The 137,418-nt window shown below is 47.8% G+C and overlaps 4 protein-coding genes and 3 long non-coding RNA genes across 8 annotated transcripts; 3 read left to right on the top strand and 4 right to left on the bottom strand.

Annotated features, from left to right (window-relative positions):
* The first annotated feature begins 454 nt into the window (after positions 1-454).
* Positions 455-118,128, top strand: LOC147646911 (uncharacterized). Of its 2 annotated transcripts, XM_086872736.1 has the most exons (5): positions 455-530; positions 717-1,748; positions 54,658-55,338; positions 60,339-60,349; positions 117,280-118,128. In XM_086872736.1, exons 1-5 carry the CDS (start codon positions 479-481, stop codon positions 118,072-118,074), a joined length of 2,571 nt encoding a protein of 856 aa, XP_086728862.1. In that variant the 5' UTR covers positions 455-478; the 3' UTR covers positions 118,075-118,128. The 2 variants fall into 2 exon arrangements, with proteins under 2 accessions (XP_086728862.1, XP_086728863.1); XM_086872737.1 differs by lacking the exon at positions 60,339-60,349 and having other exon boundaries at positions 717-1,505; positions 55,003-55,345; positions 117,276-118,128.
* Positions 18,618-24,578, bottom strand: LOC147646912 (uncharacterized). Its single transcript, XM_086872703.1, has 3 exons — positions 24,519-24,578; positions 20,816-22,803; positions 18,618-20,769 (listed from the first exon to the last, which is right to left on the bottom strand). The coding sequence occupies exons 1-2, from the start codon at positions 24,576-24,578 to the stop codon at positions 21,001-21,003; spliced, it is 1,863 nt and encodes a 620-aa protein (XP_086728829.1). The 3' UTR covers positions 18,618-20,769; positions 20,816-21,000.
* Positions 24,927-27,430, bottom strand: LOC147646913 (serine/threonine-protein kinase pim-1-like). The gene is made up of 6 exons (XM_086872704.1): positions 27,346-27,430; positions 26,828-26,934; positions 26,673-26,723; positions 26,102-26,468; positions 25,313-25,489; positions 24,927-25,078 (listed from the first exon to the last, which is right to left on the bottom strand). Exons 1-6 carry the CDS (start codon positions 27,428-27,430, stop codon positions 24,972-24,974), a joined length of 894 nt encoding a protein of 297 aa, XP_086728830.1. The 3' UTR covers positions 24,927-24,971.
* On the top strand, positions 71,302-71,698 carry LOC147646914 (uncharacterized). The gene is made up of 3 exons (XR_015281770.1): positions 71,302-71,358; positions 71,447-71,518; positions 71,606-71,698. It is a non-coding gene; the product is annotated as an uncharacterized LOC147646914 (long non-coding RNA).
* LOC147646915 (uncharacterized) lies at positions 79,089-81,133 on the top strand. Its single transcript, XR_015281755.1, has 2 exons — positions 79,089-79,458; positions 80,034-81,133. It is a non-coding gene; the product is annotated as an uncharacterized LOC147646915 (long non-coding RNA).
* LOC147646916 (uncharacterized) lies at positions 99,709-101,757 on the bottom strand. Its single transcript, XR_015281757.1, has 2 exons — positions 101,384-101,757; positions 99,709-100,808 (listed from the first exon to the last, which is right to left on the bottom strand). It is a non-coding gene; the product is annotated as an uncharacterized LOC147646916 (long non-coding RNA).
* Positions 105,764-112,417, bottom strand: LOC147646917 (uncharacterized). The gene is made up of 12 exons (XM_086872802.1): positions 112,191-112,417; positions 111,763-111,834; positions 111,603-111,674; positions 110,891-111,515; positions 110,190-110,261; positions 110,030-110,101; positions 109,844-109,942; positions 109,285-109,392; positions 108,928-108,999; positions 108,227-108,304; positions 107,021-107,186; positions 105,764-106,491 (listed from the first exon to the last, which is right to left on the bottom strand). The coding sequence occupies exons 4-12, from the start codon at positions 110,994-110,996 to the stop codon at positions 106,293-106,295; spliced, it is 972 nt and encodes a 323-aa protein (XP_086728928.1). The 5' UTR covers positions 110,997-111,515; positions 111,603-111,674; positions 111,763-111,834; positions 112,191-112,417; the 3' UTR covers positions 105,764-106,292.
* Positions 118,129-137,418: the final 19,290 nt, after the last annotated feature.

A 137,418-nucleotide genomic window follows, 5' to 3' on the forward strand; every position in this document is an offset into this window, starting at 1 on the left:
GAGCGGGAGCTTTGCCCAGATATCCTGGGGGGGTCCCTGGGTTGGGTTTATTTGGGGGGGGGATGTTTGGAGAATGTGGAACTCCAAAGCTGAGTGGAAAATCCTACTTGGGGGGACACTGGGGGGTCCCACCATCCTTAAGTGGGGAGATGGAAACAGGAGGAAATTTTCGGATTCCTGGCACTCTCAGCAGCCCGGGGAGGGCAGGGACCGAGCAGACAGGTGATCTCCAGTACAAGCGTGACTCCCAGCAGCTGGGACAGGGGGGAACCCTTGAACCCCAAACAGGAGAGACCAGAGATGGGGAACTCCTGGGAGGCATTTTCAGGCTGAATCTTGTTGTTTTCTGGAGGTTTTATGGACCCCAGATGTCCGGTGACTTCTAGAGATGAACATGGGCAGAGGGACCTGCAAACTCATTGTCCTCATCCCTTGTATTTCCCCAAACCAGGATTTCCCATTCCCAAACCTTGGCTGGATGGAGAGGAAGGCTGCAAGGAAGAGGAAGATGCCTCGGGACACCCAGGCAGGTGAGGAGGAAGTCAGTGCCCCTTTCCCTCTCTCTCCTGCTCCATCTCCCAGACCAGCATGGCCCCCAGCTGCAGGACAACCCTGTTGCCGAGGCCGTCCTGCCGGGGACGCACTGGGGGGATCTCCTTCCCCTTCCCTCTGGCACGGAGGCAAATCCCATCCTCTCCTTGTCCTTCCTCCCCCAGACAAGGAGCTGAGGATGGAGACCAGGGAGGACAAATCCTCACAGCAAAACCTCATGGAAGAGGCTGACTTGAGCGGCTCCACATTCCAGGAATCCAATGGGGAGGAAAAGCCCCAGAGATCCCACAGGAGGAGAAGCTCCAAACCTATCCCAGGGTGCTCTGAGGAGGAAAGATCCACCCTGTGCCAGGAAGGCAGCTGGAGATCCAGCCGGGGCTCTGAGCTGGTGGTCCATGAGCAGCTTCACAAAGGGCAGAAGCGCTACAAGTGCTTGGAGTGTGGGAAGAGCTTCAGCCACAGCAACAGCCTGATCTGCCACCAGATGATCCACACTGGGGAATGGCCCTACAAGTGTGGGAAATGTGGGAAGGGCTTCAGCTTTAACTCCAAACTCATCATCCACCAGCGCAGCCACACTGGGGAGAGGCCCTACGAGTGTCCCGAGTGTGGGAAGAGTTTTCGGATCAGCTCCAGTCTCCTCGTGCACCAGAGGATTCACACAGAGGAGAGGCCCTTCCGCTGCCCTGACTGTGGGGAGGGCTTCAAGCACAGCTCCACCCTCACCATTCACCGGCGCATCCACACTGGGGAGAGACCCTTCAAGTGTGGGGAATGTGGGAAGAGCTTCAGCCGGAGGTCCCACCTGATCCGCCACCAGAGGACCCACTCCGGGGAATGTCCCTATGAATGTGAGGAATGTGGGAAGAGCTTCAGCCGGAGCTCCCAACTGACCATCCATCAGATGATCCACACTGGGGAGAGGCCCTACAAGTGTCCAGAATGTGGGAAGAGGTTTCAGACCAGCTTCCAGTTCCTCAGGCACCAGCAGATTCACACGGATGAGAGGCCCTTCCGCTGCCCTGACTGTGGGGAGCGCTTCAAGCAAAACTCCCACCTCATCACCCACCGGCGCATCCACACTGGGGAGAGGCCTTATAAGTGTGACGAATGTGGGAAGGGGTTCAGCCAGAGCTCCAGCCTCAGTACCCACAAACGCATCCACACCGGGGAGAGGCCCTATGAGTGTCCCCAGTGTGGGAAGAACTTCTCAGACAGCTCTCAACTGACCAGACACAAACGGAGGCACCACTAAGGGAAGCCCTGCGAGTGCTCCAAGTGCAGGAAGAGCTTCGTGCGCTGCTCCAACTCCATCCCCCATCAGTGGACCCACGTTGGGCAGAGCCCTGATGGCCCATGTTCCCTGTAATCTGTGTTGGGAAGACACTGGGCTGGTGGTCGTTTTGGTTTTGTTCTAATTATCTTTAGATTCATCTTCATCCCTTTGGAACAGACTAAATTGGGGTAAAAATCAACAAATTAATGGCATCTAATTAATCAATGGCACCTAAAACCTCACATTTTACTAGTGCTTCAAGAGAAACTGGGAATCAGGGAGCTACTTGAGAGTATTTAGGGGTTGTGGGGTATTTGGAGTTGTCTCCATTTCTTGGCACTCAAAGGGGTGAGGGGCTTCAATCTGTCACCTCAAGACCTCTCAGTGCCTCTGAATGCTAATCAGTCCCACCCCAAAATTATTCAATTCCAACCCCACCTCCAGCTATGATGCCCTTAGTTTTAGCTTTCATATTTTTCATATTCTGCACTGCCTAGGTTTGTAGTTTTGAACTTCATATTAATTGTTAGTGTCCGAAAAAATTAATCCACAAACACCAGAGGTTTATATGCAAAAAGGAGATAGAGGAGTGCTTTCAATTTTTTCAAATAAAGGGAGAGGCCATGGGGCATTCCCCTGGGATCTCTCTAATTTTTGGAGGGCGCAGCCTCCCTTTTACCCCAATTCCAGGCCGTACATCCCTTCTCCTTTTCCCCATAGGCTGAGGGATTTGAGAGGTTGTCGTGGTTTTAAACCAGTAACTAAAAAACTACTTATTTTTTGTTGTGAGATATGGATTAAAACAAGAGCAAAACAGGCTTAAGACTTAAAAGGAATAAAGACAGTTTATTAACAAACTACAAGAATGAGAATACCAGAATAAACTTTCAGAAAACCCCCTTATATTCTACATCTTAACTATTTCTCTGTACACATGACAACATAGAGAAAAATAACTTTAGGATTCTGGTGGTTAAAAACAGTCTTAATTCTTGCTACAGTCTTTCATCAGTCTTTGTAGAGAAACAGAAGTCTCTTTCTGTTAGCTTACGGAGTTTCTCACGAGAAAACTATTTTTCATCATAGTTTTCTATTTCTCTAATGCCAGCTGCCCGGAAATCTGTCATTAGATCTTCTCCTCCCATTTCACATCTCCAAGGTGTGTATGGGTCACAGAGTTTAGGAATCTTATTTTTAAGGATAAGTTATTCAAAGGCAGAAGTCTTCTTCATTTGTCTCTGTGAGCCTTCCTGGAAAACAGTTTTCTCTTTGCCCCCAAAGCTTCAAAATCTTCACTTAACTCAATTCCAGCAACTCACAGTATCACAAGCACTCTCTCTGTCTCTCTTCTGCTCAAAAGTTACACTTTGAATATCTCATTCCTCCTAATACTCTTATCATGAATTAAAGGAGTCTTTTTATACTATTATTGTCCATCTCTATAGCTTTAACAGAAAGATATTTCAGCTGTAAAGCATCTCCTTATTCTCTCTTTCTTATTTAAACTTAACTCTTTTCTTCACTGTTTTTGGTGGTTTTATGATGTCTCCTCTATGTTGATTGTCTCTCTCTCTGTCTTTCTGAGAAAAGGAGTAATCTGTATGTTTATCCAGGTAGTAAAAGAATTAAAAGCTTTAGGAAAACTGCAAGAGTTCATGGTGTTAAGTTTCAGTCTAGCAGCAAAAACTGAAAACCAAGCTCGGCTGGCCAGCGCTGCTTCTCTTCTCCCTCCCCCCCCTCCACCCCGCGGCCTTGTAGGCCTGGAGAGGGGGGGGAGGAGGCCAAGACAGAGCCTTGCTACCTTGTCCGAAGCCGGAAACCAAAGAGAGCAAGAGAATTCTATCTGTACTTCTTAAGGGGGTGTTTACAAGTTGAATTCACTTTTTAATGGTCAGATCTGCTGTCAATTCTTGAAAATGACCGATAATTGGTCAGGAGGGAAAAACTCCCATCAGCCACCAGCAGCTTCAACTTCCTCTCCCTCCAAGCTGTCTTAAAGGTAAAGCTACTCCATGACATTCCACCCCTTCAACTTGTAAACACCTACTCAAAAATTATCAATTATATTCAATATACAACTTAAAAAACTAATAAATTGACAGAAAAGAAGAAACAAATATTTACTACTTTCCACCCCTAGATTTTACTATCACTGCTATATAAACTTAAGACAATCATGCTTTGCTCTTACTTAATCCTTTATCTCACAGTAACACTATTAATATACTAGTTTAGATTTGCTAATTTTCGTTTTCCCGGCCAACGCACCAATTAAATGTCGTGGTTTTAAACCAGTAACTAAAAAACTACTTATTTTTTGTTGTGAGATATGGATTAAAACAAGAGCAAAACAGGCTTAAGACTTAAAAGGAATAAAGACAGTTTATTAACAAACTACAAGAATGAGAATACCAGAATAAACTTTAAGAAAACCCCCTTATCTTCTACATCTTAACTATTTCTCTGTACACATGACAACATAGAGACAAATAACTTTAGGATTCTGGTGGTTAAAAACAGTCTTAATTCTTGCTACAGTCTTTCATCAGTCTTTGTAGAGAAACAGAAGTCTCTTTCTGTTAGCTTACGGAGTTTCTCACGAGAAAACTATTTTTCATCATAGTTTTCTATTTCTCTAATGCCAGCTGCCCGGAAATCTGTCATTAGATCTTCTCCTCCCATTTCACATCTCCAAGGTGTGTATGGGTCACAGAGTTTAAGAATCTTATTTTTAAGGATAAGTTATTCAAAGGCAAAAGTCTTCTTCATTTGTCTCTGTGAGCCTTCCTGGAAAACAGTTTTCTCTTTGCCCCCAAAGCTTCAAAATCTTCACTTAACTCAATTCCAGCAACTCACAGTATCACAAGCACTCTCTCTGTCTCTCTTCTGCTCAAAAGTTACACTTTGAATATCTCATTCCTCCTAATACTCTTATCATGAATTAAAGGAGTCTTTTTATACTATTATTGTCCATCTCTATAGCTTTAACAGAAAGATATTTCAGCTGTAAAGCATCTCCTTATTCTCTCTTTCTTATTTAAACTTAACTCTTTTCTTCACTGTTTTTGGTGGTTTTATGATGTCTCCTCTATGTTGATTGTCTCTCTCTCTGTCTTTCTGAGAAAAGGAGTAATCTGTATGTTTATCCAGGTAGTAAAAGAATTAAAAGCTTTAGGAAAACTGCAAGAGTTCATGGTGTTAAGTTTCAGTCTAGCAGCAAAAACTGAAAACCAAGCTCGGCTGGCCAGCGCTGCTTCTCTTCTCCCTCCCCCCCCTCCACCCCGCGGCCTTGTAGGCCTGGAGAGGGGGGGGAGGAGGCCAAGACAGAGCCTGCTACCTTGTCCGAAGCCGGAAACCAAAGAGAGCAAGAGAATTCTATCTGTACTTCTTAAGGGGGTGTTTACAAGTTGAATTCACTTTTTAATGGTCAGATCTGCTGTCAATTCTTGAAAATGACCGATAATTGGTCAGGAGAGAAAAACTCCCATCAGCCACCAGCAGCTTCAACTTCCTCTCCCTCCAAGCTGTCTTAAAGGTAAAGCTACTCCATGACAGAGGTACAGACTTCCTGGTACACATGATACCTGAGATACCATCCCCCCTCTCCCCAGTGCATAATCTTCTTAGTTCTTAGCCCTTGTGGAATTTTATGGTGTTTCCCCAGTGTCTCTTTCATCTTTCAGTTGAATCCATCCCTTTGTTTTTGTTATCTCTCAGTGATAGTTTCATTTTATCGGCAGACTCACGGCTTGTTTGTAAAGACAAGTGTCACTCTGATAGTATAAGGTTTTAAAATCTTAGAAAATTTGGGGACTTAGAAAGAAAGTGAGGTTTGGTGAGCCCGGGAAGAGTAGGTCCTGGGAAGTGTTAGGCCTTGTACTTGCTAAAGATCATGTCAAACTGCACCTGTGTAATTGGTATATGATGAATGATACAATTGTTAGATGTGATTAGATATAATTATTGTTTAAAGAACATGAGGAACAATGTTAGGGGGTTGAGGGGGATCAGGAGAAATCCATGCTTGGGTAAAAACAATGCATACAATAGAACAATGTAAGTTTAATAATTAATATGAAAGTTATATAATGATAGAGTATAAAAGCATGTTCAACTCAAAACGAAGTCAGGTTAGATTTGGGTATGTGTACCCCTGACACCCAGAGCTCTTAATAAAGCACCTTCATTTAATCATTCTGTGATTATGTGTGTTCCTGAACACTAACATTTTGGCGACCCCAGATGGGACCTTGTGAGTGCTGCTGAGCAAACTCACGACCCGATCACGCTCCAGCCAGCACCGAGGAATTCTTGGGGACCCCATCAGCTGCGACCGTCTCTGCTGCTCACAATTTCCCCAGGAGAGAAAGGTAAGGTGCTTTACTGTGAGGGTCAGGAAACCAGCTGATTCAGAGATCCTGGCTCTCCCTTGGAGGCAAGGCACTTTCTCTCAGAGAGAGAAAAGTGTTACTCCCAGAAATCTTTGAGTTAGTTGCGTAGGCGCCGTCTGTCAGACGACTGCAATAGCGTTGCAGATCCAGCATTTGTGGTTTATTATAGTTACAATATGGAGAAACTTAAAGGGATTTTGGACAGCAATGCTCCCATACCGGATACTTCTCCTTTGGGTGCTTATTAGCACATTGGAAACAAGGTAACATTGGGGAAGAATTACATAAGATTAAGATAATTTCGGCCAGATCATCCCACAGAAAAAGACCCCAGCAACCCCGTCTCTTCTGTTGGTAGCTATAACCCCCTCTTCTCTCTCTTTACTTTGTTTTCTTTATCTCTCCCTCTCTTCCTCTCCTCTCTCGCATAACCCTTGTTGGCACTAAAATAAAGGTACATTATTGTTGTTGTGATTTAAACTGAAATCCCTTGTGTCCGTCTTGCACTCTGAGATCAAACGAACCTCTCACGAGTCCCACTCGCGTTAGCGAATCGTGGCATTTAAACTGGAGTCACGGACAGGATTTCTGACAGACAGAAGGGGCTGCAGGTTTGTTGTGCAGTCTGTATTAGGGGAAGGACATTTTGCTCCAGTTGCACCCAGCCCGACACTCCCAAAGAGTGAGCGGTGTCTAGAAAGCAAGGGGGGCAACTTGAATTTCCCGCAAACTGCACACGCCGAGGTGAAAAGCACCCCACACTCACTTGAGGGCTCTGTCTGCAGAATTTCACAAAAGATCTCTTAGTGCAAAAGGGCGGGACTGTTTTTGTTGTTGTGTGTATGAATTTTGACAGCTTGGTGTAGCAAAGAGACAACCAGAATTTTAAACTGAAGGAGTGCCTCCCAAGCAGATTTTTCCTTTTTACCCATACAGGGAAGCAAAAATCTGTGTGTGTGTGTGTGTATAATTTAAGTTGATACCTCCCTGTAGTGGTTTTTCCCTCTGTAAAAATGACCGAAAATGTCTGCAGAAGTTAAAGCTGCATTTTATGCATGTTATGCTTTGTTAGCAAAACACAGTGCCAGACCTCCAGGAGGGAAAAGTTGGTGCTTAATAATTGGTTTAATTTGGAAAATGTGATTGATAGACTATGTTTTATTTACAACATGAAAAAGAATTTAAACTGGGCAAAAATAAAACTATACTCTGCTCAGTTTTGGGAGCTTGTCTTACAGCAGCTATAGAAACTCGCTTTAAGTGAAGAAGTTAGGAAAGAACTATAATAGACTCCCTCCAAAACCTAGTTAAAATTTTGCAAAAACAATTGGATGAAGAAAGGAGTAAGATCAATCTGTTGTGAGTAGCCCTCCATGATAAAAATTCAAAAAATGCTGACTTGCTAAAGGAAACGAGAGGGAAACCTCTCTCATTAATCAAATTTACCCTCAAAAGGAGCTAACTTGGATAAAATTGTGGGGAACACCGGTGTCTTAGTTTGAAACCTCTAATTAAAACAGAATTTAATATAATTATATCAATACTGAAAAGGATCTTGATCCGCATATAACCACTGAAAATAAAGAAAAATAAAAAAAAAAAAAAAAAAAAAAAAGGGAGTACGGGAGTCTGCCTCACGAGTCAGAGACAGAATATGTATTCTGAGTGTCTCTTACTGGAGGTGATTAAATTCGATTGAGAGAACAGGAAGCCAGTGGGTACTGGGGACATGGAGTCTTCGTAACAACAGGAGACAGACGTAACCCATGGTCCCTAAATCAGCATGCAGCTTATCAGGCAGAGGGGCTAAACCCCTTGGAAAGGGGGGACCCTATAGCTATAGTTGGTACCCCCAACCAACTACTGGAAAACATTCACAAAGCTGCCTGCTTGCAAATGATACACAAGAAAATTAATTGCTGGTTCTAAATCACCAGTGTTGTTACCTGTGAAAACTGAAATTATGACCTCTTTAATTCAAGGCCTTCCAGAATCACTTAAACCTACAGCAATTTTTCTCATAAAAAACCCCCAAAACCATAGCAGCTATAACCCCTGTGGATAGACTAGATAGATTTCTTGGGAACCCGACTGATTGACCTGGTTCAGCTGATCCTGGGTTTACTCCCTTCACCACCCCCTCTCAGCAGACAGGTTCACAACTGCGTTCTCCTGCTAGGAACCATAAAATTTGGACATGGAGCAAAGTTGCAAAAGAGTTACCTAATTACAGTAGAAATTATGGACCTGTAAAAATCCCAGAAGAAAAATCAGAGAAAGCAAAGGGTGTTAGATACATTGGTTCTCTTAATGAAAACCCAGAAAAGAGAAAACAAATCTCTAACCACCAGTACTGGTGGTCACTAAGGATAAAGAAGAGGGTCCCCAGAAACATAATGGATGACTTATCACTTAAAAGTTGAGTAAAGTAGTTTCTAATTAACACTGTCCCAGGTTCATTGTATCGAATGCCCCACTGTATAACCCAGCACACCTCCACAGGCTCTGGGCTGTGAGCCAAAGCAGTCTCCTTCTCAGCTTCTGGGAGTGGAGCCCAAACAGCCTCAAACCCCAAATCAGGGAAACTGGGAACTCTGCCTCTCATGGGTGAGCAGAGAGGTGGAGGTTGGTTGTATTTAAAATGCTCACTAGGAATAACAAAACTGGAGACATACTGATTTTAGCAATGGTGGGTCCCAAACGTGCGCCTATTACTTCCAGTTAACGCTAGAGCCCAAATTTCTGTGTTAACCAATACAGACTAGTACAGGATTTGAGAGCAATAAATGCAATAACTAAAGATATTTACCCAGTGGTAGCTAATCCTTGCACATTGTTAACATCCATAAAAGAGAAATATAAATGGTTTACTGTAATTGATTTAAAAGATGCCTTTTTCTGCATAGCCCTTGATAAATATATATGATAAAAATATATGAGATAAATATATGAGACAAATATATGAGATAACACACTTAATGTATCTCAATTTTTCTGCATACCCTTGACAAAGAAAGTAGGAAACTGTTTGCCTTTGAGTGGGAAAATCCAGAAAATGGAAGGAAAACTCAGCTCACCTGGACACACCTCCCACAAGGATACAAGAACAGTCCAACCCTATTTGGAAGCCAGCTGGCTAAGGAGCTGGAGATTTGGACTGAGAATGAGCAAGTACTGAGAGAACAATACCTGCTGTTCCAATATGTTGATGATACACTGACAATTACAGAAGAGAAAACAACCTGCATAAAGGTAACAATTGAAATTTTAAATCAGCTGGGAATGGGAGGATATAAGGTGTCTAAAGAGAAGGCACAAATTGCCCGGCAAACTGTGATTTACCTGAGATGTGTAATCTCACAAGGGCAACGTAAGCTGGGTACTGATCATATTCAAGCTATTTGTGCTATTCCAGAACCCCAGAACCTGCATGAGCTGCGAGTTTTCCTTGGGATGACAGGGTGGTGCCACCTGTGGATCATGGACTACGGACTAATTGCAAAAGCCCTGTATGAAGCCCAGAAGACGCAGCCGTTTACCTGGGGCAAACCACAGAAGGAGACCTTCCTCAAACTGAAGGAGGCATTGACAACAGCTCTGGCATTAGGATTGCCTGATTTACCCAAAGATATTCACCTGTTTGTGCATGAAAGACTACACCTAGCACTGGGAGTGCTGACCCAACCTTTGGGAGGCTGGAAAAGGCCGGTAGGCTGCTTTTCCAAACAACTTGACAATGAGAGTGCCTGATGGCCTTCGTGCCTGTGGGCAGTCGCAGCCACTGTGATGCTGATACAAGAAGCCAGGAAACCCACAATGGGTAGAGACATAGATGTCTATGTGCCACACATGGTGACCACTGTTGTAGAACAAAAGGGGGGCCATGGGCTATATCCAAGCAGGATGATGAAATTCCAGGTAATCCTGACTGAGCAGGATGATGTCACACTAAAGACAACTAACCTCTTGAATCCAGCTTTGTTCCCACGTACCACAACTGAAGAAGGCCCATTAGAGCACGACTATGTAGAAGAAATAGAGTACACCTATTTGGCAAGAGAAGACCTGAAAGACATCCCACTAGAGCAAGCAGAGTGAGAGCTATTCACAGATGGAAGCAGCTTGGTGGAGAACGGGACCAGATACGCTGGATATGCGGTAACAACAGTCAGTACAATAGTGGAGGCAAAAGCAAATACCAAATACAAATCACCAAATTCATCTGCCCAGAGGGCAGAACTGGTTGCCTTAAGCAGAGCACTAGAATTGAGTAAAGGGAAAAGGGTAAACATATGGACTGACTCAAAGTATGCTTTTGGAGTAGTACATGTACATGGAGCACTGTAGAAAGAAAGAAGACTACTGGCTTCTCAAGGTACACACGTTAAACATCAAGATGCAGTCCTGCAATTGATAAAAGCAATACAAAAACCTGAACAAGTATCAATTATACAGTGTAAAGCACACCAATCAAGAAACTCCAAAATTTGTGAGGAAAATCGAAAAGCAGACTGGACAGCTCGACAGATTGCTGGAGAAGTGCAAACAACAATGGCATTGATACCTTTAAAAGTTAATGTATCTCAATGTAATTTGCCTCCAAAACCAAAATATTCAGTAAAAGATGAGAAATTGGGACATTTGCTAAATGCACAAAATAATTCAGAAGAGTGGTATGTAACTGCACAAATAGTGTTAACCCCCTTGACAATGAGAGAAGTTCTACAAATGAAACATAACAAATGCCATTGGGGTGCAGAAACATTGGTGAAACTGCTAAAACAAAAATTAATCTTGGTATGGATGCTAACAATGGCAAAATCAACTCAGTGGCTAGACACAGGCAGAGCTAGGAAGGATTAAGATAGGAATAGAATCAAGATGACACTTGGTAAGAACCCTTTAGTAGAGCGAAATTTGGGTGGGCCCTAGAGTCTTTGCTCGGTCCTATAGCAAACTATCAGAATAAAGAAATGTTGTACAAACTTACAGGTCAGGTAGATAAATTAGCAAGAGTGACCTGAGAAAGATTTAAAGAACTAAACATACAATTACAATTTACTACTCCTGAAAGAGCATGGAGTGTGTGGGTTTTTTAAAGGGATGGATTGATCATTGCTGCATCCACATCCCAAATGTAACTGCAGATGTAGAATATGACATCAATCAGTTGCAACAAATAGAGCATGGAGCACAGGAAGAGCAAAAGGATTTGACTACAATTGGTTAGGAAGAATCTTCAAAGGGTTAGGGTGGAATGTGAGGTCGTGGAGTAAATCTATCATTGAGAGTGCCATAATCTTACTAATTGTATTCTTAGCAATTTGGTTAGTTTGCAGCATCTTCAAGGTAGAAATACAGAAGAAAATGTCCTGGAACCAGAAAATAATAAAGGCACTGATGTGAGATCCACCATCTTCTGGTTCTCCAGTTCCTGACAGCATCCAGGACAGCTCACCTGGATGAGGTTTACATCAATCAAGGATTCAAAGAACATCAAGTATAAACTCAGAAACAAAGAACTGTATCAAGTGAAAACATTTGCACTTATAGTGAAGTGAAAATGCTTTCATTTAGATATGTAATATCAAATATATAATACAAATATGTAATGATAGTAAAAGGTCTCAAAATCTTAGAAAATCCAGGGACTTAGAAAGTTAGGTTTGCCAAGCCTGGGAAAAGTTGGCCCTGGGAAATGTTAGGCCTTGTACTTGCTAAAAATCAGGTCAAAACTGCACCTGTGTAATCAGTAGATGATCATGATACAATTGTTAGATGTGATTAGCTATAATTATTGTTTAAAGAACATGAGGAACAATGTTAGGGGGCTGGGGGGGATCAGGAGAAATCCATGCTTGGGTAAAAACAATGCATACAATAGAACAATGTAAGTTTAATAATTAATATATAAGTTATATAATAACAGAGTATAAAACATGTTCAACTCAAAACCAAGATGGGTCAGATTTGGGTATGTGAACCCCTGACACCCAGATCTCTTAATAAAGCCCCCGCATACAATCATTTGTGATTATGTGCGTTCCCGAACGCTAACAATTTCATCAGATTTTACTGGAATTTTGTGGGATTTTTCTGGAATTTTGTGGGATTTTTCTGGAATTTTGTGGGATTTTTCTGGAATTTTGTGGGATTCTCATGGAATTTTGTGGGATTTTGAGGAGACTTGAAGAATTCTAAGGGATTTTCCTTAGATTTTGTGGAAATTTGTGGAGATATTGTGGAATATTTCTGGAATTTGGTAGCATTTTGAGAAGATTTAGGGAACTTTGTGGGATTTTTTTTCAATTTTGTGGGATTTTTGTGGAAGTATGTGAGACTTTGAACAAATGAAAATAATTTTGTGGGATGTTTCTTGAATTTTGTGGGATTTTTGTAAATGTTCTAGAATCGCCTAAAATTTTGTAGGATTTTTTAAAATTATTTTCGTGGGATTTTTCGGAAATTTTGTGGGACTTTTCTGGAATTTTGAAGGATTGTTCTTGAATTTTATGGGATATTCAGGCAATTTTGTGGGATTTTTCTGGAATTTTGTGGGATGTTTCTGGAATTTGGTAGGGTTTTGAGGAGATTTAGGAAATTTTTTGTGATTTTTCTGCAATTTACCAGGATATTGATGAGATTTTGTGGGATTTCTCTGGAATTAAGTGGGATTTTTCTGGAATTTGGAAATATTTTGAGGAGATTTAGGGAATTTTGTGGGATTTTTTTGAATATTAGTGGGATATTGAGATTTTTTGGGATGTTTCTGGAATTTTATGGGATTTTTCTTGAATTTTGTGAGGTTTTCCAAGGATTTTGTGAGGTTTTTCTGGAATATTGTCAAAATTGGCAGAGATATTGTGGGATTTTTCTGGAATTTTGTAGGAAATTGGAGAAAATTTTGTGGGATGTTTCTGGAATTTGGTAGCGTTTTGAGAAGATTTAGGGAATTATGTGGGATTTTTCAGGAATTTAGTGGGATATTTCTGGAATTTTGTGGGATTTTTCTTGAATTTTGTGTGACATTTCTTGAATTTTGTGGAATTTTTTTGGCATGTTGTGGAATGTTTTGGCATTCTGTGGGATTTTGGGGAGACTTGAAGAATTTTGAGAGATTTTTCTTAGATTTTCTGGAAATTGGAGGAGATTTTGTGGGATGTTTCTGGAATTTCGTAGCGTTTTGAAAAGATTTAGGGTATTTTGTGGGATTTTTCTTCAATCTTGTGGTATTTTTCTGCAATTTTGTGGAAATTGGAGGAGATTTTGTGGGATGTTTTTGGAATTTGGTAGGGTTTTGAGAAGATTTAAGGAATTTTGTGGCATTTTTGTGGAGTTTTGTTGGCCTTTTGTCCTTCTTTAAGGCAAATTTAGGAGGAAAACTCCAAGTGGGGGTTTCCCCAGGGAAATGACCCCTCCCCCCCCAACTGTTCTGGGAAAGGAAAAGAATTTCCTTGGAGAGAAGTGGGAAAAGCTGTTTATTTAACAGAAATTGAATAATATTAAATAAGAAAACCTCTTGCTGTTGAATGGGATGGCAAATCTAGGAAGAAAATCCTTTTCATGTGCTGTAGCTCGGCTCGCTCAGGTTCTTATCAGTCCTTTCGGCGCTGGAAAGTGCCGAGGCCCAGGCCCCGGTGGGCCACAGGCGTGAGCTCCCGGGGTTTGGCTGCGTGTTCGGTCCAGAGCAGGCTTGCACAGATGCAGGTAAAAAGGGAAAAAACAAAGGTCCAGGGAACTCCTCTGCCTCAGCTAGCTAAAACTAACTAAAAGCCAGAGAGAAGCTGTGTCCTGCAGTGTGTCCGTGCTGCAGACACCACAGTCCAGGAGCGGGATGTGGGGGAGTGATGTTTTCTTTCAACACAAATTGCGCACTTCTTCTTCCGCCCCCTTCGCTCTCAGAGCCAGTCTTAAAGGTGCACAACTTAATATATAACATAAACCAGACGATTGGGGATACCAGGATCATAAAGTCACCCCAGGACAGCTCTATATATGACCTTTTTATTATTATTTTTTTTCCTACCAACTGGCCTCCTTTTCAGACACCTTAAGTCTTTTTAGCAAGAAAATTAAGCAGCTTTACAGTAGCCTCTTCAACCACCTTTTGTCCCCCTGACAAAAGCAAATCATCCACATCCTGCAACATCCTAACTCCTGAGGCTGGAGTAAACTCTCTTAATATTTTCTGCAAAGCTTGCCCAAACAAAACCAGTGACGCCGGATATCCCTGTGGGAGGAATGTCCATGTCAAATGTTGTTGTACCATTTTCCTTCCTTTTGTTCCAGTCATTTTCCTTTTAAACATGATCCAGTTCAGTGGCAAGCAATGCCACTGCCTAAAGCCAATCACATTTTTTGTTTTAGTAACCAATTGCTCCCTGTCCCAATTTTTCGCATCAAGTCCATCTAAGGCGGAGGGAGGTGACTAACAAATTAACCAAGGAAAGATAATAAAATACTTTCCCCTCAAGTTTTCCTACAGCCCCCACAGAGGAAGCTGCATGAGAAATACCTGGGCCTGCATAGGGACAGCACCAGCCCCACAAGGCAGCAGCTGCAGAATCGGCCTCAGAACTGAATCCTGCCAATTCTGCCTTTTTACAACAAAACACACAAAAAGCAGAGGGGCATGGTGAGACACAAACTTTGAAGAATTTAAGATTCTAGAGAAGCTGAGGCCTTAATTAAAAAGAAGCCTTGCTAACTCTAATTAAAATCAATAGATGGACCTTGCTAAAATTAAAGGTAGATAGAGAGGATGTCGCTCTATTAGGAACGGCGAGAAGAATGACACAGACTCTCTTGGGAGTCGATCAGGAGAATTTCTCTCTGGTTTATTACCTCAGGTCTTTTTTATAGACCGATACGTGAAAAGTACAGAAAAGAAACTCTTATTGGTTAGTAAACTAACACATCACTATCATTGGTCAGTGGGGTACACCACCCCTCGACCTTCTCTTGCAAGAAAACAAGGAACAGACAAACAGCACCTGCAAGGCTGTTTTCTGTCTCTGAGGATTGTTTTAATTCCTCCTCATGATTTCCCAGGCCACTTTCTCAGGCAAGACTGAGAAAGCTATGTGGCCTGCAATTTCCACAGGCACCATGCTCTCTGTTTCACAGTTAGCATCCACAAGAGGCCTTGCTAAAATAGAGGTTAAGCATTGGCTAATAACTAATTGTCAACTTTATGCTTGTTCAGTTGGGCTTAGAGTGAGAAATAAAGTATCTGGTAAAGAACTTCAAGACAGTTGCAAATCAGAAACTCATTGAAGATATGAAACAAGGAGCCCAGCCAAGGGTCCATTTGTCACTTTGCATTGAAAAGGTTGAAAGGGCAGAACGAGGAAGAGCCATATCCCTTCCTCCCTTCTGTGACCCCTCCTCAGAAAAAGACCACCGACCCATTTCAAGGATCATGCTTAACTGCTTTTTTTCCTAAGTAGCATAGGAAGTGAAAAGTTGGTGGGAACTGGGTCATGAATATGTATTTGTATTCAATACTTCTGTAAATAAAAAGCCTGTATTCACCTGTGCTTGGGGCCGTGTGTATTAAGGGGTGACCTGACACATCAGCCCAGTGCTGTGAATAAACATACACTTTTTAATCCTAAAACAGTTAAAGAGTCTTTGTCTGTCTCAGTTGGATATTGATACCAGATCATATCCATATTTTAGTAAATCAGCCTTAAAATGAATCCAAAAATTGCATGTGGAAAAAGGAAAAGAATTTGGGGGTTTGGGAAGAGTAGGATGGATTTTGTTAACAGCAAATAGGAAAAAGCACCAACAGAAGGAACAATTGTTTTTGGAACACTCCCATGTGGAGTGACAGAAGAAGGTTATAGTCTTGAGCTCAGATTTGTTTGTGCAAGTGAAACAACAAGAACAATGATGATAATGATTATAATAATGATGATAATGATGATTGATAATGATAATGATAATGATAATGATAATGATAATGATAATGATAATAATAATAATAATATAACACAATAATATATATTTATATACATAATTAAAAATTGATAATTTGAAATAATGTTGACAGTACTGATTTGTGAGCTTTGGCTGCTCACTGTAACACTAAGCACCCTACAAAAAAGGACTGGCAAAGACCCAAATGTCAATGGTAAACTTTTGTGAATTGTATACATGGAATAAAGGAGGAAGGGGTGAAATTGGCTGTTTTTATAGGGTTTGGTGATACTATGATGCAGAATGCTTTGTCTGTTCCTGTGAAAAACACAGTGATTAAGACTGCTGGGTTTTTCATGTACCAGACTCTCTACAAGCTGCAGGATTGGTTGAACAGGTGACGGAGTTGTTAAAAGAGCAGTTGATAAAATGAGGAGATGGGAACCTGTCCTGGTGGAGAACCCATCTCCCAGATGTGTTCCATGCCCTTAACAATGGGCCCACTGGGGAAATGGAAACCCCTGGGTGTGCAGGGCTGCACCCAATTTGCAAACACAACCATGGACAGTGAGACTTGGACTGCCTGGGAAATTGTTCTGGGTGTGATGGCCCCTGACAGGGCCACCCCAGAGGCTGCAGGGCTGGACCTTCCTGCACTGGAATTAATTAGGAAAAAGCCAAAGCAAATGAAAGTTAACAATACAAGAACAGGAATTCAGATTCCTCCAGGATGCTTTGGTTTGGTAACTGCTCACTTGAGCTTGGCCTTGCAAAGTGTTGATGTCATGGGAGGAGGAATTGATGCAGATTATCAAGGAGAAATTGAAGTAAGTCTGTTAAACAATAATGAACAAGATTTTGTTTTCCAACCCCATGGCAGGGTATTACAGTTATTAATACTGCAGTTTTAAAAACAATTGTGAAAGAAGGAGATCCACCTCCAATCACCTCTGTTCATGGAGATCAAGAGTTTGGATGCAGCAGTCCTAATAATTGGTCCAGAGGCCAAATGGGCCTCCAGAGGCAGCTGAAGGAACAGCTCTGGGGAAAGACAACACTGTTTGAATCCTGAGACCTGGGCAGGAACAATGGGAATATGTCCCTGCAGCCAAGCGTTCTCTGACACAACAAGCTGATGTTATGGGATATTGTTTTACAGATGCTGCCAGAGCAAATTACCCTGTTTGCCCCAACGACCCCTTTGGAAAATGCTCTGATCCACGGGGCTCCATGTGAAGGCTGATGTGACACTGAGGGACTTCCACACCAATTCCAGCCAGGAGCCTGGGTGCCCGTCAGGGACTGGGACCTGGCACTTCTCCAGCCGAAGGGGAGAGGATCCCAATTTCCAGCTCCTGGCTGGAATTGGTGTGCAAGTCCCTCAGTGTCACATCAGCCTTCACATGGAGCCCTGTGGATCAGAGCATTTTCCAAAGGGGTCGTTGGGGCAAACAGGGAGATTTGCTCTGGCAGCATCTGTAAAACAATATTGACTTTTTCTGGCAGAGAACACTTGGCTGCAGGGATATATTCCCATTCTTCATGCTCAGGTTTCAGGATTCAAACAGTGTTGTCTTTCCCCAGAGCTGTTCCTTCATCTGCCTCTGGAGGGCCATTTGGCCTCTGGACCCACACTCTGGCTCCATTATTAGGACTGCTGCATCCAAACCTTTTATCTCCACAAACAGTGCTGATTGGAGGTGGATCTCCTTCTTTCACAATCGTTTTTAAACTGCAACATCAGTATTTGTGATAACCTGTCATGGGGTTGAATAATCCAATCTTGTTCATTCATTTTTAACAGAATTTCTTTAATTTCTCCTTCATAATCTGCATCAATTCCTCCTCCCATGACATCAACACTTTGCAAGGCCAAGCTCAAGTGAGCAGTTACCAAACCAAAGCGTCCTGGAGGAATCTGAATTCCTGTTCTTGTATTGTTAACTTTCATTTGCTTTGGCTTTTTCCTAATTAATTCCAGTGCATGAAGGTCCAGCCTGCAGCCTCTGGGGTGGCCCTGTCAGGGGCCATCACACCCAGAACAATTTCCCAGGCAGTCCAAGTCTCACTGTCCATGGTTGTGTTTGCAAATTGGGTGCAGCCCTGCACACCCAGGGGTTTCCATTTCCCCAGTGGGCCCATTGTTAAGGGCATGGAACACATCTGGGAGATGGGTTCTCCACCAGGACAGGTTCCCATCTCCTCATTTTATCAACTGCTCTTTTAACAATTCCTTCACCTGTTCAACCAGTCCTGCAGCTTGTAGAGAGTCTGGTACATGAAAAACCCAGCAGTCTTAATCAGTGTGCTTTTCACAGGAACAGACAAAGCATTCTGCATCATAGTATCAACAAACCCTATAAAAATAGCCAGTTTTATCCCTTCCTCCTTTATTCCTTGTATACAATTCACAAAAGTTTACCATTGACATTTGGGTCTTTGCCAGTTCTTTTTTGTAGGGTATTTAGTGTTACAGTGAGCAGCTAAAGCTCACAAATTGGTATTTTCAGCATTATTTCACATTATTGAGTTTTGGTTATATATATAAATATATATTATTGTGTTGTTATTGTTATTGTTATTATGTTACTTGCACAAACAAACCTGAGCTCAAGACTAAAACCTTTTTCTGTACCTTCATGTGGGAGCATTCCAAAAAAACAACTGTTCCTTCCGTTGGTGCTGTTAAGAAAATCCATCCTTGTCTTCCCAAACCCACAAGTTCTTTTCCTTTTTCCATATGCAATGTTTGGATGCATTTTAAGACATCCTGTGGTTCAGCCTCTTTTAACCGACTGCCCCACTGCTCGCACGGTGCTCCCACCTCAGCCCCACTCCAGAGCCAGTGAACTCTGGGGAGGGCTTCCCTTCTGGGAATTTGAGATGGGACTGATTCCTTACATTTACATTTAAAAAGTGATATTTTGTTGTGATCTGGCCAGACTTTGCCAATTTGGTTTCACCAGTGGGCAGGGTCAGCACCAAAGGCACCAACACCACCTGAAGGAATCAGTGTCACTTACTGCAGCTCCAAGCAGCAAAGGATCACAAAAGGAGCAGCTCTGCAATGCACCCAATCATCACTGCCAAAGATTGCCTGCAGGCATTAACAAAGATCCAGTTCCCCTCAGACTTTGCCATCCCCAGATCCACCCATCAGCTGGGGAAGCTGTCACAGCCAAGGACTGGAGAGCCACTCCTGGACACTGGGAAATCCTGCAGGTGCCTCCAGCCACAGGTGAGGCTCAACCCCGGCTGTGAGAGAGGGCCCAGGTTTGATAGTGCTGAATGAACAAACTGACAGCACTTCTGCTGTGGGAACATCTGGTTTCATCCTCCTCTTGCGTCCCTACCAAAGCCTGGCCAGGCCTCAAGGAGGAACCAAGGGAGTTGACTCTGTCCATACACCCCAAACAAGGCCAGATGTCAGATTGAATGGCCTTGTCTGGCTTCTAAACACAGAAAGGTCAATCCATGTTTCATTGATGAGTGGATCCATCTATCACAGTGCTAATGACCATGCATATTTCAGTAATGAGCAGACAGACAGATAACCTCTGGTTGGAAGGTTCATCCAGAGGTCACCTTTGGCTCAGGGCCTGTTGTTCAGGCCTCACTCAGGGCCTGTTGTTCAGACCTTGGCACTTCAGGGACGAGGTTTAGTGCTGGGCTTGACACTGCTGGGTGACTGGCTGGACTGGATGAGCTCAGAGGCCTTTTCCAGCAAAATGGATTCTATAATTGCAGGATTCTATCTGCTGCATTCAGCTAGGTCCATTACTTAGCAGCATTACTTTGGCCCAAAAGCCCCCTCTTGCTCAGCTCTTGTGGCCTGAGGCTTCAGCTCCTTCAGCTCCTGGTGCTGAGCTGCTCACGCTGAACGAGACGACTCAGAGAGAAGAATACAGTTCATCCAATTCCTTCTGGGACACAGAGAGGGGAGGTGTGAAAACAGGAGCATTGTTTGGTGTGGCCTCTTCTCTGCCCTTCACACCTTTCAGGGCTTTGAACCAGCCAAGAGCTTTCTCCAGGAGTTCAATGAAGCAGCTGTTCCTGCTCCCAGGTCTGGCTCTTCCCAGTCTCTGACCTTGACTGCTTTTGTCCCTCTTGCTGTGCCCTCTGCTCCCCCAGGGCTCTGTGGCTGCTGCCCAGGACTGTGGGAGTGGCACAGATCAAGGGGTCGAGCCCCTCCTTTCTGTGCCCTTGGAGCTGCCTGGTCACAGCAGCCTTTTCCATCTGGAAGCTCCACATGGAGAGGGAGTCCCCAGCTCTGTTCCTGGCGTAACATGCAGGAGCCCAGGTGCCTCAGGCTGCTGTGACACTGCTGCACAGGGAGGGAAGCATGGCAGAGGCTGCACTGAAAGTCAGCTCCATGTGCTGCTGTTGGTACTGCTGCGGGTGCTGGCACTGCTGATGATGGTGCTGGTGGTGGTGCTGGTGCTGGTGCTGCTGCTGGTGCTGGTCCTGCTTCTGGTGCTGGTGCTGCTGCTGCTCGTGCTGGTGGTGATGCTGGTGCTGGTGGTGGTGCTGCTGGCACTGCTGGTCCTGCTGCTGGTGCTGCTGATGCTGCTGCTGGCACTACTGGTGCTGCTTGTGCTGGTGTTGGTGCTGGTGACGATGGTGCTACTGGTGCTGCTGCCTCTGCTGCTGCTGGTACTGCTGGTGCTGCCACTGCTGCTGCTGCTGCTTCTGCTGGTGCTGGTACTGCTGGTGCTGCCACTGATGCTGCTAGTGGTGCTGCTGGTGCTGCTTCTTCTGGTGCTGCTGCTGCTGGTGCTTGTCCAGCCCCTGGTGCTGCTGCTGATGCTATGGCTGGTGCTGCTGCTGGTGCTGCTGGTGCTGATCCTGCCCCTGGTGCTACTGCTGGCGCTGGTGGTGCTGGTGCTGCTGCTGCTCGCACTGGTGGCAGTGCTGCTGCTGGTTCTGCTGGTGCTGCTGTGCTGCTGGTGCTGGTGCTGCCACTGATGCTGCTGGTGGTGATGCTGGTGCTGCAGGTGCTGCTGCTGCTGCTGTGCTGGTGCTGCTGGTGCTGGCACTGCTCGTGCTGCTGTTACTGGTGCTGCTGCTGCTGCTGGTGCTGGCACTGCTGGTGCTGCCACTGATGTTGCTGGTGGTGATGCTGGTGCTGCTGGTGCTGGTGCTGCTGTTGGTGCTGCTGCTGCTCCTGCCCCTGGTGCTACTGCTGGTGCTGGCGGTTCTGTTGCTGCTGGTGCTGCTGCTGGTGCTGCTGCTAGCACTGCTGGTGCTGGTGGTAGTGGTGCTGCTGCTGGTGCTGCTGGTACTGGTGCTGCTGGTGCTGCTGGTCCTGCTTCTGGTGCTGCTGCTGGTGCTGCTCTTGGTGTTGGTGGTGCTGTTGGTGGTGCTGCTGTTGTTGCTGCTGTTGTTGCTGCTGCCACTGATGCTGCTGGTGGTGCTGATGATGCTGCTTCTTCTGGTGCTGCTGCTGCTGGTGCTGGTCCAGCCCCTGGTGCTGCTGCTGATGCTATGGCTGGTGCTGCTGCTGGTGCTGCTGGTGCTGATCCTGACCCTGGTGCTACTGCTGGTGCTGGTGCTGCTGCTGCTGGCACTGGTGGTAGTGCTGCTGCTGGTTCTGCTGGTACTGCTGGTGCTGCTGGTCCTGGTGCTGCAGGTGATGCTGCTGGTGCTGCTGGTGCTGCTGGTGCTTCTGCTGCTGCTGCTGCTGGTGCTGGTGGTGCTGCTGCTGCTGCTGGTACTGGTGCAGGTGCTGCTGGTGCTGCTGCTGGCACTGCTGCTGGTGCTGCTGGCACTACTGGTACTGTTGCTGGTGCTGCTGCTGTTGCTGCTGCTGGTGGTGCTGGTGGTGGTGCTGCTGGTGGTGCTGCTGGTGGTGCTGCTGGTGATGCTGGTTCTGGTGCTGCTGGCACTGGTGGTGGTGGTGGTGCTGGTGCTGCTGGCACTGCTGCTGATGCTGCTGCTGGTGGTCGTGGTGCTGCTGCTGGTACTGGTGCTGGTGCTGCTGCTGGTGCTGCTGCTGCTGCTCGTGCTGGTGGTACTGCTGGTGAAGCTAGTGCTGGTCCTGTCCCTGGTGCTGCTGCCGCTGCTGGTTCTGCTGGTGCTGCTGGTGCTGCTGGTGCTGCTGCTGCTGGTAGTGCTGCTGCTGCTGATGCTACTGCTGCTGGTACTGCTGCTGCTGGCACTGCTGGTGCTGTTGGTGCTGGTGCTGCTGGTCCTGCTGCTGCTGCTTCGGCTGCTGGTCGTGCTGCTGCTGGTGCTGCTTTTGGTGCTGGTGCTGGTGCTGCTGCTGTTGGTGCTGCTGGAGCTGGTTCTGCTGGTACTGCTGGTGCTGCTGCTGCTGCTGGTGCTGCTGGAGCTGGTGCTGCTGGAGCTGGTTCTGATGGTACTGCTGGTACTGCTGGTGCTGCTGGTGCTGCTGGTGCTGCTGGTGCTGATCCTGCCCCTGGTGCTGCTGCTCGTGCTGCTGCTGCTCATGCTGCTGGTGGTGCTGCTGCTGGCGCTGCTGGTGAAGCTGGTGCTGGTGGTGGTGCTGCTGCCGGTGCTGGTGGTGGTGCTGGTACTGCTGCTGCTGCTGCTGCTGCTCCTGCTGCTGGTGGTGCTGCTGCTGATGCTACTGCTGGTGCTGCTGGTGCTGCTGGTGCTGCTGCTGGTGGTGGTGCTGCTGCTGCGATCATATTTCCAGCACTGCCCCACACTGAGGGATCAGACCCAGGCACTGCTGCTGCTCCCTCGGGACCAGCCCCAGTTTGGTTGTTGCTGTCAGTGCCAGCAGAAGCCGTGGCTGGAGCAGCAGGTGCTGACAGTGCCCCAAGGCCCAGGGCTGGAGGGGTCCCTGGGCTGGGGCTGGGAGGGAGCTGCCCCTTGTTCTCCCTGTGCCTCACGCAGAGCTGGGCCGGGCACAAGTGGGGCAGCAGAGCCAACAGGGAGCCTGCAAGTCTCTTCCAGCCGTGCCTGCTCAGAGTTTGGCCTTGGAGCTTCAGGTGGGCAAAGGCAGCTGCTCTGCTCCCTCTGCGTGTCCCCGTGTTCAGCAGTGCTGCTCCATCAGTCTGTGCCCAGCAACGGGGAAAAGCCTCAGCCTTGCAGGGCCAGGAGCTGCCGGGCTCTGCCTGAGCAGCTCAGCCAGCGGGAAGGGAGCTGCTCCACACAGGAACCAGGAGCAAAGGACACTTCTTTTTCATAGCATGATTTCTGTTTTAAGGGGAAAAATGCGGAAAAATAAAAGAAAAAAAACTTCTATAAAATGTGAAAGATAAAAACAGAACCCAAGCGTACAGTGAAAAATCTTCTCTAACTTTGAATTAAGGTGTAATTGGTCTTTTGAAACATAAAACTCAGTTATTTACTTTGTAAATGTGCTGATGGCATGATGCATCTTACCGGCCTCAGGAACCTTTTTGAAAAAGTTGTTTGGGTTGGATTCCAATATTGTTATTTTAAATTGTGGTGAAATTGGAGTGAAGCAAGAAGAAAGTGTTTTGCGCCTTGCCAGCTCCAAGCAGCACTGGGAATCTAAACTCTGTCAAACCCCAAATCCTTTAGAAGATGCCCTTCCTTCTCACCCTGTGAATGAGCTGCACATTCCCTTTCAAACATTCAGGGGTTTCTTAAAGATGCAAAGTCCCACTTACAGCTTTTTGCTCTGGTTTGGAAGTGCAGAGGGGCGATTCTTCATCCATCAGCTCCAGACTGCACTGCCTCAGGAACACAGCAGTGGCACTTCTAGAGGAGGAAGAAAGTGCAATTGCACAATTGCAGCCAAAAAGAAAGGAAGAGTGGAACACAGAAAACATCCTGTGCAGATGCAGGCATTCAGCTGGGACTGTGGAGAGTTTGGGTCCTTGCCAATTGGATGTGTGTCCCTAACTGCAATCTCTTGGCCTGCAGGAGAGTCTCACTCACCTGCAAAAGCAGAAAGCTCAGGCGGTGTGCTGGGAACGCGCTCGTGTGATGCAAAGCTGTCAGAGCAATGGGAGGGCAGGGTGAGCCCAGCTGTGCCTGGGGCTGAGCCCAGCAGAGCCCTGGCAGAGCCCAGAGCAGCCTCAGCATCCACAGAGCCTGGCTGCAAGGAGAGAAACCAGAAACCGCCCGTCAGCTGAAGGCTCCTGTCCCCTTGTCCCAGCCACCCGCGGTGCCCAGGCCATGCTGGCCGTGCTCAGAGCTGGGCCCAAAGCTGCCCATCACTGCTGCCTTTGGGAGCAGAGCAGGAGGGCAGGCCATGTGCCCAGCCTGCAGCCAGCCACGGCAGACCCAGCCCCTCAGCAGCTGTCCAGAGACAAAAAGCAGCTTGGCAGCCAACTGAAGAATTGCTTGCATCCACCCCAGCCAAGGGGGGAACCTTTGGTGCCTGGCCAGGCTGTGCCATGCCCAGATCTGGGAGCATCCCCTGGCTGTGGACTCACCTGCAAATTGGGCGTGGAGCAAGTCTTTGAAGAAGACATGCCAGAATTGAAATCCATCATCTTCAGCTGGCCAGCTGGAGGAAGAGATTGCCATCTTTGAGGTTGTCCTTGGTGTCTCCAGCAGCAGCCCCAGCTGGTAACAGCTTCTCCAGGGGCTCCTTCTCCTTGCCTAGGGGCCAGACCAGGCTGTCAGTGCTCTGCCCAGGGTCCCAGCCATCAGTGAAGCAGACAAGCAAAAGCAGGGGGAATGGTGGCCACCAGTGCTTGCCACACCAGGTGTCCAGCTCAGCTCAAGCCCAAGAGCTGTGTGTTCCCTTCTGATGACCCCTGCTCAGAGCTACAGGCACGACAAAAACAGCCTGGTTTGCTTTGCCACCGATTGCCAAGAAATGTGTGGAGCTGTTACCTGCCAGGCCCCTGGATCCAACTGTGCATGTGGATCTCTCCCATCTCCTAGGGCAGATGAACAGCCTGCATCCAAGGATCGCGGAAAAGGTCTTCTAAGGATGGCCTGTCCGAGGGTTGCATGGACAAACACCTCTTAATAATATCTTGGCATTCTGAAGAGAGAAACCAGGAATCACCAGTCAGTTGGAGAAGTTGCCGCCCCCTTCCAGTGCCCAGGCCGTGCTGGGTGTGCCCAGAGCTGGGCCTCAACTTCCCCATGGATTCCCTGTCTGCAGGAGAGCAGGACATGTGCCACCTCCTCAGCAGCTGCCAGAGCAGGATGCTCATGAGCCCACAGCTGTCTCCCAAGCCTGGTGTTCCCCCTGTGCCCAGAGATGAGGATTCACCTTGGGAGAGCCGTCGTGGGAACAAGATCCGCCCCCAGATGATCTGCTGGCCCCTCATGAATGGGTGCTTCCCTATGACCAGCTGGTAGAGCAGGAGGCCCAGGGACCAGATTGTTGCTGCCTGGCCATGGTAGCGTTGCTGGTGGATCCACTCTGGTGGGCTGTAGGACAGGGTTCCTGTGGAACACAGATGGAGCTCATCAGGGGGATGCTGCTGCTCCCAGAGCCTGGCCCCAGCATCCCTGGGCATGTGGGGGCTGCCCCAGCAGCACACGGGGTGACCCACTGCCCTCTTGCCAGCACCTGGCACTTGGCTACAAACCCAGGGTTGGAAAAGAAGCCACTGCTGCTGGAAGAGGGCAGCAGAAGCACTGGGGAGGCCCAACCATGACAAGCAAATAAAACCCACCCCGTGGTAGAGAAAACACACTCTCCTCCCTGCCTGCATGGCCTCCAAAACATTGTTAATAGGCCAAGGCAAACGTGGGGAGCAGAGGAGTTCAAGCCCTTCCTCGCTGACGCACTAAACTCTCTGGGGCATGGGGTCAGACCCCCGCCCTCTGCTACCCCCATGGGGGTTTTTGTCAGGCTGGCTGTCCCAGCCCCAGCCCAGGGCACAGTGGGTGCTGAAGGCTCTTGGCAGGGCTGGGAGCTGGCCCCACTCACACCCCCATCCAAATCAATTTGCCTCAAGCATTGATCCCATCCTGGCAGCACCACGGGGAATCCCCGGTGCCACAGCCAGGCCGGGCCATGAGATGGCCAGGAGCATCCCCTGCGAGGGCTCACCTGCAAACTGGGTGTAGGCTGTGTCTTGCAGGAAGGCGCCACAGCCAAAGTCGATCAATTTCAGCTGCCCAGTGGCCAGGTCGAGCAGGATGTTCTCCGGTTTTATGTCCCTGTGCAGGACCCCGCAGCTGCTGCAGTGCTGCACGGCCTCCAGCACCTGGCGAAAGAGCCCCCGCGCCTCCTCCTCTGGCAGGAACCTCCGCTCCGCCAGCAAATGCGAGAGGTCCTGGCACCGCTGTGGACGCTCCAACACTAACACGAAGCTGTCGGGGAGCTCAAGCCACTCCAGCAGCTGAATGACTGCAGCACAGCCAGAGGACACCCTGTCCAGCAGCACAATCTCCATGGGAGCACGGGTGCCGTCGGGCTGCGGGAGGAGCACGGTGCTGTCAGTGGGGCTGAGGCCGGGCCAGGGCTCTGGGACCCCTCAGCCAGCCCGGGATGCTCTGCACACCTCGCTCACCCCACGCCCGCTCTCCCCGCAGGGCTCTCGGCGGCTCCCACCCCGCCTGGCCCCGGCTCATCCCTGCCCGGCACGCCCCGGCTTCTGCCGCTGGCCCCGCACACTCACCAGCTCGCCCCAGAGCCGGACGCGATCCCGCGGCACACATTTGATGGCCACCTGCGAGCAAGGAGCAGCAGAGGCTTGAGCTCGCTGCCCGCCCCGCCGCGCCCCCGCCATCTCCTCCGCCCCCTCCTCCTCCTCCTCCTCTGCCCACCGCTCACCGGGGCGCCGTCCGAGAGTCGCGTGGCCGCGAAGACGCTGCCGAAGCCGCCGCGCCCCAGCAGCGGGCCCAGCTCGTAGCGCTGCTGCAGGGCCTCCTGCGCCTTCCCTGGGGGCGAGTCGCGGCCATCAGCGCTCGGCCCGGGGACAGGAACGGCCCCCGAGCGCTCCCCGAGCTCCCCGGGCCGGGCATCCGCAGGCGTTCCCTCATTGGAACGCGGCAGCGGCGGCTCGGGGCCAGCGGCCGCGCTGCTGAGCGGCGGAGCTCGGGCCGGGGAAGCCGCAGCGGAGGCGGCGGCAGCGGCCGCGCCGCCTGTGTCCTCCGCGGGCCCCGGGAGGAGCCGGGGGCAGGGCCGGGGTCGGGACCGGAGCTGGGGCCGGGACCGGAGCCTGCGTCGGGGCCGGGGCCGGGATCGGGCAAGGCGGAGCCAAAGGGCAGCGATTCCGCCCCAGCCCCAGGCAATGATGCCCGCCCAGCAGCGCCAGCGCCAGCACAGCCAGAGCCCAGCGGAGGCGAGACCACGGCGGGACGGCCGGGGCCGGGACCGGGGCCGGGGCAACCCCGCCTGGGCCCGTGGGCGGGTCCGGGGGCGGGCCGGGGGCATGGCCCGGGCGGGTACGGGGAGAGGGAACCTGGAAAAGGGGGGGACGCAGGAAAAGGGAGACCCACAGAGAATGTGGGACAGTGGGAAAGGGAGAGGAGAGACAGAAAAGTGATAAATTTGATGCTTTCGCTGCTTCTACTGCTGCTGCTGCCGCCGCTGCTGCTGCTGCCGCTGCTGCCGCCGCTGCAACTGAAGCACCGGGACCGTTTGTCCCCGTGTCCGTTTGTCCGTTGCCCGCTCGGCCCCGGCCCGAGCCCCGCACTCCCCGGGCAGCCCCTGAGCCTGGCCAAAAACGGGAACTTTGCCGTGTTGAGCCAAGAGCCAGAGTCTTGACTCCTGCACAGGGGCACAGGAATGCCCTTGGCTGCTGCTGTGCCTTGTCCCTGCTGAGGGTCAGGCACCATCTGAGCACATTCCCTGAATGCAGAATTTGTACCCGACCCAAGCACTGCACTTGTGTCTCCAGCATTGCTTTCCAAGGAAAACAGGGCAAGGCAAACTGGGCATAGCTCATGGTATTTTACGGTGTCTAAAACTTGCCAAGTCTCAGATCTTAGAGGTGAGATCCATTTGGAATGAATGGGATGGAGAAAGTGCAAGATGGAAAAGGGGAACATAAAAATAGAGAATAGAGAAAAATAGAGAAAAATATATTGGTTGTTTCTTTTGATTTGATTTTCATTTCATAAGAAAGTTGTTTCAATTTTCCCAGAATCTTCTCCACAGTCCCGTCTGTTCTTTCCAAAAACCTGTCCTGGAGAACAAGGCACAGCTCCTGTCACAAGATGTGCCCCCAGCTGCAGCTTCTCTTGGCTTCCCACACTGTGACTGCAGCACAACTCTTGCAGCAAAGCAGGACAAATATTTCAAGCACTTGACAACTTGTTCTTTCTTTTCCTTGTGCACTGGGGAGTTGTGCCATTGGTAAGGTTTTCACTGTTACTCTTCTAGACAAAGAAAACATGATGAGGTACCAGGAATTGTTCGGGAATACAAGCCTGGCTGAATGCGGAGAAAGAATCTCCAGGGTGTGCAGCCAGAAGTGGAGAGCTGATCATTCCAAATGCCCCATGGACACCTTGAAAGTGATCTGGAACATGAAGATGGGCTGACAGAGAGAGTTTGTTTCTGTGTTCAGTTTAGATGATTCTACATCTCTTGCACTGGTAGAAATCAAGAGCACAATCAGTGGATGATTAAGCATCAGAACATGATAAGCTGGACCTCTCTGGATGACAGAAAGAATGTGAAAAGGAGAAATGCAGGGAATGACTTGGTGAACTTTGTATATAAGAAGGTACATTTTTTCCTAATAATTTCCAATTCATTCCCTTTGTTTTATCCTTTTAAAAAGGCCAATTGCATCTCAGATTCCCCATGAAATGAGAAGCCTGAGCTTGTGGGACTGCCTGAAAGGTGCCCTGTTCCTTTTTCTTCTGCTGCTCCGTAGAAACAGTGAAGCGAGTTGGGGAGTTATGTTTTTTTTTCTCCTAGTCGATTTTTTCATTTTATTTGCCACTGTAAAGGCAATTTCTGTGATGGCCTCTGTCAGTTGATTCTATTTCAGCAGCAGCAGCAGCAACAGGGCTGTGTTTGAGCACTGCAAATGTGACCTGTGTGGCTTTAATTCTCTTTGATTTTGTGCTCAGGGAGTTGGGAGCATTTGGAGATCTACTACTCATGAGGCCTTTTTAACAAGCAGTCCGAGTTCCCTGTCAGAAAAGCACAGTGGGTCGCACTGATTGAAAGAGGCAATTGCAGCTGTACTGCTAAAATTCAAGTGGCAAGCAGAAGAGGGGCAAGAGCAGCCGGGATCTACAATTGCCAAGGCCAAGGCACCAACAGCCTCCTGCTGTCACCTCAGGGTGAGCAAAACAGTGCTCAAAACAGCGCTGGAACCCGATCCTTTCTTCCTCTGAGGGCTGGCTGAGGGCAGCAGAGGCGGGCCTGAGGAATCAGGGCTGTTTGTGGGGGATTGTTGCTGTAGTCCAGAATTGCCCTGGCAAAAGCCCTGGCAAGCCGAGGCAGGAGCAGGTGGGAAGGGCCGGCGCTGCTGCTGCTCGTGGCCGGGAGCCCCGGCCGGGCCGGGCCGGCGCCCGCTGCGCTGCGGCTGCTGCTGCTGCCAGAGCCGGGCGGGACTCGGGGACAGGGAATGGACACGGGGGGACAGCAAAGGCCTTGGGGGCTGCAGGGATGTTGGCACTGGGGCCAGCGCCTGCACAGAGCTTCAGCCCGCAATGAACCCCGAGGGAAACGCCGGGGAAAGGCTCCATTCAGCCTTTGTTTACTCGTCGCTATGAAGGGACCGAAATAAAAGGAGAAAGAGCAGGGCCTGACCCCTTCTCCTCTGGGAGGAGCCCCGCGCCTGGAGCTGAGAGGGGCCGTGAGGAAAAATGAGGGGCCATGAAGGGCTTTGAGAGGCCATGAGAGGCCATGAGAGGTTTTATGGGGCCCTGAGAAGTTCTATGGGGCCATGAGGGGCTGTGAGGGGCCATGAGGAGCCTCAGCCCTGGCAGGAGGGGGTCCCACCATGTTCCCAGGGCAGGGCCGCCGTGAGGGGCCGCGAGTGCAGACGTGGCAGCAGAGCGGGCTTGGGGCACCTCTGGGAGGGGATGAGACCCTTCCCCTGCTCCAAACCACACCAAACCCAGCATTAACAGGATTTTCCGTCTTTAGATTCCACTGGCAACTTGGAGTTGAGTGTACAGTTTAATTCTGGTGGGAAAAACAAGGGAATTTTCCCAGTGTGTGACATCCAGCCTTTTTTTTTCATGTCTAAGATTTAAAAGTCTTGACAATGAAAAGTAATACTAAAAAATAAAAATAATAGAAAGGGATTTAGTTTGTAATTCAGACAAAAGATGTTTCATCTTTTTCCAAGGTTCTGGTCCCCTTCCTCCAGGGTCATTTCCTTTACTCACCCACTTTCTAATAGGTAGAACGGAGTTAAGCACACAGGAAAAGACAACAGCTCCTGTTTCCAAGATTAGCAGCCACCACTCCAGAGACCCTGAATTGCCCCCAGGCACGTGTGTGCACTTGAAGGGTGAGCGGGTGTTGGGGACAGAGATCTCAAACTCCTTCTAAGGCTGTGAGAAACCCACAAGTGGCAAAGTATCATTGTGGGTCAGCTCCTGCTGAAATTCCATTCCCCCACACCCTCCAAATGGGCAGGCAGGGCTGGGCTCTGGCAGGGTTCAGTTTTGAGTGCCTTGTGCTCCCTGGCATGGAAGTGATCCTATGAACTCTGGTATTGATGGATTGTGGTATGGCTGCTGAAAGAGCGGGGGGAATCTCAGGAGACAGGAACGTCTCTTGTTCTCCCTTCTCCCTGCAGAACCCCCTCTCCAAAGAGAAATGCCTGTGTCGGGTTTCCATGAGACCCCTTCCATCAGGCCAGTGTTTGACCCACTGTGTGGTCTGCAGGAGCCAAAGCCAGAGGAGTCCCAATATCAGTCACCCCACGGTCCCCACACAGCAGGAGAAAGCACTGCTTGCAGTGGGGCTGCTGATCTGTGACCTGTCCTGGTTCCATCCACCCCACTCCTCTCAGCAACAGACACCAGAAGGATCCCAGGAAAGCCCCAGTGCTGTACCAGATGCCAGGAGCACTCCCTGCTGTGGCCTCAGGGATGCTGGGTGACCTCGTCAATGAGGATCTGTGGCTGGTGATGGAATGTGTGGATGGAGTGTGTGGATGGAGGTTGTTGGAGACACGCATGGGGCTGAAGGAGAGATGGCAGCTGTCAGTCGGGAGGGCAGGGACCCCGCTTGAGAGTCCATTGCCTTGGACACCCTCAGCCACAAGATGTCCAAGAAGTCACACAAGGCCTTGGCACTCTCAGCCTTCTTTCCCCCAAGTTCCAGCTTCATGTACAGTTACAGCAGAGAACGTTGCTTGTTTCTAGAACAAAGATCCCAGATGGAACAAGCCTTGCTGGTTTTAGTCAGAAGCATCAGTGACCAAAAGTTGTATTTCCTTTGGTTTGGTCACATCTTTGTTCATTCTCAGTGTTCAGGCTGGGCTGTGGGGTGTCCTCATTTGCTGCGTTTTCTGAGTTCCTCTTGGATCCTTTGAGCAATAGGTTGTGCCCTCTGAGGATCCTTTGTGCTCCTTGGTGACCCAGGAGAACCTTGCAGGCAATTTTTGGGGGAGCTGCTGCTGTGATGTCACAGGAACGTTGCCGTGTCCTTGTGGTGTTCCCGTTGCTGTGGGGCACAGAGGCCTCAGTGTCAGAGCGGCTCTGGGCACCTGCTCATTGTCTGAGGATCATCCTGCCCGAGGCATTCTCAGCAGCCAGCCCAGCCCCTGATGGGTGTTCTTCTGTCCTTGCAGGGGGACAGACAATCTGCAGTCATGTGCAGCACAGCCAAAATGATCCAGCAAGCGCTTGCTGCAGTTTGCACTCTGGACTCTGTGGCTTCTTATGGGTATTTTTTAACTCACTGGGCCCCTAAGTCGAGGATTTCCCCAGGTGCACCATGTGTGCCTTTGGGATTGCTCTGGGCCTTTTGTTCATCCTTTGGAACGGAGGTGATTTTGAATGAAAATTGCCATTAAGATGCCATTTATTTGGGAGAGCTCCTGCCAACAACTTCTTAAAAAAGGGGTTGTTTGTAGCCAGCAGGGTGTGCACAGCATTTGGAATGGAGCCTTGGGGGGTTCTGTTCCCCAAGAGGAAAGTCTGTGGCAGCAGACTCTGGCACTCCCTCTGTTTGCTCACCCAGCCAAAAACTGGACACAGCCTTATATTTTGTGCTGTTCTCTTGCTTCCTGTGTGATCCAAAAGGACTGTGGCTCCAGGAGGGAAGTTGTGAAAGTGAAATGCTCTCTCTTGGCATTAACTTCTTGTGTGGGATTTTCCAGCAGAGGCAGCTTTTTCTCCTAACAGCATCTGGTTCAGGTGAAGGTCCCCTCACACATGGATACTGGGAAGCTCCTTCTTCAGTGGGCAGGAAAAAAACCTTTGGTGTTCAGAGATCCCAGCTGTTCCTTTTCAACACCAGTATGAGCCCACTAAGCTCCAGTATGATCCTTGGATCATCCTGTCACATGGCAGCACTCCCAGGATGATCCCATTTGCCTCGGACTAGATCAACCCAGTCAGTCCCAGTATGATGCCGTTGGCTCCCAGCACGCTCCCAGTTGCTCCCAGTCACCCCCAGTATGGGGGATGATGTGCATGGTATGTTCCCAGTCATTCTCAGATACTCCCAGTATGAGTCCAGTCACTCCCAGTATGATCCAAAACTGGATTGCTGGGAGGCTTCATGGAATCCTGGAGACCATTGTGACACTCTAGGGCCCCATGGAACCGTGGTGACACCAGCTTGGCTGGGAGTGTTGATGTGCTGCAGGGTAGGAGGGCTCTGCACAGGCAGCTGGACAGGCTGGATCCAGGGCCCAAACCCAACAAGGTGAGGTTTAACAAGCCCAAGTGTCGGGTCGTGCACTTTGGCCCCAACACCCCCTGCAGTGCTACAGGCTGGGGACAGAGTGGCTGGACAGCAGCCAGGCAGAAAGGGACCTGGGGCACTGATGGACAGCAGGCTGGGCATGAGCCAGCAGTGTGCCCAGGTGGCCAAGAAGGCCAATGGCTTCTGGCCTGGATCAGGAACAGTGTGGCCAGCAGGAGCAGGGCAGGGATTCCTCCCCTCTACTCTGCACTGGTTGGGTAGCACCTCGAGTGCTGTATCCAGTTCTGGGCCCCCAATTTATTTAGGAATGCCATGGATGGGCTGGAGCATGTCCAGAGAAGGGCAACAAGGCTGGTGAGGAGTCTGGAGCACAAGTCCTGTAAGTGATAGTAAAAGGTCTCAAAATGTTAGAAAATCCAGGGACTTAGAAAGGAATTTAGGTTTGGAAAGGCCTTGGAAATGTAGGCCCTGGGAAATGTTAGGCCTTGTACTTGATAAAAATCAGGTCAAAACTGCACCTGTGTAATCAGTAGATGATGATGATACACTTGTTAGATATGATTGGATATAATTATTGTTTAAAGAACATGAAGAACAATGTTAGGGGGCTGGGGGGGATCAGGAGAAATCCATGCTTGGGTAAAAACAATGCATACGATAGAACAATGTAAGGTTAATAATTAATATGTAAGTTAAATAATGCTAGAGTATAAAACATGTTGACTTTAAAACCAAGATGGGTCAGATTTGGGTATGTGTACCCCTGACACTCAGATCTCTTAATAAAGCCCCTGCATATAATCATTTGTGATTATGTGTGTTCCTGAATGCTAACAATTTCATCAGATTTTACTGGAATTTTGTGAGATATTTCTGGAATGTTGTGGATTTTTGTGGAATTTTGTGGGATATTGAGGAGACTTGAAAATTTTTGAGGGATCTTTCTTAGATTTTGTGGAAATTTGTGGAGATTTTATGGGATGTTTCTGTAATTTGGGCGGGTTTTGAGAAGTTTTACAAATTTTGTGGGATGGTTTTGTGGAATTTTGTGGGATTTTTTTGGATTGTTGTAGAATTTCCTAGAATTTTTGGGGATTTTGAAGAGACTTGAGGAATTTTGAAATATTTTTCTTAGATTGCGTTGAAATTTGCAAAGATTGTGTGGAATATTTCTGGAATTTGGTAGGGTTTTGAGAAGAGTTATGTAATTTGATAGGGTTTTTCTGGAATTTTGTGGATATTTTTTGAATGTTGAGGAATTTTCTGGAATTTGGTGAGATTTTGAAGAGACTTGAAGAATTTTGAGAAAATTTTCTTTGTGCGGAAATTTGTGGAGATTTTGTGGGATATTTCTGTAATTTGGTAGGGTTTTGAGAAGATTTTGGGAATTTTGTGAGATGTTTTTGGAAATTTGTAAGATTTTTTTGGAATGTTGAAGAATTTTCTAGAAATTTGTGGGATTTTGATGAGACTTGAAGAATTTTGAGGGATTTTTCTTAGATTGTGTGGAAATTTGTAAAGATTTTGTGGGATGTTTCTGGAATTTGGTAGGGTTTTGAGAAGATTTAGGGAGTTTCTTGGGATGTTTGTGGAATTTTATGGGATGTAGCTGGAATTTTTGTGGGGTGTTTTTGGAATTTTGTGGAATGTTTGTGGAATTTTGAAGGACTTTGAGAAGACGTGAAGCACTTTGAGGTATTTTTCTTAGATTGTGTGGAAATCTGTAATGATTTTGTGGGATGTTTGTGGAATTTGGTAGGGTTTTGAGAAGATTCAAGGAGGTTGTTGGAATGTTTGTGGAATTTGGTGGGTGGTTTATGGAATTTTGTGGGGGGTTTGTGGAATTTTGTGGGATGTAGCTAGAATTTTGTGGAATGTTTGTGGAATTTTGTGGAATGTTTGGGAAGTTTTGAAGGACATGGAGTAGACACAAAGCACTTTGCAGTATTTTTTTTAGATTGTGTGGAAATTTGTAAAGATTTTGTGGGATGTTTCTGGAATTTGGTAGGGTTTTGAGAAGATTTAGGGAGTTTCTTGGGATGTTTGTGAAATTTTGTGGGATTTTCCTGGAATTTGGTGGGATTTTTGTGGAATTGTGTGGGATGTTTCTGGAATTTTGAAGGACTTTACGGAGACATTAAGAATTTTGAGGGATTTTTCCTAGATTGTGTGGAAATTTGTGGAGATTTTGTGGGATATTTCTGTAATTTGGTAGGCTTTTGGAAGATGTAGCGAGTTTGTTGGGATATTTGTGGAATTTTGTGGGTGGTTTGTGTAATTTTGTGGTATGTTTGTGGAATCTTGTGGAATGTTTCCAAAATTTTGTGGAATGTTTACGGAATTTTGAAGGACTTTGAGGACACACGAAGCACTTTGAGATATTTTTCTTAGATTGTGGGGAAATTTGTAAAGATTTTGTGGGATGTTTCTGGAATTTGGTAGGGTACTGAGAAGATTTAGTGAGTTTGTTGGGATGTTTGTGGAATTTTGTGCATAGTGTGTAGAATTTTGTGGGTGGTGTTTGTGGAAATTTGTGGGTTGCTTGTGGAATTTTGTGGAATTTCTGTGGAGTTTTGTGGGATGATTCCTGAATTTGGTAGTACTTTGAGGAGACACGAAGGACTTTGAGGTATTTTTCTTAGATTGTGTGGAAATCTGTAAAGATTTTGTGGGATGTTTGTGGAATTTGGTAGGGTTTTGAGAAGATTGAGGGAGTTTGTTGGGATGTTTGTGGAATTTTGTGGGTGGTTTATGGAATTTTGTGGGTGGCTTGTGGAATTTTGTGGGATGTTTCTGGAATTTGGTAGGGTTTTGAGGAGATTTAGAGTTTGTTGGGATGTTTGTGGATTTATTGGGAGGTTTCTGGAAATTTGTTGGATTTTTCTTTGATTTTGTGGAAATTTGTGGGGCGTTTCCTGAATTTTGAAGGACTTTGAGGAGACACGAAGCACTTTGAGGTATTTTTCTTAGATTGTGTGGAAATTTGTAAAGATTTTATGGGATGTTTTCGGAATTTGGTCGGGGTTTGAGAAGATTGAGGGAGTTTGTTGGGCTGTTTGTGGAATTTTGTAGAATGTTTGCGGAATTTTGAAGGACTTTGAAGAGACACGAAGGACTTTGAGGTATTTTTCTTAGATTGTGTGGAAATTTGGAAAGATTTTGTGGGATGTTTCTGGAATTTGGTAGGGTTTTGAGAAGATTTAGGGAGTTGGGATGTTTGTGGAATTTTGTGGGATGTAGCTGGAATTTTTGTAGGATGTCTGTTGCATATTGTGGGTGGTTTCTTAAATTTTTGTGGAATTTTTGTGGACTTTTGTGGAATGTTTCCTGAATTTTGAAGTACTTTGAGGAGACATGAAGAACTTTGAGGGAATTTTCTTAGATTGTGTGGAAATTTGTAAAGATTTTGAGGGATATTTCTGGAATTTGTAGGGTTTTGAGAAGATTTAAGGAGTTTATTTGGTTGCTTGTGGAATTTTGCGGGTGGTTTGTGGAATTCTGTGAAATTTTTCTGGAATTTCATGGTATTTTGAGGGACGTTTCCTGAATTTTGAAGGACTTTGAGGAGACATAAAGCTTTGATGTATTTTTCTTAGATTGTGTGGAAATTTGTGGAGATTTTGTGGGAAGTTTTTGGAATTTGTTGGCATTTTGAGAAAATGTTTAGAATGTTGTCGGAGGTTCCTGGAATGTTGTGCGATTTTTTTGGAATGTTGTGGAATGTTCTGGAATTTGGTGAGATTTTTGAGGGGACTTGAAGAACTTTGATGTATTTTTCTTAGATTGTGTGGAAATTTTTGGAGATTTTTGTGGGGTGTTTCTGGAATCTGGTAGGGTTTTGAGAGGACTTAGGGAGTTTGTTGGGATGTTTGTGGAATTTTGTGGGATTTTTCTTGAATTTTGTGGGATGTTTGTGGAATTTTGTGGAAATTGGAAGAGATTTTGTGGAATATTTCTGGAATTTGGTAGGGTTTTAAGAAGATTTAGGGAGTTTGTTGGGATGTTTGTGCAATTTTGTGGGATGTTTCTGGAATTTGTAAAGACTTTGAGGAGAGATGAAGTGTTTTGAAGTATTTCTCTTAGATTGTGTGGTAATTTTTTAAGATTTTGTGGGATGTTTCTGGAATTTGGTAGGGTTTTGAGAAGATTTAGTGAATTTTGTACGATTTTTCTTTAATTTTCTGAGATTTTGAGGAGACTTGAAGAATTTTGAGGGCTTTTTCTTAGATTGCGTGGAAATGTGTAAAGGTTTTTTGGGATATTTCTGGAATTTGGTAGGGTTTTTTTGAGAGTTAGGGTATTTGGTAAGGTTTCTCTGGAATTTTATGGATTTTTTGGAATGTTGTGGGATTTTCTGGAATTTGGTGAAATTTTGAAGAGACTTGAAGAATTTTGAGAAATTTTCTTAGGTTGTGTGGAAATTTACAAATGTTTTGTGGGATGTTTGTGGAATTTGGTAGGGTTTTGACAAGATTTAGGGAATTTTGTGGGATGTTTGTGAAATTTTGTGGGATTATTTTAGAATGTTGTGGAATTTTCTAGAATTTGGTGAGATTTTGAGGAGACGAAGAATTTTGAGGAGATTTTCTTTGATTGTGTGGAAGTTTGTAAAGATTTTCTTGGATGTTTCTGGAATTAGGTAGGGTTTTGAGAAGATTTAGGGAATTTTGTGGGATGTTTCGGGAATTTTGTGGGATTTCTGTGGGATTTTGCATGATTTGGAGGAGACGTGAAGTATTTTTAGGGATTGTTCTTAGATTGTGTGGAAATTTGCAATGTTTTGGGTAGATGTTTCTGGAATTTGATAGGGTTTTGAGAAGATTTAGGGAATTTGGTGGGATGTTTGTGTAATTTTGTGGGATTTTTTTCTGGAATTTTGTAGAATTTTCTACGATTTTGAAGGACTTTGAGGAGACATGAAGGACTTTGAGGGATTTTTCTTAGATTGTGTGGAAATTTGTAAAGATTTTGTGGGATGTTTCTTGTGTTTTGAGGGATTTTGATGTGCCTTGAAGAATTTTGAGGGATTTTTCTTGAATTTTGTGGGATGTTTGTGGAATTTTGTTTAAATTGGAAGAGATTTTGTTAGGATGTTTCTAGAATTTGGTAGGGTTTTGAGAAGATTTTTCTGGAATTTTGTGGGATGTTTGTGGAATTTTGTGGAAATTGGAAGAGATTTTGTGGGTTGTTTCTGTAATTTGGTAGTGTTTTCATAAGATTTTGGGAGGTTTTTTTATTTTTCTGGTACTTTGTGGGATATGGATGAAACCTGAAGAATTTCGAGGGATTTTTCTTAAATTGTGAGGAAATTTGTAAAGGGTTTGTGGGATGTTTCTTGTATTTTGAAAGATTTTGAAGTGACTTGAAGAATTTTGAGAAAATTTTTTTGATTGTGTGGAAATTGGAAGAGATTTTGTGGAATCCTTCTGTAATTTGGTAGGGTTTTGAGAAGATTTGGGGACTTTTGTGGGATGTTTGTGGAATTATGTGGGATTTTTCTTGAATTTTGTGGGATTTTGAGGAGACTTCAAGAATTCTGAGGGATTCTTTTTTAGATTGTGTGGAAATTTGTAAATGTTTTCTGGGATGTTTCTGGAATTTGGTAGGGTTTTGAGAAGATTTTGGGAATTTTGTGGGATGTTTGTGGAGTTTGGTGGGTTTTTTCTGGATCTTTGTGGGATATGGATGAAACTTGAAGAATTTTGAGGAGATTTTCTTTGATTGTGTGGAAATTTGCAATGGTTTTTGTGGTATGTTTCTGTAATTTGGTAAGGTTTTGAGAAGATTTAGGGAATCTGGTAGGGTTTCTGTTGAATTTTATGGATTTTTTTTGAATGTTGTGGAATTTTCTGGAATTTGGTGACATTTTGAAGAGACTTGAAGAATTTTGAGAAGATTTTCTTAGATTGTGTGGAAATTTGTGGAGATTTTTTGGGATGTTTCTGGAATTTGGTAGGGTTTTGAGAAAATTTTGGGAATTTTGTGGGATGTTTGTGGAATTTTGTGGGATGTTTGCAGATTTTTTGTGGGATTTTTTTCTGGAATTTTGTGGAATTTTCTAGAATTTTGTGGGATTTTGAAGAGTCTTGAAGAATTCCGAGGAGATTTTCTAAGATTTTGTGGAAAGTTTTAAAGCTTTTGTGGGATGTTTCCGGAATTTTGAGGGATTTTGAGGAGACTTGAAGAATTTTGATGGGATTTTTCTAAAATTGTGTGGAAATTTGTAAAGATTTTGTGGGATGTTTCTGGAATTTGGTAGGGTTTTGAGAAGACTTTTCTGGAATTTTGTGGGATGTCTGTGGAATTTTTTGGAAATTTGTGGAAATTTTGTGGTAAGTTTCTGGAATTTGGTAGGGTTTTGTGAAGATTCAGGGAATTTTGTGGGATGTTTGTGGAACTTAGTGGGATTTTTTTGGAGTGTTGTAGAATTTTCTAGAATTTTGTGGGATTTTGAGGAGACTTGAAAAATTTTGTGGAGATTTTCTTAGATTGTGTGGAAATTTGTGAAGATTTTTGGGATGTTTCTGGAATTTGGTAGGGTTTTGCAAAGATTTTAATGGAATTTTGTAGGTTTTTTCCAGAATTTTGTGGAAATTTGTGGAGATTTTGTGGGATGTTTCTGTAATTTGTTAGGGTTTTGAGAAGATTTTGGGAATTTTGTGAGATATTTGTCAAATTTTGTGGGATTTTTCTGGATCTGTGTGGGATATGGATGAAACTTGAAGATTTTTGAGGAGATTTTCTTAGATTTCGTGTAAAATTTTAAACATTTTGTAGGATGTATCTGGAATTTGGTAGGGTTTTGAGAAGATTTAGAGAATTTGGTAGGGTTTTTCTTGAATTTTATGGATTTTTCTGGAATTTTGTGGAATTTCCTAGAATTTTTTTGGATTTTGAAGAGACTTGAAGAATTTTGAGATTTTCTTAAATTGTGTGGTAATTTTTTAAGATTTTGTGGGATGTCTCTGGAATTTGGTAGGGTTTTGTGATGATTTAGGGAATTTTGTGGGATGTTTGTGGAATTTCATGGGATTTTTCTGGACCTTTCTGGGATATGGATGACACTTGGAAAATTTTGAGGGATTTTTCTTAGATTGTGTGGAAATTTGTAAAGAATTTGTGGGATATTTCTGGAATTTGGTAGGGTTTTGAGAAGATTTTAATGGAATTTGGTATGGTTTTTCTTGAATTTTATGGAGTTTTTTGGAATGTTGTGGAATTTTCTGGAATTTGGTGACATTTTGAAGAGACTTGAAGAATTTTGAGAAGATTTTCTGAGATTGTGTTGTAATTTGTGGAGATTTTGTGGAATATTTCTGGAATTTGGTAGGGGTTTGAGAAGATTTTGTGAATTTTGTGGGCTGTTTGTGGAATTTTGTGGGCTGTTTGTGGAATTTTGTGGGATGTTTGTGGAATTTTGTGGGATTTTTATGAGACTTGAAGAATTTTGAGAAGATAATTCTTCAATTGTGTGCAAGTTGGAGATTTTGTGGGGTGTTTCTGGAATCTGGTAGGGTTTTGAGAAGATTTTTAAGGAATTTCTTAGGATGTTTCCAAAATTTTGTGGAAATCTGTAAAGATTTTGTGGATGTTTCTGGAATTTGGTAGGGTTTTGAGTGGATTTAAGGAATTTTGTAGCATGTTTATAGAATTTTGTGGGCTGTTTGTGGAATTTTGTGTGATTTTTGTGGAATTTTGAGGGATTTTTACAAGACTTGAAGAATTTTAAAAGATTTTTTATCGATTGTGTTCAAAGTGGAGGAGATTTTGTGGGATGTTTCTGGAATTTGGTAGGGTTTGGGGAATATTTTTCTGGAATTCTGTGGGATGTGTCCAGAATTTTGTAGGGTTTTGAGAAGTGTTAATGAATGTAGTAGGGTTTTTCTTGAATTTTATGGGGTTTTCTTGTAATGTTGTGGAGTTTCTTGGAATTTTGAGGGATTTTTACGAGACTTGAAGGAGTTTGAGAAGATTTTTCTTCGATTGTGTTCAAGTTGGAGGAGATTTTGTGGGATTTTTCTTGGATTTGGTAGGGTTTTGAGAATAGTTAGTGAATTTGGTAGTGTTTTTCTGGAATTTTATCTGGATTTTTTTGGAATGTTGTGTAATTTTCTGGAATTTGGTGAGAACTTGAGGAGACGATGAATTTTGGGGAGATTTTCTTAGATTGTGAGGAAATTCGTAAAGATTTTTTGGGATGTTTCTGGAATTTGGTATTGTTTTGAAAAGATTTTTCTGGGATTTTGTGGGATGTTTGTGGAATTTTGAGGGATTTTCAGGGGACATCATAATTTTTTGGGAGTTTTCTTATATTTTGTGGAAACAGGGGGAGATTTTTTGGGATGTTTCTGGAATTTGGTAGAGTTTTGAGTAGATTTAGGGAATTTTGTGAGATTTTTTCTTGAATTTTGTGATATGTTTCTGGAAGTATCAGGATTTTGAGGAGGTTTGGGTAATTTTGTGGATTTTTTCTGGAATTTTGCACGATTTTGAGAACGTTTGGGTGAATTTTTATGAAGATTTTGATGAAAAAGACAGTTGGAAAAAAACGGGTAAAAGTGATTAAATTTTGCTAAACAAAGCTGATAAGCAAAACCATCCAAGGAACCTGAACTCTGTGCTAAATCCGCATGGTTTGGCCTAACATCAGCCAAATGGGGTTAAAATCATCCCAAGGTGTCCAAAGTGCAACCAAAAGGGCATAGAAATGCCCAAAGTGGTGTAAAACCTACTCCAAATGGCCTAAAATCACCCTTGAATCTCCCAAATGGGTGCAAGATCCACCCTGAAAGTCGCTGGTTTTGCCTCAAATCACCCAAAGGGCCCCAACATCACCCAAACTGGCCTGAAAAGCCCAAAAGGAACCTAAAATCACCCAAAAAGGGCTCGGTTTGACCAGCACCGGGACTGGGAGCGAGACTGAGATCGAGACTGAGACCGAGACTGAGACCTAGAGCGGGCCTGAGACTGGGACTGAATCCAGCACCAGCACCGAGACTGGCACGGCTCCAGGACTGAGACTGAGACCGGGACCGGGATCAGCACTGGGATCACTCCTGGAGCAGCACTGGGATCAGCACCGGGATCAGCACCGGGATCAATCCAGAACCAGCACTGGGATCAGTTCTGGGATCGCTCCAGGACCAGCACTGGGATCAGCACCAGGACAGCTCCTGGAGCAGCACTGGGATCAGCACCGGGATCGCTCCAGGACCAGCACTGACACTGGGACAGGAACTGCTCCAAGACCAAGACTGAGACCAGGACTGAAACCAGCACTGGCACCAGCACTGAGACTGGCACCGCTCCGGGACCGAGACCAGGACTGAGAGTGAGATCGAGACAAAGACTGGGACTGGGAGCGCACTGGGACCGACACTGGGACCACCACAGCTCCGGGACAGAGATCGACACCGGGACCGGAATCAGCTCTGGGATCGCTCCGGGACCACCGCGTTCACTCCGGGCAGTTTTGGCCATGCCCCCAGGTGAGACTGGGAAGGGCTGGGAGGCACTGGGAGAGAAATGGGAGAGAAATGGGAGGGAACTGGGAGAGAGCCTTCAGCGGGGTGGGACTGCCGTGGTTTGCATCGTTCCGGTGCAGCCATCCCGGTCCATGTGGTCCCGGTCCATGGGATCCCAATCTCTGGTGCTGATCCATACGGTCCCGGTCTGTGCAATCCCAGTCTGTGTGATCCCAGTCTTTGCGATCCCAGCCCATGGATCCCAGTCTGTGTGGTCCTGCATGGCACACACTCCAAGAGTCTGGAATTGCAGTTGCCAGCAAGGAAAAGATGTTCCTGCCCTTGAAGGCAAAGCTCTTGAGAAGGGGCCGAGAGCCAAGTGCAGCAAGATCTTACAGTGACATTTCCCTACCAGCCCCCAGAACTTCACCCATGCTTGTTGTAGCTCCTGGATTGGGAATTAAATCAGGGAAGGGTCTCTGGTGGGAGCTGCCCTGGGTGCAGGGAGACGCTGATGTCAGCATTCAGGAACACACATAATCACAGATTGATTATATGCAGGTGCTTTATTGAAGTGCACGGGAACTAGGGGTATCAGCAACCCAAATCTATCTCCATCATCTTTGTCCAAAGTGCACATATTTCTACAATTTCAGCTGTAGCAGTAATCACTGTAACAACCTTATCAATATTGCTTCATTAATATTGCTTGATTAGCTTTATCAATATTTTTTCATGACAGTTAGCACATCCTTGTACAAACATGTACAAATCTGATCTCTGGGTGGGTATCTTGGAATCCCCAAGTACCAGTTCCCTTTACCGTAAACATTTCAGCTTGCTAGACCATCCCCAATACCAGACGTTCTTGCAGCCTACTTCTTCTGACTTGGACTCCTGGAAAGGTTTGTGCAATCTCCTCTCAGGCCCTGAGGTTCAAGGGCTCAGCTCCAAATGCACCACGGGGCTCATTAGGATCAAGCAAATCCTAACAAACCATGGCTGTGCCTTGATTTCCCTCTGGTCTGGTGCAGTTCTTAGGAAAGTTTCCTACAATAGTTATGGAGAAATAGTTCAAAGAGCTTCTAGGAAGTATGAGTTCCTATTTTAAAGAGTGTCTTTTATTCCTGTTCTCTTTAGAGCAGATGTGATTGCAGCATTCAGTGATCGATATTGATCCAGGGTCTCTCCTAAGGAGGTCTGGGCAGGTCAGAGAAGCTGTGCCTTGAGGTCTGACCCAGTGTGAACAACCTTGTTCCACATTCCCCAGCCCCATCCTGTCTCTCCTCCCTCACCTGGGACCTGCTTTGCTCAGAGAACTGGCTGCACTGAGGCAAAGAGGGGTTTTTCTTCTTTTATTGTAGCAATCTAAAACTTCTGAGTTTCCCCATGGAAATCAGATACCCTCCTCAAGTGTGTGCCAAGCCAAGGTGCCACCAAGGAGGTTCCCCTTCCCCAAGGCAGAACCACACAAGGAATGTTTCAGACACACAGGGAGTTCTACAAGAAACACAAACCTAGAGTTGGCTGAAGGCAGAATTAGAGCAGCTGCAGAAGGACAGACAAGCTTTGAACTCCTTGCAGCTGAAAGCACCAAGTGGGTTGTTGGGAGGTGTGTGAGTGAGGCAAGAGTGAGGGAAGGGAAATGCAGAGAGCCCTGGGAGTGTTTCTGTGCATACAGGCTGTGGGAAAGGGCACTGCAGAGCTGCCCTGGGCCAGCTGTGAGAGTGGATTATCATCCCAACCTGCACTGGGCCATTGCAAGGGGCTGTTGCCATGGACACTGCACTGACCCCACTGTTGGGTTTGGGTGCCACAGCTGGCCTCATCAGATTTGAAAACTTGAATCAAATTATTCCCAGAGGTTTGGCTTGTTTAGGTCTTCTGAATGCTCGTGAGCCCTGGGGCACTGAATTCCTGACTTGAAGAGCTGAAGGCTGAACAAGCCTCTGGAGCAGTAAAACTCAGCACCAGCAGCCTCCAAGTTTCTGAGGAAGTCAGCAGCCCCCACTGAGGCCATCCCTGCCCAGAGACTGTGGGGGAATGGGCAGACAAGGAGAGCATCCCTGGGGCTGGGGAAGCAGAACTCAGAGGCACCAGCAGCTCCAGGTGGGAAATGGAGCGTGGAATGGGGCTGTGAAAGCCCTTCCTGGGCTGTGCCAATCAGGACAGACAAACCCTGACCCCCATCCCCCAAACAACTCTCTCAAGGACACATTTAGAAGAAATTACAATTGTTTGTGTCCTCTGAGTTGGATGCACTGGAGAAATACCTACAAGAAATTTTTTAGAGCTCAAAAGAACAAAATATACTTTACTGGCAACTTTAGAAACTCAGAGAAACTTTGTCAAAAGGTTTAATATGACATTCGACCAACAAAAAATATTTCTCAAAGCAATAACTTGGCTCATTCAACTTTAAAAACTCTAAGTTTTTAAGTTTCTCAAAATTTGCAAGAGGATAGAAATAGAAGAAGAAGACACTGAAAGACAGAAAGACAACAAAACCTTAGAGAAACACACACAGAGATACCAACTCCTGGATTCCAGCAGCGTTCAGATAGAAATTCCAAGAGGATGTAGGGTCAAGACTTGTTCTTGCCTTGTGGTCAGCCTTAAATTCCCCTTGGTCTTCCTGGGCCCTTTCCCCAGGTGGGATTTCCCATCATTTGGTCACTCAGGAGCTGGGCAGGGGGCTCCAGAGGTGGGTGTGGAGCATTGCCTTTGGTGTGCCAGGGACTGGCAGACACTGCTGGGCTGGGATAGAGGCTCTGGGGGGATTGGGGTTACAGGGCAGGGCAGTGCTGGGGTTACAGGGCAGGACAAGGCTGGACTTGCCCCTTCCTTCCCCACAGACAAGATGTTTCCAGCCAAAAGCCTCCTCCAGTCTCTCACAACAGGCAACGTTGGAGGTGGAATCCCAGTTCTGGCCATGGATACCTGGCTGAGAAGGTCAGTTCTTTTTCATTGGAGGGAAGTACAGAGCCCCAGGGTTTGGAAGGCAAGTGAGACATGGACATCAGGAGGCCAAGGCCAGCCAGACTTGCCAATAATGGCAGACTTCATCTGGGAGCAGAATTTTCCTGGCAATATTCCTATGGGAAAACTGCTGAATATCAGGAAATTTGGAGATGCAATCCCCATTCTGGTTTTTGGTGCCTAGAGAAGAAGGACAGTTCTTTTTCATAGCAAGGAAAGCATGGAGCCCCAGTGTTCTAGTAGCAGATGAGAAGTGATCCTCAAGAGGCCCAGGTCAGCCACACAAGTCAGGCCAAGCCAGACCTGTTCTGTGTTCCCTTGGTTCTATTGGGCCCTGCAGTGTCACAATGGTCTCTGTGGTTCCACAGGTCCCAAAATGTCACAATGGGCCCTTGGTCCCATGGAGCCCCCCAGGGTCACTCTGGTTCCCTTGGATCCATGAGGCCCCGTGGTATCACAATGGATCCTTGGTTCCATGGAGCCTCACAGTGTCAGAATGTTCTGCTTGGATCCATTGGGCCCTGTAGTGTCACAATGGTCCCTTGGTTCCATGGGGCCCTGTGCTGGTGCATTCCCCCATGTCCTTCTCAGGCCGACCTGCCAGCTGAGAAATGCTCCTTGGGCCTGGGCCTTGGCCAACAGCCCCTGGGCTCAGCTCCTCTGCAGCTCATCAGAAACACTGTCTGCTCCCAGGCACTGCTGCTGCCCAAGCAGCTCCTGCTTGCTTCAGGAGCAGCCCTGGGAAGTGTTTCTGTTCCCTCCATGGCACAACATCCCTGTTCTCAGCCTTGCAAAGAAAGCTGTTGATGCCAGGTGTGGCCAGGATGAAACATTGCTGTGCCTGAAGCCCCTCTCTTGGGGCCTTACAAACAGCGCTCCAAAAGGAGCCCCTTGCAGCTCTCCTGGGCCAGCCACCTCCCTCGGAGTGGGGCCTCTGTGAGCCGGGAACTCTCCCGTTTGCTGCACTCGGGGCATCCCCGAACAAGGATGGAGCCTGGGCCAATCCCCCCACTCCTCCAGGCTCAGCCCTTGGCCTGCTGGGGAGATGCCAAAGCATCCGCAGGGAGCATTTCGCTGCCCTGCAGGGGAATTTCTCACAGCTGCCTTGCACTGCCTCTTTGTGTCTGTGTGCACACACCAGTGCTGTGCCCTGGCAAATGTGGCAGAAATGCTGCTGTCGGAGAGGTTGGAGTGCCTTGGAGATGTGAGTCAGTCAGACCTGTAAGTGAGGTTCAGTCACGAGGTCTAAGCTAAGTTAAATGCTGCTAAGTTTTGTTCTTTTCCTAACTTGTAATGTTTTATATATATATTATAAGCTAAGTTAAATACTGCTAAATATTATTCATCTGCTAAACTGCTAAGTCATATAAGTTAGGTTAAATACAGTAAATACTGTTCTTTTGCTAAATTGTGATGTTTGGGATATCAATTAAAGTTAAGGTATCAGTTAAGTCCTGTTAAGTTTGAGCTCTGTTAATCTTTTAGGCTGTATTCCTTTTATCCTTGCCCTCACTGTCCTTTTGTCACACACACACACACACACACACACATATACACACACGGACACTTCTGGGTTCATTTTTGGTTTAGTTGCCTGGAATTTGTTTGGTTTTGTTGTTGCTTTGTTTCCTTGCTGTGCCTGAAGTGTCCAGTCAGGACTACAGTGACTCTTGCAAAGGAACTTTGTGCTGCTGGTGCTTAATATTAAATCTTGTTTTTGTTCCTTCCTTGCCAGGGATTTTTTAAACGCTCTCAAGCCCTCGTTTGCGACAGGGTGAAGGAGCCCTGGCCCAGGCTCTGGTTCTGGCAGCACTGGCCAAACGCTGCTGGAGCTCAGACAGCCCTGGAGCTGGGAGCCTTCCCTGGGGAGCCTGTTCAGTGCCCCAGCAGCCTCGGGGGAAAAACCTTTTCCTCACATCCAGCCTAAACCTGCCCGGCTCAGCTCCAGCTGCTCCCTCCACTCCTGTCCCTGGGCACCAGAGGGAAGAGGATCCTGCAGCCCCCAGCCAGGGACCCGCTCCCAAGGCTGCTGCCATGGCAACCAGGCCTGGCACCAGCTGGGATGCTCGGATTCCATGGGCTGGGCTTCATGAATGGGATTCCCCAATTTCCTGCTCCCGCTAAATTCGCGCTGCCGCTCACTTCCCTCCCGCCTCCCATGGAAAACACAAAAGGCAAAGATCCCAGGCTCGGATAAGAACAATTTATTGAGAATAGAAACAAGATAAGGAACTAACAGGAAGAGAAACAATTTGGATTACAGAAGGGATAAGACAAACTATTTACAGGGAAAAGTAAACACCACCTACTGGCTCTTCCTGGACATGTATTTCCTCCTGCCAGGAAATGACACCCTTCTCCTCTGGTGAGTCCTTTTCCTGCCCCTGGCAATGACCTGAGATAGGATTGAATATAATGACAGGGCCATGGCCATACCCTCACATTCTTTGATCCCAAATCATGTCATTGCCACAGGCAGGAAAAGGTACAGGGGTTTTCTCAGCATGGATCACATGGAACATGGATCACAAAGTCACCAGGTCACTTCCCAACATGGATCCTCTGGAGCTGGAGCCATGGACAGAGCTCTTGCTGCATTTGGGGCTTTAGCAGGGCTTGGTGGAGGCACTTACTGGTGCCTCCGTTGGTGTTTGATCAAGTGAGAGTGCCTGGAGAAGCTCTTCCCACACTGGGGACATTCGTAGGGCCTCTCCCCAGTGTGCATGAGTTTGTGGGTACTGAGGCTGGAGCTTGGGCTGAAGCTCTTCCCACATTCTCCACATTCATAAGGCCTCTCCCCAGTGTGGATCTGCCGGTGCCTGACGAGGGTGGAATTGTGCTTGAAGCCCTCCCCACAGTCAGGGCAGCAGAAGGGCTTCTCATCTGTGTGAATCCGCTGGTGCACGAGGAGATGAGAGCTAGTCTGAAACCTCTTCCCACACTCAGGACACTCGTAGGGCCTCTCCCCAGTGTGGATGCGTTGGTGGATGATGAGTTCGGAGTTGAAGCTGAAGCCCTTCCCACATTTCCCACACTCATAGGCCCATTCCCCAGTGTGAATCATCTGGTGGTGGATCATTTTGCTGCTCGAGCTGAAGCTCTTCCCACACTCCAAGCACTTGTAGGGCTTCTCCCCATCCTGAAGCTGCTCATGGACCACCAGCTCAGAGCCCTGGCTGGATCTCTGGCCGCCTTCCCTGCACAGGGTGGGTCTTTCCACCTCAGAGCACCCTGGGATGGGTTTGGATTCCCTCGTCCTGCGGGATCTCCAGGGATTTTCCTCCCCGTTTGATTTTTGTGCTGTGGAGCTGCTCAAAACTTCCTCTTCCATGAGGTTCTGCCCCAGGGATTTGTCCTCCCTGATCTCCATCCTCTGCTCCTTGTCTGGGGGAGGAAAGACAAGGAGAGAATAAAATTTGCCTCCGTGCCAGAGGGAAGGGGAAGGAGATCCCCCCAGTGCATCCCCAGCAGGACGGTGTCGGCAGCGGGGTTGTCCTGCAGCCGGGGCCATGCTGGGCTGGGAGATGGAGCAGGAGAGAGGGGGAAAGGGGCACTGACTTCCTCCTCACCTGCCTGGGTGTCCCAGGGCATCTTCCTCTTCCTCACAGCCTCCTTCTCCATCCGGACAAGGTCTGGGAATGAGAAATCCTGGTTTGGGAGAAAACAAGGAATGAGCACAATGAGTTTGAATGTCTCTTGGCCCAAGTCCCTCTCTAGAAGCCACTGGATATCTGAGGTGTCTTGGTTTGAAAGGAAAGGTGTTTGCTAGGGAAGGCAGAAACCTCCACGGAAATTGATAAAAATGTAAGCAACAACCCCTTCAAAATTCCATAAACATCCCACAAAATCTCCTCCAATTTGCACACAATCGAAGAAAAATCTTTCAAAATTCTTCAAGTCTCGTAAAAATCCCTCAAAATTCCACAAAAATTCCATGAAATTCCACAAACAGCCCACAAAATTCCACAAACAACCCATCAAATTCTCAAAATCTTCTCAAAACCCTACCAAATTCCAGAAACGTCCCACAAAATCTCCTCTGGTTTGCACACAATTTTAAAAAAATCCCTCAAAATTCTTCAAGTCTCCTCAAAATCCCTCAAAATTCAAGAAAAATCCCACAAAACCTTTACAAATTTCCACACAATCTAAGAAAATCTCCTCAAAATTCTTCAAGTCTCCTCAAAATCCCACAAAATTCTAGAAAATTCTACATCTCAAAAATCCCCACAAAATTCCACAAACATCCCACAAAATTCCCTTAATCTTCTCAAAAACCTACCAAATTCCAGAAATATCCCACAAAATCTTTACAAATTTCCACACAATCTAAGAAAAATCCCTCAAAATTTTCCAAGTGTCATCCGTATCCCACAAAGATCCAGAAAAATCCCACCAAATTCCACAAACATCCTACAAAATCTCCACAAATTTCCACACAATCTAAGAAAATCTTCTCAAAATTCCTCATGTCTTTTCAAAATCTCACCAAATTCCCGAAAATTCCACAACATTCAAAAGAATTCCATAAAATTCCAGAAAAACCCTACCAAATTCCAGAAACTTCTCACAAAATCTCCACAAATTTCCACAAAATTCTGGAAACATCCCTCAAAATTCCAGAAAAGTCTTCTCAAAACCCTACCAAATTTCCTAAATCCTCTCAAAACCCTACCAAATTCCAGAAACATCCCACAAAGTCTCCTCCAATTTGCACACAATCGAAGAAAAATCTTTCAAAATTCTTCAAATCTCGTAAAAATCCCTCAAAATTCCACAAATATCCCAGGAAATTCCACAAACTTCCCACAAATTTGGCTCCTCTCCCTGGGTGGAGCATCTCACAATGGGCTGATGTCATTTTATCAGTATTGCAGTGTGACTCAATGGCCCATTACCAGAAGCTATCCCCCTGGGGGGAGGATGGGTGGTGGGAGAGATAAAGAAAACTGCCTCACCAGGTTTTAACAGCTGGCCCATTAACAGAAGACATCCCCCCCATTATGAGGGATGGGTGATGAAAGAGATAAAGAAAACTGCCCCACCAGGTTTTAACAGATGGTGACAGAATACATACTTTTGGTTACATCTTGCATTGTAACCCAAGACATGGGGTCCATAAAAATTTTACACCACCAAAATTCAGCCCTGAAAATGCCTTCCAGGAATTCCCCACCTCTGTTTTCTCCCTTTTGCTGTTCAGGGTTTCCTCCTTGTCCCAGCTCCTTGGGGTCACGTGTGTACTGGGGGTCCTCTGTCTACTCAGTCCCTGACCTCTTCAGGCTGCTGGGAGTGCCAGGAATCTAAAAATTTCCCCTGTTTCCATCTCAACACTTAGGGATGCTGGAAGTTTTTGGGGTCCCAGGGTCCCTGCTCCCCTTATTCTCTTCTTGGGGTTGCAGGGGGTCCGTGGAGACACCCCCCCCCCCGCCCCTCTCCAGGCTGTTGAGGGTCTCGCAAATCGCGGCTGTCCCCCTCTCTGGGCTCCCCACTTTGGGGTCCTGGGGGTCACAGAGCTCTGCTCCTCGAGACTGCCTCTGCCAGCAGCAGCCACTGGGAACCCCCAATGTACCCCCAGGGGGCATTTTCCACTCAGCTCTGGAGTTCTTCATTCTCCAAACATCCCCCCCCCCAAAACGCAACCCAGGAACCCCCCAGGATATCTGGGCCGAGCTTGCCCTCCCCAGTCACCTGTGGGATGGCGGGGTGACGATCCCACGGATGGGAGGCTGTGAATTCAGGGAATGCTCAGCTGGGATATACTGGGCCTGATATCATACTGGGATAAGAAGCACTTGACTGGGATTACTAGGAGTGTCTGGGAATGGCTATGGACATGCTGAGGGCAAATGGGATATACTGGGGGTGTCTGTGACCATACTGGGGATGACTGGGAACACACTGGGAACAATGGGAACTGTGCTGGGGACAACTGGGACCCTGTGCTGCAGACAACTGGGAACAAGTAGGAGTGACTGGGTCTGCACTGGGTGCAACTGAGTGTGACTGGGACCATGCTGGGAGCGGCTGGGATCATCTGGGGAGGGACTGGGACTATACTGGGGGCAACTGGGTGCAACTGGGATCACACTGGGAGGAACAGGGAGCAACTGGAACCATACTGAGGGCAACTGGCATCCTGCCGGGAACACAGTGGGAGCAGCTGGGCCATGATGGGCAAGACTGGGACCATACTGGCAGCAACTGTAACTGCACTGAGGATGACTGGGAGTGGCTGGGAGCAACTGGGATCAGGCTGGAAGCACCTGAGGAGTGACTGAGAGTGACTGGGATAGACTGGGAGAGACTGAAACCACAGTGCAGGTAAATGGGAGCAACTGGAACCACACTGGATAATCATGGGAGCAGCTGTGCCCATGCTGGGGTCATACTGGGATCCCAGTGGAACTAACTGGGATCCTACTGGGAGCAAATGGAATGATGGTGGCTGTGACTGGAAGCATGCTGGGAGGATCTGGGGTTGACTGGAACCATACTGGGAGTGACTGAGTGCAACAGCTCATACCTGAGAGTGACTGCAATTGTACTGGGAGTGGCCGGGATCATCCTGGAAATGTTTTTCTGTAGATCTTCTGTCTTTCTGGTCTCTTTTTCTTCTCCTTCTTATCCTACATACCTGGAACATTTTTGGATATCTTAATGTTACCCAAAATCTTAAGGGTTAACACTTTTTAGGTTAAATGGGCTAAGTTAGTAAACTTAATGCTATGGTAAGAGTTGTATGTTCAGTTTAATGTTGTATTAAACCCTTTGCATAGTTCCATGATTGTCTATATTCTGCCAGTTAAATTTTGTATCATTTTGACCTTTTTGCTCAGTTGGTCAGAGAATGGTGCCAGCATCACCGAGGTTGTGGGTTCAATCCTTGTGGGGCTATTCACTTAGGAATTGGACTTGATGGTCCTTGTGGGTCCCTTCCTATCAAGAATATTCTTTGCATCTGCCCATTCTGAGAATATCTGGTTGGTGTTCCTCCTGTGCACTAAACTCAAGCACAGGAACCTTTGGTTACCACCAGCATTGAAGTGTTCTGGGGTGTTACAGCCCTGCAGGCTCACAGTGGCATCTTGTTTCCATAAGGCCCCAGAGTGTCCCACTGGTTCCTTGGTTCTATGGGCCCAAGAGTGCCAAAATGATCCCCTTGGTTCCACAACTTCCCACAGTGTCCCACTGGCCCCTTGATACCATAAGGATCTAGAATGTCACACAGGTTTATGGCATTTGTCCTTGCTGCCCCTCACATCCCACTGCCCCACAGAGAGCCCTGAGCCACCCGTGAGGGACAGGCCCTGCTGGGCCAGGCCTGGGCTCAGGGCTTGGCCTTTCTGCTTCCTCCAACCCAGCCAGGGCTTGCTCAGCATTGCAGTTCCCTGCTCAGAGCCTTTGGCTCCCGGCAATCCTGGCCTCCAGAATCTGCTCTCACCAGTGCCTGGGGAGCCTTTGGCAGTCCCTGCCCTCAGTGGGGCCGATTGAAGCTCCAAGGGACTTGGAGTTTTGCTTCTGATTCCTTGAGCAGCTTCTTCAGCCTGAAGGAGGGACAAAAGTGGATCAGGAAAAATAGAAGGAACCACGAGGTTGAGCACTCCCTGAATTCATAGCCCCCTACTTGTGGGATCATCATCCCCCACCCCTCAATCCGACAGGTGCCTGGGGAGGGGGAGCTCGGCCCAGATATCCTGAGGGGTCCCTCAGGGGTTGGGTTTTTTGGGGGGGATGTTTGGAGAATGAAGAACTCCAGAGCTGAGTGGAAAATGCCCCTTGGGGGGATACTGGGGGATACCAGCATCCCTAAGTGAGGAGATAGAAATAGGGGGAACATTTCAAATTCCTGGCACTCCCAGCAGCCTGAAGAGGTCAGGGACTGAGTAGACAGAGGACCCCCAGTACAAGCGTGATCCCCAGCAGCTGGGACAAGGAGGAAACCGTGAACACCAGAAGAGGGAGACCAGAGATGGGGAACTCGTGGAAGGCATTTTCAGGGCTGAATCTTGGTGTTTGGGAGGTTTTTATGGACCCCATGTCTTGGGTTGCAATGCAAGATGTAACCAAAAGTATGTATTCTATCACCATCTTTTAAAACCTGGTGGGGCAGTTTTCATTATCTCCTCCATGACCCAACCCTCATAACTGGGGGATGTCTTCTGTTAATGGGCCAGCTGTTAAAACCTGGTGAGGCAGTGTTCTTTATCTCTCCCACCACCCATCCTCCCCCCAGGGGGATAGCTTCTGGTAATGGGCCATTGAGTCTCACTGCAATACTGATAAAATGACAACATTCCATTGTGAGATGCTCCACCCAGGAGCATCCTGGGCCATTCCTGCCTAGATATAATCTGAGCATCAGAACACCACAGGCAGTCTTTCTCCACTTGTATCCCAGAGGAGAGAGAAGACGCATCTACAGCACCAGAATTTCAGAGGTAAGCTACACCCTTCTATGGGATCATTGCTTCAACAGAACCACATCTGTCACTCCATGTGGACTGCAGCCACCATTTAATCTTAAATTTGGATAAGACTGCTTCCAACACCCTGACCAACAGGGTGTCAGGTTGTATTCTGATTCTCTCAGTGAGTTGTTTTTTTGTTGGTTTGTTTGTTGGTTTTTTTTTTGTACTGCTGCATTTTCATTTCCTTTCTTTAATAAATAACTGTTATTTATATTCCTATATCAATATATGAGAGGACTTTGATATCAAGATTATAATAATTTGGAGGGGGTTGTTGCTTACATTTTTATCAATTTCAGTGGAGGTTTCTGCCTTCCCTAGCAAACACCTGTCCTTTCAAACCAAGACACCTCAGATATCCAGTGGCTTCTAGAGAGGGACTTGGGCCAAGGGACATTCAAACTCATTGTGCTCATTCCTTGTTTTCTCCCAAACCAGGATTTTCCAATCCCAAATCTTGTCTGGATGGAGAAGGAGGCTGTGAGGAAGAGGAAGATGCCCCAGGACACCCAGGCAGGTGAGGAGGAAGTCAGTGCCCTTTTCCCCCTCTCTCCTGCTCCATATCCCAGCCCAGCATGGCCCCCAGCTGCAGGACAACCCCGCTGCCGACACCGTCCTGCCGGGGATGCACTGGGGGGATCTCCTTCCCCTTCCCTCTGGCACGGAGGCAAATCCCATCCTCTCCTTGTCCTTCCTCCCCCAGTCAAGCAACTTAGGATGGAGACCAGGGAGGACAAATCCTCACAGCAAAACGTCATGGAAGAGGCTGACTTGAGCGGCTCCACATTCCGGGAATCCAATGGGGAGGAAAAGCCCTGGAGATCCCGCAGGAGGAGGGAATCCAAACCCATCCCAGGGTGCTCTGAGGAGGAAAGACCCACCCTGTGCCGGGAAGGCGGTCGGAGATCCAGCCAGGGCTCTGAGCTGGTGGTCCATGAGCAGCTTCAGGATGGGGCGAAGCCCTACAAGTGCTTGGAGTGTGGGAAGAGCTTCAGCTCAAGCAGCAAACTGATACGCCACCAGATGATTCACACTGGGGAATGGGCCTATGAGTGTGGGAAATGTGGGAAGGGCTTCAGCTGCAACTCCGAATTCATCCGTCACCAGCGCATCCACACTGGGGAGAGGCCCTACGAGTGTCCCGAGTGTGGGAAGAGGTTTCAGAGGAGCTCTCATCTCCTCGTGCACCAGCGGATTCACACAGATGAGAAGCCCTTCTGCTGCCCTGACTGTGGGGAGGGCTTCAAGCACAATTCCACCCTTGTCAGGCACCAGCGGATCCACACTGGGGAGAGGCCCTATGAGTGTCCCCAGTGTGGGAAGAGCTTCAAAAACAGCTCCTACCTGACCATCCACCAGAGGACCCACACTGGGGAACGTCCCTATGAGTGTGAGGAATGTGGGATGACCTTCAGCCAGAGGTCCCAACTGACCATTCACCAGATGATCCACACTGGGGAGAGGCCCTACGAATGTCTCCAGTGTGGGAAGAGGTTTCGCATCAGCTCCACTCTCCTCGTGCACCAGCGGATTCACACAGAGGAGAGGCCCTTCCACTGCCCTGACTGCGGGAAGGGCTTCAAGCGAAACTCCCACCTCATCTCCCACCGGCGCAGCCACAGCGGGGAGAGGCTCTACAAATGTCCCCAGTGTGGGGAGAGCTTCACCCAGAGCTCTAACTTGACCAGACACCAACAGAGGCACCACTAAGGGAAGCCCTGCGAGTGCCCCAAGTGCAGGAAGAGCTTCATATGCTGCTCCAGCTCCATCCCCCATCAGAGGCCCCACGTTGGGCAGAGCCCTGATGACCCACGTTCCCAGTGATCTGTGTTGGGAAGACACTGGGCTGGTGGTCCTTTTGTTTTGTTCCGATTATCTTTTGATTCATCTTTATCCCTTTAAAACAGACAAATTTGGGGTAAAAGTCTATAAATTCATCAAAGGCATCTAGAGCCTCACATTTTACTAGTGCTTCAAGGTAATCTGGTATTCAGGGAAATACTTGGGGGTTGTGGAGCTATTTGGTGGAGTTTTCTCCATTTTTGGCACTCAAAGCAACGAGAGTTTTATCTGTCACCTCAGAACCACTCAATGCCACTGAAAACTGCACAGTGCCACTCAAAACTATTGGATTCCACAACCCCTCCGGGTGTGATGCCTTAAGTTTTAGCTTTTAAATTTTTCATATTTTGCACTGTCTAGGTTTGTAGTTTTGAACTTCATATTAAGTGTTAGTGAGCTCTCTTCACAGAGTAGGTAGACAAAACAATTCCTTTTCTAGCTTGAGACCAAGGACAATCATTACAAGTTGCAGGCTCAAAAGCATAAACAAGGGTGGACTGAAGAGAGAAAACAAGGACAGGACTTCATCATCTGAAGCTATAATTGGACCATGAACCCAAATATGCAGATGGACCTCAACTTACAAAAATGTGAGACCTCGTGATGAGTTGTTTGTTTTTGGGTTTTTTTGACCATTTTTGGTCCATTTGGGGTGTAGCCCTGGGAAGGCTCTTGTACTGCCTAAGGTGTATCCTTTAAGACCTTTTAATAAACTTTATTCTTAACTCTGTCTAGCCTCTGTTCTAGGTCAGCCTTCTGAAGGCATCAGGTGGAATGGAGTTGGCAGGGGATTGGGCAAAGTGGGATGCAGATATGGGGTGTGACATGGGCATTGGGTGGGGCAAGGATAGGTGTGATGGAGTTTGGGAGGTGTGAAATGGGGGAAATCAGGCTTGGGAAGGGGGTCTTGATGTCCAGCAGGGATGGGATGGGTTGGGGTTGGGATTGGGGATGTGGGGTGGGGCCTGCAATGAGACAGCCAAAGTTTGGGAATGATGAAGGGAAGGCGTGTCCGTTACTGAGTGAGTTTTTGGATATTCCACATTCCTGAAGAGATTTTGGGGTATCCCACATTTCTGAGGCAGTTCTGGGGCACTCCCCAGCTCTTGGGGGGCTCCTGAGAGCAGCTCCATGGAGCCCCATTGTCAGGGGTAGTTGCCATGGGCATGAGCTCAGAGCTGCAGCCAGAGTGCGTTGCCTTGGTGCTGGAGAGCAGAGAAATGATGAATGGTCCCAGACATCTCCAGTGTGTGTTTGGGGGGCAGAACAAGTTCTGAATGGGTGGTGCAGTCTCTGCCCTAGCCCAGCCACTGCAGCCTCTGCTCCAGCCCCAAAGTGGCTGCCAAGCCCCTGGCACCCCAAAAACCCCACCTGGGAGAGGAACCACAGCAGGTGAGGCTGTGACACGGGTGTGACACTTGTTGGGAAGGTAGAATTAGAAAGAAATTATAAATATGACTCCTTAGCCAGAAAGGCTAAGGAAGAAATACAAATGAAAGAACAGTTTGAATAATTGAAAGAAGCCGGTCTGGTATGCCAGAACACATTCTTTCCCCCAGTAAAACTAAGCTAAGACCCCTCTTCCCAGCCTTATAAGGAAAGGTCTGAAGGACCCTGAGATAACTAAAAATATGCAAAAGCAGCGATTTCTATAGGTCACACACAAATGTTACTGTATTAGTATACTTAGAAAGATTGGTTAGTGAAGGAATAAAATATTCAACGTATAGGTTATATAAGCAACTGTAAAGGAGAGCTCGCTCTCTTGCTACGCTCTCTTGTCTCTCTTGCCTCACTTTTTCTACGCTCTTTTTCCTGCTCTTTTTACTTCTCTTCTTTATGCTCTTTTCCCAGCTCTCTCACTTCTGTTCTGTTACTCTCTTTCTTAGCTATCTTAAGTCTTGAACTCATGTATTCATATTTTACTCCCTTTTGTATTGTTCCTTCTGAGCCTGCTTTGAGCTTCATCTGCTGGCTCCTAGCAGGTTCTCTCTCTCTCCCACGCCCTGAAATAAACTACTGACATCTAACTCGATTATAGAGGTCTCTGCCGTGTCCCGGAACGTCCACACCCCAAAAGCGTCTCTTACAGACACTGACATGTGCCACAGCCCCGGAGCTCACAGCAGCTGAGATGGCGCTGGATCCAAGGCTGACTGTGGATCTCTGTCCCTCTCTCTTCTCTTGAATTCCTTTTCTCCAAATCTGTATAATTTGAAGTTGGATGGATTAGAGTTTGCTTAGTCAGTGCTCTGTGAAGTGCTTTACTGTAATTCCATGTCACTTTATGATTTCCCAAGTATTTCATTCTCTAAATTTTGCAAGTAAATGTTTGTTTCCCCCCTCCTGGGAAGCTAGTTGTTTTCTCCCATGCACTGCCCGAGGGGATCGAGGTACCTCAGGTCCCTTTCCAGCAGGGGCCGAGCGAGCCTGGGGCACAGCACAGGGAACTGCAATGCTGAGCCAGCCCTGGCTGGGTTGGAGGAAGCAGAAAGGCCAAGCCCTGAGCCCAGGCCTGGCCCAGCAGGGCCTGTCCCTCACGGGTGGCTCGGGGCTCTTTGTGGGGTAGTGGGACATGAGGGGCAGCAAGGACAAATGCCATAAAACTGCAAGCCCTGCCAGCCTCCTCAGGGAGGGCCGAGCGAGGAGCAAAGACCTTCCTGGGGCTGTGCCCTGGGCCAGGAGGGATTGTGCCAGTTGACCCTAAATTTCTTCTGCCAGGCAGCTTTAGGACACGGAACATGGAGAAGCCAAAGTCAACTCTCAGCTTTCCACAGTCTTCCAGTAGAATCCTGTGTGGGGAGCAGCTTGGGAGCAGGGTTTGTGTGTCAAGGGAGGGGAATTCAGAGCCCTTTTCTCCCCCATGGCCTGAGGGTCTGCATTTTCAATGGCCCTGCGGCTGCCAAAGGGGCCTTTTTCACCCAGCTGAGAACAGTTCTGCTGATAACCTGCCCTAAACCTGCTTTTCCTGCAAATGTGCCAATGAAGCCTCATTTTTTGCAGCCCCAGGTCTTGTGCACATGCAGACGTGAAAACTGAAGGATGGAAAGGATCTGCTGGGAGGAGTCCTCTTTTTCTTGTTTTTTTTGGTGGTTTTAATTTTTTAATTTTTTTTTTAATTGATTCCTGCTGTCAGCTCTGTGCAGAGCTCTGTAACTGTGTGTGACACTTGTCTGTGGCACTGTGTGGGTGGCCAAGGGGACCTTCCCTGAGCTGTCTGCAGAGGAATCCACAGCAGCCCAGGCTGGGGGTGCTCAGTGGCCGCTCAGTTCCACTGACTGGATGCAGCTCTGGACGCTCCCCTTGGAGCATCTCCAGGGAGGGAACACTGGGGCTGCCCTGGCTGTGGTGTCACTGCCAGGGGAACGCTGGGGCTGCCATGGCTGTGGTGTCACTGCCAGGGGAACACCGGGGCTGCTGGCCCGGCTGTGGTGTCACTGCCAGGGGAACACCGGGGCTGCCCCGCTCCTGCCCCACCCCATCAGCTCTGCCAGCGCCTCCAGGGGACACAAAGGCTGAGCCAAAGGGTGAGAGTTGCACAAGGGGCTGAGCTGGGATCTGGGACCCATTGGGATCATGGAGTGCAGCCCCCGGCCCTGCACAGACACCCCAACAATTGCAGCCTGTGCATCCCTGGCAGCGCTGGCCAAAGGCTCCTGGAGCTGCGGCAGCCTCGGGGCCGTGCCCATTCCCTGGGGAGCCTGGGCAGTGCCCCAGCCCCCTGTGGGGGAAGAAGCTTTTGCTGATCCCCAGCCCTGCTCTGGCCCAGCTCCAGCTGCTCCCTTGGGTCCTGACCCTGCTCACCTGGGCAGAGATCAGAGCTTGCCCAGAGAATCCATGGCTGCCCCTGGATCCCTGGAAGTGTCCAAGGCCAGGTTGGACGGGGCTTGGAGCAGCCTGGGATAGTGGAAGGTGTCCCTGCCCATGGCAAGTGGTGGAATGAGATGAACTTTAAGGTCTCTTCCAAGACAAGGCATTCTGTGATTCTGTGATTTTGGGAGAGATGCTGAAGCTCTGGCTCAGCTTTATCTCACCAAATGTCTGGACCCAGCAGCAGCCATGGGTGGGATCATCTCCTCCTCCCTCTCGCTGTGGATGTAACTCACCCAAGGGCAGTGTCATAAATGAAATTGAAATTTGGATGACTAGGTCTATTGGGTTAACAGCAGTTTAATAATAAGAAAAAAAAATGATACAATTTAGTGAATTGAATACAAGAAAACAATTAAATAAAAGAGTACAATTTAGTGGATTGAATAGCAATTTGATGTAAAGGAATACAATTTAGCAAAAGAGTACAATTTAGTGAATATATTCATATATATATATATATATACACACACACGTATATGCACACACACCCACACATACAGATATATATATATATATCATACAGATAGATATATAGATATATAGATATATAGATATGAATATAGCTTGCCAATAATTAAGAATGATTAAAGCACTAGCAAAACTGAACGGGTTATGGGGAGGACTTCTCACCCTACCTCACATATAAAACAAAGCAATTCAAACTAAACTTATATACTGTATGCTTGTACATATTCATTCATGTTTCCTGTAAGTCTCTTCCTATTTCCGATTCTTTAATTTTACATCACTGTTCTTCACGGCGCATGTTTCACTATTTGTTAGGGGGTCTTCAGTCTTCTTTTGGTGGTCTTTGGACAAAGGCTTACATTCATCCTTGTTGTCCTCCAGATAACCTTGCAGGTTTTGTGTGCGTACTAAGCATTGTGTTATGTAAGTAAGCATTGTGTTCCACTAATTAGTCTTACACTTCATAATTTTCAGGCCTGTGCCTGAAGTCATTCCAATTTTGTCCATCTCATGGTCAATTTTCTCTTGAGACATTACTTATCTCAAAACTACATCCGGTATCTTAATTTTAACATGTAATATCTGTAAAGGGGTCCATCTGCCTTGCAACACCAATTCCCCTGATTGCTTCTAGTAATAACTTTCCAAATAGTTACAATTTAGTTAGCACAAATTATTTCCATTTCTTACACTCCCCAAATTCCACTCCCAACATCCCCCCTGCTTCCAGCTCAGGATGGTCCCCCAATGAGACTCCTCCCAAAATCCCACCCCCAAGAAACCTCCCCATCGCTGGAAAATTACCCAAATCTCACTCCAAAATTGGGAATCCTCCCTGAGACCCCTCCCCAAATTCAGGCCTCCCCAAAATGCAGCTCCTCACTGTGATCACGACTCCTCCCCATCAGTGGAGATTCCCCCAAAACCCAAAAAATCCTCCCCAAATCCCCTTCCCAAAATCAGAACTCCACCAGGACCCCTGAATTTCCCCCCAAAACCACCAAATTCCTCCCCAAAAATCCAAAAATTCCTTCCAAATACCCCCAAAACCCCTATAATCTTCCAAAAGTCCCACATCCTCACAAGACTCAAATTCTCCCCCCAAAATTTTCCCCCCAATCCCACCAAATTTTCCACCCCAAAACCCCAATTTTTTTACCCCAAACCCCAAATCCTCCCCCTAAAAAACCCAAAGTTCTCCCCAAAACCCCAAATTTCCCCCCTAACACCCAAATGTTACAAAAAAATCCTTAAATTCCTGCCCTAAAACCCCGAAATTCCCCCCAGGAGCTCCAAAGCTTTCCCCCAAACCACCAAATTCCTCAATTCCACTCCAAAACCTGGGAACACCCCCCAAAAAACAGCAACCCTTCCCCAAAATCCCCCCAAAATTGCAACCCTCTCCCCCAAAATCACCAAAAATCTGAGAACATAATTTTTTTCACATTTTTCACACCTTGGGTCTGGGCAAAACCACCAGAATTCTTGGGATTTTTCCTGTTTTTTGTGGGAAGAGGGTCTCCCCAACTTTTCGTGTCACCCCAGGTGACCCCTCTCCAAAATTCCTGCCCCTCAAAATTAAGTGCAAATAAATAAAAAGAGGGAAAAAAAAAAAAAGGTGGGGGGGAAAGGTAAAAATAAAAAAAAAAAAGGAAAAAAAAGACTCTCTTACCCTAATTTGGGGGGAGGGGAATGAAGGAAATATTGGGGGAGGGGGTGAACCCCCAGAAAAAAATTGAGGCACCCACCTCCAAAAAATTGGGGGAACCCCCCCCAAAAAAGCTCACTTTGAAAAATGCCAAAACCACCAAAAAATGGCAAAAAACACTGACAAATTAGGGGGGAACCCCCCCAAAATGCATAAAAAATGGGGCAACATCCCCTTGAATCCAAGGGATTGTTGCGATTTTTTTTCACAAAAGTGGTGGGTTTTTGGGGATGGAAGAGGAGGAGAGACCCCCTCCAAATTCCTGGAGTTGTCCCCAAGACACCATCTGCAGAGGCAGCAGAGGGGGACAAAAAGAGCATTATAGGGAAATTAAGGGAATTTGGGGAGTTTTGGGTGAATTTTAGGGAATTTTGGGATTTTGGAGGTCTGGGGAGGGTCTTAATTTTGCGGGGTTTTGCGTTCCAGGGCCGCAGGTTCATGTCCAGGGAGGCTATAGTTACCAGGAACTGGCATGGGACACCAACAAGACGGGATTCTGCTCAGGAAAACATTTATTCAGCAGAGGAACAAACTCAGATCCAGAGACAGCCCCGAACAGAGGCAAGGAGATGGGTTTTGAGAACCAGGGTGGAGTTCAAGGTTAGGGACCACCGGGAACACAGCAAGGGAGAAACACCAGGGGCCCAAAGCCAATCAGAAATCCCTGGGTTGCCATCCCATGAGGGGTCCAGGGTGGAGTTTCTTCCTGGGCTCGCAGGGCCCATACTCCAAGGCAGAGGGATGGAACTCCCTCTTGCCCACACCTCTCACTTTAATCATGTTCATTTGAAACCAAATCTTTGCCTCCCTGGGCAGGGGCACCTCACACAAAAGCTCACCCAGTAATGGGCTCCCCCTCCCTTCATCATCCCCAAACTTTGGCTGTCTCATTGCAGACCCCACCCCACCTCCCCAATCCCAAGGCCAACCCATCTCATCTCTGCTGGACATCAAGACCTCCTTCCCAACCCCTATTTTGCCCATTTCACACCTCCCAATCCCTATCCCACCCATCCTGCCCCACCCAATGCCCATCTCACCCCACCTGATTTACATCCCACTTCGCCCAGTCCCCTTCCAATCCCATTCCACCTGATGCCTTCAGAAGGCTGACCTAGAACAGAGGCTGCACAAAGGTAAGAATAAAGTTTATTATAAGGCCTTAAAGGATATACCTTGGGTATACAAGAGCCTGCCCAGGGCTACACCCAAGATCAACCAAAAATGGCCACAAAAATGGATGAACTACTCATTGTAAGGTCTCACATTTTTGTAAGCTTAGGTCCATCTGCATATTTGGGTTCATTGTCCAATTACAGCTTCAGATGATGAAGTCCCATCCTTCTTGTTTTCTTCCTTTAGTCCACCCTTGTTTATGCTTTTGGGCCTGAAACTTGTAACAACTGCCCTTGGTATCAAGCTAGAAAAGGAATTGTTTTGTCTACCTACTCTGTGAAGAGAGCTCACCAACACTTAATATGAAGTTCAAAACTACAAACCTAGGCAGCGCAGAATATGAAAAATATGAAAGCTAAAGCTTAAGGCATCACACCCTTAGAGGCTGTGGAATGGTAAAATTTTGGAGTGGTTTAGAGGTGGCAGATCAAACCCTCTCATCCCTTTGAGTGCCAAGAAATGGAGACAACTCCACCAAATACCACCACAACCCCCAAGTTTCTCCCTAAATCCCAGATTACCTTGAAACACTAGTAAAAAGTGAGGCTTAAGATGCTTTTGTTGAATTTGTTGATTTTTACCCCAATTTTGTCTGTTTTACAAGGATGAAGATGAACCAAAAGATAATTGAAACCAAACTAAAATGACCACCAGCCCAGTGTGTTCCCAACACAGATCACTGTGAACGTGGGTCATGAGAGCTCTGCCCAACGTGCGTCCTCTGATGGGGGATGGAGCTGGGGCAGCGCACGAAGCTCTTCCTGCACTTGGGGCACTCGCAGGGCTTCCCTTACCGGTGCCTCTGTTGGCGTTTGGTCAAGGTACAGCTCTGGGTGAATCTCTTCCCACACTGGGGACACTCATAGGGCCTCTCCCCAGTGTGGATGCGCCGGTGGGTGATGAGGGTGGAGTTGTGCTTGAAGCCCTTGCTGCAGTCAGGGCAGCAGAAGGGCCTCTCCTGTGTGAATCCTCTGGTGCACGAGGAGACTGGAGCTGATCCGAAAACTCCTCCCACACTCGGGACACTCGTAGGGCCTCTCCCCAGTGTGGCTGCGCTGGTGGATGATGAGTTCGGAGTTGCAGCTGAAGCCCTTCCCACATTTCCCACACTCGTAGGGCCATTCCCCAGTGTGGATCATCTGATGCTGGATCAGGCTGTTGCTCCAGCTGAAGCTCTTCCCACACTCCAAGCACTTGTATGGCTTCGCCCCATCCTGAAGCTGCTCATTGACCACCAGCTCAGAGGCCTGGCTGGATCTCCGGCCGCCTTCCTGGCACAGGGTGGGTCTTTCCTCCTCAGAGCACCCTGGGATGGGTTTGGATTCCCTCGTCCTGCGGGATCTCCAGGGATTTTCCTCCCCGTTGGATTTATGTGCTGTGGACCTGCTAAAATCAGCTTCTTCCATGAGGTTCTGCTGTGGGGATTTGTCCTCCCTGGTCTCCATCCTCAGCTCCTTGTCTGGAGGAGGAAGGACAAGGAGAGGATGGGATTTGCCTCCATGTCAGAGGGAAGGGGAAGGAGATCTCCCCAGTGTGTCCCCGGCAGGACAGCGTCAGCAGCGGGATTGTCCTACAGCCGGGGGCCATGCTGGGCTGGGAGATGGAGCAGGAGAGAGGGGGAAAGGGGCACTGACTTCCTCCTCACCTGCCTGGGTGTTCCGGGGCATCTTCCTCTTCCTTGTAGCCTCTTTCTCCATCCGGCCAGGGTTTGAGAATAGGAAATCCTGGCTTGGGGAAAAATACGATTCATGAGCACATGGGCTGAGGGGGTTCATTCTGCCCATGTTCATCTCTAGAAGTCACCGGGCATCTGGAGTCCATAAAAAACCCCAAACACCAAGATTCTTCCCTGAAAATGCCTCCCAGGAGTTCTCCATCTCTGGTCTCTCCCCTTTGGTGTTCAGGGTTTCCCTCCCATCCCAGCTCCTGGAGGTCACGCTTGCACTGGGGGTCCCCAATCTACTCGGTCCCTGCCCTCCCCAGGCTGCTGGGAGTGCCAGGAATCCGAGAAGTTACCCGTTTCCATCTCAGCACTTAGGGATGCTGGAGGTTTTTGGGGCTTCAGGGTCCCTTCTCCCCTTATTCTCTGCTTTGGGGTGCAGGGGGTCCAAGGAGTCCTCCCTGCCCCTCTCCAGGCTGTTGAGGGTCCCGTGAATTGTGGCGCTCCCCCTCTCTGGGCTCCCCACTTTGGGGTCCTGGGGGACACAGGGCTCTGCTCCTCCAGGCTGCCTCTGCCAGCAGCTGCCACCAGGACCCCCCAATGTTCCCCCAAGGGGCATTTTGCATACAGCTTTGGAGTTCTTCATTCTTCAAACATCACTCACAAAAAAACCTAACCCAGGAACCCTCCAGGATATCAGGGCCAAGCTCCCCCACTCCGGTCAGCTGTGGGATGCGGGGTGATGATCCCACGGGTGGGGGCTGTGAATTCAGGGAGTGCTGGACCTTGTGGTTCCTTCTCCTTTCTCTGATCCTCCTTTGTTCCTCCTCTTCCTCTTCCTCCTGCTCTGCCTCTTCCTCCCTTCTCCACCTCCTCCCTAACACCACTCCCTTCTCCTACTTCCATCCCTTCTTGCTCTCCTTCATCCTTCCTCTTCCATCCCTCCTCCCCCTCCTCCCCCAGGAGCACTGACACCCTCGGTGCCCCATTCCCGAACCCCTCACAGCCCATGGGAGGAGTGGGGATGGAGCCGGGACAGGTCGGGATGGGCAGCGCGGGGCTCTCCGCTGCTCCCACCCGCTGGGGATGGAGGGAACCCGGCCCGGGGAAAAGGAGAGGGAAACTGGGAAAATTTGGGTCTGCAGATCCAACCTGAGGCTGGCTGGGGACCCTGGCTGGGGACTGCCAGCCCTTGGGGCTCCTCTGGGGAGATGTGGGAGGGGGGAACACAGAGAGGGCTGGGGGATCCCAGGAGTGGCAGCAATGGCAGGGACTGGTTTGTACTGGGATCATCCTGGCACTGGCTGAGATTGCACTGGCTGTGTAGTGACATCATACTGGGATATCATACTGGGATCGTCCTGGCAGTGAGTAGGAGACTGCAGGGGGCAATTGAGACCAGGTTGTGAGGAACTGGAAATAAGCCCTGCACTCCCTAGAACCCCAGCATCGCCCCCCATATGTCCCATAAGTCTCCCCCAAACCCTCCAGGATCCCTGAGTCCCTTTCAACGCCCGTTCGGGACCCCCCAAAACCTCCCTGGACCCCTGAATGCTCCCGACCCCACAGATGCCCCTTCCAGACACGGCTGGGAATTCATCTCCCATCATCCCAGAACACAGTTCCACGCCCAAACCTCCTGCTGTGCCCTGCGCCCTAAAGAGCTCGGTTACAGCTATCCAGGTTCCCCCCAAGTGCTCCCGAGCCGTATACATTCGCCCGAGGACCTGCAGCCACGGCTCGGACGCAGAAGTGCTCCCCAAGTGCTTCCCCACACCGCCAAACGCGCCTTCCGAGCCACTTCCTGGACTACAGCTCCCATCATGCTCCGCGGCGCCCATGGAACGCTATTTCTGCCATGACTCCATCTCCCGTCGTGTCCCGCGACCCACCGGAATCCACTGGAGCTGAGCCTATAACTCCCGTGATGCTCCGCGGCCCCATTAAACCGTATTATACCGGCGCCTACAACTCCCATCATCCCCCGCGGCCCATAGATTCCCCATTACAGCCCCCCAAGTGCTCGCCCGGGCCCCGAAGTGTCCCCAGATTCCCCTCCCTGACTTCCAAGCGCCCCCCTGGATGCCCAAGTGCTCCCCCAGACCCCGAATTGTCCCACAGAATCCCTAAGTGCCCACCTGGCTCCCCCAAGTGTCCTCCAGACCACCAAGTTCTCTCTAAATTCCCTCCCCAGACCCAAAACTGCCCCAAATGTTCCTCAGAAAAGTTTCCATGGACCCCAAAGTGGTCCCTTTTATCCTGTCTGAGAAAATGATTAAAAAATATGATCAAAGGACTAAAAATAGGTGTAATTAGCATAAAGAGGGATAAATAGTGATCAATTAATTAATGAAGGGAATTGTGGTACTTTGACCAAGGAATGATAATGTTTTTAGTTGCTAAAAATGTATCAATTCTTTCATATAAATATAAAAATTAGGTTCTAAAAATACAGAACAATATTATTATAAAATAATAAAATTTTATTTTTATTAATTAATTAGATTTTATTCATAAAGAAAAAATTATAAAGAGAAATGTTATCAATGTTTTGGGATGTCAGTCCCAGGTGGGCCATGCCAGACATGCTGAGGCTCGGGGTGAGGAGCAGGTTGTCCAAACAGGGGCAGCCTGCAAGGGATTCATTCTTCTCTGTGACCAGACTGCCTACGGAGACATTCAGCATCAGGATTGTAAAGAGCAAATCCTGACCTCCTGATCAGTACACAAAGATGTTTACAGTCTGAAGAGTAGAATGTTGTCACTGTAAGGTGCCTTCTTTGTTAATATAGCTCATATTGCGTCATGTTTTTTAAATACCAATGTTGTTGTACCAGCTTTCTTTGCTAAAATATTGTTATAAATGAAATTAGAATTTTGACAACTAGGTCCCTTGGCTTAATGGCAGTTTAATTAAAAATGAATACCATTTACTAATCTGAATAGTAATGTGGTATAAAAGAATACAGTTTAGTAAAATAATACAGTTTAATAAAAAAATAAAATTTATATATATAATCTACTAGTAATTAAGTATGATTAAAGCATAAGCAAAACCCACCAGGGTACGGAGGCTTCCCACCCTGCCTCACCTTCAAAACAAAGCACTTCAAGCTAAACTCATATACTGTATGCTTATACATATTCATTAGTGTTTCCTGCAAGTTTCCTCCTATTTCCGATTTTTCTGACTTAACATCACTTTTCTTCACGGCACATGCCTCACTTGTTGCAATGGGGTCTTCAGTCTTCTTTTGGTGGTCTTTTGGTGAAGGCTTCTCTTCTTCCTCATTGTCCTTTGGATAACCTTACAGGTTTGCATGTGCGTACTAAGCCTTGTGTTATGTTAGTCTACTAATTAGCCTTATGTTTACTAATCTTTAGGCCCAATGCCTAAATTTGTTCTAATTTTGGTCCCTCTCAAGGCCATTTTGGTCTTGAGACACCATGTATCTTCTAAACTACATCCTGTACTTTCATTTTGACATGTAACATCTGCAAAGGGGTACATCTGCTTTGTAACACTGATTCTTGATTGTTTCTAATAATAACTTTAATAACAGTTACAATTTAGTTAGCACGAACCAATTCCATTTATTACAACTGTAAATACCCCTTATATCCTTTTTTATTGGTTTCCATGCTAACGGCTTTGCTTTCTTCCTTGCTATGGATAAACTTGTATTTTGTCAATTTGTTCTTCTGCTGCCTCAATTCTTTGGCCTGCAGACCAGTTGCTAAGCCCATCCACATTCAGCTCTTAGTCTTCAGAGGGAAACTTTGAGCACAGTGAGAATCTCCCAGTGTGCAAGAGGGTCCCTGTGTGCCAGCTGCAGCTGGGGCCTCAGCCATCTCCTCTCTCAACAGGTTCCCCTCTGCAGCTTCACAGGAAAGGCCAACACCTCCCTCAGGGACACCTGTACCTCACATTTCACATCTCCATGCCCATACGTGATATCCCTGTCACAGCTGCGTTACCAGCTTGCTGCTGTGCAGATGCTGCCACCACCCAAAGCAAGGCCCTGTGTCCCTGAAGGGACCCGCCCTGCTCTGTGGCCTGGACTGAAGGTGGGTCCCTCCTGCCAGGGCAGGGCCTGACACAGCTCTTCTGTTCCAATAAAGAGATGGAGCTGTCACCCCAGTGTCTGGCTGGTACCACCAGCAAAGCCCACACAGCACCAGCCCTGGCTGAGCTCCATGTCCAGGAGCAGGCGGGGCTGACCACGGTGTGGGCAGGCAGGAGCCAGGCAGGGGCTGCTGTGACCAGCAGCGGGGCACTGAGGGGCTGGGGGAGTCTGTGTTGAGTGTCCCTGGGCTGAGGGCACATTTCCTTCAGTGGCATCACCTGGGCCTGGACCTCCTCCAGTGCCATGCCCAGGAAAAGAGGCAACCATCAAGAGCATCTCATGGGACAGAACATGACCAGCAATGTCAGCAGGCAAAACCAAGGTTTTGTTTAGCAATGACCCTTTGATGAAGTCAAAGATTTACAATCAGTCCAGTACAGATTGGAGTACAGATGGGAGAACACTCAGGGGGTACAGCCAAGGCCATGAGGTCACAGCAGTCTCTGGGGTGACAGCAGGCTGAGGTGACAGCAGGCTCTGAGGTCACAGAGCTCCCAGAGACCCGTGGTTGCACAGCACCACAAGGATTGAGCAGTCAGTCTTTGACCACGACTGTTGTGGCAGCAGCGGTGCTGACATTGGGACAGTGGTGTCAGGACAGTGGTGGCAGCAAGAGCTGCAGGACTGGCAGTGGGCAAGGCACCATGGCCTTTGCTCTGCACCTCTTCCTCCTGCTCCTCCTGGCAGTGGCCCTGCCTGACAGGGCTGCCCAGGCTGCTCCGTGGCGAGCACGGCGAGCAGGTGAGCCGGCAGCCTCGGTCCCCTTTCCCGGGACAGTGCTCCCTTCTCCCTGGGAAGTGTTGGGGATGGTTTTCCCCCAGGGCTTAAGGGAGGGTTTCCTCTGTGGGAGGGAGAGAGTCCCCAGAGCCCCTGGGCTGGTCCCACTGCCCCACCAGGGATGTTGCATGGGGCCTGCAAAGAAGGTGGAGAGTGACCAGAGCCAGCCCAGAGCTCTCCAGGCCCCTCTGCAGCTTTGGCCATGTCCACCGACATCTGGCTGCCACGGCCTTTCCCAACCCCCTTGCAGTGCCCAGTTTCCTAAGGCAGAAGGGCGTCCCACCACACCATGGAATGGTTCTGATCTGTGCTCCCTTCTAGATGAGGGTGGTAGGAAGGCTTCTCCAGCAGCTTGGCTTCATGAAGATTTTCTGCCTCTGGAGCCCCATGCAGGTATATTCTCACTGTCCCAACAAGAAATAATCATTGACCACCTGTCATGAACCAGGTGACAGAAGCTTCTGTGGCTGTTGAGTTACAGGTGTGTCTGCATCAAGGACATTTCAAGCTCCTTTTCTGGTTGCTGCACGCAAGCCCAGCTCCCATCACAGGGGTGAGTGGTGTGTCCTTGTTGATCCCACAGGCTTGAGCCCTGGTTCTGTGGGATCCATTCATCTGAAAAGGAAATACTTTCTGTTAAGGTTCTCCTAGAGGGAGGAATAAACCCACAGAAGACAAGATGCTGAGTGAACTGGATAGACGCTATGGTGGGTCCAAGTCCCTCAGCCTTCTCCTGACACTCAGCAGCCAGGGGCTTTCTCTGCACATCTGGACACGCCGTGCCTGGCACAGTGGGAAGGGATCCATGGCAGCTTCACTGCCCCCTGCTGCTTTCATGGCCTGCAGGGCTGTTTCCCACCTGGCCTGGCTACAGCTTCTCCCCAGCCTCTGCAGGAAGGCATTTGGCATCAGCTGACAGGGAGCCCAAACTGCAGCACAGGCCATGCACAGCCAGAGATCCCTTGCAATTTCCCAGTCTTGGGGTAGATGTGGAATGGCAGCTCTTTGGAGGTGGGAGGGCCCTGGCATGGCTCCAAAGTTTTGATGGCTTCCTGAACCTTATTCATGACTTGGACAAGTATTGCCTTTTGAAGATGCCACCTTCCTGTTGGGGAACAGCCCCACCTGATCCAGCTGTGGCTCTTCTTTTCTCCAGAGATGAACCCAAAGGCTGTGCTGAAGGCAGCGTTTCCTGGAGGAAGCAGTGGCTCATGGGCAGCCTCTGCTGCAGGAAGGGAGGCCATGCCAGGCACAGCCCCAGGAGGTAATTGCTGTGCCTCTGGGCCTGAGCCCTGCTGAGGCTTGAGCTGCCATCTCTGTTGCTTGGCTGTGTGAGCACAGTGCAGAGGAATTATCCTGAGCAGGCTCAGGGCACTCGGCTACTGAGCAGTTCTGCTGAGGTCCCTCCATGGGAGACACATCCCAAAACCTGGCAGCGGCTTCAAGGAATGCCCATGGTGGGGAAAGGGCTGAGGGGAGGGTAAAGCTCCAGTGTGCCCTGAGAGGGCCTGGCTCTGTCCCCTTGGGCTGGGGGAGCTGTCCCAGCTGAAGGACGGAGGGCAGGAGAGAGGGCAGGAGGAAGGTAGGGATGTCTGTGGCACTGAATGCTGCAGTTTGGCCCAGGGCTTAATGGTTTCCTCTGTGGCAGGGAGAGCCCCTGGGCCCTGGGCTGGTGCCGCTGCCCCACCAGGGATGTTGCATGGGGCCTGCAAAGAAGGTGGAGAGTGTCCAGAGCCAGCCCAGAGCTCTCCAGGCCCCTCTGCAGCTTTGGCCATGTCCACTGACATCTGGCTCCCTTGGCCATCCCCCGACCCCCTTGCAGTGCCCAGTTTCCTAAGGCAGAAGGGGGTCCCAGCACACCATGGAATGGTTCTGATCTGTGCTCCTTTCTAGACAAGGGTGGTAGGAAGGCTCCTCCAGCAGCTTGGCTGCATGAAGATTTTAAGCCTCTGGAGCCCCATGCAGGTATGTTCTCACTGTCCCAACAAGAAATAATCATTGACAACCTGTCACAAACCAGGTGACAGAAGCTTCTGTGGCTGTTGAGTTACAGGTGTGTCTGCATCAAGGACATTTCAAGCTCCTTTTCTGGTTGCTGCACGCAAGCCCAGCTCACATCACAGGGGTGAGTGGTGTGTCCCTGCTGATCCCACAGGCTGAGCCCTGGTTCTGTGGGATCCATTCATCTGAAATGGAAATACTTTCTGTTAAGGTTCTCCGAGAGGGAGGAACAAACCTACAGAGGATAGTAAGTCGCTGGAGACATCCAAACACATGGATAAGATGTTGAGTGAACTGGAGAGACGCCATAGTGAGTCCATGTCCCTCAGCCTTCTCCTGTGACTCAGCAGCTGGGGGCTTTCTCTGCACATCTGGACATGCTATGGCTGGCACAGCAGGAAGGGATCCATGTCAGTCTTGCTGTCCCACTGCTGCTTTCATGGCCTACAGGGCTGTTTCCCAGCCTGGCCTGGCTGCAGCTTCTCCCCAGTCCCTGCAGGAAGACATGTGGCATCAGCTGACAGGGAGCCCAAACTGCAGCACAGGCCATGCACAGCCAGAGATCCCTTGCAATTTCCCGGTCTTGGGCTAGATCAGGTGTAGGGGCTGTTTGGAGGAGGGAGGGCCCCGGCCAGCCCACATAACCTGGCCTTTCTCCTGATCCTTAACCATGACTTTAACAAATATTGCCACTTGAACATGCCACCTCCTCAACGGGGAATGGTTCTATCTGATCGAGCTGTGGCTCTTCCTTCCTCCAGAGATGAACCCAAAGGCTGTGCTGAAGGTGCCATTTCCCGGAGGAAGCAGTGGCTCATGGGCAGCCTCTGCTGCAGGAAGGGAGGCCATGCCAGGCACAGCCCCAGGAGGTAATTGCTGTGCCTCTGGGCCTGAGCCCTGCTGAGGCTTGAGATGTAAATCTCTGCTCCTTGGCAGTGCCTGCCTTTCAGGGATTTTGCACAGAGCATGGAAAAGGTGTTGAGAATGTCCAGAGCCAGTCCAGAGCTTTCCTCAGGCCCCTCTGCAGCTTTGGCCATGTCCATTGACATCTGGCTCCCATGGCCTTCCCCGACCCCCTTGCAGTGCCCAGTTCTCTAAGGCAGAAGGGGATCCCAGCTCACCATGGAATGGTTCTGATCTGTGCTCCCTTCTAGATTGGGATGGTGACATGGAGCATCTGGAAGTGCTGGTAAATGGCGGTTTGAAGACCTTGCCAGATGCTGGAGGCAAGTTCTCGATGTCCCTTTCCGCACAGAACAATCCGTGTCAAGGTGGCAAGAGCTCACTCATGTGCCATTTCCTTTAAGAGTCTGAAGGTTGACGGATTCTGGAAACCTTGCCCTGCTCCCTTCTGGAGCCCTGAGTGATCCCACAGCATTGCTGTCAGTGGGAGGAAGGAGCATTTAGCTGTCAATCCTCTTCCTGTGTGTAATGCCAGTGTCTCCTTCCGTGTGCTCTGTGCAGCCACGGAGAAGAGCAGAGAGGGAAGGGCTGGGCTCAGGGCTGTGCCCTGGGGCTCTGCCTTGTGTGGCTCCTTTCTGGCCCCAGGGAACCTGAGATGCTCCTGCTCCAGCTGCCAAGCCCTGGCCCTGCTTGAGGCTCAGTTCAGAGCTGCTGGCAGCTCCAGGGAGTCCTTTCTCCCCTGACTGCCATGCAAGGGGCTCCTTCCATCCCACTGTGGGCCCACTGCAGGCACGTGGTCCCCCTGCCCTTGCTACTGAGTTGAAGGCAGAGATGAGGAAGTGCCTTGGAGGGCAGCAGTCACCTGGGTGTACTCACTGCCACTCCAGCCTGAAGAAGAATCTTCAGCAGTGTCACGGGAGTTTTTCTGTCCTGACTTTCTTTGCAGATGAACCTGATGATGAAGATGATCCGGACTCCCCATCCATATCAGTTACTGAGCCTGATGATGAGGAAGATTATGAGGGTAGGTCAAGGCCTTTCCCCCTGGGCGAGCCTCCAGCTCAGAGCCCAAGGCTCGGCCACGGTGGCATCTCTGCAGGTGCCAGGACAGAGCCGTACATGGTTGTGCCCTCACCCTGCGTGATCCTCTCACTGCTCCTGTGGCTCAGTGCTGCCTGTGCAGATCAGCAGACATGACTGAAGCTTCTGTGGCTGTTGAGTTATAGGTGTGTCTGCAGGGAGGACTTTCCCAGCTCCTGAGCTAAATTCTGCCAGCAAGCCCAGCTCCCATCACTGGGGTGTGTGATGCCTCCCTGCTGATCCCACAGGCTGACCACTGGTTCTGTGGGATCCATTCCTGGGAAATGCAAATACTTTATATAATGGTCCCCTGAGAAAGAAGAACAAACCTATAGGAGATAGTAATGTAGCAATGGGGGAACTCAAATACCTGGACATAGTCCTGAATGATCTGGAGGGATGCCATGGTGGGTCCATGTCCCTCAGCCTCCTCCTGACACTCAGCAGCCAGGGGCTTTCTCTGCACATCAGGACACGCCGTGTGCCCGGCACAGCAGGAAGGGATCCATGGCAGCCTTGCTGCCCCAATGCTGCTTTCATGGCCTGTAGGGCTGATTCCCAGCCTGGCCTGGCTGCAGCTTCTCCCCAGCCTCTGCAGGAAGGCATTTGGCATCAGGTGACAGGGAGCCCAAACTGCAGCATGGGCCACGCACACCTTGAGATCCCTTGAAAATTTCCAGTCTCAGGCTAGTTCAGGTTTAGGGTCTGTTTGGAAGAGGGGTGGCCCTGGAGCATTTCCAAAACCGTGGGCACTTTCCTGATCCTTATCCATGTCTTTGACAAGTATTGCCTGGAGAAGACCAGCACAGCACAGAGAAATTGTGCCATTCGAGCTCAGGGGGTTGAGCAGTCTTGTGCCAAGGGGTGGCAAGGTGCCTGCAGGCCCCAGCACTGGGGGAAACAGAGAACGTCCTGGCTGTATCCAGCGTGCTGCCAGCTCAGCAGTGGAGCACAGCACAGGCTCACGCTGCCCATTGCTCCCACAGATGCAGCTGGCACCACAGCACATGCTCAGAAGATCTGGGAGAGCATGAGAAGAGTTTTCTACCAGGGAACAGATGGTTTGATTAAGTTAATGGCCATTGTGGCTGGTGGAGCAGTTTTCCTGATGATGTGCTGTGCCAGAATCTGGTATTGCCAGAAGGGAAAACGGTGAGTGTTTTGCAATCTCGGCCTCAAACAGCTTCTTGAAAGGCTGCTCATAGTCAGGAAACATTCCCAGTGAGGCTGCTGTGCACTTGTGGATAGGCCTTGGTTGCCCAAATAAGTCTGCTGAGAGTTCTGCTGCTGCCCAGGCCTTTCATTGGCCTCTTAATTGCTGGGCCTTGTCCTGGGGAGCCCGCTGGGGCTGCAGCCAGTGCTGGCTCCCACTCAGGCTGCCTGGCCAAGAGCAGCCCCAGGAGCAGCAGGCAGAGGCAAAGCAAGGTGGGCAGGAGAAACAGCGGGGATGAGATTGCCCTTGAAAGGCAGAGGTGCTCTGGGGCCCGCTCCTGGTCAGGGACCCTGCCCAGAGCCATCCCCTGCTCGCTGGGGCCTTGAGGGGCAGCTGTCCAGCTGGGCCAAGCTGTGCCAGCAGCTCCAGCGGTGCTGGGGAGCCTTGGCCGCTCTGGGCCCTGCTGTGCAGGAGGGTCCCTGAGTGCCAGCAGTAGCTGGGGGCCTCAGCCACCTCCTCTCTCCACAGGAGCACCTCTGCAGCTTCAGAAGAGCAGCCAAAGATTTTAGTCTCTGAGAAGCTGACCTGTTATCCTCGCTCTTCACATCTCTCCCCATCTGCTGTGCTGCGGCTGCATCCCCGTCTTGAGGGCATCCCAAGACCCACACCTCCCAAGCGAGACCCTCTGCCCCTGAGCCCCCTGGCCCTGTTCCCTGGCCAGGACTGAAATTGGGCAGCCCCTGTCCACCAGAGCAGGGGTTGGCCCATGGTTTTTTTTCAAATAAAGAGATGGAGCTGTCACCCCAGTGTCCGGCTGGTACCACCAGCAAAGCCCACACGGCACCAGCCTTGGCTGAGCTCCATGTCCAGGAGCAGGCAGGGCTGACCATGGTGTGGGCAGGCAGGAGCCAGGCAGGGGCTGCCCTGACCAGCGGTGGGGCCCTGAGGGGCTGGGGGAACCCGTGCTGAGCGTCCCTGGGCTGTGAGGGAACATTTCCTTCAGTGGCATCACCTGGGCCTGCACCTCATGAGGCACACAGGGAAAATTTGGGCTCTCTCCTAAGGTGTGCAGGGATTCCCCAGGAGGAGTGCAGTGGGGTTAAACTGAGAGGGTTTTTTACTCTTCTCAGCACAGCAAAGGGGACAGTCTTGGCCAAGGTTTTGCAGAGCTGGGAGGAAGCCTCTTGTGAGCCCTTGGGCCCGGCCTGTGGGCACAGCGGGCAGGTGGAGCCCATCCCTTGAGGCCAGTCCGGGCTGCTCGGGCCAGGCTGGGCCGGGTGAGCCGGGCCATTCTCTGGGGCACAGGAGGCACCCAGGGCTATAACTGGGGCTGTGGTTTTTCAGCTTGAAGGGAGGTTGGCTCTGTTGGTTCAGAGGGCACAGCTTAGATCCCAGTTACCTTTGTAAACCTGCTGGGGAAGTGTTGAGGGCAGAGAGTTCCAACCCTTCTCACTGGGAAGCTGGGCTGATGCTGTGGGGTTTTTTAATTTTTTGCCCTCTAAATTTGTGTCCTGGCAGAGGATTAAGTTTGCTTGCTCTCAGTAAGCCCCTTTTCTTCTTGGTGCTGTTGTAAATGAAATTAAAATCAGACAACAAGATCTATTGAATTAACAGCAATTAAATAACAAGGGAAAAAATTATACAACTTAGTGAATTGAACACAAGGATGCAATATAATAAAATAATACTATTTAGTGGATTGAATAGAAATTTGGTATAAAAGGAAAACAATTCAGTAAAAGAGTACAATGTAGTGAATATCTTCATATATATATATATATGTGAATATAATTTGCTAGTAATTGAGTATGATTAAAGCATGAGCAAAACTGACTGGGGTATGGGCAGGGCTTCTCACCCTGCCTCACGTACCAAAACAAAGCAATTCAAACTAAACTTATATACTGTATGCTTATACATATTCATTCATGTTTCCCCTAAGTCTCCTCCTGTTTTTGATTCTTTAATTTTACATCACTATTCTTCATGGCGCAAGCCTCACTTGTTGCTAGGGGGTCTTCAGTCTCCTTTCGATGGTATTTTGGATGAAGGCTTACGCTCATCTTCATTGTCTTCTGGATAACCTTACAGGTTTTGCATGGGTACTAAGTGTTATGTAAATAAGCATTGTGTTCCACTAATTAGTCTTACACTTCATAATCTTCAGGCCTATGCCTAAAGTTGTTCCAACTTTATCCATCTCAAGGTTGATTTCTTCTTGGGACACCACTTATCTCAAAACTACATCCTGTACCTTAATTTCAACACGTAACATCTGCAAAGGGGTACATCTGCCTTGTATCACCAATTCCCTTGATTGCTTCTAATAATAACTTTCCAAATAGTTACAATTTAGTTAGCACAAATCATTTCCATTTATTACGCTCCCCAAATTCCACTCCCAACATCTCCCCCGCTTCCAGCTCAGGATGGTGCCCCAATGAGACCCCTCCCGAAATCCCACCCCCAAGACACCTCCCCATCGCTGGAAAATCCCCCAAATCTCACTCCAAAATTGGGAATCCTCCCTGAGACCCCTCCCCAAATTCAGGCCTCCCCAAAATGCCCCTCCTCACTGGGATTAGGACCTCTCCCCATCAATGGAAATTCCCCCAAAAGACAAAAAATCCTCCCCAAATCCCCTTCCCAAAATCAGAACTCCACCAGGACCCCTGAATTTCCCCCCAAAACCACCAAATTTTCCCCCCCAAATCCCCAATTTTTTTCCCCAAATCCCAAATCCTCTCCCTAAAAACCCCAAAGTTCTCCCCAAAGTCCCAAACTTCCTCCCCTAACACCCAAATGTTAGAAAAAAAATCCTTAAATTCTTGCCCTAAAACCCCAAAATTCCCCCCAGGACCTTCAGAGTTTCGCCCCAAAACCCCAAATTTCCCTCTGAACCCCCAAATTTCTCCAATTCCACCTCAAATCCTGGGAGAACTCCCCAAAAAACCAGCAAGCCTTCCCAAAACCTCCACCAAAATTGCAACTCTCTCCCTAAAAATCACCAAAAATCTGAGAACATAAATTTTTTCACACCTTGGGTGGGGGGAGAAACATCAGAAATCTCAGGATTTTTCCCGTTTTTTTGGGGAGTGGGGTCTCCCTGTTTCCTGTCCCCCCAGGTGACCCCACCCCAAAATTCCTGCCCCTCGGCCCCCCAAATTAAGTGTAAATAAATAAAAAGATGAAAAAAGGAAAAAAAAAAAGGGGGGGGGGGAAGGTAAAAAAAAAAAAAGCCAGAGAAAAAATTAAAAAAATATTTTCTCACCTCAGTTTGGGGGGAAGGGGATGGAGGAAATATTGGGGGAGGGGGTGAACCTCCAGAAAAAAAAAATTGAGGGACCCCCCGTGTCCTGGGTTGATTATGATGTTAAATTGTATCCCCATTCGTCCACCTAACCCAGACACAGATTTTGTATTCTTAATATTCCATCTAAAAGTGAGTGGAAAAGAAGCACTGAGCCTGTTATCAGACTGTAATTGCTCCCCACACATCGGGAGTTTTGACTACAGCACAGACAGACAACAAGACACAGATCGCCTTGGCTTTCCAACTAGCCGGAGCAGAGAGGTCTTCCTGGACTGTTTTCTTTCCCTTTTTCTGAAACGAATCGAACCTGCTCTGGACTGGGGAGTCGGGGGAGCACCGGGAGCTTGCACCCGTGGACTACCGGGAGCCCAGCTTGGGCAGCGGCATTTTCCAGCACCAGAGGGACTGATAACAGAGCGAACACCCACAGGAAAGAGACCCTCTGAAGTTCGTCATCTCTTCTGAATGGCGAGAGGTTTTGTAATTTGACATCATTCATTCTTGTGCTGGGTAGAGTTGTGCCTGTGAAATAAACAGGATTTTTCCACTTCTCTCAGAGAAATCTCTTCCGAACCGGTTGAGGGGTGGGAGAAAAGGGCCACCTGGGTTTGCTTCCCGGGGGGAGGCCCATTGGAGGTTTTCTCCCAAATTTGCCCTAAACCAGGACAGCGGCCCGCGGCAGTTGGCGGCCTTTGGGGTGGAGCCCAGTGGCATGCGAGCGGCCTTTGGTGGCTGCTGTCGGCCGGCGGCCGGGCAGACCTGCTGTCGGCCGGCGGGCCGCCGTGTGACGCGTCGAGCGGCTCTCCCCTATCGGCCTGAGCGCCTCGCCGCCTTCGCGTCTCCCTGAGAGGGAAGGAGGGAGCCCTCAGAAGCCGGCGGCGCTCCCTCCCGCGTCTGGGCCCGAGCAGATGGCGGCCCTGCTCCCGCCTCGGTTTCTGCCCGGCTGGCTCGGTCAGCGGGGCTGCCGTCCGCCTGCAGGTTTCGGTGGGGCCGGCCGGGGGCGAGCGGGAAGGAAGCCGCCGTCGGAGCGAAAGCCTCCGAGAGAGCGCCGGCGAGAAAGCTTCCTCGGAAAGGGAGGAGACCGAGCCTCAAGCCGCCGGCGGCCCCGTCGGCCCGCTCCTCAGCCCCCGCAGGCGCTGTCGCGGTGCCGAGCGGCCGGCCGCTTGAGGAGCCGCCTGGGCCGTGGGCGGGGAGGGGCCGACGGCGGCGGCCCGAACCCAAGCCGCAGGGGGGCGGGGAAAGCCCGGAAGGCGGTGCCAAGGCAGGGTGACGTCAGAGGGCGGGGCCGCCCGGCGAGCCCCCGGAGGCGGGCCCGGGGCCAAAGACCTGCGCGGAGCGCCCAAGAGCCGGCCTGTGCAAGCGGCCGCCCGCTCGCCGCCTCTGCCGGGGATTCGAGTCGAGTCACGCCGGGGGCCGGCGGCTTCCAGCCGCGTCCCACCGCCCGCTTCCGCCTGCTTCCTTTTCCCCGCTGTCCGCCCCGAGGTGCCGCTTGCTGGCTGGTGCCGTGTCTGCTCCCCGCGGGGTGGGGACGCCCCGTTGCCGGCCTGTGCAAGCGGCCGCCCGCTCGCCGCCTCTGCCGGCGACTCGAGTCGAGTCACTATGACTCTTAACAGAGGTAAGTTTGCATTCCTAACTGGGCCTAGCCGCTGAAATCAGACCTCCTCGTGGTCCCGCTGGATACCCGCAAGGGTAACTAGCTGATTTCTGCCCCAGTGTGAGTGAGGTTGTGTTTTTCACTGCCTCCCTGCCTTTGGACTCGCCACCCAAAGTGCAGTTTCACGATTTTGCGTCGAAAAGTTATCGGCAGAAGCTCCTTAAAAGCTCCCTGCCTGAAACCGAGCCCGCGGTCAAGTTGGGCAAAGCTGACAGCGCTTGAGGGGGTGCTGTTAGTCAATATTCCCTCAATTGGACTTAGTTTTACTTTGAAACGGCACCACGGTAAAGGCTTTAAAGCTACTCCGTGTGTCCACGGCAACTCAAACTAATTTTAAAGACCGGTATATAAAATCGCCACAAAACCCAAATTTTAAACCCTCAGAATTGGGAAGGGAGGTTTGGAAAGTTTAAAACTGGAGTTCTACAGCTCGATGCATTGTGCCGAAGAATGTAATGCCCATTGTGTGGGGCGGGAGGGGCTGGAGGAATACCCTGATGTGTACTGTGATGATACAATGACTTGCTTATCTCTAGATGATAACGGGATTGATAAGAGCCAGGAAAAGACTGCCACACCCCCACCCACCCAGGAAGAAGCAGCAGTTTTATCAGAGCCAGAGGAAACCACTATTCAACCACCAAACAATGGGGAATCAGAAGACTGCCCTGTCATATCAGTTCCAGATGAGAATCCACCCTGCCCGTGCTGCGGTATTAAAACGAATAAAATGCCTGGATTAATTGAACATTTACTCAGAGCACATGGAATTAGAGAATGCAAATTTAAATGCACCAAATGTGATTTGGAAAATACAAATTTTCACAGCATTGCCTGCCACTATCCAAAATGCAAAGGTAAAATAAAAAAAACATCCCCAGGAAAATGGCCCTGCAATGTATGCCAGATGAGTTTTCAAACTAAAATTGGACTGGGACAACATAAAAGAATTGCACATCCAGCAGTCAGAAACCAGGAGAGGCTAGAAGCCATGAGACCAAAAGAAACATCAGCAAGAGGAGCCCACAAGAAATGCTGGAGTGAAGAGGAGGAAAATCTGCTAATCCAACTAATAAAACAATATGAGGGTAATAAAAACATTAATAAACTGATTGCTGAACACATCCCATCCAAAACTGCAAAACAAATCAGTGACAAGAGATGCTATCTGATGTTAAAACAACAAGCCTCAATTGGATTACAAACTAACAGAAAAACAGAAGAGCAGCCACAGGAAAAAATTCAAAAGCCATCAAAGCGTAAAGAAACCACAATAAAGCAGTTGAAAAAACACTAGGAAGATATTATCCCATCAAAGATCAGTGATGGCACCTTCATTTTGTATCAGGAAGCCTTCCAAGAAATTCTCAAAAAGAAAAATAAGAATCCCACCCACACCATTAGTGAAATAACCAAAGACTGCATGAAGGTATTTAAAGAGATGCACAGCTGGGAAAAGAACACGGCCTCGTCCGTGGGGCTGTGCCTGGCTGTGCTGCTGGAGCTCCACAGGGACGTGATCTGGGAGGCTCTGTCTGCTGTGGCCGCCTGATCCAGCAGGCATTCTCCATTTATTTCAAGACTGTTATTTTATCATTTTTCTGTAGTGTATAAATAAAAGATGTGTTCTAATAAATAGACTGCAAGACTGTTCTTTTGCTGCCCAGGGTCTGCAGGGCATAGGGGAAGAGGGGGAAAAGGGTCTTTGTGCTCAGCAAGCTGCCCAGGTATGCAGTGGTGCAGGGAAAATGGCCAGAAGCCCCTTGGCCTTTGGTGGTTCTGCTGAAGGCACAAGCCCTGTCCCAGCCTGGCAGCACCATCTGTGTCCTCCTGCCCGTGTGGTGCTGGCTGGATTGCTGAGGGCTCCCAGGTGCATCTTGATCCAGCTCCATGAGCAGCCCCCAGGCTTGATTTGCCTTGTTCCTGGCAGCCGGCTGCTCTGGAGCTTCCCTGGGGCTCCAGATTGGAGCAGGTTTATCTGAGGGGGGTGAGAATGCCAGGATGTGCCAGGACCAGAGCCCTGGGGTTTCCAAGGAACAAACCATCAATCCCCTTTTCCAGGAGATCCCAACCCTCTGAATCACACTTGGGATAGAGAATAGCAGAATGGCTGGAGTGCTTAAGACCGGAATGCTGGGAAAAGACCTGATCTTTAATGAACCCCATTTCCTGATGGGAAATAATCCAGGATTTCAGTTCCTGGAACTGGAAAAAGAAGGAAATGTTTATTTGGGAGGTGCCATAGGTGCTCCTGGACAGGGGATTTCCCTAATCCATCCTTCCCTGATTGAGGAATGGAAGTTTGTGGGATGAGCCAGGATTAAGAGACCCCTCCCTCAGGTGTGTGATCCAGGATTTTTCTGCTTTTTCCCAGCCCAGGTTAGCCATGTGCAGCATTCCAGAGGGATGGAGCTATCATGTTTGTAATCCATGATTTTCCCATTTTTTCCCCAGTTGTTCCCAGTCCAGGTGAGCCATGTGCAGCCTTCCAAATGGATTGGTTCAAACCAGGAAGGATTTTATTCCCCATGGGAATAAACCTGGGCTCCAAAACACTCCCAGAATGGCAAAATCCTGATTTTAGCAGCTTTTTCCAGCTCCACATTGGAGGAACTCATGGATCTGCTGGATGATGGGTTCTCATCCCAAATAATCTGCCTGTTTGTCGAGGAACACTCTGGTGATGGTGCTGATACAAGTTGTGCTGATCCAGTCTTCTGAGAGTTTTGGGGATTTTTTTGGGGGCGGGATTTCAGGTGTCTGAGACAGCGGGGAGTGAGGCAGGAGAGAATCCAGATCCAGAAAAATACCGGATAGTGCTGGGAATGGGGAAATCGCAGTAGAAACAAGCACAAAGGAACTGGGACAAAAAGCATTTTTAAGAAGGGAAAAAAAGGATAACATTCCAACCAAATGCACTGGATGCATATGGATGCTGAAAGCAGGCAGGGAGCACAGAGCCTGTGTGAAACTAAGTCACACAGGCTTCTCTCTCTGGCCTGGGAAAGCATAAGAAGGAATCCCAACAGTTCTTGGTAAAGGACACCAATTTGCAGGTGTTAGTCAAGGGCTGGTGTTCCACTTAAGCAATGAAGGTGATGTGTACCTTTAATGAGCAATGGGAGTTTTACCTCTCAGACCTTCTCAACCATGTGTATAAAAGTAGATTAAGAATAATAAACTTTGCTCTCTTGGACAATGCAGCTAAGGGAGTCAGTGTCGTACTCCTCGCCATTCCTAATACAGTGCGAGAGAAAAGAATAACTTGGAGGTGGAATAGGAGAAATTCCAACACAACAGGTTACCAAGGCCTGGGAGGGCCCAAATTTTTCATTTTATTTGGGAATTTTTTTGGTGTTTATCAATGTTATTGCATTTTTTTTTCCAGGAAAATCCTGGTTTCTTTCTGATGGGACTTGCCTCCTGTTCTTGTAGTTCTGATTTTGCCCATCCTCATTCCCAAAAGTTTTTAGAAATTTCTGTAAAATGATGAAAATGATGATGGACTGTGGCCTTTTTTCTTTCTCCTTACTTGTGATGCTATTGCAGTGAAAAGAAGAAGAAAAAACACTGATAAGAAATGGTAAAAAAAAAGATAAAAAGATCAGCATTTTACCGTGTATCAGTGCTTGGCTATTTGTTTTAAAGCTTTTTTGGCAAATGTTCTTTTTGCTATAAAATAGAATTATATGAAGCCCTGAAGAGGTTTAAAAAATAAGAGAGAAAAAGTAAATTATAATTTAAAATTTGGCTTCTTTTTCAAAGGAGCAATCCTTTTAGACTACAAAAGTGTCGTGGTTTTAAAGCAGTAACTAAAAAATTACTAGAAAATTTACTTATTTCTTGCTATGAGATGTGGATTAGAACAAGAGCAAAACAGGCTTAAAACTTAGAAGGAATAAAGTAAGTTCATTAACAAAACTACAAGAATAAGAACACCAGAATAAACCTCCAGAAAAACCTTTTTATCCCCCACTACTTAACCATTCCCTCGTTCAAATGACAACATAGAGACAAAAATGTTTGGAACTCAGGTGTTTAAAACAGTCCCAATCCCTGAGAGTCTTTTCATCAGCCTTTGTAGAGAAACAGAAGTCTTCTTCTGCTAATCTATGGAGTTTCTCACAAGAAAACTATTTTTGTTATAGCTTTCTATTTTTCTGATGTCCAGAAATCTGTCATCATATTTTCTCCTCCCATTTCACATCACTCTGAGGTGTGTTATGGGCCATGAGTCTAGGGATGTCATTTTTAAGGATGAGTTATTCAAAGGCAAAAGTTCTCTTCATTTGTCTTTGTGAGCTTCCCTGGAAAAAAGAAATTTTCTCTTTGCCTCTCAAGGCTTCAAATCTTCAACTATTACTTCTCCCCACTCTGTTCCAGCACTTCACTGTATCACAATTCCTCCACCTTTTGCTCAAAATCTACACTTTGAACACTCCATTCCTCCCTATATACTCTGTCATGAATTAAAGGAGTTTTTTCAGAACACTATTGTCCATCTCCATAACTTTAACAGAAAAATATTTCAGCTTAATTAAAGCATCTCCTTATTCTCTACCTCTTCTGAAGCTTAACTCTTTTCTTTACTGTCTCTGATAGTTTATAAAGTCTCTTTACATGTTGTTTACTATATTTTTCTTTTTCTGGAAAAAAAGGATTAATCTGAAAGTCTCATCTGGGTGATGAAAGAGTTAAAATCTTGCCCAGGCTTTGTAGATGGTTCTGTGATCTCTGCGATGGAAGATTGTTCATGGCTGCTCTGGAGAGTGTGGTCACTGTCTCAGCCCGCCGCGGGTTCTTTTCTTTCCTTACTTGGCAGTCTCTGGTGAATTCAGTCACAGCAAAAACTGCAGCCAAGCCAGGGACCGGCCTGGCTCGGCCAGAGCCCGGGGCAAGCCCCGCAGGCCCCATCTCCCGGCCGGGAGCCGCGGCAGGCCCAGCCCAGCCCCTGCCCGGGCCGCATGGGCTGGACCGGGGACGGGAAGCCAGCTAAAGCTCAGTTACCTTTCACAGACAGGAAACAAAGAGACCAAGAAATTCCCAGGCTTAGGTCTTAAGGTGGTGTCTCACTTTTCAATGGTTAAGAACTGCTGTCAATTCTTAGAAATGACCAGCTGTTGGCTAGGAGACAAACTCCCATCAGGCTCCAGCGGTTTGAACTTCCTTAGGTGTTTCTCTTTGTTTTCTTAAATGCCAATCCATCACAGTTTGATAGACCATGCTGGATTAAATAGCATTTGTTGTTGGCCAGTTTTCCTGATTACATAGGGTCCGGTTTCAGAAATTTTTGGAGTCAATCTAATTGGTGGCTGTGTGGTAGGTATTACAACATGAACATTAAGCTCTCCCCAAGATTTGGTATTGTTTTTACCACACACAATTTTGGAGGACAATTGTACAGCTGTTAAATTCAGCCAACAATCTTGATTCCAAGTTTCACAAGATTTAACCTGGCCACGAGATCCGGCGACTTGACTGTGTACAGGCTCAGTGTGGAATCCAGTACTCAGTCTGCAGCGTATTGAAACATCATCACCTTGAGTTAACAGGAAAGAAGGGAAAACATTAGTTTTGTAATTTAGCACAAAAAGGAGTGTTCACATCATGGTATGTGATTATTACACTAAATATAGGCCTTGCTACAGCATTTGTTTTAAATCTGGAAGTTCATGGTTTATCTGATCTTCATGTCCCTCGGTATTCTTCTGTAGAGAATAAACAAAACAGAGTCTGCCACATAGGGGCAGGAGATTAAAACAATGGAATTATCCAGCACGTGTTTATCCGATGCTCTTTCCCCAAGGCATCGAAGGATACCCATGCATATTCTCCTGTAGTTCTTTTAAAAGCTTCAGCTTGGACTAACCAAGATATAATCCCCACTCTTACCAGCACAAAGCGTAGAATTTCTTGCCACTTTTCCTTTTGCCATACCTGAATCCTGTTTACTTCCCAGTCCTTTTGTTGCCAAAAAGGAAGCCACTCAGTATATCCCTTGAACATAGCATAGGAGTTAGTGTAGATACAGACAAGAGAGGTATTCTGTGCCTCACGCTGGAAAACACTCCAAACAGCTATCAGCACTGCATCCTGAGTGCTGCTTTCTTCCTCAGTAACAATTTGTTCAGCAGAGGAAAGGTGGAGGGCTACTGCCCTGCACCTCCACACCTCTCCCTCTCGTTTGGCAGAGGTATCAGTGAACCAAGAGTTTGCTGATTGTTTTTGCTCACTGTCCAGAACCTGTGAGTGGTGTTGCTTCAGCCCACTGCCCAGAATCAGTTGAGGGCAAGGTGGAGCGCTTGGTACAATGGGGCTGGAATCCTGCCACTGAGAGACCAATTTACTTAATTTTTCAAGCGGCAGGTTAACCATTAAACCCTTCAGTACCCTTTTCTTCACCCCCAAGTTCCACCAATACTGTAGACTAGAAATTTGCCTACCGTTTTCTGTTTTTATATTAGGAGGGGTTTCTTTAATTATCAAGTCAGGTTTGTCATGGCTGCTACTTAAGCTCTCAGTTTTTTGTATCACCTGATTTTTTACAGCTCCTTCTGTTATTGAGAAGATGTTAGAGTAATGTTCAATCTGTGCATACCACTTTCTCACTGAGGCCCTCTGGACCACCCCATTGGAGGGGGGAGTCCCAGTACTGACTGTCTTCATAACTTCAAAAGGGCCTTTTAATGCAATTGGTTGTTGTTGTGCAGTTTTTCCTACTTCTATGAGAGCTGGAATAACTACAAACAATCCTTTTTCCCAGGTAGTGTAACTCTTTTCAGCATCTTTATTTTTTATTACTTCTTTTTCATCTCCTCCCATGAGGATATCATCTATGGTTGTTTCGAGGAGAATTGCTGTAGGTTTCAGTGATTCTGGAAGACCACAAATTAAAGGGGTCATAATTTTAGCATTCACAGGTAGCAACATTGTTGATTCATAACCAGCATTTAATTTTCTTTCATGAATCACTTGCAAACAAGCTGCCTTATGAATATTTTCTAGAATTTGGTCTGGGGAACCAGCCAAAGCTACAGGATCTCCCCTTTCCAGGGGGTTAAGTCCCCCTGGCCAATATGCAGCTCGCTGGGTTAGGGACCATGGGTTGCGGTTATCTCCTGTTGTTAAGAAAACACCATGTCCCAAATAACCACTTGCTTCTTGTTCTGTTCATCGAATTTGATCTCCCCCTGTGAGAGACACTCGGAATACGTATTCTGTCTCTGAGTCATGAGGGAGACGCCCGTACTCCTTTTTTAACTTAGCCAATGCAGTAGCAGTGTACAGGATTTCTTTAGTGGTTATATGCAGATCAAGATCTTCATCACTGATGTAGTTATATTCTGTTTTAATCAAAGGTCTTACTTGGGAGCAACAGTTTTCACCACAATTTTTTACCAAATGTAAATCTGCTTGAGGATATATGTGATTTGTCTGAGGAGTTTCTTTTTCCAGCAACTCCTTAAAGGAGTCAGCACACTGTGAATTTTTGGCACACTCCTCACTCAGGGCAGTTTGTAAGAAATTATTTTCTTCATTTTGCAAACTTTCAACTAAATTTTGTAGGGATTGACTAATTGCATTTTCTTCCTACCTTTGTCTTGTGCGAGCCTCTACAGCTGACGTAAGGCAAGCTCCCAATACAGAACAAATTATGGCTTTATTATGGCCAAATTTGAACTTTGCCTCATGTTGCAGGGAGCAAATTCTGTCAGTTACATTTTCCAGCTTGAACCAATTATTTTGAGCCCATTCTTCCCCAGCTGGAGAGGGCCTAGCATTATGTTTTGCTAATGAAACAAAATGCAGCTTTATCTTTTGCACTAGAGTTTTCAGAGTTTTCATTCATCTTTGTTTGTGAAGGGACCAATACCACTACAGGGAGTAAAGTAAAACTTAGTTACACTACGCAGCCCATGCTATGTTCCCCTTTGCTTCCCTGAATGGGTGAAGAGACCAAATCTGCTTGTGACTCTCAGTTTAAAATATCTGCTGGTCTCTCTGCTACACCAAGCAGTCAAAATATAAAAAAATATCAGTCCCACCTTTTGCACTCGAAGATCCCTTGTGAAATTCTGAAGACAGAGCTATCAAATGAGTGTAGGGGTGCTTTTCACCTGGGCATGTGCAGTTTGTGAGAAATTCGAGTCGCCTCCCTTGCTTTCTAAACACTGCTCAGCAGCAAGGCAGGCTAGGGGCGGCTGAAGCGAAACGTCCTTCCCCTGATACAGACTGCACAACAACCTGCAACCACTTCTGTCTCTCAGAATCCTGTCCATGATGCCAATTTATGTCATGATCCGCAAGGTGGGATTCGTGATGTGGCTCTTTTATTTGATCGTAGAGTACAAAAGATTATCAGCAAACCAGGGACTCAAACAGCAGAACACACATTACTGAGTGCTCATCAGCACTAATATGCGATAGAGGGAAAAGAGGAGAAAGCAAAGCACAAAGAGAGTAAGGGGATTATATCTACCAATGTCGAAGTCCACTCCGCCATCCAACAATGCAGAGTCTTCTGTCTGTTGGTGAGATCTCAAAGGAAAGTAAGTTTTGGGTTTATTTTACAATTTTTATTCCAGTTCCAGCAACTTACTGTATCACAATTACTCTCTCTTTTGCTCAAAAATCCACACTTTGAACACTCCATTCCTCCCAATATACTCTGTCATGAATTAAAGGAATCTTTTTAAGCTATTATTGTCCATCTCCATAGCTTTAACAGAAAGGTATTTCAGCTTGTAAAGCATCTCCTTATTCTCTCTTCCCCATTTAAAACTTAACTCTTTTCCTCACTGGTTTTAGTGGTTTTATGATGTCATCTTCATGTTGATTGTCTCTCTCTTTCTCTGTCTTTCTGGGAAAAAGGAGTAATCTGTACGTTTTATTCAGGTAGTAAAAGAATTAAAAGCTTTAGAAAAGCTGCAAGAGTTCATGGTGTCAGGTTTCAGTCCAGCAGCAGAAACTGAAAACTAAACCAGGTTGGCCGGCTCTGCTTTCTTTTCCTCCGCGCCTGCCTTCGTCCTCTGTGGCCTTATCTGGCCTGGAGGGCGGGGGGGGAGAGGAGGAGGCCAAGACAGAGCCTTGTTACCTTTTCAGAAGCCAGAAACAAAAGAGGACAAGAGTGCTCTGACTTTACATCTTAAGGAGGTGTTCATAGGGTGACTCTACGTTTTAATGGTCAAAACTGCTGTCAATTGTTAGAAATGACTGATAATTGGTCTGGAGGAAAGACTGCCATCAGCCACCAGCACCTTCAACTTCCTTAGCTCTCAAAACTACCATAAAGGTAAAACCACCCCATGACACTGTGACACAACCGCTGTGAATGTCCCAGTTTCCACCTCTCTGTGACAGCACAGCAGGGACAGCCCCAGTGTTCTCCTCTCTGTGACACCACAGCAGGCACAGCCCCAGTGTTCCACTCTCTGTTACGCCTGTCGTGGTTTTAAAGCATTAGTTAGAAAATCACTGTAAAACTTACTCATTTCTTGCTGTGAGATGTGGATGATAAGGACAAAAGAAGCTTAAAACCTAAAGGAATGAGTAAGTTTATTAACCATACTACAAGGTTAAGAAAGCAGAATAAAACTTCCAGAAACCCTTTTTCCCCACCACGCTGCCATTCCTGTCTTTAATTGACAACGTAGAGGAAAAAAAACAAACCCTGGTGGTTAAAACAGTCCAAACTTTGCTATAGTCTTTTCAGCAGTCTTTGTCGAGAAAAAGAAGTTCTTTTTTGTCAATCTATGGAGTTTTTCATAAGAAAACCATTTTCTCATGGCTTCCTATTGCTCTGATGCCAGTGGCCCAGAAAACTCTGCCATCAGTCCTTTCCTCCCATTTCACACCACTCTGAGCTGTGTTCTTGGGCCATGATTCAAGGGGCGTCCTTTGAAGGATGAGATCTTCCAAGGCAAATGTTCTCTTCATTTGTCTCTGTGACCATCTCTGGAAACAGAAATTTTTGCTTTGTCTCTTAAGAGCCACAAATCTTCAACAACTCTCACTTCTCCTTTTCTCTTCCAGCATCTCCTAGGATTACAACCACTTCACCCTTGACTCAGCTTTATCAATGAATTACTTTTGCTCAGATCTACACTTTGAAATACTCCATTCCCCCCAAAATACTCTTTCAGGAATGAAAGGAGTTTTTTCAGGACATTATTGTCCCTCTCCATAGCTTGAACAAAAGAAAACTTCAGCTTATTCAGGCATCTCCTTATTGTCTTTCCATCTGAGGGTTAATTCCTTCCCTTGCTGCCTTTGATCCTTGATGCTGTCTCTTTCCATGGTGATCCCTCTCTCTTCCCCTCTCTCTGGAAAAAGGATTAATCTGCAAGTCTCATCTGCCTAGTGAAAGGGTTAAACTCTTGCCCAGGCCTTGATCTCTGCCGAGGCAGCGGCTGGAGCCGTTTGCCAGGGAAGATTTTTGGTAGCTGCTCTGGAGGAGTGTGGCCACTGTCTCAGCACGCCGCAGCTCAAGAGCTTTCCCTCCCCTTCCTCGGCAGTCTCTGCTGAAAGCCAGCAGCGTCAGAAACTGCAGCCGAGCCAGGAAGCGGCCTGACCCAGCAGCCCCGCTGCACAAGGCGCAGAGAGCCCTGCAAGGGCTTCAGCCCCTCTGGGAAGGGGCTCCTGTCACTTCACAGTCGCCATCCAGCACCAGGAACCGCAGAACTCCAGCCAGCCCCGCTCCCCGCCGCGGCCTTGTCTGACGTGGAGCGGCGGAGGCTGAACCAGAGCCCTGTTACCTCTTCAAAAGCCAGAAAGCAAAGAGAAAGAGAAATTCCCAGGCTTAAAATTGAAAGGGTGGTGTTCACAGGTTGATGTCACTTTTCAATGGGCAAAACTACTGTCAATTCCAGAAATGGCCAGGTATTGGCCAGGACAAAAATCTCCAATCAGTTTCCAGCAACCTTAACTTCCTTAGCTGTTTCTCTTTTTTTCATAAATGTCAATCTAACACACACTAGCACAAGTGACAGCCCCAGTGTTCCCCTCTCTGTGACACCACAGCAGGGACAGCCCCAGTGTTCTCCTCTCTGTGACACCACAGCAGTGATAGCTACCATGTCCTCCTCTTTGTGACACCACTGCTGTGACTGTCCCAATTTCCCCCTCTCTGTGACACGACAGCAGGGACAGCCCCAGTGTTCTCCTTTCTGTGACACCACAGCAGGCACAGCCCCAGTGTTCCACTCTCTGTTACGCCTGTCGTGGTTTTAAAGCATTAGTTAGAAAATCACTGTAAAACTTACTCATTTCTTGCTGTGAGATGTGGATGATGAGAAGCGCAAAAGAAGCTTCAAACTTAAAGGAATGAGTAAGTTTATTAACCAAACTACAAGGTTAAGAATGCAGAATAGAACTTCCAGAAACCCTTTTTCCCCACCACGCTCCCATTCCTGTCTTTAATTGATGTCATGGGGTGGCTTTACCTTTATAGTGATTTTAGGAGCTAAGGAAGTTGAGAGTGCTGGTGGCTGATGGGAGACTTTCCTCCTGACCAATTATCAGTCATTTTTAAGAACTGACAGCAGTTTTGACCATTAAAAAGTGAATTCAAACTGTGAACACCGCCCTAATATGTAAAGTCAGAGCACTCTGGTCCGCTCTTTTGTTTCTGGCTTCTGAAAAGGTAACAAGGCTCTGTCGTGGCCTCCTCCTTCTCCCCTGCCCCCTCCCCCGCCAGGCCGGACAAGGCCGCAGAGGACAAAGGGGGGGGGACGGGGGCGGGGGGGGCGCGGAGGAAAAGAAAGCAGAGCCGGCCAACCTGGTTTAGTTTTCAGTTTCTGCTGCTGGACTGAAACCTGACACCATGAACTCTTGCAGCTTTTCTAAAGCTTTTAATTCTTCTACTACCTGAATAAAACGTACAGATTACTCCTTTTTCCCAGAAAGACAGAGAAAGAGAGAGACAATCAACATGAAGAAGACATCATAAAACCACTAAAAACAGTGAGGAAAAGAGTTAAGTTTTAAATGGGGAAGAGAGAATAAGGAGATGCTTTACAAGCTGAAATACCTTTCTGTTAAAGCTATGGAGATGGACAATAATAGCTTAAAAAGACTCCTTTAATTCATGACAGAGTATTGGGAAGCTTGGAGTGTTCAAAGTGTGGATTTTTGAGCAAAAGAGAGAGTAATTGTGATACAGTGAGTTGCTGGAGCAGGGTGAAGTGAAGATTTGAGGCCTTGGGGGCAATGAGAAAACTGTTTTCTAGGAAAGCTCACAGAGACAGATGAAGAAGACTTTTGCCTTTGAATGACTCATCCTTAAAATGACATCCCTAGACTCATGGCCCATACACACCTCAGAGTGATGTGAAATGGGAAGAGGAAATCTGATGACAGATTTCTGGGCAGCTGGCATCAGGGAAATGTAAAACTATAACAAAAGAGGTTTTCTTGTGAGAAACTCCATAGGTTAGCAGAAGGAGACTTCTGTTTCTCTACAAAGACTGATGAAAACACTCTAGCAGGAATCGAGACTGTTTTAACCACCAAAGTTCTAAAGTTTTTTGTCTCTATGTTGTCACATGTACAAGAGAATGGTCAAGTAGTGGGGGATAAAAGAGTGTTCTGGAAGTTTATTCTGGTGGTTTTATTCTTGTAGTTTTGTTAATAAACTGTCTTTATTCCTTTTAAGTTTTGCCCTTGTTCTAATCCATATCTCACAGCAAGAAATAAGTAATTTTTTTAGTTACTGCTTTAAAACCATGACAAGGCCATCGCCTGCCCTTTTGGAACGACGCTCGCCTGTTGCTTAGGACCAACTGACCCATGTTCAACTGCTGTTCACATGGAACCCTGCTCCACTTCAGCCTTTGTAAGAGATGGTCCAAAGATTCTCCCATCTGTCTTACAACTGCTGCAAGGAAGGACCCTGAATATCACAAGGGACTGGGTACAGGGGCTCTGACCTGGTTGAGGTGGATGCTTGCCAAGTGATTGTTTGCCAGTGTGCTTGCTGTGCTGCCATGGTACACTGCCCTCGTTCCTGCTGGCGAGAAGAGATTTGTACCACACATCTGCCCCCCCGAGCAATGGGTTTCATCACAATGGTCATCAATCTCCTCTGTTTTTGGCCTTGTGCCCCTCGCTTTGTAAAAAACTATAAAATACACCCAAATATAAAATAAAATATAATTTAATAATAATAATAATATAAAAGAAATAATTCTATAATAAATATAAAATTTATTTCTATAATAAAATATAAACATAATAATAAAAATTATAAATATTATAAAATAAAATAAAAATTGTAAAATAAACCCAAAACTTACTTTCCTTTGAGATCTCACCAACAGACAGAAGACTCTGCATCGTTGGATGGCGGAGTGGACTTCGACATTGGTAGCTATAATCCCCTTACTCTCTTTCTTTGTGCTTTGCTTTCTCCTCTTTTCCCTCTATCGCATATTAGTGCTGATGAGCACTCAGTAAAGTGTGTTCTGCTGTTTGAGTCCCTGGTTTGCTGATAATCTTTTGTACTCTACGATCAAATAAAAGAGCCACATCACAAATACCACCTTGCGGATCGTGACATAAATTGGCATCATGGACAGGATTCTGAGAGACAGAAGTGGTTGCAGGTTGTTGTGCAGTCTGTATCAGGGGAAGGACGTTTCGCTTCAGCCGCCCCTAGCCTGCCACGCTGCTGAGCAGTGTTTAGAAAGCAAGGGAGGCAACTCGAATTTCTCACAAACTGCACATGCCCAGGTGAAAAGCACCCCTACACTCATTTGAGGGCTCTGTCTTCAGAATTTCACAAGGGATCTTCGAGTGCAAAAGGTGGGACTGATATTTTTTTATATTTTGACTGCTTGGTGTAGCAGAGAGACCAGCAGATATTTTAAACTGAAAGAGTCACAAGCAGATTTGGTCTCTTCACCCATTCAGGGAAGCAAAGGGGAACATAGCATGGGCTGCGTAGTGTAACTAAGTTTTACTTTACTCCCTGTAGTGGTATTGGTCCCTTCACAAACAAAGATGAATGAAAACTCTGAAAACTCTAGTGCAAAAGATAAAGCTGCATTTTGTTTTGTTAGCAAAACATAATGCTAGGCCCTCTCCAGCTGGGGAAGAATGGGCTCAAAATAATTGGTTCAAGCTGGAAAATGTAACTGACAGAATTTTCTCCCTGCAACATGAGGCAAAGTTCAAATTTGGCCATAATAAAGCCATAATTTGTTCTGTATTGGGAGCTTGCCTTACGTCAGCTGTAGAGGCTTGCATGAGACAAAGGTAGGAAGAAAATGCAATTAGTCAATCCCTACAAAATTTAGTTGAAAGTTTGCAAAATGAAGAAAATAATTTCTTACAAACTGCCCTGAGTGAGGAGTGTGCCAAAAATTCACAGTGTGCTGACTCCTTTAAGGAGTTGCTGGAAAAAGAAACTCCTCAGACAAATCACATATATCCTCAAGCAGATTTACATTTGGTAAAAAATTGTGGTGAAAACTGTTGCTCCCAAGTAAGACCTTTGATTAAAACAGAATATAACTACATCAATGATGAAGATCTTGATCTGCATATAACCACTAAAGAAATCCTGTACACTGCTACTGCATTGGCTAAGTTAAAAAAGGAGTACGGGCGTCTCCCTCATGACTCAGAGACAGAATACGTATTCCGAGTGTCTCTCACAGGGGGAGATCAAATTCGATGAACAGAACAAGAAGCAAGTGGTTATTTGGGACATGGTGTTTTCTTAACAACAGGAGATAACCGCAACCCATGGTCCCTAACCCAGCGAGCTGCATATTGGCCAGGGGGACTTAACCCCCTGGAAAGGGGAGATCCTGTAGCTTTGGCTGGTTCCCCAGACCAAATTCTAGAAAATATTCATAAGGCAGCTTGTTTGCAAGTGATTCATGAAAGAAAATTAAATGCTGGTTATGAATCAACAATGTTGCTACCTGTGAATGCTAAAATTATGACCCCTTTAATTTGTGGTCTTCCAGAATCACTGAAACCTACAGCAATTCTCCTCGAAACAACCATAGATGATATCCTCGTGGGAGGAGATGAAAAGGAAGTAATAAAAAATAAAGATGCTGAAAAGAGTTACACTACCTGGGAAAAAGGATTGTTTGTAGTTATTCCAGCTCTCATAGAAGTAGGAAAAACTGCACAACAACAACCAATTGCATTAAAAGGCCCTTTTGAAGTTATGAAGACAGTCAGTACTGGGACTCCCCCCTCCAATGGGGTGGTCCAGAGGGCCTCAGTGAGAAAGTGGTATGCACAGATTGAACATTACTCTAACATCTTCTCAATAACAGAAGGAGCTGTAAAAAATCAGGTGATACAAAAAACTGAGAGCTTAAGTAGCAGCCATGACAAACCTGACTTGATAATTAAAGAAACCCCTCCTAATATAAAAACAGAAAACGGTAGGCAAATTTCTAGTCTACAGTATTGGTGGAACTTGGGGGTGAAGAAAAGGGTACTGAAGGGTTTAATGGTTAACCTGCCGCTTGAAAAATTAAGTAAATTGGTCTCTCAGTGGCAGGATTCCAGCCCCATTGTACCAAGCGCTCCACCTTGCCCTCAACTGATTCTGGGCAGTGGGCTGAAGCAACACCACTCACAGGTTCTGGACAGTGAGCAAAAACAATCAGCAAACTCTTGGTTCACTGATACCTCTGCCAAACGAGAGGGAGAGGTGTGGAGGTGCAGGGCAGTAGCCCTCCACCTTTCCTCTGCTGAACAAATTGTTACTGAGGAAGAAAGCAGCACTCAGGATGCAGTGCTGATAGCTGTTTGGAGTGTTTTCCAGCGTGAGGCACAGAATACCTCTCTTGTCTGTATCTACACTAACTCCTATGCTATGTTCAAGGGATATACTGAGTGGCTTCCTTTTTGGCAACAAAAGGACTGGGAAGTAAACAGGATTCAGGTATGGCAAAAGGAAAAGTGGCAAGAAATTCTACGCTTTGTGCTGGTAAGAGTGGGGATTATATCTTGGTTAGTCCAAGCTGAAGCTTTTAAAAGAACTACAGGAGAATATGCATGGGTATCCTTCGATGCCTTGGGGAAAGAGCATCGGATAAACACGTGCTGGATAATTCCATTGTTTTAATCTCCTGCCCCTATGTGGCAGACTCTGTTTTGTTTATTCTCTACAGAAGAATACCGAGGGACATGAAGATCAGATAAACCATGAACTTCCAGATTTAAAACAAATGCTGTAGCAAGGCCTATATTTAGTGTAATAATCACATACCATGATGTGAACACTCCTTTTTGTGCTAAATTACAAAACTAATGTTTTCCCTTCTTTCCTGTTAACTCAAGGTGATGATGTTTCAATACGCTGCAGACTGAGTACTGGATTCCACACTGAGCCTGTACACAGTCAAGTCGCCGGATCTCGTGGCCAGGTTAAATCTTGTGAAACTTGGAATCAAGATTGTTGGCTGAATTTAACAGCTGTACAATTGTCCTCCAAAATTGTGTGTGGTAAAAACAATACCAAATCTTGGGGAGAGCTTAATGTTCATGTTGTAATACCTACCACACAGCCACCAATTAGATTGACTCCAAAAATTTCTGAAACCGGACCCTATGTAATCAGGAAAACTGGCCAACAACAAATGCTATTTAATCCAGCATGGTCTATCAAACTGTGATGGATTGGCATTTAAGAAAACAAAGAGAAACACCTAAGGAAGTTCAAACCGCTGGAGCCTGATGGGAGTTTGTCTCCTAGCCAACAGCTGGTCATTTCTAAGAATTGACAGCAGTTCTTAACCATTGAAAAGTGAGACACCACCTTAAGACCTAAGCCTGGGAATTTCTTGGTCTCTTTGTTTCCTGTCTGTGAAAGGTAACTGAGCTTTAGCTGGCTTCCCGTCCCCGGTCCAGCCCATGCGGCCCGGGCAGGGGCTGGGCTGGGCCTGCCGCGGCTCCCGGCCGGGAGATGGGGCCTGCGGGGCTTGCCCCGGGCTCTGGCCGAGCCAGGCCGGTCCCTGGCTTGGCTGCAGTTTTTGCTGTGACTGAATTCACCAGAGACTGCCAAGTAAGGAAAGAAAAGAACCCGCGGCGGGCTGAGACAGTGACCACACTCTCCAGAGCAGCCATGAACAATCTTCCATCGCAGAGATCACAGAACCATCTACAAAGCCTGGGCAAGATTTTAACTCTTTCATCACCCAGATGAGACTTTCAGATTAATCCTTTTTTTCCAGAAAAAGAAAAATATAGTAAACAACATGTAAAGAGACTTTATAAACTATCAGAGACAGTAAAGAAAAGAGTTAAGCTTCAGAAGAGGTAGAGAATAAGGAGATGCTTTAATTAAGCTGAAATATTTTTCTGTTAAAGTTATGGAGATGGACAATAGTGTTCTGAAAAAACTCCTTTAATTCATGACAGAGTATATAGGGAGGAATGGAGTGTTCAAAGTGTAGATTTTGAGCAAAAGGTGGAGGAATTGTGATACAGTGAAGTGCTGGAACAGAGTGGGGAGAAGTAATAGTTGAAGATTTGAAGCCTTGAGAGGCAAAGAGAAAATTTCTTTTTTCCAGGGAAGCTCACAAAGACAAATGAAGAGAACTTTTGCCTTTGAATAACTCATCCTTAAAAATGACATCCCTAGACTCATGGCCCATAACACACCTCAGAGTGATGTGAAATGGGAGGAGAAAATATGATGACAGATTTCTGGACATCAGAAAAATAGAAAGCTATAACAAAAATAGTTTTCTTGTGAGAAACTCCATAGATTAGCAGAAGAAGACTTCTGTTTCTCTACAAAGGCTGATGAAAAGACTCTCAGGGATTGGGACTGTTTTAAACACCTGAGTTCCAAACATTTTTGTCTCTATGTTGTCATTTGAACGAGGGAATGGTTAAGTAGTGGGGGATAAAAAGGTTTTTCTGGAGGTTTATTCTGGTGTTCTTATTCTTGTAGTTTTGTTAATGAACTTACTTTATTCCTTCTAAGTTTTAAGCCTGTTTTGCTCTTGTTCTAATCCACATCTCATAGCAAGAAATAAGTAAATTTTCTAGTAATTTTTTAGTTACTGCTTTAAAACCACGACACTTTTGTAGTCTAAAAGGATTGCTCCTTTGAAAAAGAAGCCAAATTTTAAATTATAATTTACTTTTTCTCTCTTATTTTTTAAACCTCTTCAGGGCTTCATATAATTCTATTTTATAGCAAAAAGAACATTTGCCAAAAAAGCTTTAAAACAAATAGCCAAGCACTGATACACGGTAAAATGCTGATCTTTTTATCTTTTTTTTTACCATTTCTTATCAGTGTTTTTTCTTCTTCTTTTCACTGCAATAGCATCACAAGTAAGGAGAAAGAAAAAAGGCCACAGTCCATCATCATTTTCATCATTTTACAGAAATTTCTAAAAACTTTTGGGAATGAGGATGGGCAAAATCAGAACTACAAGAACAGGAGGCAAGTCCCATCAGAAAGAAACCAGGATTTTCCTGGAAAAAAAAATGCAATAACATTGATAAACACCAAAAAAATTCCCAAATAAAATGAAAAATTTGGGCCCTCCCAGGCCTTGGTAACCTGTTGTGTTGGAATTTCTCCTATTCCACCTCCAAGTTATTCTTTTCTCTCGCACTGTATTAGGAATGGCGAGGAGTACGACACTGACTCCCTTAGCTGCATTGTCCAAGAGAGCAAAGTTTATTATTCTTAATCTACTTTTATACACATGGTTGAGAAGGTCTGAGAGGTAAAACTCCCATTGCTCATTAAAGGTACACATCACCTTCATTGCTTAAGTGGAACACCAGCCCTTGACTAACACCTGCAAATTGGTGTCCTTTACCAAGAACTGTTGGGATTCCTTCTTATGCTTTCCCAGGCCAGAGAGAGAAGCCTGTGTGACTTAGTTTCACACAGGCTCTGTGCTCCCTGCCTGCTTTCAGCATCCATATGCATCCAGTGCATTTGGTTGGAATGTTATCCTTTTTTTCCCTTCTTAAAAATGCTTTTTGTCCCAGTTCCTTTGTGCTTGTTTCTACTGCGATTTCCCCATTCCCAGCACTATCCGGTATTTTTCTGGATCTGGATTCTCTCCTGCCTCACTCCCCGCTGTCTCAGACACCTGAAATCCCGCCCCCAAAAAAATCCCCAAAACTCTCAGAAGACTGGATCAGCACAACTTGTATCAGCACCATCACCAGAGTGTTCCTCGACAAACAGGCAGATTATTTGGGATGAGAACCCATCATCCAGCAGATCCATGAGTTCCTCCAATGTGGAGCTGGAAAAAGCTGCTAAAATCAGGATTTTGCCATTCTGGGAGTGTTTTGGAGCCCAGGTTTATTCCCATGGGGAATAAAATCCTTCCTGGTTTGAACCAATCCATTTGGAAGGCTGCACATGGCTCACCTGGACTGGGAACAACTGGGGAAAAAATGGGAAAATCATGGATTACAAACATGATAGCTCCATCCCTCTGGAATGCTGCACATGGCTAACCTGGGCTGGGAAAAAGCAGAAAAATCCTGGATCACACACCTGAGGGAGGGGTCTCTTAATCCTGGCTCATCCCACAAACTTCCATTCCTCAATCAGGGAAGGATGGATTAGGGAAATCCCCTGTCCAGGAGCACCTATGGCACCTCCCAAATAAACATTTCCTTCTTTTTCCAGTTCCAGGAACTGAAATCCTGGATTATTTCCCATCAGGAAATGGGGTTCATTAAAGATCAGGTCTTTTCCCAGCATTCCGGTCTTAAGCACTCCAGCCATTCTGCTATTCTCTATCCCAAGTGTGATTCAGAGGGTTGGGATCTCCTGGAAAAGGGGATTGATGGTTTGTTCCTTGGAAACCCCAGGGCTCTGGTCCTGGCACATCCTGGCATTCTCACCCCCCTCAGATAAACCTGCTCCAATCTGGAGCCCCAGGGAAGCTCCAGAGCAGCCGGCTGCCAGGAACAAGGCAAATCAAGCCTGGGGGCTGCTCATGGAGCTGGATCAAGATGCACCTGGGAGCCCTCAGCAATCCAGCCAGCACCACACGGGCAGGAGGACACAGATGGTGCTGCCAGGCTGGGACAGGGCTTGTGCCTTCAGCAGAACCACCAAAGGCCAAGGGGCTTCTGGCCATTTTCCCTGCACCACTGCATACCTGGGCAGCTTGCTGAGCACAAAGACCCTTTTCCCCCTCTTCCCCTATGCCCTGCAGACCCTGGGCAGCAAAAGAACAGTCTTGCAGTCTATTTATTAGAACACATCTTTTATTTATACACTACAGAAAAATGATAAAATAACAGTCTTGAAATAAATGGAGAATGCCTGCTGGATCAGGCGGCCACAGCAGACAGAGCCTCCCAGATCACGTCCCTGTGGAGCTCCAGCAGCACAGCCAGGCACAGCCCCACGGACGAGGCCGTGTTCTTTTCCCAGCTGTGCATCTCTTTAAATACCTTCATGCAGTCTTTGGTTATTTCACTAATGGTGTGGGTGGGATTCTTATTTTTCTTTTTGAGAATTTCTTGGAAGGCTTCCTGATACAAAATGAAGGTGCCATCACTGATCTTTGATGGGATAATATCTTCCTAGTGTTTTTTCAACTGCTTTATTGTGGTTTCTTTACGCTTTGATGGCTTTTGAATTTTTTCCTGTGGCTGCTCTTCTGTTTTTCTGTTAGTTTGTAATCCAATTGAGGCTTGTTGTTTTAACATCAGATAGCATCTCTTGTCACTGATTTGTTTTGCAGTTTTGGATGGGATGTGTTCAGCAATCAGTTTATTAATGTTTTTATTACCCTCATATTGTTTTATTAGTTGGATTAGCAGATTTTCCTCCTCTTCACTCCAGCATTTCTTGTGGGCTCCTCTTGCTGATGTTTCTTTTGGTCTCATGGCTTCTAGCCTCTCCTGGTTTCTGACTGCTGGATGTGCAATTCTTTTATGTTGTCCCAGTCCAATTTTAGTTTGAAAACTCATCTGGCATACATTGCAGGGCCATTTTCCTGGGGATGTTTTTTTTATTTTACCTTTGCATTTTGGATAGTGGCAGGCAATGCTGTGAAAATTTGTATTTTCCAAATCACATTTGGTGCATTTAAATTTGCATTCTCTAATTCCATGTGCTCTGAGTAAATGTTCAATTAATCCAGGCATTTTATTCGTTTTAATACCGCAGCACGGGCAGGGTGGATTCTCATCTGGAACTGATATGACAGGGCAGTCTTCTGATTCCCCATTGTTTGGTGGTTGAATAGTGGTTTCCTCTGGCTCTGATAAAACTGCTGCTTCTTCCTGGGTGGGTGGGGGTGTGGCAGTCTTTTCCTGGCTCTTATCAATCCCGTTATCATCTAGAGATAAGCAAGTCATTGTATCATCACAGTACACATCAGGGTATTCCTCCAGCCCCTCCCGCCCCACACAATGGGCATTACATTCTTCGGCACAATGCATCGAGCTGTAGAACTCCAGTTTTAAACTTTCCAAACCTCCCTTCCCAATTCTGAGGGTTTAAAATTTGGGTTTTGTGGCGATTTTATATACCGGTCTTTAAAATTAGTTTGAGTTGCCGTGGACACACGGAGTAGCTTTAAAGCCTTTACCGTGGTGCCGTTTCAAAGTAAAACTAAGTCCAATTGAGGGAATATTGACTAACAGCACCCCCTCAAGCGCTGTCAGCTTTGCCCAACTTGACCGCGGGCTCGGTTTCAGGCAGGGAGCTTTTAAGGAGCTTCTGCCGATAACTTTTCGACGCAAAATCGTGAAACTGCACTTTGGGTGGCGAGTCCAAAGGCAGGGAGGCAGTGAAAAACACAACCTCACTCACACTGGGGCAGAAATCAGCTAGTTACCCTTGCGGGTATCCAGCGGGACCACGAGGAGGTCTGATTTCAGCGGCTAGGCCCAGTTAGGAATGCAAACTTACCTCTGTTAAGAGTCATAGTGACTCGACTCGAGTCGCCGGCAGAGGCGGCGAGCGGGCGGCCGCTTGCACAGGCCGGCAACGGGGCGTCCCCACCCCGCGGGGAGCAGACACGGCACCAGCCAGCAAGCGGCACCTCGGGGCGGACAGCGGGGAAAAGGAAGCAGGCGGAAGCGGGCGGTGGGACGCGGCTGGAAGCCGCCGGCCCCCGGCGTGACTCGACTCGAATCCCCGGCAGAGGCGGCGAGCGGGCGGCCGCTTGCACAGGCCGGCTCTTGGGCGCTCCGCGCAGGTCTTTGGCCCCGGGCCCGCCTCCGGGGGCTCGCCGGGCGGCCCCGCCCTCTGACGTCACCCTGCCTTGGCACCGCCTTCCGGGCTTTCCCCGCCCCCCTGCGGCTTGGGTTCGGGCCGCCGCCGTCGGCCCCTCCCCGCCCACGGCCCAGGCGGCTCCTCAAGCGGCCGGCCGCTCGGCACCGCGACAGCGCCTGCGGGGGCTGAGGAGCGGGCCGACGGGGCCGCCGGCGGCTTGAGGCTCGGTCTCCTCCCTTTCCGAGGAAGCTTTCTCGCCGGCGCTCTCTCGGAGGCTTTCGCTCCGACGGCGGCTTCCTTCCCGCTCGCCCCCGGCCGGCCCCACCGAAACCTGCAGGCGGACGGCAGCCCCGCTGACCGAGCCAGCCGGGCAGAAACCGAGGCGGGAGCAGGGCCGCCATCTGCTCGGGCCCAGACGCGGGAGGGAGCGCCGCCGGCTTCTGAGGGCTCCCTCCTTCCCTCTCAGGGAGACGCGAAGGCGGCGAGGCGCTCAGGCCGATAGGGGAGAGCCGCTCGACGCGTCACACGGCGGCCCGCCGGCCGACAGCAGGTCTGCCCAGCCGCCGGCCGACAGCAGCCACCAAAGGCCGCTCGCATGCCACTGGGCTCCACCCCAAAGGCCGCCAACTGCCGCGGGCCGCTGTCCTGGTTTAGGGCAAATTTGGGAGAAAACCTCCAATGGGCCTCCCCCCGGGAAGCAAACCCAGGTGGCCCTTTTCTCCCACCCCTCAACCGGTTCGGAAGAGATTTCTCTGAGAGAAGTGGAAAAATCCTGTTGATTTCACAGGCACAGTTCTACCCAGCACAAGAATGAACGATATCAAATTACAAAACCTCTCGCCATTCAGAAGAGATGACAAACTTCAGAGGGTCTCTTTCCTGTGGGTGTTCGCTCTGTTATCAGTCCCTCTGGCGCTGGAAAATGCCGCTGCCCAGGCTGGGCTCCCGGTAGTCCACGGGTGCAAGCTCCCGGTGCTCCCCCGAGTCCCCAGTCCAGAGCAGGTTCGATTCGTTTCAGAAAAAGGGAAAGAAAACAGTCCAGGAAGACCTCTCTGCTCCGGCTAGTTGGAAAGCCAAGGCGATCTGTGTCTTGTGTCTGTCTGTGCTGTAGTCAAAACTCCCGATGTGTGGGGAGCAATTACAGTCTGATAACAGACCCGGTGCTTCTTTTCCACTCACTTTTACTCTTAGATGGAATTTTAAGAATACAAAATCTGTGTCTGGGTTAGGTGGACGAATGGGGATACAATTTAACATCATAATCAACCCAGGACACGGGGGGTCCCTCAATTTTTTTTTTCTGGAGGTTCACCCCCTCCCCCAATATTTCCTCCATCCCCCTCCCCCCAAACTGAGGTGAGAAAATGGTTTTTTTAAATTTTTTCTGGCTTTTTTTTTTTTTTTTACCTTCCCCCCCCTTTTTTTTTTTCCTTTTTTCATCTTTTTATTTATTTACACTTAATTTGGGGGGCCAAGGGGCAGGAATTTTGGGGTGGGGTCACCTGGGGGGACAGGAAACAGGGAGACCCCCCTCCCCAAAAATACGGGAAAAATCCTGAGATTTCTGGTGTTTCTCCCCCCACCCAAGGTATGAAAAAATTTATGTTCTCAGATTTTTGGTGATTTTTGGGGAGAGAGTTGCAGTTTTGGTGGAGGTTTTGGGAAGGCTTGCTGTTTTTTGGGGAGTTCTCCCAGGATTTGGGGTGGAATTGGAGAAATTTGGGGGTTCAGGGAGAAATTTGGTGTTTTGGGGCGAAACTCTGAAGGTCCTGGGGGGAATTTTGGGGTTTTAGGGCAAGAATTTAAGGATTTTTTTTTAACATTTGGGTGTTTGGGGAGGAAGTTTGGGGCTTTGGGGAGAACTTTGGGGTTTTTAGGGAGAGGATTTGGGATTTGGAGAAAAAAATTGGGGATTTGGTGGGGGAGGAAATTTGGTGGTTTTGGGGGGAAATTCAGGGGTCCTGGTGGAGTTCTGATTTTGGGAAGGGGATTTGGGGAGGATTTTTTGTCTTTTGGGGGAATTTCCATTGATGGGGAGAGGTCCTAATCCCAGTGAGGAGGGGCATTTTGGGGAGGCCTGAATTTGGGGAGGGGTCTCAGGGAGGATTTCTGATTTTGGAGTGAGATTTGGGGGATTTTCCAGCAATGGGGAGGTGTCTTGGGGGTGGGATTTGGGGAGGGGTCTCATCAGGGCACCATCCTGAGCTGGAAGCGGGGGAGATGTTGGGAGTGGAATTTGGGGAGCGTAATAAATGGAAATGATTTGTGCTAATTAAATTGTAACTATTTGGAAAGTTGTTATTAGAAGCAATCAAGGGAATTGGTGATACAAGGCAGATGTACCCCTTTGCAGATGTTACGTGTTGAAATTAAGGTACAGGATGTAGTTTTGAGGTAAGTGGTGTCCCAAGAAGAAATCAACCTTGAGATGGATAAAGTTGGAACAACTTTAGGCATAGGCCTGAAGATTATGAAGTGTAAGACTAATTAGTGGAACGCAATGCTTATTTACATAACACTTAGTACACATGCAAAACCGGTAAGTTTATCCAGAGGACAATGAGGATGAGCGTAAGCCTTCATCCAAAATACCATCAAAAGGAGACTGAAGGCCCCCTAGCAACAAGTGAGGCTTGCGCCATGAAGAATAGTGATGTAAAATTAAAGAATCAAAACCAGGAGGAGACTTAGGGGAAACATGAATGAATATGTATAAGCATACAGTATATAAGTTTAGTTTGAATTGCTTTGTTTTGGTACGTGAGGCAGGGTGAGAAGCCCTGCCCATACCCCAGTCAGTTTTGCTCATGCTTTAATCATACTCAATTACTAGCAAATTATATTCACATATATATATATATATATATATATATGAAGATATTCACTAAATTGTACTCTTTTACTGAATTGTTTTCCTTTTATACTAAATTTCTATTCAATCCACTAAATAGTATTATTTTATTATATTGCATCCTTGTATTCAATTCACTCAGTTGTATAATTTTTTCCCTTGTTATTTAATTGCTGTTAATTCAATAGATCTAGTTGTCTGATTTTAATTTCATTTACAACAGCACCAAGAAGAAAAGGGGCTTACTGAGAGCAAGCAAACTTAATCCTCTGCCAGGACACAAATTTAGAGGGCAAAAATTACAAAACCCCACAGCATCAGCCCAGCTTCCCAGTGAGAAGGGTTGGAACTCTCTGCCCTCAACACTTCCCCAGCAGGTTTACAAAGGTAACTGGGATCTAAGCTGTGCCCTCTGAACCAACAGAGCCAGCCTCCCTTCAGGCTGAAAAGCCACGGCCCCAGTTATAGCCCTGGGTGCCTCCTGTGCCCCAGAGAATGGCCCGGCTCACCTGGCCCAGCCTGGCCCGAGCAGCCCGGACTGGCCTCAAGGGATGGGCTCCACCTGCCCGCTGTGCCCACAGGCCGGGCCCAAGGGCTCACAAGAGGCTTCCTCCCAGCTCTGCAAAACCTTGGCCAAGACTGTCCCCTTTGCTGTGCTGAGAAGAGTAAAAAACCCTCTCAATTTAATCCCACTGCACTCCTCATGGGGAATCCCTGCACACCTTAGGAGAGAGCCCAAATTTTCCCTGTGTGCCTCATGAGGTGCAGGCCCAGGTGATGCCACTGAAGGAAATGTGCCCTCACAGCCCAGGGACGCTCAGCACGGGTTCCCCCAGCGCCTCGGGGCCCCACCGCTGGTCACGGCAGCCCCTGCCTGGCTCCTGCCTGCCCACACCATGGTCAGCCCTGCCTGCTCCTGGACATGGAGCTCAGCCAAGGCTGGTGCCATGTGGGCTTTGCTGGTGGTACCAGCCAGACACTGGGGTGAGAGCTCCATCTCTTTATTTGAACAAAAAACATGGGCCAACCCCTGCTCTGGTGTCGCTGCCTGCTCGGCCCTTCACGCCCCGGCTAGCTTGTGCCAAGCGTCGGCGGCAGGAGTGGGGAACCAGGTGAGCACTATGTGGCTCGACCTGGAACCTCTAGAGCTCCTTTGGGCTTGGGCTCTATAGTATGCAGGGCGACACGAGGTGAAGTAAAGGGAGAGAGAGTGCTCGGAGTCCTCCAATTTCCCAGGAACAAGTTTATTCCAGCAGGTGCAGGGAGAAGGCGATGAGGGACAGGGCTGGGATCTCGTGGAGAAAGTCCGAGCCGAGCCCCTGGGCACCTCTGTGCGCCAGGTTTTAAAGCCCGTGGGCGGCTCATACAACAACCAATAATATTGCAGCAGGGGAGGTGTTGTGGGAAGGGGTTACAATACACAAATCCAATGGTAGGGACTTGGGGGAGGTAGGATAGCTATACAACCAATAGGGCATCGAGTAAGGGATGATGAGCAGGGAAGGAACCAGAACAAAAGGTGTGGTGTACATAGATTGATAGGGCTTGGGGGTAGGACCAAAGTGATGGATGGGGAACAATCTGGAAAGAGGGGAGAGGTTTACAATGACAGGCAACTGGGAACAAACTATATCGGGATAGTGGGGAGTAACTGGGGCAAACCAACTCTAAACTCAATGAAGGTGAACAAACATACTTAATGAAGGCAAACTAACAGGCGGCAACACTCTGGTGGACAGGGGCTGCCCAATTTCAGTCCTGGCCAGGGAACAGGGCCAGGGGGCTCAGGGGCAGAGGGTCTCGCTTGGGAGGTGTGGGTCTTGGGATGCCCTCAAGACGGGGATGCAGCTGCAGCACAGCAGATAGGGAGAGATGTGGAGAGCGAGGATAACAGGTCAGCTTCTCAGACACTGGAATCTTTGGCTGCTCTTCTGAAGCTGCAGAGGTGCTCCTGTGGAGAGAGGAGGTGGCTGAGGCCCCCAGCTACTGCTGGCACTCAGGGACCCTCCTGAACAGCAGGGCCCAGAGCGGCCAAGGCTCCCCAGCACCGCTGGAGCTGCTGGCACAGCTTGGCCCAGCTGGACAGCTGCCCCTCAAGGCCCCAGCGAGCAGGGGATGGCTCTGGGCAGGGTCCCTGGCCAGGAGCGGGCCCCAGAGCACCTCTGCCTTTCAAGGGCAATCTCGTCCCCGCTCTTTCTCCTGCCCACCTTGCTTTGCCTCTGCCCGCTGCTCCTGGGGCTGCTCTTGGCCAGGCAGCCTCAGTGGCAGCCAGCACTGGCTGCAGCCCCAGCGGGCTCCCCAGGACAAGGCCCAGCAATTAAGAGGCCAATGAAAGGCCTGGGCAGCAGCAGAACTCTCAGCAGAATTATTTGGGCAACCAAGGCCTACCCACAAGTGCACAGCAGCCTCACTGGGAATGTTTCCTGACTATGAGCAGCCTTTCAAGAAGCTGTTTGAGGCCGAGATCGCAAAACACTTACCGTTTTCCCTTCCAGCAATACCAGATTCCGGCACAGCACATCATCAGGAAAACTGCTCCACCAGCCACAATGGCCATTAACTTAATCAAACCATCTGTTCCCTGGTAGAAAACTCTTCTCATGCTCTCCCAGATCTTCTGAGCATGTGCTGTGGTGCCAGCTGCATCTGTGGGAGCAATGGGCAGTGTGAGCCTTTGCTGTGCTCCACTGCTGAGCTGGCAGCACGCTGGATACAGCCAGGACGTTCTCTGTTTCCCCCAGAGCTGGGGCCTGCAGGCACCTTGCCACCCCTTGGCACAAGACTGCTCAACCCCCTGAGCTCGAATGGCACAATTTCTCTGTGCTGTGCTGGTCTTCTCCAGGCAATACTTGTCAAAGACATGGATAAGGATCAGGAAAATGCCCACGGTTTTGGAAATGCTCCAGGGCCACCCCTCTTCCAAACAGACCCTAAACCTGAACTAGCCTGAGACTGGAAATTTTCAGGGGATCTCAAGGTGTGCGTGCCCCATGGTGCAGTTTGGGTTCCCTGTCACCTGATGCCAAATGCTTTCCTGCAGAGGCTGGGGAGAAGCTGCAGCCAGGCCAGGCTGGGAAACAGCCCTGTAGGCCATGAAAGCAGCAGTGGGGCAGCAAGGCTGCCATGGATCCCTTCCTGCTGTACCGGGCACGGCGTGTCCAGATGTGCAGAGAAAGCCCCTGGCTGCTGAGTGTCAGGAGGAGGCTGAGGGACATGGACCCACCATGGCGTCCCTCCAGATCATTCAGGATTATGTCCAGGTATTTGAGTTCCCCCATTGCTACATTACTATCTCCTATAGGTTTGTCCTTCTTTCTCAGGGGACCATTATATAAAGTATTTGCATTTCTCAGGAATGGATCCCACAGAACCAGTGGTCAGCCTGTGGGATCAGCAGGGAGGCACCACACACCCCAGCGATGGGAGCTGGGCTTGCTGGCAGAATTTAGCTCAGGAGCTGGGAAAGTCCTCCCTGCAGACACACCTATAACTCAACAGCCACAGAAGCTTCAGTCATGTCTGCTGATCTGCACAGGCAGCACTGAGCCACAGGAGCAGTGAGAGGATCACGCAGGGTGAGGGCACAACCATGCACGGCTCTGTCCTGGCACCTGCAGAGATGCCACCGTGGCCGACCCTTGGGCTCTGAGCTGGCGGCTCTCCCAGGGGGAAAGGCCTTGACCTACCCTCATAATCTTCCTCATCATCAGGCTCAGTAACTGATATGGATTGGGAATCCGGATCATCTTCATCATCAGGTTCATCTGCAAAGAAAGTCAGGACAGAACAACTCCCGTGACACTGCTGAAGATTCTTCTTCAGGCTGGAGTGGCAGTGAGTACACCCAGGTGACTGCTGCCCTCCAAGGCACTTCCTCATCTCTGCTTTCAACTCAGTAGCAAGGGCAGGGGGACCACGTGCCTGCAGTGGGCCCACAGTGGGATGGAAGGAGCCCCTTGCACGGCAGTCAGGGGAGAAAGGACTCCCTGGAGCTGCCAGCAGCTCTGAACTGAGCCTCAAGCAGGGCCAGGGCTTGGCAGCTGGAGCAGAAGCATCTCAGGTTCCCTGGGGCCAGAAAGGAGCCACACAAGGCAGAGCCCCAGGGCACAGCCCTGAGCCCAGCCCTTCCCTCTCTGCTCTTCTCCGTGGCTGTACAGAGCACACGGAAGGAGACACTGGCATTACACACAGGAAGAGGATCGACAGCTAAATGCTCCTTCCTCCCACTGACAGCAATGCTGTGGGATCACTCAGGGCTCCAGAAGGGAGCAGGGCAAGGTTTCCAGAATCCGTCAACCTTCAGACTCTTGAGGGAAATGGCACATGAGTGAGCTTTTGCCACCTTGACACGGATTGTTCTGTGCGGAAAGGGACATTGAGAACTTGCCTCCAGCATCTGGCAAGGTCTTCAAACCGCCATTTACCAGCACTTCCAGATGCTCCATGTCACCATGCCAATCTAGAAGGGAGAACAGATCAGAACCATTCCATGGTGTGCTGGGATCCCTTTCTGCCTTAGGGAACTGGGCACTGCAAGGAGGTCACGTAAGGCCGTGGGAGCCAGATGTCAATGGACATGGCCAAAGCTGCAGAGAGGCCTGAGGAAAGCTCTGGACTGGCTCTGGACATTCTCAACACCTTTTCCATGCTCTGTGCAAAATCCCTGAAAGGCAGGCACTGCCAAGGAGCAGAGATTTACATCTGAAGCCTCAGCAGGGCTCAGGCCCAGAGGCACAGCAATTACCTCCTGGGACTGTGCCTGGCATGGCCTCCCTTCCTGCAGCAGAGGCTGCCCATGAGCCACTGCTTCCTCCGGGAAATGGCACCTTCAGCACAGCCTTTGGGTTCATCTCTGGAGGAAGGAAGAGCCACAGCTCGATCAGATAGAACCATTCCCCATTGAGGAGGTGGCATGTTCAAGTGGCAATATTTGTTAAAGTCATGGTTAAGGATCAGGAGAAAGGCCAGGTTATTTGGGCTGGCCAGGGCCCTCCCTCCTCCAAACAGCCCCTACACCTGATCTAGCCCAAGACCAGGAAATTGCAAGGGATCTCTGGCTGTGCATGACCTGTGCTGCAGTTTGGGCCCCCTGTCAGCTGATGCCAAATGCCTTCCTGCAGGGACTGGGGAGAAGCTGCAGCCAGGCCAGGCTGGGAAACAGCCCTGTAGGCCGTGAAAGCAGCAGTGGGACAGCGAGGCTGACATGGATGCCTTCCTGCTGTGCCAGCCATAGCATGTCCAGATGTGCAGAGAAAGCCCCCGGCTGCTGAGTCACAGGAGAAGGCTGAGGGACATGGACTCACTATGGCGTCTCTCCAGTTCACTCAACATCTTATCCATGTGTTTGGATGTCTCCAGCGACTTACTATCCTCTGTAGGTTTGTTCCTCCCTCTCGGAGAACCTTAACAGAAAGTATTTCCATTTCAGATGTATGGATCCCATAGAACCAGGGCTCAGCCTGTGGGATCAGCAGGGACACACCACTCACCCCTGTGATGGGAGCTGGGCTTGCGGGCAGCAACCAGAAAAGGAGCTTGAAATGTCCTTGATGCAGACACACCTGTAACTCAACAGCCACAGAAGCTTCTGTCACCTGGTTTGTGACAGGTTGTCAATGATTATTTCTTGTTGGGACAGTGAGAACATACCTGCATGGGGCTCCAGAGGCTTAAAATCTTCATGCAGCCAAGCTGCTGGAGGAGCCTTCCTACCACCCTCATCTGGAAGGGAGCACAGATCAGAACCATTCCATGGTGTGCTGGGACCCCCTTCTGCATTAGGAAACTGGGCACTGCAAGGGGGTCGGGGGATGGCCAAGGGAGCCAGATGTCAGTGGACATGGCCAAAGCTGCAGAGGGGCCTGGGGAGCTCTGGGCTGGCTCTGGACACTCTCCACCTTCTTTGCAGGCCCTGTGCAATATCCCTGGTGGGGCAGCGGCACCAGCCCAGGGCCCAGGGGCTCTCCCTGCCACAGAGGAAACCATTAAGCCCTGGGCCAAACTGCAGCATTCAGTGCCACAGACATCCCTACCTCCGTCCTGCCCTCTCTCCTGCCCTCCGTCCTTCAGCTGGGACAGCTCCCCCAGCCCAAGGGGACAGAGCCAGGCCCTCTCAGGGCACACTGGAGCTTTACCCTCCCCTCAGCCCTTTCCCCACCATGGGCATTCCTTGCAGCCGCTGCCAGGTTTTGGGATGTGTCTCCCATGGAGGGACTTCAGCAGAACTGCTCAGTAGCCGAGTGCCCTGAGCCTGCTCAGGATAATTCCTCTGCACTGTGCTCACACAGCCAAGCAACAGAGATGGCAGCTCAAGCCTCAGCAGGGCTCAGGCCCAGAGGCACAGCAATTACCTCCTGGGACTGTGCCTGGCATGGCCTCCCTTCCTGCAGCAGAGGCTGCCCATGAGCCACTGCTTCCTCCGGGAAACGCTGCCTTCAGCACAGCCTTAGGGTTCATCTCTGGAGAAAAGAAGAGCCACAGCTGGATCAGGTGGGGCTGTTCCCCAACAGGAAGGTGGCATCTTCAAAAGGCAATACTTGTCCAAGTCATGAATAAGGTTCAGGAAGCCATCAAAACTTCGGAGCCAGGCCAGAGCCTTCCCTCCTCCAAAGAGCCGCCATTCCACATCTACCCCAAGACTGGGAAATTGCAAGGGATCTCTGGCTGTGCATGGCCTGTGCTGCAGTTTGGGCTCCCTGTCAGCTGATGCCAAATGCCTTCCTGCAGAGGCTGGGGAGAAGCTGTAGCCAGGCCAGGCTGGGAAACAGCCCTGCAGGCCAAGAAAGCAGCAGCGGGGCAGCAAGGCTGCCATGGATCCCTTCCCACTGTGCCAGGCACGGCATGTCCAGATGTGCAGAGAAAGCCCCTGGCTGCTGAGTCTCAGGAGAAAGCTGAAGGACATGGACCCACCATAGCGTCTATCCAGTTCACTCAGCATCTTGTCTTCTGTGGGTTTATTCCTCCCTCTCAGAGAACCTTAACAGAAAGTATTTCCATTTCAGATGAATGGATCCCACAGAACCAGGGCTCAGCCTGGGGGATCAGCAGGGACAAACCACTCACCCCCGTGATGGGAGCTGGGCTTGCGTGCAGCAACCAGAAAAGGAGCTTGAAATGTCCTTGATGCAGACACACCTGTAACTCAACAGCCACAGAAGCTTCTGTCACCTGGTTTGTGACAGGTTGTCAATGATTATTTCTTGTTGGGACAGTGAGAACATACCTGCATGGGGCTCCAGAGGCAGAAAATCTTCATGAAGCCAAGCTGCTGGAGAAGCCTTCCTACCACCCTCATCTAGAAGGGAGCACAGATCAGAACCATTCCATGGTGTGCTGGGACCCCCTTCTGCCTTAGGGAACTGGGCACTGCAAGGGGGTTGGGAAAGGCCGTGGGAGCCAGATGTCAGTGGACATGGCCAAAGTTGCAGAGGGGCCTGGAGAGCTCTGGGCTGGCTCTGAACACTCTCCACCCTCTTTGCAGGCCCCATGCAACATCCCTGATGGGGCAGCGGGACCAGCCCAGGGCCCCTGGGGACTCTCTCCCATCCATAGAGGAAACCCTCCCTGAAGCCCTGGGGAAAACCATCCCCAACGCTTCCCAGGGAGAAGGAAGTGCTGTCTCAGGAAAGGGAAGCCAGGCCCTGGGCTCACCTGCTCGCCTTGCTCGCCACGGAGCAGCCTGGGCAGCCCTGTCAGGCAGGGCCACTGCCAGGAGGAGCAGGAGGAAGAGGCGCAGAGCAAAGGCCATGGTGCCTTGCCCACTGCCAGTCCTGCAGCTCTTGCTGCCACCACTGTCCTGACACCGCTGTCCCAATGTCAGCACCGCTGCTGCCGCCGCCGCTGCTGCCACAACAGTCGTGGTCAAGGACTGACTGCTCGGTCCTTGTGGTGCTGTGCAACCACGGGGCTCTGGGACCTCTGTGACCTCAGAGCCTGCTGTCACCTCAGCCTGCTGTCACCCCAGAGACTGCTGTGACCTCATGGCCTTGGCTGTACCCCCCGAGTGTACTCCCATCTGTACTCCAAACTGTACGGGACTGATTGTAAATATTTGACTTCATCTAAGGGTCATTGCTAAACAAAACCTTGGTTTTGCCTGCTGACATTGCTGGTCATGTTCTGTCCCAGGAGATGCTCTTGATGGTTGCCTCTTTTCCTGGGCATGGCACTGGAGGAGGTCCAGGCCCAGGTGATGCCACTGAAGGAAATGTGCCCTCAGCCCAGGGACACTCAACACAGACTCCCCCAGCCCCTCAGTGCCCCGCTGCTGGTCACAGCAGCCCCTGCCTGGCTCCTGTCTGCCCACACCGTGGTCAGCCCCGCCTGCTCCTGGACATGGAGCTCAGCCGGGGCTGGTGCTGTGTGGGCTTTGCTGGTGGTACCAGCCAGACACTGGGGTGACAGCTCCATCTCTTTATTGGAACAGAAGAGCTGTGTCAGGCCCTGCCCTGGCAGGAGGGACCCACCTTCAGTCCAGGCCACAGAGCAGGGCAGGTCCCTTCAGGGACACAGGGCCTTGCTTTGGGTGGTGGCAGCATCTGCACAGCAGCAAGCTGGTAATGCAGCTGTGACAGGGACATCACGTATGGGCATGGAGATGTGAAATGTGTGGTGCAGGTGTCCCTGAGGGAGGTGTTTGGCTTTTCCTGTGAAGCTGCAGAGGGGAACCTGTTGAGAGAGGAGATGGCTGAGGCCCCAGCTGCAGCTGGCACACAGGGACCCTCTTGCACACTGGGAGATTCTCACTGTGCTCAAAGTTTCCCTCTGAAGACTAAGAGGTGAATGTGGATGGGCTTAGCAACTGGTCTGCAGCCAAACAATTGAGGGAGCAAAAGAAGAAATTGAGAAAATACAGGTTTATCCATAGCAAGGAAGAAAGCAAGGCCGTTAGCATGGAAACCAATAAAAAGGTGCATAAGGCGTATTTGCAGTGGTAATAAATGGAATTGGTTCGTGCTAACTAAATTGTAGCTGTTCTTAAAGTTATTATTAGAAACAATCAAGAATCAGTGTTACAAAGCAGATGTGCCCCTTTGCAGATGTTACATGTCAAAATTAAGGTACAGGATGTAGTTTAGAAGATAAATGGTGTCTCAAGACCAAAATGGCCTTGAGATGGACCAAAATTAGAACAAATTTAAGCATTGGACGTAAGGACTAGTAAACATAAGGCTAATTAGTAGATTAATATAACACAAGGCTTAGTACGCACATACAAACCTGTAAGGTTATCCAAAGGACCATGAGGAAGAGGAGAAGCCTTTGCCAAAAGACCACCAAAAGAAGACTGAAGACCTCCTAACAACAAGTGAGGCATGTGCCGTGAAGGAAAATGATGTAAAGTCAGAAAAATCGGAAATAGGAGGAAACTTACAGGAAACATTAATGAATATGTATAAGCATACAGTATATGAGTTTAGCTTGAAGTGCTTTGTTTTGAACGTGAAGCAGGGTGGGAAGCCTCCGTACCCTGGACGGTTTTGCTTATGCTTTAATCATACTTAATTGCTAGTAGATTATATATATAAATTTTAATCTTTTATTAAACTGTATTATTTTACTAAACTGTATTCTTTTATACCACATTACTATTCACTTTAGTAAATGGTATTCATTTTTAATTAAACTGCCATTAAACCAAGGGACCTAGTTGTCAAAATTCTAATTTCATTTATAACAATATTTTAGCAAAGAAAGCTGGTACAACAACATTGGTATTTAACAAACATGACACAATATGAGCTATATTAACAAAGAAGGCACCTTACGGTGACAACATTCTACTGTTCAAACTGTAAAATATCTTTCTGTACTGATCAGGAGGTCATGATTTACTCTTTACAATCCTGATGCTGAATGTCTCCTTAGGCAGTCTGGTCACAGGGAAGAATGAGGACCCTGTGGGCTGCCCCTGTTTGGACAACCTGCTCCTCACCCCGAGCCTCAGCATGTCTGACATGGCCCACCTGGGACTGACATCCCAAAACATTGATAACATTTCTCTTTAGAATTTTTCTTTATAATTAAAATCTAATTAATTAAAAAAATAAAATTTTATTTTTTATAATAATATTGTTCTGTACTTATAGAACCTAATTTTTATATTTATATAAAAGAATTTATACAATTTTAGGAACAAAAAACATTATCGGTCCTTGGTTCAAAGTACCACCATTCCCTTCATTAATTAATTGACCACTATTTCTCCCTCTTTATGCTAATTTGTCCTACTTTTAGTCCTTTGATAATATTTTTTAATAATTTTCTCAGACAGGGTAAAAGGGACCACTTTGGGGTCCATGGAAACTTTTCTGGGGAACATTTGGGGCAGTTTTGTGTCTGGGGAGGGAATTTAGAGAGAACTTGGTGGTCTGGAGGACACTTGGGGGAGCCAGGTGGGCACTTAGGGATTCTGTGGGACAATTCGTGGTCTGGGGAAGCACTTGGGCGTCCAGGGGGGCGCTTGGAAGTCAGGGAGGAGAATCTGGGGGCCCTTCGGGGTCCGGGCGGGCACTTGGGGGGCTGTAACGGGGAATCTATGGGTCGCAGGGGATGATGGGAGTTGTAGGTGCCGATATAATACAGTTTAATGGGGCCGCGGAGCATCACGGGAGTTAAAGGCGCAGCTCCAGTGGATTCCGGTGAGGCGTGGGGCATGACGGAAGATGGAGTCATGGCTGGAATAGCACCATATGGGCGCCGCGGAGCATGATGGGAGATGTAGTTCCGTAAGTGGCTCGGAAGGCGCGTTTGGTGTTGCAGGGAAGCACTCAGAGAGAACTTTTCCGTTCGAGCTGTGGTTGCAGGTCCTCGGGGCGAATGTATACAGCTCGTGAGCACTTGGGGGGAACCTGGGGAGCTGTAACTGGGCTCTTTGGGGCGTGGGGCACGGCAGGAGGTTTGGGCGCGGAACTGTGTTCTGGGATGATGGGAGATGAATTCCCAGCTGTGTCTGGAAGGGGCATCTGTGGTGTCGGGAGCATTCAGGGATCCAGAGATGCTTTGGGGGGTCCTGAACGAGCGCTGAGAGGGCACTCGGGGATCCTGAAGGGTTTGGGGGAGACTTACGAGACATATGGGGGGCGATGCCGGGGTTCTAGGGAGTGCAGGGCATATTCCCAGTTCCTCACAACCTGATCTCAATTGCCCCCTGCAGTCTCCTACTCACTGCCAGGACGATCCCAGTATGATATCCCAGTATGATGTCAGTACACGGCCAGTGCAATCTCAGCCAGTGCCAGGACGATCCCAGTACAAACCAGTCCCTGCCAGTGCTGCCACTCCTGGAATCCCCCAGCCCTCTCTGTGTTCCCCCCTCCCACATCTCCCCAGAGGAGCCCCAAGGGCTGGCAGTCCCCAGCCAGGGTCCCCAGCCAGCCCCAGGTTGGATCTGCTGCCCCAAATTTTCCCAGTTTCCCTCTCCTTTTCCTCAGGCCGGGTTCCCCCCGTCCCCAGTGTGTGGGAGCAGCGGAGAGCCCCGCGCTGCCCATCCCGACCTGTCCCGGTTCCATCCCCGCTCCTCCCATGGGCTGTGAGGGGTTCGGGAACGGGGCACCGAGGGTGTCACTGCTCCTGGGAGAGGAGGGGGAGGGATGAAAGAGGAGCAGGAGGAGGAGGAGGGACAAATGAGGATCAGGGAAAGGAGAAGGAACTACAAGGTCGAGCACTCCCTGAATTTATAGTCCCCCACCTGTGCGATCATCACCCACCATCCCACAGGTGACTGGGGAGCGGGAGCTTTGCCCAGATATCCTGGGGGGGTCCCTGGGTTGGGTTTATTTGGGGGGGGGATGTTTGGAGAATGTGGAACTCCAAAGCTGAGTGGAAAATCCTACTTGGGGGGACATTGGGGGGGTCCCACCATCCTTAAGTGGGGAGATGGAAACAGGGGGAACTTTTCAGATTCCTGGCACTCTCAGCAGCCCGGGGAGGGCAGGGACCAAGCCGACAGGTGATCCCCAGTACAAGCGTGACTCCCAGCAGCTGGGACAGGGGGAACCCTTGAACCCCAAACAGGAGAGACCAGAGATGGGGAACTCCTGGGAGGCATTTTCAGGCTGAATTTTGGTGTTTTCTGGAGGTTTTATGGACCCCAGATGTCCGGTGACTTCTAGAGATGAACACGGGCAGAGGGACCTGCAAACTCAATGTCCTCATCCCTTGTATTTCCCCAAAACAGGATTTCCCATTGCCAAACCTTGGCTGGATGGAGAAGGAGGCTGTGAGGAAGAGGAAGATGCCCCGGGACACCCAGGCAGGTGAGGAGGAAGTCAGTGCCCCTTTCCCTCTCTCTCCTGCTCCATCTCCCAGCCCAGCATGGCCCCCAGCTGCAGGACAACCCCACTGCCAACACTGTCCTGCCAGGGACACACTGCGGGGATCTCCTTCCCCTTCCATCTGGCACGGAGGCAAATCCCATCCTCTCCTTGTCCTTCCTCCCCCAGACAAGGAGCTGAGGATGGAGACCAGGGAGGAAAAATCCCTGCAGCAGAACCTTGTGGAAGAGGCTGATTTGAGCAGTTCCACAGTGCAGGAATCCAATGGGGAGGAAAAGCCCCGGAGATCCTGCAGGAGGAGGGGCTCCAAACCCATCCCAGGGTGCTCTGAGGAGGAAAGACCCACCCTGTGCCAGGAAGGCGGCCGGAGATCCAGCTGGGGCTCTGAGCTGGTGGTCCATGAGCAGCTTCAGGATGGGGAGAAGCGCTACAAGTGCTTGGAGTGTGGGAAGAGCTTCAGCCAGAGCAACAGCCTGATCTGCCACCAGATGATCCACACTGGGGAATGGCCCTACAAGTGTGGGAAATGTGGGAAGGGCTTCAGCTTTAACTCCAAACTCATCATCCACCAGCGCAGCCACACTGGGGAGAGGCCCTACGAGTGTCCCGAGTGTGGGAAGAGGTTTCGGATCAGCTCCAGTCTCCTCGTGCACCAGAGGATTCACACAGAGGAGAGGCCCTTCCGCTGCCCTGACTGTGGGGAGGGCTTCAAGCACAGCTCCACCCTCACCATTCACCGGCGCATCCACACTGGGGAGAGGCCCTTCAAGTGTGGGGAATGTGGGAAGAGCTTCAGCCGGAGGTCCCACCTGATCCGCCACCAGAGGACCCACTCCGGGGAATGTCCCTATGAATGTGAGGAATGTGGGAAGAGCTTCAGCCGGAGCTCCCAACTGACCATCCATCAGATGATCCACACTGGGGAGAGGCCCTACGAGTGTCCAGAATGTGGGAAGAGGTTTCAGACCAGCTTCCAGCTCCTCAGGCACCAGCAGATTCACACGGATGAGAGGCCCTTCCGCTGCCGTGGCTGTGGGGAGCGCTTCAAGCAAAACTCCCACCTCATCACCCACCGGCGCATCCACACTGGGGAGAGGCCTTATAAGTGTGACGAATGTGGGAAGGGGTTCAGCCAGAGCTCCAGCCTCAGTACCCACAAACGCATCCACACCGGGGAGAGGCCCTATGAGTGTCCCCAGTGTGGGAAGAACTTCTCAGACAGCTCTCAATTGACCAGACACAAACGGAGGCACCACTAAGGGAAGCCCTGCGAGTGCTCCAAGTGCAGGAAGAGCTTCGTGCGCTGCTCCAACTCCATCCCCCATCAGTGGGCCCACGTTGGGCAGAGCCCTGATGGCCCATGTTCCCTGTGATCTGTGTTGGGAAGACACTGGGCTGGTGGTCGTTTTGGTTTCGTTCTAATTATCTTTAGATTCATCTTCATCCCTTTGGAACAGACTAAATTGGGGTAAAAATCAACAAATTAATGGCATCTAATTAATCAATGGCACCTAAAACCTCACATTTTACTAGTGCTTCAAGAGAAACTGGGAATCAGGGAGCTACTTGAGAGTATTTAGGGGTTGTGGGGTATTTGGAGTTGTCTCCATTTCTTGGCACTCAAAGGGATGAGGGGCTTCAATCTGTCACCTCAAGACCTCTCAGTGCCTCTGAATGCTAATCAGTCCCACCCCAAAATTATTCAATTCCACCCCCACCTCCAGCTATGATGCCCTTAGTTTTAGCTTTCATATTTTTCATATTCTGCACTGCCTAGGTTTGTAGTTTTGAACTTCATATTAATTGTTAGTGTCCGAAAAAATTAATCCACAAACACCAGAGGTTTATATGCAAAAAGGAGATAGAGGAGTGCTTTCAATTTTTTCAAATAAAGGGAGAGGCCATGGGGCATTCCCCTGGGATCTCTCTAATTTTTGGAGGGTGCAGCCTCCCTTTTACCCCAATTCCAGGCCGTACATCCCTTCTCCTTTTCCCCATAGGCTGAGGGATTTGAGAGGTACAGACTTCCTGGTACACATGATACCTGAGATACCATCCCCCCTCTCCCCAGTGCATAATCTTCTTAGTTCTTAGCCCTTGTGGAATTTTATGGTGTTTCCCCAGTGTCTCTTTCATCTTTCAGTTGAATCCATCCCTTTGTTTTTGTTATCTCTCAGTGATAGTTTCATTTTATCGGCAGACTCACGGCTTGTTTGTAAAGACAAGTGTCACTCTGATAGTATAAGGTTTTAAAATCTTAGAAAATTTGGGGACTTAGAAAGAAAGTTAGGTTTGGTGAGCCCGGGAAGAGTAGGTCCTGGGAAGTGTTAGGCCTTGTACTTGCTAAAGATCATGTCAAACTGCACCTGTGTAATTGGTATATGATGAATGATACAATTGTTAGATGTGATTAGATATAATTATTGTTTAAAGAACATGAGGAACAATGTTAGGGGGTTGAGGGGGATCAGGAGAAATCCATGCTTGGGTAAAAACAATGCATACAATATAACAATGTAAGTTTAATAATTAATATGAAAGTTATATAATGATAGAGTATAAAAGCATGTTCAACTCAAAACGAAGTCAGGTTAGATTTGGGTATGTGTATCCCTGACACCCAGAGCTCTTAATAAAGCACCTTCATTTAATCATTCTGTGATGATGTGTGTTCCTGAACACTAACATTTTGGCGACCCCAGATGGGACCTTGTGAGTGCTGCTGAGCGAACTCACGACCCGATCACGCTCCAGCCAGCACCGAGGGATTCTTGGGGACCCCATCAGCTGCGACCGTCTCTGCTGCTCACAATTTCCCCAGGAGAGAAAGGTAAGGTGCTTTACTGTGGGGGTCAGGAAACCAGCTGATTCAGAGATCCTGGCTCTCCCTTGGAGGCAAGGCACTTTCTCTCAGAGAGAGAAAAGTGTTACTCCCAGAAATCTTTGAGTTAGTTGCGTAGGCGCCGTCTGTCAGACGACTGCAATAGCGTTGCAGATCCAGCATTTGTGGTATATTATAGTTATAATATGGAGAAACTTAAAGGGATTTTGGACAGCAATGCTCCCATACCGGATACTTCTCCTTTGGGTGCTTATTAGCACATTGGAAACAAGGTAACATTGGGGAAGAATTACATAAGACTAAGATAATTTCGGCCAGATCATCCCACAGAAAAAGACCCCAGCAACCCCGTCTCTTCTGTTGGTAGCTATAACCCCCTCTTCTCTCTCTTTACTTTGTTTTCTTTATCTCTCCCTCTCTTCCTCTCCTCTCTCGCATAACCCTTGTTGGCACTAAAATAAAGGTACATTATTGTTGTTATGATTTAAACTGAAATCCCTTGTGTCCGTCTTGCACTCTGAGATCAAACGAACCTCTCACGAGTCCCACTCGTGTTAGCGAATCGTGGCATTTAAACTGGAGTCACAGACAGGATTTCTGACAGACAGAAGGGGCTGCAGGTTTGTTGTGCAGTCTGTATTAGGGGAAGGACGTTTTGCTCCAGTTGCACCCAGCCCGACACTCCCAAAGAGTGAGCGGTGTCTAGAAAGCAAGGGGGGCAACTTGAATTTCCCGCAAACTGCACACGCCGAGGTGAAAAGCACTCCACACTCACTTGAGGGCTCTGCAGAATTTCTCAAAAGATCTCTTAGTGCAAAAGGGCGGGACTGTTTTTGTTGTTGTGTGTATGAATTTTGACAGCTTGGTGTAGCAAAGAGACAACCAGAATTTTAAACTGAAGGAGTGCCTCCCAAGCAGATTTGTTCTTTTTACCCATACAGGGAAGCAAAAATCTGTGTGTGTGTGTGTATAATTTAAGTTTATACCTTCCTGTAGTGGTTTTTCCCTCTGTAAAAATGACCGAAAATATCTGCAGAAGTTAAAGCTGCATTTTATGCATGTTATGCTTTGTTAGCAAAACACAGTGCCAGACCTCCAGGAGGGAAAAGTTGGTGCTTAATAATTGGTTTAATTTGGAAAATGTGATTGATAGACTATGTTTTATTTACAACATGAAAAAGAATTTAAACTGGGCAAAAATAAAACTATACTCTGCTCAGTTTTGGGAGCTTGTCTTACAGCAGCTATAGAAACTCGCTTTAAGTGAAGAAGTTAGGAAAGAACTATAATAGACTCCCTCCAAAACCTAGTTAAAATTTTGCAAAAACAATTGGATGAAGAAAGGAGTAAGATCAATCTGTTGTGAGTAGCCCTCCATGATAAAAATTCAAAAAATGCTGACTTGCTAAAGGAAACGAGAGGGAAACCTCTCTCATTAATCAAATTTACCCTCAAAAGGAGCTAACTTGGATAAAATTGTGGGGAACACCGGTGTCTTAGTTTGAAACCTCTAATTAAAACAGAATTTAATATAATTATATCAATACTGAAAAGGATCTTGATCCGCATATAACCACTGAAAATAAAGAAAAAAAAAGAATAAAAAAAAAAAGGGAGTACGGGAGTCTGCCTCACGAGTCAGAGACAGAATATGTATTCTGAGTGTCTCTTACTGGAGGTGATCAAATTCGATTGAGAGAACGGGAATCCAGTGGGTACTGGGGACATGGAATCTTCTTAACAACAGGAGACAGACATAACCCATGGTCCCTAAATCAGCATGCAGCTTATCAGGCAGAGGGGCTAAACCCCTTGGAAAGGGGGGACCCTATAGCTATAGTTGGTACCCCCAACCAACTACTGGAAAACATTCACAAAGCTGCCTGCTTGCAAATGATACACAAAAGAAAATTAATTGCTGGTTCTAAATCACCAGTGTTGTTACCTGTGAAAACTGAAATTATGATCTCTTTAATTCAAGGCCTTCCAGAATCACTTAAACCTACAGCAATTTTTCTTATAAAAAACCCCCAAAACCCTAGCAGCTATAACCCCTGTGGATAGACTAGATAGATTTCTTGGGAACCCGACTGATTGACCTGGTTCCACTGATCCTGGGTTTACTCCCTTCACCACCCCCTCTCAGCCGACAGGTTCACAACTGCGTTCTCCTGCTAGGAACCATAAAATTTGGACATGGAGCAAAGTTGCAAAAGAGTTAATTAATTACAGTAGAAATTATGGACCTGTAAAAATCCCAGAAGAAAAATCAGAGAAAGCAAAGGGTGTTAGATACATTGGTTCTCTTAATGAAAACCCAGAAAAGAGAAAACAAATCTCTAACCACCAGTACTGGTGGTCACTAAGGATAAAGAAGAGGGTCCCCAGAAACATAATGGATGACTTATCACTTAAAAGTTGAGTAAAGTAGTTTCTAATTAACACTGTCCCAGGTTCATTGTATCGAATGCCCCACTGTATAACCCAGCACACCTCCACAGGCTCTGGGCTGTGAGCCAAAGCAGTCTCCTTCTCAGCTTCTGGGAGTGGAGCCCAAACAGCCTCAGAATCAGGGAAACTGGTAACTCTGCCTCTCATGGGTGAGCAGAGAGGTGGAGGTTGGTTGTATTTAAAATGCTCACTAGAAATAACAAAACTGGAGACATACTGATTTTAGCAATGGTGGGTCCCAAACGTGTGCCTATTACTTCCAGTTAATGCTAGAGCCCAAATTTCTGTGTTAACCAATACAGACTAGTACAGGATTTGAGAGCAATAAATGCAATAACTAAAGATATTTACCCAGTGGTAGCTAATCCTTGCACATTGTTAACATCCATAAAAGAGAAATATAAATGGTTTACTGTAATTGATTTAAAAGATGCCTTTTTCTGCATACCCCTTGACAAATATATATGATAAAAATATATCAGATAAATATATGAGACAAATATATGAGATAACACACCTAATGTATCTCAATTTTTCTGCGTACCCTTGACAAAGAAAGTAGGAAACTACTTGCCTTTGAGTGGGAAAATCCAGAAAATGGAAGGAAAACTCAGCTTACCTGGACACACCTCCCACAAGGATACAAGAACAGTCCAACCCTATTTGGAAGCCAGCTATCTAAGGAGCTGGAGATTTGGACTGAGAATGAGCAAGTACTGAGAGAACAATACCTGCTGTTACAGTATGTTGATGATACACTGACAATTACAGAAGAGAAAACAACCTGCATAAAGGTAACAATTGAAATTTTAAATCAGCTGGGAATGGGAGGATATAAGGTGTCTAAGGAAAAGGCACAAATTGCCCGGCAAACTGTGATTTACATGGGATGTGAAATCTCACAAGGGCAACGTAAGCTGGGTACTGATCATATTCAAGCTATTTGTGCTATTCCAGAACCCCAGAACCTGCATGAGCTGCAAGTTTTCCTTGGGATGACAGGGTGGTGCCACCTGTGGATCATGGATTATGGACTAATTGCAAAAGCCCTGTATGAAGCCCAGAAGACGCAGCCATTTACCCGGGGCAAACCACAGAAGGAGACCTTCCTCAAACTGAAGGAGGCATTGACAACGGCTCCGGCATTAGGATTGCCTGATTTACCCAAAGATATTCACCTGTTTGTGCATGAAAGACTACACCTAACACTGGGAGTGCTGACCCAACCTTTGGGTGGCTGGAAAAGGCCGGTAGGCTACTTCTCCAAACAACTTGACAACGAGAGTGCCTGATGGCCTTCATGCCTGTGGGCAGTCGCAGCCACTGTGATGCTGATACAAGAAGCCAGGAAACTCATGATGGGTAGAGACATAGATGTCTACATGCCACACATGGTGACCACTGTTGTAGAACAAAAGGGGGGCCATTGGCTATCTCCAAGCAGGATGATGAAATTCCAGGTAATCCTGACTGAGCAGGATGATGTCACACTAAAGACAACTAACCTCTTGAATCCAGCTTTGTTCCCACGTACCACAACTGAAGAAGGCCCATTAGAGCACGACTGTGTAGAAGAACTAGAGTACACCTATTCGGCAAGAGAAGACCTGAAAGACATCCCACTAGAGCAAGCAGAGTGAGAGCTATTCACAGATGGAAGCAGCTTGGTGGAGAACGGGACCAGATACGCTGGATATGCGGTAACAACAGTCAGTACAATAGTGGAGGCAAAAGCATTATCAGCAAATCCATCTGCCCAGAGGGCAGAACTGGTTGCCTTAAGCAGAGCACTAGAATTGAGTAAAGGGAAAAGGGTAAACATATGGACTGACTCAAAGTATGCTTTTGGAGTAGTACATGTACATGGAGCACTGTAGAAAGAAAGAAGACTACTGGCTTCTCAAGGTACACACGTTAAACATCAAGATGCAGTCCTGCAATTGATAAAAGCAATACAAAAACCTGAACAAGTATCAATTATACAGTGTAAAGCACACCAATCAAGAAACTCCAAAATTTGTGAGGAAAATCGAAAAGCAGACTGGACAGCTCGACAGATTGCTTGAGAAGTGCAAACAACAATGGCATGGATACCTTTAAAAGTTAATGTATCTCAATGTAATTTGCCTCCAAAACCAAAATATTCAGTAGAAGATGAGAAATTGGGACATTTGCTAAATGCACAAAATAATTCAGAAGAGTGGTATGTAACTGCACAAAGACAAATAGTGTTAACCCCCTTGATAATGAGAGAAGTTCTACAAATTAAATATAACAAATGCCATTGGGGTGCAGAAACGTTGGTAAAATTGCTAAAACAAAAATTAATCTTGGTATGGATGCTAACAATGGCAAAATCAACTCAGTGGCTAGACACAGGCAGAGCTAGGAAGGATTAAGATAGGAATAGAATCAAGATGACACTTGGCAAGAACCCTTTAGTAGAGTGAAATTTGGGTGGGCCCTAGAGTCTTTGCTCGGTCCTATAGCAAGCTATCAGAATAAAGAAATGTTGTACAAACTTACAGGTCAGGTAGATAAATTAGCAAGAGTGACCTGAGAAAGATTTAAAGAACTAAACGTACAATTACAATTTACTACTCCTGAAAGAGCATGGAGTGTGTGGGTTTTTTAAAGGGATGGATTGATCATTGCTGCATCCACATCCCAAATGTAACTGCAGATGTAGAATATGACATCAATCAGTTGCAACAAATAGAGCATGGAGCACAGGAAGAACAAAAGGATTTGACTACAAGTTGGTTAGGCAGAATCTTCAAAGGGTTAGGGTGGAATGTGAGGTCATGGAGTAAATCTATCATTGAGAGTGCCATAATCTTACTAATTGTATTCTTAGCAATTTGGTTAGTTTTCAGCATCTTCAAGGTAGAAATACAGAAGAAAATGTCCTGGAACCAGAAAATAATAAAGGCACTGATGTGAGATCCACCATCTTCTGGTTCTCCAGTTCCTGACAGCATCCAGGACAGCTCACCTGGATGAGGTTTACATCAATCAAGGATTCAAAGAACATCAAGTATAAACTCAGAAACAAGGAACTGTATCAAGTGAAAACATTTGCACTTATAGTGAAGTGAAAATGCTTTCATTTAGATATGTAATATCAAATATATAATACAAATATGTAATGATAGTAAAAGGTCTCAAAATCTTAGAAAATCCAGGGACTTAGAAAGTTAGGTTTGCCAAGCCTGGGAAAAGTTGGCCCTGGGAAATGTTAGGCCTTGTACTTGCTAAAAATCAGGTCAAAACTGCACCTGTGTAATCAGTAGATGATCATGATACAATTGTTAGATGTGATTAGCTATAATTATTGTTTAAAGAACATGAGGAACAATATTAGGGGACTGGGGGGGATCAGGAGAAATCCATGCTTGGGTAAAAACAATGCATACGATAGAACAATGTAAGGTTAATAATTAATATATAAGTTATATAATAACAGAGTATAAAACATGTTCAACTCAAAACCAAGATGGGTCAGATTTGGGTATGTGAACCCCTGACACCCAGATCTCTTAATAAAGCCCCTGCATATAATCATTTGTGATTATGTGTGTTCCTGAACGCTAACAATTTCATCAGATTTTACTGGAATTTTGTGGGATTTTTCTGGAATTTTGTGGGATTTTCCTTGAGTTTTGTGGGATTTTTCTTGAATTTTGTGGGGTTTTGAGAAGATTTAGGGACTTGTGGGATTTTTCTGGAATTTTGTGGGATTTTTCTTGGATTTTTCTGGCTATTGAAGAGATTTTGTGGGATGTTTCTGGAATTTTGTGGGATTCTCATGGAATTTTGTGGGATATTGAAGAGACTTGAAAACTTTTGAGGGATTTTTTTTAGATTTTGTGGAAATTTGTGGAGATATTGTGGAATATTTCTGGAATTTGGTAGCATTTTGAGAAGATTTAGGGAATTTTGTGGGATTTTTTTTTCAATTTTGTGGGATTTTTGTGGAAGTATGTGAGACTTTGAACAAATGAAAATAATTTTGTGGGATGTTTCTTGAATTTTGTGGGATTTTTGTGAATGTTCTAGAATTGCCTAAAATTTTGTAGGATTTTTTAAAATTATTTTTGTGGAATTTTTCGGAAATTTTGTGGGACTTTTCTGGAATTTTGAAGGATTGTTCTTGAATTTTATGGGATATTCAGGCAATTTTGTGGGATTTTTCTGGAATTTTGTGGGATGTTTCTGGAATTTGGTAGGGTTTTGAGGAGATTTAGGGAATTTTTTGTGATTTTTCTGCAATTTACCAGGATATTGATGAGATTTTGTGGGATTTCTCTGGAATTACGTGGGATTTTTCAGGAATTTGGAAGTATTTTGAGGAGATTTAGGGAATTTTGTGGGAATTTTTTGAATATTAGTGGGATATTGAGATTTTTGGGATGTTTCTGGAATTTTATGGGATTTTTCTTGAATTTTGTGAGGTTTTCCAAGGATTTCGTGAAATTTTTCTGGAATATTGTCAAAATTGGCGGAGATATTGTGGGATTTTTCTGGAATTTTTTTTTATTTTCCAGGAGTTTTGTTGGAAGTGGAGGAGATTTTGTGGGATGTTTCTGGAATTTGGTGGGACTTTTCTGAAATTTTGTGGGATTTTCCTTGAATGATGTGGGATTTTTTTCTAGATTTTCTTGGAACTTGTGCAGATTTTGTGGGATGTTTTGTTATTTGGTGGGGTTTTGAGAAGATGTAGGGAATTTTGCGGGATTTTTCAGGAATTTGTGGGATTTTTCTTAAATTTTGTAGGATGTTTCTGGAATTTTGTAGGATTTTGAGGAGACTTGAAGAATTTTGAGGGATTTTTCTTAGAATTTGTGGAAATTAGTAAAGATCTTGTGGGATTTTTCTGTAATCTTGTGAAATTTTTCAGGATTTTTTCAGAAATTTGTGGAGATTTAGTGAAATGTTTCTGGAATTTGGTAGGGTTTTCAGAAGATTTATGGAATTTTGTGGAATTTTTATTGAATTTGGTAGGATTTTTCTGGAATTGTGTGGGATTTTGAGGAAATGTTTTGGAATTTTGTGGGATGTTTGTGGATTTTTGTGGGATGTTTGTGGAATCTTCTCAGCTTTTTCTGGAATTTTGTAGGAAATTGGAGAAAATTTTGTGGGATGTTTCTGGAATTTGGTAGCGTTTTCAGAAGATTTAGGGAATTATGTTGGATTTTTCAGGAATTTAGTGGGATATTTCTGGAATTTTGTGGGATTTTTCTTGAATTTTGTGTGACATTTCTTGAATTTTGTGGAATTTTTTTGGCATGTTGTGCAATGTTTTGGCATTCTGTGGGATTTTAGGGAGACTTGAAGAATTTTGAGAGATTTTTCTTAGATTTTCTGGAAATTGGAGGAGATTTTGTGGGATGTTTCTGGAATTTTGTGGGGTTTTGAGAAGATTTAGGGAATTTCGTGTGATGTTTCTAAAATTTTTTGGGATTTTTCTTGAATTTTGTGGGATACTGAGCAGATTTTGTGTGATGTTTCTGGAATTTGCTGGGGTTTTTGTGGCATTTTGTGTCATTTTGAGGAGACTTGAAGAATTTTGAGATATTTTTCTGAGATTTTGTGGAAATTTGTAAAGAATTTTGTGGGCTGTTTCTGGAATTTCATAGCGTTTCGAAAAGATTTATGGTATTTTGTGGGATTTTTCTTCAATCTTGTGGTATTTTTCTGCAATTTTGTGGAAACTGGAGGAGTTTTTGTGGGATGTTTTTGGAATTTGGTAGGGTTTTGAGAAGATTTAAGGAATTTTGTGGCAATTTTGTGGAGTTTTGTTGGCCTTTTGTCCTACTTTAAGGCCAATTTAGGAGGAAAACTCCAAGTGGGGGTTTCCCCAGGGAAATGACCTCTCCCCCCCCAACTGTTCCGGGAAAGGAAAAAAAATTTCCTTGGAGAGAAGTGGGAGAAGCTGTTTATTTAACAGAAATTGAATAATATTAAATAAGAAAACCTCTCGCTGTTGAATGGGATGGCAAATCTAGGAAGAAAAGTCCTTTTCATGTGCTGTAGCTCGGCTCGCTCAGGTTCTTATCAGTCCTTTCGGCGCTGGAAAGTGCCGAGGCCCAGGCCCCGGTGGGCCACAGGCGTGAGCTCCCGGGGTTTGGCTGCGTGTTCGGTCCAGAGCAGGCTTGCACAGATGCAGGTAAAAAGGGAAAAAACAAAGGTCCAGGGAACTCCTCTGCCTCAGCTAGCTAAAACTAACTAAAAGCCAGAGAGAAGCTGTGTCCTGCAGTGTGTCCGTGCTGCAGACACCACAGTCCAGGAGCGGGATGTGGGGGAGTGATGTTTTCTTTCAACACAAATTGCGCACTTCTTCTTCTGCCCCCTTCGCTCTCAGAGCCAGGCTTAAAGGTGCACAACTTAATATATAACATAAACCAGACAATTGGGGATACCAGGATCATAAAGTCACCCCAGGACAGCTCTATATATGACCTTTTTATTATTATTTTTTTTCCTACCAACTGGCCTCATTTTCAGACACCTTAAGTCTTTTTTTAGCAAGAAAATTAAGCAGCTTTACAGTAGCCTCTTCAACCACCTTTTGTCCTCCTGACAAAAGCAAATCATCCACATCCTGCAACATCCTAACTCCTGAGGCTGGAGTAAACTCTCTTAATATTTTCTGCAAAGCTTTCCCAAACAAAACCAGTGACGCTGGATATCCCTGTGGGAGGACTGTCCATGTCAAATGTTGTTGTACCATTTTCCTTTCTTTTGTTCCAGTCATTTTCCTTTTAAACATGATCCAGTTCAGTGGCAAGCAATGCCACTGCCTAAAGCCAATCACATTTTTTGTTTTAGTAACCAATTGCTCCCTGTCCCAATTTTTCGCATCAAGTCCATTTTAGGCGTAGGGAGGTGACTAACAAATTAACCAAGGAAAGATAATAAAATACTTTCCCTTCAAGTTTTCCTACAGCCCCCACAGAGGAAGCTGCATGAGAAATACCTGGGCCTGCATAGGGACAGCACCAGCCCCACAAGGCAGCAGCTGCAGAATCGGCCTCAGAACTGAATCCTGCCAATTCTGCCTTTTTACAACAAAACACACAAAAAGCAGAGGGGCATGGTGAGACACAAACTTTGAAGAATTTAAGATTCTAGAGAAGCTGAGGCCTTAATTAAAAAGAAGCCTTGCTAACTCTAATTAAAATCAATAGATGGGCCTTGCTAAAATTAAAGGTAGACAGAGAGGATGTTGCTCTGTTAGGAACGGCGAGAAGAACGACACAGACTCTCTTGGGAGTCGATCAGGAGAATTTCTCTCTGGTTTATTACCTCAGGTCTTTATTATAGACCGATACGTGAAAAGTACAGAAAAGAAACTCTTATTGGTTAGTAAACTAACACATCACTATCATTGGTCAGTGGGGTACATCACCCCTCGACCTTCTCTTGCAAGAAGACAAGGAACAGACAAACAGCACCTGCAAGGTTGTTTTCTGTCTCTGAGGATTGTTTTAATTCCTCCTCATGATTTCCCAGGCCACTTTCTCAGGCAAGACTGAGAAAGCTATGTGGCCTGCAATTTCCACAGGCACCGTGCTCTCTGTTTCACAGTTAGCATCCACAAGAGGCCTTGCTAAAATAGAGGTTAATCATTGGCTAATAACTAATTGTCAACTTTATGCTTGTTCAGTTGGGCTTATAGTGAGAAATAAAGTATCTGGTAAAGAACTTCAAGAACATAAGACAGTTGCAAATCAGAAACTCATTGAAGATATGAAACAAGGAGCCCAGCCAAGGGTCCATTTGTCACTTTGCATTGAAAAGGTTGAAAGGGCAGAACGAGGAAGAGCCATATCCCTTCCTCCCTTCTGTGACCCCTCCTCAGAAAAAGACCACCGACCCATTTCAAGGATCATGCTTAACTGCTTTTTTTCCTAAGTAGCATAGGAAGTGAAAAGTTGGTGGGAACTGGGTCATGAATATGTATTTGTATTCAATATTTCTGTAAATAAAAAGCCTGTATTCACCTGTGCTTGGAGCCGTGTGTATTAAGGGGTGACCTGACACATCAGCCCAGTGCTGTGAATAAACATACACTTTTTAATCCTAAAACAGTTAAGGAGTCTTTGTCTTTCTCAGTTGGATATTGATACCAGATCATATCCATATTTTAGTAAATCAGCCTTAAAATGAATCCAAAAATTGCATGTGGAAAAAGGAAAAGAATTTGGGGGTTTGGGAAGAGCAGGATGGGTTTTGTTAACAGCAAATAGGAAAAAGCACCAACAGAAGGAACAATTGTTTTTGGAACACTCCTATGTGGAGTGACAGAAGAAGGTTATAGTCTTGAGCTCAGATTTGTTTGTGCAAGTGAAACAACAACAACAAGAACAATGATGATAATGATTATAATAATGATGATAATGATAATGATAATGATGATAATGATGATAATAATATAACACAATAATATATATTTATATACATAAATAAAAATTGATAATTTGAAATAATGTTGACAGTACTGATTTGTGAGCTTTGGCTGCTCACTGTAACACTAAGCACCCTACAAAAAAGGACTGGCAAAGACCCAAATGTCAGTGGTAAACTTTTGTGAATTGTATACATGGAATAAAGGAGGAAGGGGTGAAATTGGCTGTTTCTATAGGGTTTGGTGATACTATGATGCAGAATGCTTTGTCTGTTCCTGTGAAAAACACACTGATTAAGACTGCTGGGTTTTTCATGTACCAGACTCTCTACAAGCTGCAGGATTGGTTGAACAGGTGAAGGAGTTGTTAAAAGAGCAGTTGATAAAATGAGGAGATGGGAACCTGTCCTGGTGGAGAACCCATCTCCCAGATGTGTTCCATGCCCTTAACAATGGGCCCACTGGGGAAATGGAAACCCCTGGGTGTGCAGGGCTGCACCCAATTTGCAAACACAACCATGGACAGTGAGACTTGGATTGCCTGGGAAATGGTTCTGGGTGTGATGGCCCCTGACAGGGCCACCCCAGAGGCTGCAGGGCTGGACCTTCATGCACTGGAATTAATTAGGAAAAAGCCAAAGCAAATGAAAGTTAACAATATAAGAATAGGAATTCAGATTCCTCCAGGATGCTTTGGTTTGGTAACTGCTCACTTGAGCTTGGCCTTGCAAAGTGTTGATGTCATGGGAGGAGGAATTGATGCAGATTATCAAGGAAAAATTGATGTAAGTCTGTTAAATAATAATGAACAAGATTTTGTTTTCCAACCCCATGGCAGGGTATTACAGTTATTAATACTGCAGTTTTAAAAACAATTGTGAAAGAAGGACATCTATCTCAAATCACCTCTGTTCATGGAGATCAAGAGTTTGGATGCACCAGTCCTAATAATTGGTCCAGAGGCCAAATGGCCCTCCAGAGGCAGCTGAAGGAACAGCTCTGGGGAAAGACAACAGTGTTTGAATCCTGAGACCTGGGCAGGAACAATGGGAATATGTCCCTGCAGCCAAGTGTTCTCTGCCACAACAAGCTGATGTTATGGGATATTGTTTTAGAGATGCTGCCAGAGTAAATCTCCCTGTTTGGCCCAACGACCCCTTTGGAAAATGCTCTGATCCACGGGGCTCCATGTGAAGGCTGATGTGACACTGAGGGACTTGCACACCAATTCCAGCCAGGAGCCTGGGTGCCCGTCAGGGACTGGGACCTGGCACTTCTCCAGCCGAAGGGGAGAGGATCCCAGTTTCCAGCTCCTGGCTGGAATTGGTGTGCAAGTCCCTCAGTGTCACATCAGCCTTCACATGGAGCCCCGTGGATCAGAGCATTTTCCAAAGGGGTCGTTGGGCCAAACAGGGAGATTTGCTCTGGCAGCATCTGTAAAACAATATTGACTTTTTCTGGCAGAGAACACTTGGCTGCAGGGACATATTCCCATTCTTCATGCTCAGGTTTCAGGATTCAAACAGTGTTGTCTTTCCCCAGAGCTGTTCCTTCAGCTGCCTCTGGAGGGCCATTTGGCCTCTGGACCCACACTCTGGACCAATTATTAGGACTGCTGCATCCAAACCTTTTATCTCCACAAACAGTGCTGATTGGAGGTGGATCACCTTCTTTCACAATTTTTTTTAAACTGCAATATCAATATTTGTGATAACCTGTCATGGGGTTGAATAATCCAATCTTGTTCATTCATTTTTAACAGAATTTCTTTAATTTCTCCTTCATAATCTGCATCAATTCCTCCTCCCATGACATCAACACTTTGCAAGGCCAAGCTCAAGTGAGCAGTTACCAAACCAAAACGTCCTGGAGGAATCTGAATTCCTATTCTTGTATTGTTAACTTTCATTTGCTTTGGCTTTTTCCTAATTAATTCCAGTGCATGAAGGTCCAGCCCTGCAGCCTCTGGGGTGGCCCTGTCAGGGGCCATCACACCCAGAACCATTTCCCAGGCAGTCCAAGTCTCACTGTCCATGGTTGTGTTTGCAAATTGGGTGCAGCCCTGCACACCCAGGGGTTTCCATTTCCCCAGTGGGCCCATTGTTAAGGGCATGGAACACATCTGGGAGATGGGTTCTCCACCAGGACAGGTTCCCATCTCCTCATTTTATCAACTGCTCTTTTAACAACTCCTTCACCTGTTCAACCAATCCTGCAGCTTGTAGAGAGTCTGGTACATGAAAAACCCAGCAGTCTTAATCAGTGTGTTTTTCACAGGAACAGACAAAGCATTCCGCATCATAGTATCAACAAACCCTATAAAAACAGCCAGTTTTATCCGTTCCTCCTTTATTCCTTGTATAAAATTCACAAAGTTTACCATTGACATTTGGGTCTTTGCCAGTTCTTTTTTGTAGGGTATTTAGTGTTACAGTGAGCAGCCAAAGCTCACAAATTGGTATTTTCAGCATTATTTCACATTATTGAGTTTTGGTTATATATATAAATATATATTATTGTGTTGTTATTGTTATTGTTATTATGTTACTTGCACAAACAAACCTGAGCTCAAGACTAAAACCTTTTTCTGTACCTTCATGTGGGAGCATTCCAAAAAACAACTGTTCCTTCTGTTGGTGCTGTTAAGAAAATCCATCCTTGTCTTTCCAAACCCACAAGTTCTTTTCCTTTTTCCATATGCAATGTTTGGATGCATTTTAAGACATCCTGCGGTTCAGCCTCTTTTAACCGACTGCCCCACTGCTCGCACGGTGCTCCCACCTCAGCCCCACTCCAGAGCCAGTGAACTCTGGGGAGGGCTTCCCTTCTGGGAATTTCAGATGGGACTGATTCCTTACATTTACATTTAAAAAGTGATATTTTGTTGTGATCTGGCCAGACTTTGCCAATTTTGTTTCACCAGTGGGCAGGGTCAGCACCAAAGGCACCAACACCACCTAAAGGAATCAGTGTCACTTACTGCAGCTCCAAGCAGCAAAGGATCACAAAAGGAGCAGCTCAGCAATGCACCCAATCATCACTGCCAAAGATTGCCTGCAGGCATTAACAAAGATCCAGTTCCCCTCAGACTTTGCCATCCCCAGATCCACCCATCAGCTGGGGATGCTGTCACAGCCAAGGACTGGAGAGCCACTCCTGGACACTGGGAAATCCTGCAGGTGCCTCCAGCCACAGGTGAGGCTCAACCTCCGCTGTGAGAGAGGGCCCAGCTTTGATAGTGCTGAATGAACAAACTGACAGCACTTCTGCTGTGGGAACATCTGGTTTCATCCTCCTCTTGCGTCCCTACCAAAGCCTGGCCAGGCCTCAAGGAGGAACCAAGGGAGTTGACTCTGTCCATACACCCCAAACAAGGCCAGATGTCCGATTGAATGGCCTTGTCTGGCTTCTAAACACAGAAAGGTCAATCCATGTTTCATTGATGAGTGGATCCATCTATCACAGTGCTAATGACCATGCATATTTCAGTAATGAGCAGACAGACAGATAACCTCTGGTTGGAAGGTTCATCCAGAGGTCACCTTTGGCTCAGGGCCTGTTGTTCAGGCCTCACTCAGGGCCTGTTGTTCAGACCTTGGCACTTCAGGGACGAGGTTTAGTGCTGGGCTTGACACTGCTGGGTGACTGGCTGGACTGGATGAGCTCAGAGGCCTTTTCCAGCAAAATGGATTCTATAATTGCAGGATTCTATCTGCTGCATTCAGCTAGGTCCATTACTTAGCAGCATTACTTTGGCCCAAAAGCCCCCTCTTACTCAGCTCTTGTGGCCTGAGGCTTCAGCTCCTTCAGCTCCTGGTGCTGAGCTGCTCACACTGAACGAGACGACTCAGAGAGAAGAATACAGTTCATCCAATTCCTTCTGGGACACAGAGAGGGGAGGTGTGAAAACAGGAGCATTGTTTGGTGTGGCCTCTTCTCTGCCCTTCACACCTTTCAGGGCTTTGAACCAGCCAAGAGCTTCCTCCAGGAGTTCAATGAAGCAGCTGTTCCTGCTCCCAGGTCTGGCTCTTCCCAGTCTCTGACCTTGACTGCTTTTGTCCCTCTTGCTGTGCCCTCTGCTCCCCCAGGGCTCGGTGGCTGCTGCCCAGGACTGTGGGACTGGCACAGATCAAGGGGTTGAGCCCCTCCTTTCTGTGCCCTTGGAGCTGCCTGGTCACAGCAGCCTTTTCCATCTGGAAGCTCCACATGGAGAGGGAGTCCCCAGCTCTGTTCCTGGCGTAACATGCAGGAGCCCAGGGCTGCCATCTCAAGTACCTGCTGGCACTGAGGGCTCCCAGGTGCCTCAGGCTGCTGTGACAGCGCTGCACAGGGAGGGAAGCATGGCAGAGGCTGCACTGAAAGTCAGCTCCATGTGCTGCTGTTGGTACTGCTGCGGGTGCTGGCACTGCTGGTGCTGGTGCTGGTGGTGCTGGTGGTGCTGGTGCTGGTGGTGCTGGTGCTGCTGCTGGTGCTGGTGCTGCTGCTGCTGGTGCTGCTGCTGGTGCTGCTGGTGCTGATCCTGCCCCTGGTGCTACTGCTGGCGCTGGCGGTTCTGTTGCTGCTGTTGCTGCTGCTGGTGCAGCTGCTAGCACTGCTGGTGCTGGTGGTGGTGGTGCTGCTGCTGGTGCTGCTGGTACTGGTGCTGCTGGTGCTGCTCTTGGTGGTGGTGGTGCTGTTGGTGGTGCTGCTGCAGGTGCTGCTGGTGCTGCTGCTGGTGCTGCTATTGTTGCTGCTGTTGTTGCTGCTGCCACTGATGCTGCTGCTGATGCTGCTTCTTCAGGTGCTGCTGCTGCTGCTGGTGCTGGTCCAGCCCCTGGTGCTGCTGCTGATGCTATGGCTGGTGCTGCTGCTGGTGCTGCTGGTGCTGATCCTGCCCCTGGTGCTACTGCTGGTGCTGGTGGTGCTGCTGCTGGCACTGGTGGTAGTGCTGCTGCTGGTTCTGCTGGTACTGCTGGTGCTGCTGGTCCTGGTGCTGCAGGTGATGCTGCTGCTGCTGCTGGTGATGCTGGTGCTGCTGGTGCTTCTGCTGGTGCTGCTGCTGGTGCTGGTGGTGCTGCTGCTGCTGCTGGTACTGGTGCAGGTGCTGCTGGTGCTGCTGCTGGCACTGCTGCTGGTGCTGCTGGCACTACTGGTACTGCTGCTGTTGCTGCTGCTGTTGCTGCTGCTGGTGGTGCTGCTGGTGGTGCTGGTGCTGCTGGTGCTGATCTTGCCCCTGGTACTACTGCTGGTGCTGGTGGTGCTGCTGGTGGTGGTGCTTCTGGTGCTGCTGGCACTGGTGGTGGTGCTGCTGGTGCTGGTGCTGCTGCTGCTGGTGCTGCTCGTGCTGGTGGTGGTGCTGCTGCTGGCACTGCTGGTGAAGCTAGTGCTGGTCCTGTCCCTGGTGCTGCTACCGCTGCTGGTTCTGCTGGTACTGCTGGTGCTGCTGGTGCTGCTGGTGCTGGTGCTGCTGCTAGTGCTGCTGGTGCTGGTACTGCTGGCACTGCTGGTGCTGTTGGTGTTGGTGCTGCTGGTGCTGCTGGTCCTGCTGCTGCTGCTTCGGCTGCTGGTCGTGCTGCTGCTGGTGCTGCTTTTGGTGCTGCTGCTGCTGTTGGTGCTTCTGGAGCTGGTTCTGCTGGTGCTGCTGCTGGTGCTGATCCTGCCCCTGGTGCTGCTGCTCGTGCTGCTGCTGATCGTGCTGCTGGTGGTGCTGCTGCTGGCGGTGCTGCTGCTGGCGCTGCTGGTGAAGCTGGTGCTGGTGGTGGTGCTGGTACTGCTGCTGCTGCTGCTGGTGCTGCTGCTGCTGCTGGTGCTGCTGCTGATGCTACTGCTGGTGCTGCTGGCGCTGGTGCTGCTGGTGCTGCTGGTGCTGCTGCTGGTGGTGGTGCTGCTGCTGCAATCATATTTCCAGCACTGCCCCACACTGAGGGATCAGATCGAGACACTGCTGCTGCTCCCTCGGGACCAGCCCCAGTTTGGTTGGTGCTGTCAGTGCCAGCACAAGCCGTGGCTGGAGCAGCAGGTGCTGACAGTGCCCCAAGGCCCAGGGCTGGAGGGGTCCCTGGGCTGGGGCTGGGAGGGAGCTGCCCCTTCTTCTCCCTGTGCCTCACACAGAGCTGGGCCGGGCACAAGTGGGGCAGCAGAGCCAACAGGGAGCCTGCGAGTCTCTTCCAGCCGTGCCTGCTCAGAGTTTGGCCTTGGAGCTTCAGGTGGGCAAAGGCAGCTGCTCTGCTCCCTCTGCGTGTCCCTGTGTTCAGCAGTGCTGCTCCATCAGTCTGTGCCCAGCAACGGGGAAAAGCCTCAGCCCTGCAGGGCCAGGAGCTGCCGGGCTCTGCCTGAGCAGCTCAGCCAGCAGGAAGGGAGCTGCTCCACACAGGAACCAGGAGCAAAGGACACTTCTTTTTCATAGCATGATTTCTGTTTTAAGGGGAAAAATGCGGAAAAATAAAAGAAAAAAAACTTCTATAAAATGTGAAAGATAAAAACAGAACCCAAGCGTACAGTGAAAAATCTTCTCTAACTTTGAATTAAGGTGTAATTGGTCTTTTGAAACATAAAACACAGTTATTTACTTTGCAGATGTGCTGATGGCATGATGCATCTTACCGACCTCAGAAACCTTTTTGAAAAAGTTTGTGGGGTTTGATTCCAATATTGTTATTTGAAATTGTGGTGAAATTGGAGTGAAGCAAGAAGAAAGTGCTTTGCGCCTTGCCAGCTCCAAGCAGCGCTGGGAATCTAAACTCTGTCAAACCCCAAATCCTTTAGAAGGTGCCCTTCCTTCTCACCCTGTGAATGAGCTGCACATTCCCTTTCAAACATTCAGGGGTTTCTTAAAGATGCAAAGTCCCACTTACAGCTTTTTGCTCTGGTTTGGAAGTGCAGAGGGGCGATTCTTCATCCATCAGCTCCAGACTGAACTGC

The sequence above is a fragment of the Cyanistes caeruleus genome, unplaced genomic scaffold (assembly GCF_971803275.1).
Source record: "Cyanistes caeruleus unplaced genomic scaffold, bCyaCae1.hap1.1 HAP1_SCAFFOLD_76, whole genome shotgun sequence".
Classification (NCBI taxonomy): domain Eukaryota; kingdom Metazoa; phylum Chordata; class Aves; order Passeriformes; family Paridae; genus Cyanistes; species Cyanistes caeruleus.

Coding starts and splice junctions, on each gene's coding strand:
- LOC147646911 (XM_086872736.1), top strand. CDS start 479: ATGGAGAGGAAGGCTGCAAGGAAGAGGAAGATGCCTCGGGACACCCAG. Junction 531..716: donor GCCTCGGGACACCCAGGCAG/GTGAGGAGGAAG, acceptor TTCCTCCCCCAG/ACAAGGAGCTGAGGATGGAG. Junction 1,749..54,657: donor GCCCTATGAGTGTCCCCAGT/GTGGGAAGAACT, acceptor TGTGCCGGGAAG/GCGGTCGGAGATCCAGCCAG.
- LOC147646912 (XM_086872703.1), bottom strand. CDS start 24,578: ATGATGGATTTCAATTCTGGCATGTCTTCTTCAAAGACTTGCTCCACG. Junction 22,804..24,518: donor GCTCCACGCCCAATTTGCAG/GTGAGTCCACAG, acceptor AGTGTGGGGCAG/TGCTGGAAATATGATCGCAG.
- LOC147646913 (XM_086872704.1), bottom strand. CDS start 27,430: ATGCCCCCGGCCCGCCCCCGGACCCGCCCACGGGCCCAGGCGGGGTTG. Junction 26,935..27,345: donor GCCCCGGCCGTCCCGCCGTG/GTCTCGCCTCCG, acceptor ACTCGCCCCCAG/GGAAGGCGCAGGAGGCCCTG. Junction 25,490..26,101: donor AGCCTACACCCAGTTTGCAG/GTGAGCCCTCGC, acceptor TGTGTTCCACAG/GAACCCTGTCCTACAGCCCA.
- LOC147646917 (XM_086872802.1), bottom strand. CDS start 110,996: ATGAACCCTAAGGCTGTGCTGAAGGCAGCGTTTCCCGGAGGAAGCAGT. Junction 110,102..110,189: donor GCCTCTGGAGCCCCATGCAG/GTATGTTCTCAC, acceptor GTTGAGTTACAG/GTGTGTCTGCATCAAGGACA. Junction 109,393..109,843: donor TGAACTGGAGAGACGCCATA/GTGAGTCCATGT, acceptor TCCTTCCTCCAG/AGATGAACCCAAAGGCTGTG.